This window comes from Panthera onca, chromosome A2, assembly GCF_046562875.1.
Source record: "Panthera onca isolate mPanOnc1 chromosome A2, mPanOnc1 haplotype 2, whole genome shotgun sequence".
NCBI classification, from domain to species: Eukaryota; Metazoa; Chordata; class Mammalia; order Carnivora; family Felidae; genus Panthera; species Panthera onca.
Genome location: NC_138340.1, coordinates 143862126 through 143984021, shown reverse-complemented (window position 1 = coordinate 143984021; position 121896 = coordinate 143862126). Strand labels below are relative to the sequence as shown.

The 121896-nt window shown below is 43.0% G+C and overlaps 4 protein-coding genes across 22 annotated transcripts; 2 read left to right on the top strand and 2 right to left on the bottom strand.

Annotated features, from left to right (window-relative positions):
- The first annotated feature begins 891 nt into the window (after window positions 1–891).
- PAX4 (paired box 4) lies at window positions 892–5492 on the top strand. The gene is given in 11 exon segments (XM_078435330.2): window positions 892–1080; window positions 1431–1610; window positions 1901–2116; window positions 2394–2469; window positions 3076–3201; window positions 3425–3507; window positions 3868–3937; window positions 4399–4454; window positions 4706–4844; window positions 5174–5187; window positions 5189–5492. Coding segments are annotated over 11 exon segments (1371 nt in total). The 3' UTR covers window positions 5411–5492.
- Window positions 5493–8906: 3414 nt separating this feature from the next.
- On the bottom strand, window positions 8907–16496 carry FSCN3 (fascin actin-bundling protein 3). 2 transcript variants are annotated; one of them, XM_060633032.3, is made up of 7 exons: window positions 16241–16496; window positions 14491–15187; window positions 14055–14173; window positions 12339–12498; window positions 11697–11867; window positions 11153–11353; window positions 8907–9317 (listed from the first exon to the last, which is right to left on the bottom strand). In XM_060633032.3, the coding sequence occupies exons 1-7, from the start codon at window positions 16379–16381 to the stop codon at window positions 9085–9087; spliced, it is 1722 nt and encodes a 573-aa protein (XP_060489015.3). In that variant the 5' UTR covers window positions 16382–16496; the 3' UTR covers window positions 8907–9084. The 2 variants fall into 2 exon arrangements, with proteins under 2 accessions (XP_060489015.3, XP_060489016.1); XM_060633033.3 differs by having other exon boundaries at window positions 9144–9317; window positions 11153–11358; window positions 16241–16495.
- A 110-nt stretch (window positions 16497–16606) lies between these two features.
- Window positions 16607–76013, top strand: GCC1 (GRIP and coiled-coil domain containing 1). Of its 18 annotated transcripts, XR_013552837.1 has the most exons (8): window positions 16612–16752; window positions 22599–22703; window positions 38508–38673; window positions 39672–39801; window positions 41927–42023; window positions 45814–46016; window positions 49341–49790; window positions 75738–76013. XR_013552837.1 is itself a non-coding variant. In XM_060633031.3 (2 exons), the coding sequence occupies exons 1-2, from the start codon at window positions 24878–24880 to the stop codon at window positions 28181–28183; spliced, it is 2328 nt and encodes a 775-aa protein (XP_060489014.2). In that variant the 5' UTR covers window positions 24439–24877; the 3' UTR covers window positions 28184–29727. The 18 variants fall into 18 exon arrangements, 1 of the variants encoding a protein (XP_060489014.2); XR_013552836.2 differs by lacking the exon at window positions 75738–76013 and having other exon boundaries at window positions 49477–50020; XR_009610171.3 differs by lacking the exon at window positions 75738–76013 and having other exon boundaries at window positions 49341–50020.
- ARF5 (ARF GTPase 5) lies at window positions 18017–21395 on the bottom strand. Its single transcript, XM_060633034.3, has 6 exons — window positions 21198–21395; window positions 20579–20659; window positions 20117–20226; window positions 19274–19345; window positions 18606–18731; window positions 18017–18503 (listed from the first exon to the last, which is right to left on the bottom strand). Exons 1-6 carry the CDS (start codon window positions 21262–21264, stop codon window positions 18417–18419), a joined length of 543 nt encoding a protein of 180 aa, XP_060489017.1. The 5' UTR covers window positions 21265–21395; the 3' UTR covers window positions 18017–18416.
- Window positions 76014–121896: the final 45883 nt, after the last annotated feature.

Sequence of the window (121896 nt, the reverse complement as noted above, 5' to 3'; positions counted from 1 at the left end):
TGCTCAGAGACTCTCCTGTCCTCACAATGTATTGTGTCACCATGCAGCTCTCTCCTATTCCTCGCTCTCTGCCTTCAACATGCTTTCCATAAGTGTTAGTTCAACGAGTGAGTGTCTGATCCCAAGGAATTTGTCTCTGAGAGTGAAGCTCCTTCTCTGTGAGATCTAGAACTCTCCAGAGTTAATGAGAACAACAACCTCAGCAGGTTAGAAGATGCCAAGAGATGTGTCTTCTGAGAGAAGCCAGGAGTTCATGCTTGTTCATCAATACTTCCAGTGGGTGGAACCAGAACCTCGATTCCCCAGGGCGGGGGTGGGGGGGTGGGGGGGGGGGAGGACGGAGCCCCTGTGTTTCCCCAGAGGTCCCTGGAGAGTACAAAAAAAGTCAGGAGCAAGACCTCCCAGGGGAAGTTTTCTGAGGAAAGCTTTCTGGTTGGTGGTTTGGAGAAACTAACCTTAATAGCTTCCTGATAGTGAAGGCAGAGTCTTGAACCTGGTCTCTAACCTCAGACCAAGGCAATGGGGATCTTTGGTCACTGATTGCCCTCTTCTGGCTGGGCAGAATATTCTAAGGTTTGGGTTTTGACCCTATTGAGACTGAACTTAGGAGGCCCAAGTGCTGAGAAGGCTTTTGAGGGATCAGAGACAACAGGTGTCCATTTGCAAAAGGGAAAGGCATGAGCGTTTGGGAGCATAATCCTTTTCCACCTCCCTGGATTCTTATAATGAATGTGTGAGAAGTGAGAACCCTCTCACCCTCCAGGCCCTTATCAGGTCATCCAGAAAGATCCAGTCCTCTGCTGGCCCTGCGATGTATTAGTTCATAACAGAAGGGCATAAGTAAAGAGAATTTGGATTTTCTCAGCCAACCTTCTGGCAAATTTTAGAAACATGGCCCTCTATCACAAAACACTACAACCCAAGACGGTTCTGAGCAAGAGATTTCACCCAAATAACCTCAATCATTGTAGACCGAGCTCCAAGACCAAAGAAGGAGCTCCCAGGAGGAACCCCTCTCCCCAGTCTTCCCAGTTCCTGCCCTTCTGTGAGAAGTGTCAGCCTGGAACATGCCACAGGATGGTAAGACACCTGGGAGAAGTGGGAAGAACAGGTTGGTGCAAGGAGGGAAGGTATATCTCAGGGCCCTGCTTTCATCCACATGGTTTCCATGCCCTTGGCCAGTGTTCTGGGGGAGTTTGGTTCAGTCACTCCCTCTCTGGTCCACCCTGCTTCCCTTAGATCAGTGGGGTCAGTGCAAATGGCCCCAAAGTAAAGACTCAACTATGAGCCACCTCCCAAAGAAAGTGAGAGCTGGGGGACCCTGGGAGCAGAAGGGGAGCAGTCCCCTGGGGAGAGGACTTTCTGTGTGGTGGGAAACCAGACTTGAGGGGCCTGAGTAACCCTCCCCAAGAGGGTCCTCCTTGCCACAGGTGGGCCGGGGAGAGGGGAGATGTGTGGATGCCTCCTTCTCATGCCCAGGGACCAGCAGTGTGAATCAGCTGGGGGGGCTTTTTGTGAACGGCCGGCCCCTGCCCCTGGACACCCGGCAGCAGATTGTGCGGCTGGCAGTCAGCGGGATGCGGCCCTGCGACATCTCACGGAGCCTTAAGGTAGTATGCTTTACCAGGTGATGGGGACAAGAAGCAGGAACAAAGCACCCTCTTAAGGCAAGTCTGAGGCTGTTGCAGACTCTGAGGGCTTTCGAGGCTTGGGCTACTTCCTAGAAGACCCTCTTGGGGCCTGGGATGGGGAGCTTCAGGCTCCCAAAGGTGAGGCTGAATTCTTAACTCTGCAGCCTGGTCCAGTAAGTCTCACTTTGCCTTGGAGCCTCCTGCTGCCCTAGGGACACTCACCCTCTGCCCATCATGCCTTACCTGTCCTTGCTTCTTATCTGACCCAGGTATCTAATGGCTGTGTGAGCAAGATCCTAGCGCGTTACTACCGCACAGGTGTCTTGGAGCCCAAGGGGATAGGGGGAAGCAAACCCCGACTGGCCACACCCCCTGTGGTGGCTCGAATTGCCCAGCTGAAGGGTGAGCGCCCTGCCCTCTTTGCCTGGGAGATCCAACGCCAGCTCTGTGCTGAAGGGCTTTGCACCCAGGACAAGACTCCCAGTGTAAGTGCCCTCCCCTCCCTGTACCAAGGCTGGTTAACAGGCCGTCTGGGGAGAAGATCCCTTCTTACTTGGCAATGAGGCCATTCCAGCCTGGCAGGGCAGGGTTGCTGGGCCCCCTTCTGTAAAGTGGGAGTGGCGAGATAGGAGAGAAGAGAGGAGGCTTCCCTGGGAAAGATGTGTGGGCCAGGACGGAGGAGAGAAAGGCTACCGGGGAAACATCCTCAGGATATAACCCTGGGTCTGTGCACCGCCCCCCTCAACACCCTGACACCCCCAGGTCTCCTCCATCAACCGAGTCCTGCGGGCACTACAGGAGGACCACCGACTGCCCTGGGCACAGCTCAGGTCACCAGGTGAGTCTTGGAGCTGCAAACGTAAGCATTTTACAGGGATGATCAGAGCAAACATAAGCATCTTACAGTTGGCAAAGCCCTTTCTTGTTCTTTCTTGGATCACCCTCACTGACAACAAGACAATAAGGAGGGCCTGGCAAGGAGTATTGCTCTCTCCTGGCAGAAAATAACTGAAGCTTAGAGAAGAGAAATGGCTTACCCAAGGTTACCGGCTAGTTGTTGGCAGGTCCTGTGACAGAACTCAGGTCCTCTGGCCCCTAGGTTCACAGGATCTGCCAAGGAAGAGGCAGGGCTGGACCTCCCACACCCTCCCTATGCCTCATGCACAGCCTCTCAGAGTGCTCTTCACATTCTGTGGAATCATGCAAACCTGGGCCAACCTTGCTGCTGTTTCCCCAAACACGAAGCATGCACTCAACCATGGCATTGGGAGTGCCTCCCACTAAGTGCCCCTTTAGTAACCTCCAAGAAACTGTGAATGCCCTATGAGCATGGCTCTGCTCTTATATCCATGTTGTCCCTTATCCATAGCCCCAGGGCCTTGGGAACCCCATCTGATGAGAAGAAACATCACAAACCGCTACAAGCCACTGTCCCCCTTTACAGATGTTTTGACTCCAGTTCCTCACACTCCCCGCAGTGGCTGTGAGGTTCCTCGGGGTCCCCACCCAGGGACTGGCCACCGGAATCGGACCATCTTCTCCCCAGGCCAAGCTGAGGCTCTGGAGAAAGGTGCCAGGGCTGGGGCAGACAGCAGGTGAAAGGGTGCTTGGTGTGACACAGGCAACGGCCCTGTGGCCTGTGGGCAAAGGCTGAGAAGTGGAGGCTGTGGGTGGCCTTACCTTAAGGAGGAGGGTAGTTTAGGGTCATAGCAGGTGGGAATGGGGCCTCAGGGGGAGATCCATGCCTTGCTCCTCTCCCTGTGACCTTACTACTTGAGCCTTGATCTCTGCAGAGTTCCAGCGTGGGCAGTATCCTGATTCGGTGGCCCGTGGAAAGCTGGCCGCTGCCACCTCTCTGCCTGAGGACACGGTGAGGGTGAGTGAACTCTGCCACACAAGATGCACAAAACGCAAGAAAAAAGACTCTGTGCTGAGGTGGTTTTGGGTTCTGGTGAGGGGCAGATGGTGGAGAAAAGGTGGAAAGAGATTCGTTTGTAGAAAAAAGTCAGACACAAGACCCTCCTTGGTCTCCTTCTGCCGATTCCTCTCTTCTCTTCCCCACTCCAAGCCTTTGAAGTGAGGAGGGGGACAGAGAACAAAGGCCAGAGCAGGGAGGAGGGACATCAGGTCTGAGGAAGGGTCTGTGCTCTGGGTCCAGACCAGAAACATGTGATGAGAGCAGTAGGTGCCAGGTAGCGAAGGGCACAGCCAGCTACACCGTTCTGCTCTCCTTCAGGTCTGGTTTTCCAACCGAAGAGCCAAATGGCGCCGACAAGAGAAGCTCAAGTGGGAAATGCAGATTCCAGGTAATTTTCCTGCACATCCATCCTTCCATCCACTCATCTACCCACCCATCCTTCCATGCATCCATGCATGCATGCATCTATCCATGCATCCATCCACTCACCTATCCATCTATCCACCCACCCACCTGTCTGTCCCTCCACTATCCATCCATCCACCATCCATCCATCCATCCATCCACTAAACATTTACTTGGCATCTTCCACGTGCCAGATTCTGTGTTAGATGCTCAGCATTCAGAGTCTCTGCTCTTTAGGTCTGCACTGCCCCGTTTACCATCCCTGACATTTAATCCTTCCCCAGTCTCCCAAGGGCCTGCCTTGGGGAGGAAGGCAGTTTAGGGTTATAGCATCCATCTCCTCCCATCCCTGCCAGAAGTTGCCACCTTTCTTAGAACCTCCCCGCTACTCCCCGCTCCCCAAACCTATTCCTCCTTCTGAGTGGATCTACTCTCACCTTGTAGGTGCTTCCCATGTACCAGCTGTGCCCAATGCCTCCCCTGGGATCATCTCTGCACAGGTATCCAGGAAGAGAGGGGAGTTTGTGAACGGGGAAGACAAGGGCTCACTGCTTCTCCCAATTCCTGACTGCTCCTGGTTCCTACAATTCACATTTCAGAAAGCACCATGCTCACAGTCTACTATGTGAATGGTGCCCTCTAGAGTTGTGCAGGAGACAGTTGGAGGCATGGGAGCAGCCTTGGGGCCCCAGTTCTGCTAAATAGGAGGCATCACTGACAACTGAGGGTCTCCTCTTGCTTTTCATGGCAGCCCCCTGGGAGTGTGTCTTCAGCAGTCCTGCCTGCCCTGGAATCCTTGGGGCCCTCCTGCTATCAGCTGTGCTGGGGGACAGCACCAGACAGGTGTCTGAGTGACAACCCACCCCAAGCCTCTCTCAAACCCTGCTGGGGTAAGAATCCACAGGCCAGGCCTCACTCCTGCAGGGTGTGGGGAAGGCTTACTCCTTGACCCACAAGAGGGCATGGATCTCCAGTTGGGGTTACCAAGGGAACCTTGATACAGCTTTCTTCATTCCTTCCATGGCCTACAAGGTTGGATGCTAACACCCGCTGAGTCTATATTTCCACTGACAGATGTAGAAGGAAAAGGGGGTTGGATTGGGATGTGAGTGTATATATCCAGGGTAGAGAGCTGATATCTGTCCCTCTCCCCACCAGTGAATTTGAGGGGTGGGGTGACAGCAACAAACCCAAACTCACCCTCTCTTTGTCTCTGCAGGCCACCTGCCTCCTGCAGCTGAGCTCCCTGGATTCAGTAGTGCTTTGCCATTCCTACCCTTCCTTCCACTACCTCCGTGGCCAGTGTTGGTGTCCCTGCAGCCTTGCTCTGGTCCAGCTCCCCACCCCTGCAAGGCCTGGAATGAAGGAGGAGGGCCAGAGTGGAAAGGAGCTGGGGTGGAGAGGATCTAATATCATCCTGCCCAAGCAGATTACTGGTTCCTCTTCCTTCCTGTGACTCTTTCTCCTCATCTGTGGACCCGGTCTGGTCCTGTCTCGCTGCCCCTTCTATGCGGCACCTGTTTGGAGGGGCTGGGAAAGCCATGCCCACTCACACTGGCCTTAAATGGCCTCTAGTTGGCAGGAATAAAAGCATTTTTTTAATTAGCAGTACTTCCTGTTTGTGTTTTTCCCGTGAACATTCTACTCCCACCCCTACTTTTAACAATGATATAGTTTGCTCTATATCTAGCTAGCTAGCTAGCTGTCTTGTATCTTCCTATCTTCCAATCTATCTATCTATCTGTATGATCTCTTTATGTATGTAACTATGTATGTATCTAGCTGCCATCTATTTAATTTATCTATATGTTTATGGAACTATCTACCCAATCTGTCTAATCTATATATTCATCTACCTGGGTGTATATCTACATATGTATGTAGATATGTATCTATATTAGTGTGGACACTCATGCACTCATATTGTGCCCACACACACACTGATAGTACATCATGGCATGTCACTTTTAAGTCCCAACAGGTATCTCCAAAAATAAGGGACTTTTACATAACTACAATATACAGTAATTCCTTAATCTAAGGAAATAGACATTACTTCCTTAATTGCATGTGTATTTTTTGCAAAGCAGCAGAGTGGAAATGCCATTTTTCATACTCTGTCCCTTTATACACACCCCTGGGGCACGTTTGCTTGCAACTTCTTGGCAGTAAGTTTCACATCTTCTCAGTTTTGTCTCTCTGAAAAAAAAAAAAATCTGGCTCCCCCTGGGAAGCCTTGGTATGTAGAGAAAGAGGGGGAATATGGGGAGAATGGGGTAAAGAATGGGATATTTTGAAGAATAATATCCAAATTCTTTCCCTTTTGAAGAGCAGGGGCATGGACTGATAATGGCTGATGGCACAAAGCGGGATAAAAGGAGTGGGGGCACGTTTGTTTTCTCTCATCTGGGAGTGCTACTCATCCAGAAGTTACCTTCATCAAACACTCTAGGGCTGTGCTCTGCAATAAGTAGCCACCAACCACATGTGACTATTTTAATGTGACTAAAATTAAGTAAAATGCTGGGGCACCTGGGTGGCTCAGTTGGTTAAGCAACTGACTTCGGCTCAGGCCATGATCTCATGGTTTGCTAATCTGAAGCCCTGGGTTGGGCTCTGTGCTGACAGCTGAGAGCCTGCAGCCTGCTTCAGATTCTGTGTCTCCCTCTCTCTCTCTGCCTCTCCCCCGCTTGCTCTCTCTCTTTGTCTCTCTCTCTCAAAAACAAAACATTTCAAAAATTTGTGTAAAATGAACACCCCAACTCCTCATTCCCACTAGCTACATATCAAATGCCCAAAGGTCACATGCATCTCCTGGCTGCCATATCAGACAGTAAACATTACAGAACATTTCCATCAGCACAAAACGTTCTATGGGACAGCACAGCTCTAGAATGAAATTCCAAGGGTGACGGAGCATACCCTGCCTCTGCCCTGCTGACAGACGGCCTAGGTAAATGGGTAAGGTTTTGTGGGAAGACAATCTGCACGGCACAGTCTGCGAACAAGCTATTCATTCAACTACAGGACTGATGTCAGCAATGGAGGGAGCTGTCAGCTGAGGCCCCATGGCCAAGCACGATCAAGCAGAGGATGGATGGCCACCTGGGGGAATGGGGCCTAAGAGACTATGAGTGGGGGGTGTGTGTGCCTCCATGCACATGCATACCCATGCATCCGAGTTTGTACATGCGTTTATGGAACGATGAGGAAGAGATCCTGCCTTAAATGACCCTCAAGGTCCTATCTCTCTGAAGAGTGTATTCCACTCCATATCTTTGGCCTGTTCTCTGGGAAAGAAATGCCCTAGTCTCTAGCGTTCTCAAGCTTCACTTATTATATTAAAATTTTTACAAAATTCTTTTATATCTCTTGAGGAGAAACATACTTACAAAACCTGAGGTCATTTTCCTCTGTGCAGATGGAACCTCTCTCATGTTGTGGTTTTAGCTTCTTTTCTCAACAGATTTAAAAACCAGGCACTCATTATAGTGTGGTGCACTTCCCCCAAAGTGGGGGTCAGGCATCACTGTTGGTATTTGAGAACATTTTAGGAGGCATGTAGACACTGCTTTAAATAAGAGTGAGTCAGATGGGGCGCCTGGGTGGCTCAGTCGGTTGGGCGTCCAACTTCAGCTCAGGTCACGATCTCGTGGTCCGTGAGTTCGAGCCCAGCGTCGGGCTCTGGGCTGATGGCTCGGAGCCTGGAGCCTGCTTCCGATTCTGTGTCTCCCTCTCTCTCTGCCCCTCCCCCGTTCATGCTCTGTCTCTGTCTGTCTCAAAAATAAATAAACGTTAAAAAAAGATTTAAATAATAGTGAGTCAGAAATGAGAAAATTATTCACCTTTCAACTCCCTTTCAATTCAATTTGATTGCATCAAACAGAAGCTTTCATTTTGGTCCTAGTATTTAGTGCCTCTATAACAGTTGTTAATCTTTTTGTTTTTAATGTTTATCTTTGAGAGAGCGAGACAGACAGAGCATGAGCAGGGGAGGAGCAGAGAGAGAGGGAGACACAGAATCTGAAACAGGTTCCAGGCTCTGAGCTGTTGCACAGAGCCCGTGAGATCATGACCTGGGCCAAAGCTGGATGCTCAACTGACTGAGCCACCCAGGCGCCCTGCCCAGCCCCCCCTTTTTTTTTTAACAGAGGGAAAGGGAAACACAGGTTCTGAGCCTTGGACAGGGGAGGGAAATCTAACTAGGATTTGATAATCATTTTGTTTGTATTTATTTATTTATTTATTTATTTATTTATTTATTTATATTTGTGCAAGAGAGAGAAAGAGAGAGCATGAGCAGGGGAGGGGCAGAGATAGGAGGAGAGAGAGAGAGAGAGAGAGAGAATCCCAAGCAGGCTCTGTGCCCACAGCACAGAGCCCAGTACAGGGTTTGATCTCAGGAACTGTGAGACCATGACCTGAGCCAAAGAGTCAGATGCTTAACTGACTGAGCCACTCAGGTGGCCCTGATTGTATTTATTTTTAAGGTCACTTTCTATTTATGGCAAGTGATTCTGGTCTTCCATTTTATGACAGTGATTAAAATATTCCTTTCTAAATAAAAGTACTTAAGAGTCTATGTCAATAAAGACATTGATAGAGCATATGGTAGGCAGATGAAGGCCAAAGTTATACAGACAGTACAAGAATGATGGTCATTTTGGAAACTCTGTTTTGATGGAAAGAGTAGTGGACATTACAGGCCATTCTAGTTGAGGAAATTGAGTCAGAAACCCCAGTCGTGGGACCTTGGGCAAATCACTTCAGCTCCCTGTAAAAGGTGGGCAGTGATGGGGAAAGTACCTGTCTTGCCCAACTGATGAGATCAAAGGTAATGATAAGGTGGGATAATTGGTAAACCTCCCGGGTGGTGCTGAGGGAGTGTGCTATACCAGCCTAAGGTGTTATTACCATTGCCCTGTGCCCATAGGATTAGTAATCATTCTTTCAAAACCAAAAGGACAGCTAATCATATCTGGATTCTTAATCCTTCAGGGCAAAACTGGCTTCTTATGGAATCACTGGAAAAAGTCTAGCGATTCTGGTGGGAATGGGAAAGATCATTGTAAGAACTGGTTACCGTTTGGTGCCGCCTCTTCTGGATAGAACTTGGAGTGGTCTGGGGCCTCAGTCTCCACCCATATCCAGACCCCTATTCTGTACTGAGTCAGATGCACACCAGGGTCTTGGGGGTGGCCTTTTGTGATGTATTGTCACTCGAAACAGGTGTTTTGCTAAACTGGGTAGGGAAAGTTCTGTAACAGATATTCTCATGGATTTGGACTCTGGGGTTCCTCTTGTGTTTAGCATAGTAGTTTTTCCTGGAGGATTTGGATTTCTGTAGGTAGCATCCCATTGACCTGGGAAGGGAAGAGGAAATAGAAAGCTTCAGTCAGTCATTTGCTGAGCTTAGGCTTTTAAGAAAAATCTGGTAAGACCATCTGTGAAAAGAGACAATAAAATGATTTGTTCCATTCTTGATGAGGGATCACATAGATGCATGTGAAGTTAATTGATAGGAAAAGACAGTAAAACTTATTTTTTAAATCATATTAATGGCATAAAAATAGCATCAGAGTTCAAAGGGATACTAAATTCAACAGAAAAGATTTACTAAGAATTCAACAGGATTGGGGAAGACTTCTGATAGAGTAGAATGCGCTAGGTGCCAGGCTGTTTACTGAGCATTTTATAATCATTATCTCACATAACACAACAATCCCAGGAGATAGATATTATATTCCCATTTTATCCACAAGGAATAGGCTTTGTGAGGTTCATTTTTCCAGGGTCAAACAACAAGTTAAACTGATAAAAATCTAATTTTATCAGAACCCAGTTCTGAGTCCAAAAATGAGCTCTTAACCACTATGATACACTGTCTATTGGAATGTCAGGCTGGGAGGAGCCTGAGAAATTTAGTTAAATCAAAACCCTTCACGTAACAGATAAGAAAACAAGCCCAGTGTGATTTCATCCAGTTTGGCCATAGTAAAGGGTTTGTGTAGAAAACTGGTAGAAAATGGAAGAAGGGAGTGAGCATATATTAGGGGTCTATATCTAGATTCATATTGTCACTTGACCGTCATACCACCCTATGAAGTAGATATTATTCTCACTTTACAGATAAGGAAACCAAGGCCTAGAAATGTTAAAGCAATTTCCCTAAAGTTCCAGGTTTATATGATACCAAAACCAAAGTTCTTCTTCCTACAACATCCTCATAACTTTCCAAGTCGAGAAAGCGAGGTCAGCTGTGAAGAAATGGGGCTAAGGGCAGTGAGGCGTCCTGAAGAGGTGTGAACAGGGAAGGATGGATTGGAGGCAGCACCTTAGGAAAGCAAACTTGGTGTGGAGAGGAGATTGAATAGGATGGACCTGAGGCAGGGGAGTGCTGCTGGGGCGGGGGGTTACTGCGGTGAAGGCTTTTGGTGACAAGCCTGGAACCAAAGGTACCAAAGGTAGTTAAGAAAGAGTAAGCCCTCAAGAGGCATAGTTAAGGGAGTACCCAAGAATTTTCAGGGTTTGGTAAAGGGAATGAACGGGAGGAAGGAGACATGGTGCTGAGGTCTTGATCCAGAAGCATTGGAGAGGGCAGCCATGCCCTAGATGGCCATGGGGAGGGCAGGAAGGATCATCTTTGGAGGGGAGGGTGAGTTGGCTGATTTTGAGGGGATAGCAAGACAAAGTCAAGTCAAGTGCCCATCAGGAAGTTGGAAAGAGATGAAGTTAGAGTTCGGGAGGAGGGTCAAAGCTGCAGATGAATATTTGGGAGCCATTAGCACTCCAGGGATCCAAGGGTGTAGGGACAGAAAGTGCATGGGATAGAAAGCATACCCTCAGAGTTACCTGTCTCCCCGAAACATGGGACAAAACTGCATCTTAACAAAGAAAGATAAACACACACGAGTACACCCAATTTTGTCCCCTGCAAGTTTGCTTGCACACTCGTGTCAGTGTGGCATAATAGTGAGAAATCTACATCTGATTGCCTCTCCTTTCTCTAGCAAGGCTGGGTTTAGAAGCCCTAAGAAGAAAGGCACATATCTGGAACAAATGTCTGGCATTGATCAAGTTGTGGGACAGACGTCAGCCCAGGGGAGGTGTTTTGGTCTCACTCTCACCCACCTCCCTTCCTTTCTTGCCCCTCAGTTCCTGCTCCCCCATCTCCAGGTCCTTGTCCATTTTGTCTTACCTAAAATTCCCAAATACACTCTTTGGTAATCTCCTCGCTGTCTGCCAACAGGGTGCCGCTTCGGTCGGATCGCATGTAGAAGCCATTGGGTGCCAGTACTGTGAGCAAGTTGCTCCCATGAAGCTCTATACAGAAGTTGAGAGCGAACTTTCCCCAAGGGCGAAAGGTGCCAAAGGACGTTATTGACCAGAAGGATCCACCCTGTGCTGAGGAGGGAAGAGCTCAGGTCAGTGCCCTATTCAGGACAAAGTTCTCCAACAGTACAGCCTGAGGAGGCTCCTGGGAAGCATGCCAACCCTCCCTGACTACCCTACCCTGCCTGTGTTGGCAGGTCCCCCTATGGAAACACAGGAGGGCTGGGTTTTGTTCTGCCGACCCATTCTCCGGGGGGGGGGGGGGGGGGGGGGTCTTGAAGTGTGAAAACAAACAGAAACTCTGTTTCTCCTTTTATGGTGAGTAGGGTCTGAGGAGCTGGCCCTGAAGTCTGAGTTGGGGCCAAGGCAGGGCTAGACTCTGACCCCAGGGATGAAGAGGAGCTCCTCACCCTGGAAGTGGTAGATGCCTTGGCGGCAAGGCAGCAGGTGAATGCAGTCAGGCTGATCCATATTGCACTTCATTAGGTCGTGCTCTGATGAGGTGCCCACATACCCATAACGACCTCGCAATACGAGGAAGGGACGGTTAGCTAATCGAATCCCAAATTCCTCATTTGGGCCTAAAAGAAACAGAAAGGAGTTATCTGGATGAGCTGCTTCTAGATGCCTTCACCGATAGAAGCAGGAAGAGGGGCCCTAATTGTAAGTTGTTGTCAATACTTTAACAATTTTTGAACACCTACTATGTGCTGGATTGTATGCTACGTGCTTATGAAATGTTTGTGAAAGCACTTGTGGAACCCGAGAAATGTTGATGTTCTTCCTTCCTTTGAGATGTGTGAGACTATTTAATCCTCACGATAATCCTGTGAGGCAGGCAGGTTGGATATCACTTCCACTGATAATGGAGCCAATGAAACTGAGGCTCAAAGAAGTGGTTTGCCCAAGCGATGACAAAAAATCAGTGACTCAGCAAATATACAGACCCAAATCTTCTGGCTCCAACTCCAGTGCTCTTTCTGTCATATCTCAGCTCCCTCTGAAAGCATCTCTGACTTGGAATAACCTGGCAGGAAGGCTGTTGTGCTTACCTGGAATGGTGGCTTTGGCCATCAGCAGGCCATTGTCTATGATGCCCAAGAAGCGTCCATTGGGAGCCTGCAGGATAATCCTGCCGCAGTTCCAGTGCATGTAGAAGAAGGTGCCAGGCTCCATTGGGTGCCCATTAGCTACCACTGTCCTGTGGTGCCTCTGGAGAGATGATAGGGAGCAGAGAGGGGAAACAAGGACTGAAAATCTCAGCTTTCTTCCCAGCGTTTCTATTCCTAGACCCTTTCCCACATACCACCCACTAGTTTTCTTCATTCTCCCTACCCTGGGAGGGTATGCTTTATGCTTTCCCATCCTTTTTGGAAAACGTATTGTGGCCTTAGCTCTCCCACTTCCCCAGTTTGCTATTTCCCAGAGCCCATTATTAAAAAGGGACCTGGATATCCATATGGAGAGAAATAGTCCTCAGCCCAGACTCCAAAATCATTTCAAAATGGATCATAGACATAAAAATGAAAGCCAAACAATGAAATGTCTACAAGAAGACACGGGAAATTCTTTGCAACTTTGGGACAGGCAGTGATTTATTGGGATGAAAACTCACTAACCATTTATAAAATGGAGAAATTGGTACCTCATCAAAATTAAAAACTTGCTGCTCAAAAGACACTTGTAAGCAAATGAAAAGGCAAGCCACAGATTGGGAGGAAACACAACACATATATTTGGCAAAGAACTTGACTTCAGAACATAGAAAGAACTCTCAAAACTCAATAATAAGATAAACAACCCAGTGACAGATGGGCAAAAGATGTGAACAGACACCTCACAGAGAAGATCTACAAATGGCCAGTAAGCACATGAAAAGATACTCAACATTATTAATTATAAGGGAGATGCAAATTAAAGCCACAGTAAGATGTCACAACATACCTACTAGAGTGGCTAAAATTAAAAAGACAGACATCACGATGAGGATGTGGAGTGATTAGAACCCTCATACATTACTGGCAAGAATGTAAAATTGTATACTCCATTTCAAAAACTAACATTTTCTTAAAAATATAAATGCACGTTGATCACGTGACCCAACATTTCGACTGCTAGGTACTTGCCTTAAGATAACTAAAAATACAGGCCCACAAAAAAACTTGTACACAGATGTTCATAGTAACTTTATTCATAATAGCCCACACTGGAAACAACTCAAGGGTTCATCGACAAGCACATGGATAAGCAAATTACGTTTGTGTTTATGAGTACTAATATGGAACACTACTCAGCAATAAAAAGGAACAAACCAGTGGTACACAGATCATGAATCTCACAAACGTTATGCTGATGGAAGAATACATACTGCAACCCCATGCGATTCCATTTATATGAAATTCTAGAATAGACAAATCTAATCTATAGTGACAGAATACATAAAAGGGAAAAGAGAGAATTTCTGTGGAGATAGAAATATTCTCTAACTTGTGATTGTGGCATACTTGCATAGGTATATATATATTTGTCAAAACTTATTGTATGCTTAAAAGTGGTACATTCTATTGTAAATAAATTCTGCCTCAAAAAAGTAATTTTTTTTTAAGAGGCCCTATTGGATAAAATTGGGCCCATTGGTTGAAAATTGATATGGGCCTCCATTGTTCACTTCAGCATCTAGTCACTTGCCTTGAAGAAGGAGAAAGTACGTCTAGAATGAGAGAACTCAGGGATCAAGGGTTCTCTTGCTCAGAAGGCCAAGGTCTTACCTGGGCTAGGTAGCAGCCATTTGCTGCACGAAGCTGCAGGGTGAGGCTCTCGTTGTCACATTCAAACTGGAACAAGGACATTGGGGTTACGTGCTCAGAGGCAGCATATACCTCAACATCTGCAGAGAAAGAATATGTCAGAGGGAGAGTCTGGTCTCACCCTCAGTGTCAGCCCCTCCTCCACGATTTATGGCTGGGGTTCCCTCTGTTTGCCCCCCTCAGCTTTCATCCCCTTCTGGACCATAGGAGCTTGGAAAGACCCAGGCTACTTTCCCCTAAAGCCCATGACCCTGGCCTTATCACCCTGCTCCATGGCACAAGAGATCTTCTTGGGATCCCAGCACATTCAAAAATCTTTGCTGATCCCAAACATATTTTTCTCTTTTCAGCAGCCAGCTCTCCCTCCCTCCACAGCAGTGTTGAACCCAGCACTTGCCATAGATGATGGAGAGGAACTTCCGAGTCTTTGACCTGAGGCTGACCCACGTCGGACAGCGCTGTAGGATGAACCACTCCTCACCCCTATGGGGACTGGAGCCCAGGCCCAGGAGCAGACGTGTGCCCTGTGGATACAATATGCCTCCTTCTCCATCGCTCAGTGCCACGAGCCCTCCAGGTCGCACTTGCATGTGAAAAGCTGTCTGTGATGAGGGTTGGGGGGCCAGCCGGTCTAAGTGGGACAAGAAGAAGTGTGTTGAGGTCTCCAGGTGGTAGCATCCATCTTGGAAATGCAACAGGAAGCCACATTCCTCCAGGCAGGGCACTGGCGCATCCACCCAGACGCGGCCCGTGGTAGTGTCTGCCCGGGCATAGCAGTGGTTAATGGGGCTGTAGAGGATCACGTGGACATGCAGAGCTGGCCGGGGGGTCCACATGTGGTAAGCCGAGAGGACCCTGGAGTTGCAGAACACATCTTCACCATCAGACTCCAGATAACGACCACTAATAATGCACTGCAGAGTCCACTTGCCATTGCGGTGGAAACGCAGTAGGAAGCATCCATGGTGGCTGGTCCTTGGCCGGCCATAGGATAGACTGCCATCTGCCTCGCATAGGAGGTAGAGGCCCTGAAAGCTCCTTAGTCGTACAACAGCCTGTGCGTCGTGTTGATTGCTCACCAAGATCTCCCAGGTCTAGAGGCATTGGGAGGAAGAAGGAAATCAGTACTGCCACATGACTAGGCCAGGGAGCCCTACCACCATCACCCCTGGCATCACTCCAGAACCTTCCTTGGGACCAACCACCTTCTCCTCCCCGTCAGCCTCCTTGCGGTCAGCTCTTCCACCCTCTCATCCAACAGTAATCAAAAGATTTCAGGGGGCCTCTATTCCTGGAATCAGAGTGCTTCTCAAGATCCCAAGAGAAGCTCCAAATGCTTACTTCTTCCAGCTACCAGAAGGTAAACTTCCCTCTCTCTTACTTGGTGACTTCCTTCAATACCTAATTTTCCAAGAAGTGTTTTGGTTTCAATGTTACTTTCCTCTTCCTCACTGTTGCCCCTGGAGAGCACACTAGCCACACTCCCATCCCCAAAGCCCACCTCGCCAGCATGGCAGGAGAAGAGCAAGACCTCTTACAGGTGGGTCCAGGCTCCAGGGATAAGGATGGGAACACACACAGTTGAGATGCAATTGTCTGGTTCAGCTGTGATCAACCCTGTTCTAAACAAGGACCTTGCTACCGCCTCACTCTGTTGTACTGTTGCAGGGCTGCTTATACCCCTTTCTAAAATGAGCTCTCCTAGGCTTGTAGAGTACCCCACCCCTGAACTACAACCAGAACAGAATCATAGGCCTTGCCGTCACTCCACTTGTCCAACTTCCCTTGGACGCCCACAATTTTGCCTTCCAGCCTGGGCTGTTATGTCGCCTCTTTGTGATGACACAACCACTCTGTATTGGGATGGAAGGAAGAGAGCAGCCAGGGAAGATTAGGAAGGAAGGGCTAACGCTTTGTCTCTCGGAACAGGTTTAGAGAGGGGGAGACGGAGCAGTGGAGACCTGTGACCAAAAGCCTGGGGTAGGAGGCTCTCAGCCTGACAATGTCAAAGGCTGGGAAGATGATTAGGCTGAGAGTGTACCCCTGCCACCACCGCGTGTGCACACACAGACACATGGACACACGCACACGCTCACGAGAGCTTGGCCATTGGGAAAAATGGCTCCAGTACAGGTTTGCTTTGTTACCTGTCTCCGGCCCAAACCCCTCGCAGTAGCAGTGACTATATTCTTATACGTCTCATAAGTGAGGTAGGATCCTGCCCAGCTGATGAGCCCAACCCTTAGCTCCTCAGGCTTGGGGCTTTGCGTCCACTCCACGTCATCCATGGGGCCGGCACCACACGTGATGACTCTGTCCGGCCCAGCCTTCCCCCCAGTGGTGCAGTTCCACAGGCCATAGGGCCTAGAATCAGGCCTGTAGTACCCACCAGAAGACGTTCCCAGAGGGAACTTCTCAGGCAGAGGCTGGGCTAGGGCCCAGCGCCTCTGTGACCCGGGAGCATTGTGACTGTGAGGGCTGCCTCTTATCCATAGTGGGGAAAGGGCACTGGCACAGCAGTGTCAATCTACAGCCCAGAGGAAGTGGGTCTAGGGCCTTGGGCATTAACCTCCTCACATGACTCCAGGCACCGAGGTCGGCTGAACAAAGACTGGGCATCAGAACTTTGGCCTGTACCAGTGATAGCCCATGACTACAGGCAAGTCCTTCTCCTTCTTCATGTCTGTTCCCCATTTTAATGGCAGGGTAAAAACCAACCTCTTTCCACCCTCCGGAATGAGTTCTGCTTGGCTCCCTTGGGACTCAAGTGTTTTTAAAGTTCAAGATATCCAAGAAAAATCGATTAACTTTTACAGCCCTTGGGAGGATGAGGCCAAAATGTCTCAGAAGGTGCTTTTCAGGAAGTGTGAGGAAACCCTAGACAGATAACCAGCAAGGATCATATTACTCATATTAATCAGAAAGGGCTGGCTTAGAGCAGGGTAAGGAAAATGCCCTAGATGGGGAGAGCACTGGGCATCTTCCTCATAATCCCCAGCCGCACTGCTGCTGGGCAGCCAGTGAGTGCTGGCCCTCAGGATATGAGCCCTTGCCCTCAAAGGGTCTCTGTTGGCCAACGGCCATTTCCTCTGTAGGAAAAGCCCCTACAGGGCTCATTTCCTACAAAGCTCACGGAGAAAATCAGTGAAGAACATGGAGGAATTGACAACATCAAAGGAGAAAGGCAAGAGGAAATAATGGTGGTGATGGTGGTTTTTGCTTAAGCTTTGCTGGGATTCAAAGAACGGGCAGAGCAACCACACTTGGAGAATAGCCCACACTCCTGGTTCCATTCATATGCTTTCTTATTCCCCGTGGTGGGAGTAGGGGAGTAGAGGGCAGGGTTGTCTTCCCAGGTAGAAAGAGTTCCAGTGCAAGGTGAGGAACTGTAATTTGCAAGGCCCTACCAATGTTTTACAGAAGAAGGCTAATAGACTACGGGTGACAGAATCACCTGGGTAATCTTTAAGATGCATATTCTTGGGCTTCACACTGGTCCTGATGAATCATATTTTCTAAAGGTTATCTCGGGACCCTCTTTTTAATAAATATCCCCTCCCCCTGAATTTTAATGTGCACAGTAACCATGAAGAGCCACTGCTCTAAGTAGCTAGGAGATGGAGAGGAACAGGAAGTGTGTGATTTACAGAACCATGAGGTAGAGCCTGTTATCCTCAGCAAAGGCCCCCTGGAATTGGGGAGTGGAATTTCCTCCACTGGAACCCCCGAAGTACCGTATCCTCAAGAACAAGGAGGGAGAGGCTGAGCTAGGGGAAGGCAGCGATATGCGTGTGCGCGCTGGGGGGAAGGGGTTGGCTGTGCAGCCTTAGCGTTTTGAGCCTCCCCCTGTCATATTGTCCCTTTGTACCCAACAACCCAGCCTCCCCCCAAACCCCGGCTTCTAGGCTACAGACAACACTGTGTACAAACCACAGCAAATTTATTACTCAATATCCAGTGCCACATCATAGCACCACCCGGAGCCCTCACCTTCCCTCCCCATCTGGCCCCAAGGGTACACCCAAAATGGAAAAAACAAAAGTAAACCCAGATCCCTGCTCCTCCTCTGGAAAAAGGGGCCTTAGCCCTGGAGGTCCCTTCCACAGGCTCCAGCAGGCAGGAGAGTGGACCCCTCCGTGCCCGGAGAGCGAGGCTCCAGGCTCCAACGACAGAGAGAACATGCAGGCAGGAGCAGGAGCAGAGGCCTGTGTCTGTGGGAGAGGAGGAGTGGGAGGGAAGGGCACTGCCTGAGGAGTCCGGGAATCTGGTCATCCCGGGATGCACGCGGGAGCTTCCGGGCAGCAGGGGCCGGCCCCTGGTTTGCTAGCGCTTCGACAGCTCATGGGACAGCCAGTCCAGCCCATCATACAGGCCTGTGCCTTGGGTGGCACAGGTGGCCTGGACGTACCACTGTGGGGAGAAGGAAAGAAAGGTCAGTAGCAGGGAAGACAAGGGGATGCCTTTCCTCCTGGCCCCAGCCTGTGGCTCCCCTGGGAGAGGCAGGACCCTCACCGTGCGGCTGCGCAAGTGCTGCAGCCCCAGCTTGTCGGTCAGCTCGCTCACGGGCATGGCATTGGGCATGTCCTGCTTGTTGGCAAACACCAGCAGCACCGCATCCCGCAGCTCGTCTTCCTGCAGCTGAGAGAGACGAAGGGGATGGAATCTGGAGCCCTAGCAGGGTCTCCAGGCTTCCTCTTCCCTGCTGTGGAGGGAGCCCCCCCTTCTACCTTCCAGCATATTTGTGGGGAAGAATGCAATATTGTGCAGTCTGCTGCTGAACACAAGACGCAGACTCATAAATCAGCTTGAGGCCATCTGGCCCGAAGTCCAGAGCCTTTTTCTAATGACTTGCCCTAGTCAAAGTGACAACATTTCCAAATGGAAAACCAAGAATGAAGAATGTAAGATGAAGTTTCTCTCCACGACATATAATCCTCCTTTCCCTGCCAACTTCTCAGAGGCGAAGCCATAAGAAATCAGTTTCCTGACAAGGAAAAAGTCAGTCCTATACTTTTCACCTGACTCAAATTCAAAACAGGGTGAGATACTCCTTGTGTCGGTGTCACAAAGAGAAACACGTTCAAGGCCTGTGAGGCATTTCCTGACTTTCACACTGGCACAGAGATCTCAGAGCTCTGCCTCCAAACCAGGGCTCAGTTCCCAGTGCTCTAGGGGCTCACCATCTTCTGGAGCTCATCAGCAGATTCCTGGACCCGCTCTCGGTCATTACTGTCCACTACGAAGATGAGGCCCTGGGTGGGAAGGAAGAAAGAAAGGGGGAGCAATTACTCCCACCTGGGACATACCCTAGTCTGGCTTTCTTCTTCCCATCTTTGTATCCAAACCCTTCTCATCTAAACTTTCACAAGGCTCTGCAAACATCCTGGCACAAACTGGAGACACCCTGCCCGGGATACAGCCTCTGCCCTCAGGGAAGCAGTGTGGCTAGGAGAGGTGCAAGGGAACAGGGAAAGACTTGATGAGACTTAAATGAGGCAGCATGAGGGCGCCTGGCTGTTTCGGTCGGTAGTATGTGTGACTCTTGATCCTGGAGTTGAGTTGAAGCCCCACACTGGGGGTAAAGCTTACTTAAAAAAATAAAATAAAATAAAATAAATAGGGGCACCAGGGTAGCTTAGTTAGTTAAATGTCCACTCTTGATTTCTGCTCAGGTCATGATCTCACCGCTCCCGAGTTTGAGCCCCTTGTCTGGCTCTGCACTGACAGCACGGGTCCTGCTTGGGATTCTTTCTCTCAAAATAAATAAATAAACTTAAAAAAAAAAAAAAAAGTAAATAAGACAGGATGGACCCAGAACCCTGCTTGTCAGGAGAGTGTAGGGTGGCTAAGTCTCAGAAGACTAATAATGCCAGTTCTGAAGGACGAGTAGAGGCAAGCCTACAAACACAGATAGAAGGAGGTGAAGGGTTTTTTTCCTGGCTTGGGGGCCCAGCCTAGGCCAACATCTCAGTCTTTGCAGTCCTAACACCTTTTCTCGTGGGGTTGGAGAGCCCCATCCCCACCTGAGTGTTCTGGAAGTAGTGTCGCCACAGAGGCCGAATCTTGTCCTGGCCTCCCACGTCCCAGACTGTGAAACAAATGTTCTTGTATTCCACTGTTTCCACATTGAAGCCTGGAGATAATTGGAAAAAAAAAAAAAAATGAAAACAAAGTCCTGAAAGAAAGGAACTCACTAAATCTATGTAGAGTCATCAGAGACCTAAAACCAGGAAACGATCAAGTCTGCTGGGAACAGAACCCCAGAGGACCTGCAGTCCACAGACCAGGCGGGGCTAGGTCGCATTCACCCAGCCTCCACACTATCCAGCAAGTAAAGGTAACTGTGACCCACTTCTCAGGTAGCCGTGTCTAGTGTCAGGGTCAGCCCCTGCACAGAGATAAGGGCCTCAGGCAGAATCGCGAGCAGACCCAGAGAAGGCCTGCCGCCAGCCTCCCGCTCCTCCCGGCCTCGCCTCAGAACTCACCTATGGTGGGGATGGTGGTGACAATCTCCCCCAACTTCAGTTTGTAAAGGATTGTGGTCTTGCCAGCTGCATCCAAGCCAACTGCAAAGGAGAGGGGCAGAGGGCTGGAGACGGGAGCGAGGGAGCCCTCTAGAGACCAGGGAAGGGGAGAGGCCAGGACAGCCGATGGAGACGGGGGCGGAGAGCCCCTGCGCCTGCAGGTGCGCGCTGTTATCTGCCTTCGAGGCCTTGAGGGCGGTCTGATGGTGAACACCAACTCCAGCCCCAAAGCGGGCGAGGGGCTGAAGAGGGCTAGTGGGTAAAGGGCATAAGAGGAGGGCCACGCTCCTTTTAAAAGTCGTCTCCAAGGGCGGAATCCTCCCTTCTTACCAGCCGGGCTGGGGCGTAGGGAGCTTCACCCCACCCAGGCCCGCAGCTCCCAAGCTCAGGCCCCGGGGTCGGCGCTGCAGACCGCGAGCCGCCCGAGAACAGTGACCCCGGCGGGGGGTGGGGGTGGTTAGGAGGTGGGTGACTCAGGGTCAGAGACCAGGCTGAGCCGGGATCGGAGGGATGCGGGGGCGGGAGGACTCCGCGGGGGCCGACGCTCCGGTCCGGGCCGCGCGCGCTTGATCTGCCTCACCCATGAGGATCCGCATCTGCTTCTTCCCGAAGATCCGCGAAAAGAGCGCGGACACGGTGAGGCCCATGGCGGGGCCGGGGGAGGGGGTGCGGGCACGGACGCGGGGTGCGGGCTGGAACCGGCCGGCTGCTGGGGGATGGGGCGCAGCAGCAGAAGGAGGAGGCTCCGCCGCCGCCTCCGCGCGTCCCGGCCCGCCCTACGTCATCGCGGGCCCGCCCCCGCCAGGGCCCCGCCCCCTCCCCGCCCCTTCCCCACCCCCAGGCTACCTCTCCGGCAAATTCTGAAGCTAAGCGAGTCCCCGCATCCTTGCTGAATCCGGCGCCGGCTTTAAAGAGTGAAGGGTCTGGGTCTCTCCGTTTCAAGAGCGCTGGCAGGTCTATGGCTGCTTCACCGGCAGCCCGAGCGGGGTCGAGGAAAGTCTCCAGTGCTCCACACGGCCCCCGACCCCTAGCTTAACTGGCCGGCCTTTCGGCTTTGGTTTGTCGCGTCCAGCCCACCCTGCGCTCCGGTGTAGCTTTTGCGAACTAGCATTATCGACTGTATGCACCACCCTCCGAGGGGAGCGGAAGGTCGATGCAAGTATCTTACTCCTCTATTTGGCCCTCTCAGCGCCCAGAGAGAGGCTTTGAGCGTGGCAGGTGGTTCAAGTGACCCTAGAATCTCGAGAGGAGTGCGCCGGAGGTGGAAAAAGAAGGTGCCCTAGTGCTAGCTGGACTTCTTGGTTTTCCAATCAGCAGAACCTTCTCCTGCGTGCTGGAGAACTCCACCTTCGCCTCCATGGTTCCAGACACAACACCTTTCAGTTGATCCACGCAGCTTTTCTGAAGCTTCTTTACTTTCCCACAGACCTGAGAATCCGGATTTTTAATGCACACCTATCCAGGATTTTATGAGACTCTTGTGGCCCTAGACTCCAAGAGCTTCAGAAGTAATTTCCCCACTCAGCAACAGAGGGGAAATAGCAGGAAAGGAATTTAAGTTTCTTCTATGAGAGAGGCTGGGTCAGTGCCTGGCACATAATACATGCTTAGCAAATATGATACTTGCTGGTTTGAACGGACTAAAAGGATGCTCACTGGAGCAAGGACAAGCGATTTGAAACCGGATTGCCAGTTGGCTTCTGGAATCAATTGCTTATGAACTGGACATGGTGAGGTGAGCTGAGAATCAGAAAACCTTCATTAATTCACCTATTCAACAAATATTGAATGCCTACTATGTACCATTGTTCATGTCTCAGTTCAAATCTCACCCCCCCCCCGCCCCCCTTTTGAGGGTTTGGCTTCAACAATCCTCATAACTTGTTATTTTCTGTAAAAGGAGACCAATATCTGCCCTATCTCATGAGGTGATGGTGAATATTAAAATTATGAGACTATCTGAATGTTCTGTATGTTTCAGGTGGATGTTATCTGGGCCACTAAGAAATTGGGTCTGAAAATACCTCCAGGGTCTGTCCCAAACTGACCTGAAAAGTCTGTAAAGAGAATACACTTTGGGCACCAGGTAGGAGTGAGTCTAAGACTTTCCTTTACTCTTTAGCCATATACTTGCATTCCTAAGAAGGCTTTTTACAAGGTTGAAGAGTGCATTTAAAAGAGTTCCAATATAATAACACAACTAGAACTGACTGAGTCAGGTCAGTTTTACATCTTGAACTTACTTATTTATTTATGAGGGGGTAGGGGCAGAGAGAGAATCCCAAGAAGGCTCTGCATTGTCAGCACAGAGACTGATGCAGAGCTTGATCTCACCAATGGTGAGATCTCGACCGGAGCTGAAATCAGGAATCAGATGATTAGCCGACTGAGGCACCCCAATCTTTAGCTCTTTTAATTAGACTCTTTTTCTCCATCCCTGTTGTCATTGCCCTATTTCACTATCATCTCTTCCTCAGGACAGAAATAGCCTCCTTACCAGTCTCCTGCCCCTTGGTATCTTTACCCCGTCATACAAATCTTGATGATGCTACTCAATATTAAAATCCTTTAGTGTCTTAGCACTCAAGATAAAAATTGAAATGCCTTGGGGTACCTGGGTGGCTCAGTCGGTTGAGTGTCTGACTTCGGCTCAGGTAATGATCTCAGAGTTTGTGGGTGCGAGGCCCATGTGTGGCTCTGCTCTGACAGCTTAGAGCCTGGAGCCTGCTTCAGATTCTGTGTCTCCGTCTGCCTCTTTGTCCCTCCACTACTTGTTCTCTCTCTTTCTCTCAAAAAGTAAATAAACATTAAAAAAATTAAAACAAATTAAAAAATGCCTTAATTTAGGTACCTATCTATTGGGCCAGCCTCATCTATTGCCACCTCCTTCACCCTAAGCTACGGCCATGAAGTGATTCTCAATGCTTCCTGGGTGAGCCAGGCTCTCTGATGCCCTAGGAGTCCTTGCAATCATTTTCCTCTGCCTGGAATGCTTGTTTCCCTCATCTTTAGTTAGATCACTACACATGCTTCAACAACCCAAGTATTTTTCCTGAGAACCTTCTCTTCTTACTCTAGACAGGCCTCCCTCCTAACTCCCATACCACTTTGAATAAACCCAAACATAGTCATGAGAGCAGGACTTGTGTTTGCACCTCGGGTTTTTCATTAGATGGGGGATCCGTGAGGGCAGAACCTTGTCTCTTCATGGTAATCACCAGGAGCAGCGCTTGGTATGTTGAGAGTTGGACAGATATAGATAGAATTCCTAGCTGTGTGACCTTGGGCATGTTATTTAGCCTCTGTGTCTCATGTTTGCACCCACTGAGCAGAACAATTGTAAGGGCTAAATACCAAAACTCTTGCGAAGGTCCTGAAATATACTTGGCACATAGGACGGAGGTCTTGGCTATAGGGTGCCGTCTACATGCATTTGTTGAATCAACACAACAGAACTCAGGAAGGGTGCTAATAATTATACTAGATGCCTAGGAGTTGCCAAAACTGTCCCGTCAAGGGTTGAAGTTTTCGTGTTCTAAAAGGGAGTCTTAATTGTTGATCTTTAGAGACAAAGGTGCTGAGCCGCAAATGCGGGGCCGCGTCGCTCATCCGGGTGTTTGGTAAGGACTTAGTGCCATGTTGCCCACTCTCTCTCGCTCATCGTAACCCTAGGGTACTCCACCAAACCATAATCACTCCCGAGTTTTTGACTTCGCGGGCCCTGCGTTCAAAGCGCAGCTACGCTCTGAACCGGCTCCCTCCCACTCCCCCGGCGAGATAGCCCCACCCACCTCGCGCCCGCTGGGGGCGGAACCTGATGCGTCGCGGTGTCGTCACTTCCAGCGGACCCGGAAGCGTCGTTCTCGGGCAGCTCTACTTAGGAAGTCTTGATGGGGTTACGTTCGGTTTAAACTCTTGGCCGATCGTGGGCTGAGGGCCGTCTGGGACTGCTGTGACCCGGGCAGGCAAGGAGCTCGGAGCAGCCTCTGAGACAGTACAGGCGAGCCCTCGCCGTGTGCTGCTCTCGTCCCGGCGTCGCCCCGCCTCTAAGGTAGGACCCGCCCCCACCCTCGGTGCCTGGACCTGGCGGGCGCTTCTGCTAGGCTGCACCATACCCGGCATCCGGTCTCGGACAGCTAGGAGGAGCGGGCGTGCGGCTGTGGGGACAAGTCTCTTTTTGTAGTTTACTGTCCCCGCCAGGGTCTTCGCGACCCTCTTCTGAGCTGCCAGAACGCTGACGTCGAGTAACCCGTTCTGAACATGGAGAAGTTTGGGATGAATTTCGGGGGCGGACCGAGCAAGAAGGACTTGTTGGAAACCATTGAGACGCAGAAGCAGCAGCTTCTCCAGTACCAGGCACGTCTCAAGGATGTGGTCCGTGCCTATAAAAGCTTACTGAAAGAGAAGGAGGCTCTAGAGGCCAGCATTAAGGTGCTGTCGGTATCCCATGAGGCAGATGTGGGCCTCACAGGTGTCCAGCCTCCAGGCCTCACTTTTCCTGACTCTGTAGATGACCGATGCTCCACTCACAGCGAGGATAGCACCGGGACCGCCACCAGCTTGGATACTGCGGCCAGTCTCACCAGCACCAAGGGTGAGTTTGGGGTAGAGGATGACAGACTGGCTCGTGGACCACCACCTCCAAAGTCTGAAGAGGCCAACGGGTCGGAGAGTGGCGTCAGCAGTAGCAGTGGGGATGGACCGTCTGGGGGTGGGGAAGTGGACAAACGACTGCACCAGCTGAAGACTCAGTTGGCTACTTTGACCAGCTCTTTGGCTACAGTCACCCAGGAGAAGTCTCGCATGGAAGCGTCTTACCTGGCAGACAAGAAGAAGATGAAACAGGACTTAGAGGATGCCAGTAAAAAGGCAGAGGAGGAGAGGGGCCGTCTGGAGGGAGAATTGAAGGGGCTGCAGGACCAGATCGCAGAAACCAAAGCGCGGCTTATCACCCAGCAGCATGATCGGGCCCAAGAGCAGAGTGATCATGCCTTGATGCTTCGTGAGCTCCAGAAACTGCTGCAGGAGGAGAGGACCCAGCGCCAGGACTTGGAGCTTCGGCTAGAAGAGACCCGAGAAGCCCTGGCGGGGCGGGCATATGCAGCTGGTCAGATGGAAGGGTTCGAACTGCAGACCAAGCAGCTGACCCGTGAGGTGGAGGACTTGAAAGGTGAGCTGCAGGCTCTTCGAGATGAGAAGAATCGGCCTGACCCTCGGCTGCAGGAGCTTCAGGAAGAGGCCGCCTTCCTGAAGAGCCATTTCCAGGCTCAGTTGCAGCAGGAAATGAGGAAGGTAATTATTGCTCCAAACATTAGTCAGTTAGCCTGGAGTGGAAAATATTAGGGTATTTTTCTCTTTGGTAATTAGAACCAAGGGGCTGTGCTGTCAGGTTTTGATGCCATTCAGAAGGTTCCACCTTGAGCCCTGGGACATCTGTTCTGTGTGGTGTTGACGGTGTCCACAGAATGTGCTTCCAACAGGATGTGGGGTTTCTCAGTGTAGGCTGGTTTGGAGCCAGACACCTCTGAACCTCTGGGCATTGGCGTCTTACCAGCCCTGCTCTGTGAAGCAGTGTCGTGGCAGCCACGCAGTGAAAGGTAGTGTGTATACCATAGGTATATGCCTATATTTAGATAGGCCGTGGTGTATGCCTATAGGGAGGGGGGCGGGGGGGGCGGGGCAAAAGGAATTTTTGCAGAAGTCACCTCTTGTAATTGCTTCCGGTCAATTTGCCTGTTCTGGAAAGGTGTGCCATTTTACAGTGCTCCTTTCAGTGTGGAGAGAGAGAGAGAGATCCAACTGCGTTTTGAACTGCGGGAATATTGGGACAGGAAAAGAATGTCCTGTGATTTCTTAGTGGGATCTGGGGAAGCAGATGATAAACAAAAGTCACACACTTCATGTGCGAGCTTGGTGTATGATGGGGGAAAGTGGAGGCGCTAAAGCAGAACAACAGCAGATACACAGAGGTTCTTAATACTGTTCGGTTTATTGTTGGGATGAGCACTGGGTGTTGTATGGAAACCAATTTGACAACAAATTATATTACAAAAATGCCGTTTGGTAGAATGTATCTCTGGCAGCAGAACCCAGGCAGGTTATAGGAACTTTGGTTAGCTTCTGCATCAACAGAAAAATCCCCGGTTCCCATTCTTGCCAGGCCATTCCCATCCTATGACCCTTTTGCTCCCTTCTCTTGCTTTCTCAAAGATTGCCGTAGGGCTTTGTGACTTTTCTGGATGCGTTTCCATCTGCTCCGTTGTTTTCCAGACAGCCCTTGCAGAAGATCAACTACGCCAGCAATCTCAGGTGGAAGAACAGAGGGTGGCGGCCCTGGAGAATCAAATATCCGAGGTGTCGGAACTGCTGGGCACCTATGAGAAAGCCAAGCAGAAGGACCAGCTGGCCATCCAGAAGCTAAAGGAGCGCATTCTGCAGCTGGACCTGGAGAACAAGACCCTGGCTCTGGCAGCCTCCAGCCGGTCCCCTCTCGACGGCCATGGAGAGGAGTCCAGTCTGGACGTCAATGTCCTGAAGGATAAGATGGAGAAGCTGAAGAGGCTGCTGCAGGTTGCAGCCAGGAAAAGCCAGGTGACCCTGGATGTGGAGAAGCTCTGTGACCTGGAGATAATGCCCAGCTCAGAGGCTGCCGACGGGGAGAAGGCCTCTGTGCTCTACTACCAACAGGAGCTGAAACAGCTGAAGGAGGAGTTCGAGAGGTACAAGATGAGGGCCCAGGTCGTCCTCAAGAGCAAGAACACCAAAGACGGTAATCTGGCCAAGGAGCTGGAGGAAGCCCAGGAACGGCTTGCGGAACTGAAGGAGAAGTATATCTCCCTGCGGCTGTCCTGCGAGGAGCTCGAGCGCCAGCACCAGCAGGAGGCTGAGGACTGGAAGCAGGAGCTGGCCCGGCTGCAGCACCTCCACCGGCAGGAGCTGGAGCGCAGCCAGCTGGACTTCCGGGACCGCACGCTGAAGCTGGAGGAGGAGCTGCACAAGCAGCGGGACCGGGCCCTGGCCGTGCTGGCCGAGAAGGACTTGGAGCTGGAGCAGCTGCGCTCTGTGGCCTTGTCCTGCGGGCTTCCAGGGCGCAGGAGCCCCGTGGGTGGCGGGGGGCCCGGGGACCCGGCTGACGCGTCTTCCCCAGACAGCCTGACCCAGGCGCTGCAGCTGGCTGCGGCCAGTGAGCCCACTTTCTTCCTGTATGCCGAGCAGTTGGCCCGCAAGGAGGTGGAGATCACATCGCTGAGGAAGCAGAGACACAGGCTGGAGGTCGAGGTGCATCAGCTGCAGGACCGGCTGCTGGAGGAGGGGGAGCGCCATCGCGAGGAGGTTGGAGCGCTGCAGAGCCACATCGAGAAGAATATCCGGGACCAGAGTAGGGAGGGAGCCAACCTGGAGTACCTCAAAAACATCATCTACCGCTTCCTGACCTTGCCTGACACCCTGGGCCGCCAGCAGACGCTCACGGCCATCCTGACTATCTTGCATTTCAGTCCAGAGGAGAAACAAGTGATAATGCGTCTCCCAACCAGTGGTAGCTGGTGGCCTTCTGGCAAGAGATGATGCCATTTTCACTGACTCCTGAAATTTCTGTGCCTCTTACGTGGGAAGGGACAGACTGGTTTCTACCGCCTCTTCTCTTACATTATCGTTTTTTTCTTCACTGTGTATTGAAATGGGAGAGTCTTAATTGTGGGACGGGATTTTTCTGCCAAATGCCATTAATGCCACATTATCCTGGGGCCCTAGAGATACTGGAAGAGTCCCAACATCTTGGGGTGGTGTGTTTGTGAGGGGAAGAGGGGGCGAGAGATGAAGGTTGAGAAGTGCCAAAGTTGGGGAAGTGGTGAGAATCTTTTAAAATAAGACTTTTTGTTTGAGTATTATGCTCCTAGCGCAGAACCAGGAGTAAATGTGACTCCAAAGGGAGTTCAGTTATTTCTAAACACTCTCGGGACCAGCCGTTTACTCCCCATCTCATCACAATCTGAGTCTGGTCCACCACTGCCCCAATTTTCTGGGGACGTAAATCCAGGCTGGAGAGGGATCAAGAAGTTTCAGATAGTGACAGATTGTCCACTATTATCCACACATTCTTCAGTCCTGGAACTGGGAGGCTTGGTCTAGTTGGGACTGGATAACGACCTAATCTGGACAAAACACATCACGGTGACCATCCTGTAGGGGGCGCTGAGCACCACTTCGGTCTTCGGGATTTCCTGAGTAGCCTGCTTTTGGCCTGGGTAGGGATATGTTAGGTCTCTCACATTTGACCCTGCCTTAACCTGTCTGCCTAAGAGTGGGCTGAGATGAATGACTTTGCTGTCTTTTCCTCAGCGTTGAACTTTGATTAAGAAAAAAACCCGAGCTTCTTATGAGAGTGGTCAGATTGGGAAACTCTGACCCTGTCTGGATACAAAGAAATAGCTCAGAGATTTACAACCTCGCCCCTCCCCAGCTGTTTCTGCCCTTATAGGACAGGGAAGAGGAGGGGGATTTGCTGATTCCAGAAGATTGCTGTGACTCTCACAGGAAAGTGGTGGAAATTCAGCCAAGGGCCTGGAGTAAATTCATTCTGGCTAAATCTCCATGTCCCTGCAGCCAGGGTGTTCATGGGTTACTGTCACCAGGGTATTTTGCCTTTAGGGGTTAATATAGTTACAGTACACAATCCTTGTCTTTCCTACATGCGTCACTATAATTTTCCCTCCTTCCTGCAATTTTTTATATTTGGTCTTGTGTAAGTAGGTTTATTCTGCACTTCAGGAAAGGGGGCTTCAGGCATCTGGAAAGGGGGAACTCAGAAAAGTTGGGTTCAAACAGTATCAGTTCCCCTATTTTTTCCTTTCCCCATCTTCTCTTGCTGGTTATAGAGATCTTTGGACCCCAAAGACCGGTGCTTTGCCACTGACTGGACTAATGTATATCCTTCTGTTATGTCATCATAGAGATCTGCTTTGTGAGGGTTTGGGATGCAGGAGACTTTGATGAAATGTTCTCATTGGGAGGCTGGGTGACCTGCACTATCTATAAATAGCAGACTTAATGAAACAGATGCGATGTGTCCAAGTGATAAACTGTGGAATCATTAAATCTGAACAGCCTGACCTATGTGCTTTCTTAATGGTATACACACACACACACAGAGTGAATGTAAATAGTGAATGAAAAGGATGGAAATAACATGTCTCCATGCTTTACCTCAATTACAAAACAAATTTTTTAGCCTGGAATTACGGGTGTTTGTGTGTAAGCAGCCACACTGGAAAAAGCTTTCTCATGGGTTTAGTGAGCAGGCTTAAAACTTCCATAATTGCTGCTTGAAACTTTTTAGAGTTAATCCGTTTATTGAACGCTTTATTATGCTTCAAGTTAGGGTTCATGGTATCCTGGGAACGTTTCTCAGGATTGCAAGCTAAAGTAAATCATCATTGTCATCTTTTAATTGATCCCCTTAAATGTAGCTTATATTCTGATTCCTCTCTCTGGTGGTTTTGGACAGCATAGAAAGATCCATAGTCCCAGCTGCTTTCCCAGGACTAGTAATTCCGGGGCTTTTGACTTTTGAGTAGATACCACATGGGGAAAGAAGCAAGTCAAGTTTTGATTAATAATTAAAAAATAATTTTTTAATGTTTATTCGTTTTTGAGAGACAGAGCACAGTAGTGTGGGTCAGAGAGAGAGGATCTGGAGATCCTCTGAAGAGAATCTGAAGCAAGGTCCAGGCTCTGAGCTGTCAGCACAGAGCCTGATGTGAGGCTCGAACTCATGAACTGTGAGATCATGACCTGAGCTGAAGTCGGACGCTTAGCCAACTGAGCCACCCAGGCGCCCCTCTGATTAATAATTTTTAAAGTATTAATATTCATAAGCCTGTGAATGCTCCCAACTGAAATGGATAAAGCTTGCTCCCTTCCTTCCCTTAAGAAGTTCATTGTCTTCCCACATTTTCCTCCCAAATATGTTTTCCAATTACTTGACTGGTTTTCTGGTGCTAGATACTCTAAGGAAAGGGAAAGAGAAAAAGAACTGAGATCAGATACAGAGAAAAATGAGTTTTCTCTTGGTCTCAGTTCCAGAATATCAGTGCACGAGGTGTGTCAATAAAGTAAGGAGACAACCTTACTTTCATTTATTATCACACAAATCAGGAGGATTGCTGAGAATAGATGCAGGGAGAAGGGCAGGAAGGCAAGTTGATGATTCTAAGGGCTTTCTGCTTTCCTTTTTTTCCTCTTGTTGGGCACCTCCTCTCTGGGAAAAAAATCGCCATATAATCACGCCCTGGATGTAAGTCCCCCTCTCTTACCCAGTACTCTAAGGCTCTTCCTTGTCTTGAGAAGCTGCCACTATAGGGTTGTGTTTGCTCACTCTCGCCAACTGCGAGCACCACGTCGAGCCGTTCACCCCTGTTAGGCCACACACGTGTTGTTATCTTCCATTTTACAGATCAGGAGAGTGGCTGAGATGTTAAATTTGTCCAAGACAATGTAAATGGTGGATGCCTGAACCAGGTCAGGTTATCCAATGCCTATTTAATCTGGGTGTGTTCCTGTCTTCTCAGGACTTGGGAGGGTCAAGGCCTGTCTCCACAGATGACTACTAGGGATGGAGAGACTGACCTCTAGGTTGAACTGGGCTGGTTCAAATGGAGAGATAATCTCCAGCTATAAATTGCAGCCAAGAAAATTTGCTATGCTGTAGAATTAAACAGGCAACATTGGTTCTTTATAAAAAGCCCTAAAAACTTCCCTGTTCCCCAGGTTCTAGATGACAGCTAATATTTAGGACCCAAAGCACTCTAACAAAGCAAAAGGAGGGCTGAGTACCAGCTGTTGCCCTGGTGGGTTCCAACTATAGCCTCTTGTAAAGCTGGGGACACAGCTTGGGGAATTAAAAATAGAGCCCTAACGAATGGGTCACTTTACCTCATCTTCAATCCCCTTTGCCTCCTCTCTGTTTTCGGGGGCCTTGCTAGGCAGCCTTACCTCAGGCTGATGGTTTTGGAGCAAAGAACTAGGTTCACACATTCTGGGTGGAAGTCTCAATCCAATCTCCTGCCGGTTCTGTGACCTTAATAAATTAATCTTCCTGAACTTAATTTTCTTAACATGGGGATAATAATACCTTTTCAGGGTTTTTTCCTCATCTTAGAGAAAAATTAAGGAAGTAACGAACCAGCATAGTACGTACCCAAAACAAAGTAGGTTCTAAACCGTGTTAGATTCTTTTTTCCCAAGAGTATTTAGGTGGCAGAATGGAAGTTAGACTGAGCTCTCTGGATTTGAGTCTAGTGATTCTTAGCCACAAATGTTGCTGTAAGCAAAAAGAAATAACAATGGCCTTTTGTGGAGTGCCTGCTATGAAGCAGACTGCTAGCATTTTCCTACATTACTTTACTTAATTATCACCACAATCTTGTGAAGCATATCTATTTTGCAAATGAGGGCATGGAGGCTTGGCAAAATAAAATGAATTGCCAAAGGCCCAGGGCTAGTAATGACAGACTCAGGATTTAAACACGTGTGGCCCGGTCTCTATCTGTTCTGTGTCCCAGCAGAGGGCAACGGGGAAATACTGGAAATGTGTGGCTCGCTGAGAGATTTAGGGGGCTGTGTTTCTGGAGGCAGGGGAGAAGGGTCACCCTCTCTGCACTGGCAAGTGACTGTCTTCTAATTTCTTAGAAGCCTCATTCTAGCCCCGCAACGGAGCCCTTTCACCCCGAAAATCATGAAATGGGCTCGTGTGTTACAACTCAGTTTTATGTGAGTTTGGGTAGTGACGGCCTGTTTTTCCTGGGACCCTGATCTCCTGGATAACCCAAATGTCGAAGGTTCTGACAACCCACAGTGCAGGGAGCCCCAAAAAGCAAAAGCCACCAAGAGGCTAATGACCCACCTAACGTGGCAAACTCTGTCTTTTCACTTAAAAAATTTTTTTATGTTTATTCATTTTTGAAAGACAGAGACAGAGCACAAGCAGGGGTGGGGCAGAGAGAGAGGGGGACACAGAATCCGAAGCAGGCTCTAGGCTCTGAGCTGTCAACACAAGTCCTGACGTGGGGCTTGAACTCACAAACGGTGAGATCATGACCTGAGCCGAAGCCGGATGCTCAACCGCTCAACCGACTGAGCCACCCAGGCGCCCCTCTGTCTTTTCACTTTAGCAGGTAGACCTTCTCTGGTTCCCTGTACATTTGTCTGTCCCTATAGGCTCTGGACAAGGGACCAAATGTTCCCTTTCATGTTTGAGAGTATGACTCTGAAGACTGACACCACTTCATACAAATGTTACTTTTTAAAAATGTTTTATTTGTTTTTGAGAGAGAATGAGAGAGAGCGAGGATGAGTGGGGGAGGGTCAGAGAGAGAAGGAGACAGAGGATCTAAAGTGGGCTCCACGTTGACAGCAGAGAGAGCGTTATGCGGGGCTCCAACTCACACACCCTGAGATCATGACCTGAGCTGAAGTCAGACTTTCAACCGACTGAGCCACCCAGGAGCCCCTATACAAATACTACTTTTTATTAAAAACATTTTTTTAAAGTTTATTTATTTTTGAGAGAAAGACAGATTCAAAGTGCAAGCAGGGGAAGGGCAGAGAGAGAGGGAGACACAGAATCTGAAGCAGGCTCCAGGCTCTGAGCTGTCAGCACAAGAGCCCAACACAGGACTCAAACCCATGAATAGTGGGATCATGACCTGAGCCAAAGTCGGCTGCTTAACTGACTGAGCCACCCAGATGCCCCTACAAACATTACTTTTCAAATGTAGATTACACATATATTTTTTTTATTAACCGGGGGTGTGCTGTCCACTCTCAAAATATTTTGGAGGTTAGTATTTAGAGTAAAGCCCATTGTCTTTCTAGCACCCTGGGACTCAAATTCTTTGAAAGAGTAAGCTAGGAAAGGCTGACTTCTGAAAGAGATAAAAACAGCATGCCGATTCTGTGGTCACCTGTCTTTGGGACCCTGGGGCCTTTGCAACTCACTGTTTTTAATCTGTTAGAGAAGAAGCAATGCATTTACATAGTTTTTCAGTTATTCTAATGATCAAACCAAACAATGCGTTGCAAGTTCTTGGAAAAGTATAAAGTACTATAAATTGCAGTTAATATTAATGTCTGACATTTTTTACACTAGATAACACAATGCAATGATAAATTAACTACATGTGGGTGAAGTGTCACCCACCCCCCAGCCTGGCTCCCCCATCCCACTGTCTCCCTAAGAAATATAGTCATATTCTCAAAAGGATGAAGTGGGGGAAAATATTAATATAAGTACTGATTTGCTACTGTTGCCATAACAAATTACCGCAAACTTAGTGACTTCAAAATAACACAAATTATTATTTACCAGTTCTGGAGGTCACAAGTCTGAGAGGTGTCTCCCTGAAGTAAAATCAAGGTGTCCACAGGCCTCCGTCCCATTCTGGAGGCTCAAGGGAGAATCTGTTTCCTTGCCTCTTCCAGCTTCTAGAGCCTGCCTGTATCCCTTTTCTCATGGTCCCCTTTTTCCATCTTCAAAGCCAGTGATGTTACATTTCTCTGTGCCTTTCTCCCATAGTCTCTTCTGCCTCTTCTACTCTTGATTGGTCTTGTGATTGCATTAGGCCCATTGGAATAACCAGGATGGTCTCCCTATTTTAATTCCCCTTTGCCATGTAACATAACAGGCTCTGGAAATTAGAACATGAACATCTGTGGGGGGACAGTATTCTGCCGACCACAGTATATATTTGGTAAGTATTTTATCTGAAAATAATTTTAGCAAAAGCAAAAATGGAAAATCCAAACTCTAACTTCTTGGTAATAAAGCCTTCCAGGACTACTGGATAATTCCTAGTGATATTCTTTTTCATGGGAAACCAGCAACACCTAGTGTCTCTCCGAATAAATTTCAACAGAAAACATAAAGCTTCCTGTAATTAAAAATAGACTAGAAGGTACAGCTCAGTGACTGGTGGTGGAGAAAGGAAATTCTCATGACTTCATAGAGGGGAAAGGCTGGTGATTCTCTCTTCTATCTGTTCTTTAGACCTAGTTGTGAGCCCCCACATCCATGCATACATCCAGAAGTATTTAAATTAATTCTGTTTGGGGCATGGCACAATATTGGGTTCTGTGATTGATGGAGAAAGATAAGAACACGATCCCCATCCTCAAATTGCTTCCAGTCTTATTGGGCAGACAAGCCACACGCTGGCAATAAAAGCATATATATGTACTCATTTACTCATAGATATGTACCCACTAGAGACTTAATGGCCAAGGGTACCAGTTATAATTAGGTTTAGTTGTACATATATCAAAACCCGAAAGAACACTGGCTTAAATCCCGGAGAAATTCACTTTCTGTTCTGGTGAAATAATTGGTATAGTCACTGGCATCACCCCGAAAAGTTAAACATAGAGTCACCACAGGACCCAGCAGTTGCACAGCTAAATACACATCCAAGAGAATTGAAAACACACTTCCATACAAAAACTTTTACACTAATGCCTATTAACACATATAATAGCCAGAAAGTGGAAATATCACAAAGGTCCACCAACTGACAAATGGGTAAACAAAATGCGATTTCTCTATACAATGGAATATTATTCAACCATAAAAAGGAATGAAGTACTGATACATGCCACAATGTGGAAGAACCTGGAAAACATTATGCTCACTGGAAGAATCCAAACACAGAAGGCCACATAGTGTATGATTCTATTTATATGAAATGTCCAGAACAGGTAAATCCATAGAGACAGAAAACAGATTAGTGGTTGCCAGCGGCTGGGGAGTAGGAAGGGAAGAAGGGAAGTGACCGCTAGTGAGCAAAGGGTTGATTTGGGGGGTGATGAAAATGTTCTGGAATTAGTGGTGATGGTTGAATAGCTTTCTGCATATGCTAAAAGCCCTAACCACCATTGAATTGTACACTTTAAGTGGGTGAATTGTTTGGTATGTGAATTATATCTCAATAAAGTTACTAAAAGCATGCTAGGAGGATCAAGGAGGCAAAAATGGGTGAGGAATAATTAGAGGACATGGAGAAGAGATTAGAAAATACCTCCTGTTGGCTGTTTGCTCCCCTCCCCCCAGCTCCTTCTCCAGGCCTTAGAGTGGTTGCCCTTTCTTTCCCATGTATTGGGCCTCCTTCCTCTCCTCCTACCCAACTACAAACAGCAGAATGTTCACTGGGTGAGGCTGACGTGGCCCCAGACAGGGAGAGAGATGGCATTTCTGATCCCTATGGATGGAGAATGTGTTGATGGAAACAGAATGGAATAGGGTTCATGCCCCCTGCTACTGATGGTGTCCCCACATGGGAGGCACTTCTGGTTCAAGAGAACAAGTGTCCTTGGGAGTCTCTGGCCCTGATGGGACAGGGGAGGGGCTCTGTGAGCTTGATACATCCCTGTGGCCCACTGTGCAGTTTGCTCATCTGTTTGGAGGATGAAGAATCTTAGGGCTGCCTGTGTCCCTAATCTCCATGGGGGATGTGAACTAGCAGTGCCTGTCCCCCGCTCCCCTGGCTGGCCTTGCTCTGGGCCCTCAGGCTATTCGTCCTCCCTCCAGTCCCCACTTATAGAGTAGAACATACGTTCTGACACCTCCTTCACAGACATGTGGCTTTATTATTGATCTGTCTCCTGTTAGTCTTGTGCTGTACAAACCAAGTACCCTCCCTTACTCTCTCCCTTCCTTCCTTCCTCTCTCTCTCCCTTCTTCTTTCTTTCTTTCTTTCTTTCTTTCTTTCTTTCTTTCTTTCTCTTTTTCTTTTTTTGGAGTTGTCACACAAATGAAACTTTATTTGTGGCAAATAAGGAGATCACAGAGAATAACTTCCAAAGCCATGACTCCTCAAGTACTGTTTCTGACACCACTCTAAGGGTTATTTCACTCTAATAGACATAGATTGGATTAAGTATAGATTGGATTAAGCTCCGTGTGTTAACCTCGAGTGACTCACGTCTGCCTTTGTGAACTTTGTCCCCATATTCATGGCTTCCGGGGGTCTAAGTAGGGTGGAGATGCATGAACTTTGAGTCTGAGGTGGAGAAACCACCTTAAAGGATAGAGTCCCAGGTGTCGCAGCCAGGAGAAGTGTAAAGAGACATGAGGACTAAATGTAACATGGTATCTAGGATGGGATCCTGCGATGGAAAAATGACCTTAGTTAAAAATTAAGAAAATATGAATAAAGTGTGGACTTTGGTTGATAATAATATATTGATATTGTGTATTAATTGAGACAAATGTGCCATACTAATGTAAGATGTTCATCACAGGGAAAACAAGTTTGAGGTATATGGAAACTCTCTGTATTATCTTTGAAAATTTTCTATAAATCTAAAATTATTCCAAAATTAAAACTTCATTAACCGCCCCCCCCCCCCCCCCCCAATACAGTGTCCTGATCTCCATCAGAGCATTTAGCTCTGGACTAGACAGACCATTTTATTTTGTTTTATTTTATTTTTTATTTATTTTTTAAATGTTTTTATTTATTTTTGAGAGAGAGAGACAGAGAGACAGAGCACAAGCGAGGGAGGGGCAGAGAGACAGACACAGAGAGGGAGACACAGAATCCGAAGCAAGTTCCAGGCCCTGAGCTGTCAGCACAGAACCCAATGTGGGGCTCGAACCCATGAATTGCGAGATCATGACCTGAGCTGAGGTCAGATGCTCAACTGACTGAGCCACCCAGGTGCCCCTAGCCAGACCATTTTAAAGGAAGCGTGCCATCCCATGTGCCTTCTTTTTTGAATCTATTTTTTAAGGATCTTTAAAATTATTTTTAAGTAATTGCTGCACCCAACATGGGGCTTGAACTCACAACCCCGAGATCAAGAGTCACAAGCTCCTTCAACTGAGCCAGCCAGACGCCCTCCACATGCCTTCTTTAAAGGGTAGTTCTCTATACTACTTGTATCATCAGTGCAGCCTGGAAAAGATCCATTTATCCACGTATAAAGGACAGGGTTTTAAAGTCCTGGGTGAGTGGATAGGAAGATGAGCAGAGGTGCACGTTCTGGTCCCAGGGTGAATGAGGCCTTAAAGGACAGTGAGTGACTGTGGTAACCCTGGGCCATGTCCAAATGGCTGTTTGGAAAGAACTGACCCATGAAGACACATCTCAGGGCACTGAGGTAAATTTTGCATCCATGGCAGAGCCAAAGGTCAGGAGCTGAAGTGCAGCCGGGCTCTGTGCCAAACTCATGAGCACAGTCTGAGAATGAGCAGGGGCTGAGGGGTATGTGTAAGCCACGTAACTGGGTCATTCAGAAGTGGGTTCAGGAGCTCTGGTTCCCAGGCTTCCGATTTGGGTGCACAATGGGCCAGCACACTTCTCATGACAAACCGTTAAAGATAGATAGCCTGGCTGACAAAATGCCTCTGTCCACTCCTCTGGGGGACACTGCTGAGAGAAAAGAGAGATTGAAGAGGTGGAGGGAGGGGAGAGAAACAACTTGGCAGCCTGTCCTACTCTTTAAGCAATGCCTGGTTTTCCTAGGGAGGTGCTTATATATTCAGTGTGATGGGCTGAATAGTGTCTCTCAAATTCACATCTACTTGGAACCTCAGAATGTGACCTTAGTTGGAAATAGGGTCTTTGCAGATATAATTATTTAAGATGAGGTCATTCTGGGTTCAAGTGGACCCTAACCCAATGACTTTTGTCCTTATAAGAGGAGACACACAGACACAGGGAAGAAGGCCATGTGAAATCGGAGGCAGAGTATGGAGTGATACGGCTGGAAGCCAGGGAACAGCATGGATTGCCAGGAGCCACCAGAAGGCAGGAAGAGGGAGTATGGCACTGTTGACACCTTGATTTGGGACTTGTAGGCTCCAGAATTGAGAGAGACTACATTTATGTTGTTTTAGGCTACCTAGTTTGTGGTTCTCTGTTATGGCGGCCTGAGGAAATCGGTACACCTGATGGGGATGATGATGGGAAGGTGTGCAGCACCAGCTATACTTGGAAGGCCTGAGGCTGTGGTGATGCCTGGTCCCTGGCAGATCCAAAGTCTGGAGCTGGAGCCTCATAATTGTGAGCCCCAACATGGTCCCCAAATTAATGAGAAATTCATATGGGTGATAATGTGGGTTACCCTTGCCTTCTACCCACCCCTTCCCCCACAGTGAAGGCTTGCCCATGTGGGGTTTCCTTGTGAAATCTTTATGTAAACTCCTCCTGCAAAGTTTTCCCAGTGGTTCTATGGGATGTGACCACAATTTCTTCTCTAGGAGTTACCTGTCCTGCACCTTCAAGCAGAGATGCCTCTCTTTTAGGCTCCTTGGTCTGCTTGACCATTGTGGCCTCTGACCGCACTATGGTCATAGTGTGGCCACAGTCTCTGACACTGTGAACCATCCCTTCCCAAAACTTCTCTCCTAGGTGGCAACACCTCTGTCTTCTTTCTCCTATGACTTCCTCTCTTCTTACCTCTATGACTTAGTTGTCTTCCCCACTCACTAGAAAATGTTGCTGTTGACTTGAGTTCTGTATTTGAACTTCTCTCATTACTTCACAACTCTCTTGGGGAACCACCCAGTTTCCTAGCTTTAATTGCCACCACCATGTGACCCCTAACCCCGTGTTCTAGTTCTGGACCCTTCCTTGAGCTTCAACTTCATATACCCAATGCAGGGTTTCTGTCTGGTGGTACCAGTCACTTGTGACTCAGTGTGTTCTACAAGCCGTATTGATGTGTCTCTTCCCTCACCTAGAACCACAGACTCCCCTGTGGTGAGATGAAGAATTCATAAAGAGTTTTCAGTGAAGACTTAAAAGATAGATGTTGAACAGTTTTGAAGGAAGTGAACACACACACACACACACACACACACACACACACACACACACATCACAGTTGGTACCAGGGTAAGAATTGCCCAATCAATAGACTGTCAAAACTTGTCTATACTCACTTTTATTATGATGCAAGAGGATTTTAGGACACAAAATACACATTTAAGGAAACCATAGGCTAAAGTATAATACATTTAATAGCTCCTTCCAGCCACGTTGTTCTCTCCCCTTTCCAGATCTTAGCCCCGACTAAGAGGCCACTCTTCTTGGTAACCTGGTATTGTCTTCAAGCCAGGCTGAGCCCTTTGAAGTCTCTTAAGTGGATGGAAAAGTACATTTTCCCTGTCTCCATCCTCCTTTGTGCAGGTGAGTTCTGCCCTTCTTCTCTGAAATGATGTCTTTCTGGCCTTGTTCTGGTACACCCAGCAGGCTGATGAACCTAGACATCCTGTGTGAGCCATGGTCCTGAGCCTTTAGACCGTCACACTTCTCTCTGTACCCTGTCACCGCTTGCATTAACTGCCTTAGGTCAGAGTCCAGGCCAGCTAATACCTCTATGAAATCATAAGAAATATCAAAATTCTGTAATGGTCCAAGGGCCATTAAAAAAAAACTTTAAAGGGTTTGTGAACCCAGAAATGGCCTGGGGAGTTGTGAGATGGGATGAGAACCCACATAATAAGGTTTATTTCCAAAGGTGGTATAAAGTTATCCAAGTCCAGCATCCCATTGATAAAGATGATAAAATCCTGACTCTAGAGGCCGAGAAATATATAGGTGAAGATGTTTGAATGGATAATGCTGGCCTTTCCCTTGGTATATGAATGCACAGTTTGGTTTTGAGACATCTGCAATGATTAGAAATGTGCCCCTGAGCTGCTCTGGGCTCAGCTATGGCACACATGTCTTAATTAGGTGGGTTTTGACTCATCATTATTTAGGTACCTATTTTTCCTTAACAGGGTGCTTTCCTTGTTTTATGCAATTAGGAGGAGGAAGCTCACAAAAGTCATCACATTACAGAAGAGATATGACAGAAAAGATCATTAATTCTATCTCACTGTACAAATCCCAGCAGTAATTAGGGACTTACATAAACAGCACCGCTTAAATTATTTAGTTGACAATTGCTAATAACAACTCCAGCTGTGTGGTGGTGCATTTTATTCTTCATAAAAGCAAAAGTGATTAGCTCGCTATATAATCTAATCATTGGAAAAATGTAATTCCCATAGCAACATCTGTTATTACTGCCTCGTAAAAGGGCAGGCAGAATTTTGACACATCCAATTGTACTGCAGCCTGAAAATCAAAGTAAATGCTTCCTCCACTAGAGGGCTGGTACCCATGCTGTCCTGGGGAGCCCCCCTCCCCCCCAACCCCGACACCCTGCCCCAGGGGCGGCAGGCAGTGTGGACAGAGTGGGGCAGAACCTAATTTTCAGCAATTTCTTACTTTTTATTACCTGGATGAATTCTAAGAATAAATGCCTGCAGCAGCTAATTCTTTTGAGACAACAGTAGTTCTAGAAAGATGATTGAAGCTCACATGAGAGATTTGGGGGGGGATTTTTAAACTTACAATCACAAACAATTCAATTTAAATATTTATCGGGCTCCTTGGCTGTGTGAGGATGTGGGCCAGCTGCTAATTACCACGCAGGGAGACACCTGGTGTCAAGGAGCTTCTTTCTTACTTGGGCCATTAGTAACTGATCTCCGGGGCAACTGGTCACCTGCTAGAAGCTGGGTGTGGTCATGTCCCTTCAATAGGTCAAAACCTATAGAAACTCTTGTATGATTCCTTCACTTCCCTATCTCCTGGCCAACAAGTGGCCAGCGAGTTTTCTTTTTAACTGCATCAAATCTAGCCCATTTTGTTACAGAAAGTGAGACTTCCTGCCACACCGGCTGGTGGACAATCAATGAGAGCACAGATACAAAGGCACAGCGGTTGGATTGTAATACGCCTTGGTGAAGGCGTTTTTCTTCCACCCTCTTCCCTTTTAAAATCTCATGAAAAATGGGAATTCTTACTTCTCAAAAGAGAGCTGAATTCATGTGTATTTTTACTACAGCAATGTCTAGAAATGTTTATATGAGAGATTTCTTTTTTTTTTTAATTTTTTTTTTAATGTTTATTCATTTTTGAGACAGAGAGAGACAGAGTATGAATGGGGGAGGGGCAGAGAGAGAGGGAGACACAGGATCGGAAGCAGGCTCCAGGCTCTGAGCCATCAGCCCAGAGCCCGATGCGGGGCTCGAACTCACAGACCGTGAGATCGTGACCTGAGCCAAAGTCGGACTCTCAACCGACTGAGCCACCCAGGCGCCCCCTATGAGAGATTTCTTCATTTGAGCTCTGGGTGATTTTACATGGCATGTAAATTTTTTTCTGGGTGATTTTACATGGCTGGCATGATTTTACAGTTACAATATGTGGTAGAGTCTGCTGATTGTCTTCCAATATTTATTCTCTTCTTCTCCCTTAGCAATAGCACCTCAGTATCGAAGTGGGCATGTTGTGCCTCAAGCTCAAAGACATTTGCTAAGGTCCGTTGCAGCTATGCAAGACCATGTGACTACTACGTAAGGAAATGTTGAAATAAAGTACTGTTTGGGATTGCTGTGAAAACTCTTTCTTTTTAATTTTGTTTTTGTTTTTGAGAAAGAGAGTCGAGTGGAAGAGGGGCAGAGAGATGGAGACACAGAATCTGAAGCAGGCTTCAGGCTCTGAGCTGTCAGCACAGAGCCCAATGCAGGGCTTGAACCCATGTACCATGAGATCATGACCAGAGCCAAAGTCGGACACTTAACTGACTGAGCCACTGAGCCACCCAGCCACCCCGAAGGCTCTTTTTAAAGGGAAGAAGTAACCCTGTCTTTTCCTTTGTTCTATTCTGCTGCCTGGAAAAGCTATTCAGTGGCTAAAGCTCTAGCAGCCCTCTTAGACCATGAGGAGGAGGGCCCCACACTAGGGATGGTGGAGAGTGAGCTGGAAAGCACCCTGGGTCTTTTGTTACTTACTGGAGTGTCATGTATGTAATGGATTGTCTACTTTTTTTTTTTTTTTTTTTTTTTTTTTTTTTGTAGAGAGAGAGAGCATAAAAGAGAGGGATAGAGGGGGAGAGAGGTAATCTTAAGCAGGCTCCATGCTCATTGTGGAGCCCAGCACGGGACTCAATCCCACCGTCCTGGGATCATGATCTGAGCTGAAATCAAGAGTTGGATGCTCAACTGACTGAGCTACCCAGGTACCCCTGTAGTGTCTACCATTAGATTTCTTCTAGATGGAAGAAAAATAAATTCCTAATTTGCATAAGCTACTGTTTTTAAAATTTTAATTGATGCATTTGGTCAGTTTAAAATTGTGGTCAAAAAGTGAAATACATTTCTCATCTTAACCATTTTTAAATGTATATTTCAGTAGTGTTCACTATCTGCACACAAACCACTGTTGTTTTGGCTTTTGTTTATAATGAAGCCAAACCTAACCCTAACTAAAACACAATAGAAGTTCTTTAACTGATCTCCAATTAACTATCTTGTTAAATGAAGGGCTCTCTCTACTTGTCCATCATGTGAAGGCTCCTGGCTACTATATGCTCTAGGATAGTGCATCTCAATGTTTTTTTATTTTTGAAAGAGAGAGAGCGAGTGTGAGTGGGGGGAGGAACAGAGAGAGAGGTGGACACAGGATCCGAAGCAGGCTCCAAGCTTTGAGCTGTCAGCACAGAGCTCGAACTCACGAACTGTGAGATCATGACCTGAACCGAAGTCGACCGACTGAGCCACCCAGGTGCCCCTAGGACAGTGCTTCTCAAACTTGCCTGTACTCAGAACTATTACCGAGCTCCACTCCCAGAGTTTCTGATTCAGTTGATTTGGGATGGCCTGAGACTTTTGCATTTCTTAGTTTGGTTTTTTTTTTTTAACATTTATTTATTTTTGAGAGACAGAGAGAGAGAGCAGGGGAGGAGCAGAAAGAGGGAGGCGCACAATCCAAAGTAGGCTCCAGGCTCTGAGCTGTTAGCACTGAGCCCAAAGCGGGGCTTAAACCCACGAACCTCGAGATCGTGACCTGAGCCGAAGTGGGATGCTTAACCAAATGAGCCACCCAGGCACCCGGGAGAATTTTGCATTTCTAACTGGTTCCCAGGCGACACTGATGCTATTGGTCTGGGGACACTACAGTCTTCTGTCCTTGTAGGGAGAGCTGAATGTTGCCAGGAATCACTTAGGTACATCCTGAAACCTGTGTATGTATTGTATTTTTGATCGTCTTTTCAATTGTAACGATGTCAATTTGTTCATACGGAATGTACTTGTGATTACAATTTAATTAAATATCACATCAACCTATGAAAAAGTAGTTGGAAAAAACGATTGTTACTACGAAGCCAAGCTGAATGTTTTTGGAGGGACTTAATATAGGTGCTCACTAAAATAATGTTTGGTTTGGTGGGGCAACTGTTGAGACCAGAAAAAAAAGTCTGTAAAAATTTAGAGGAATTATGCATTTAAGCTGCTTTAACAGGGTCTTTAAATTATTGTTTTACTTTAAATAAACTAGGGATGGTGGAGGCTATGAGTTGTAAATGATGTGCGTGGTTGTGATTTAGTCAATAAAAACAAAATAGAACTTTAGTCTCTGGTTCCAGTCTTTAAAGAGACAAAAACCTTTGGAGAAATTGCAAACGAATGCATGCTCAAACATTTTAAATTGAAATAACATTTTAAATTAAAACTGAATGTTTAAATTAAAATAAATATTTAAAGTATGTTCCCTCCTTGCTTTTTGAGTGAACCGATTGTCTTAGCCTGAGTTACCCAGAAGGCAGAGCTTGTGGAAATGGCTTATGTGCTATTACTTTAATCAGGAATGCAATCCAAGCAGGATGAAGAAAAGGGGAGTGAGGCAAGGAAAGAGGGAGAGCCAATATGAAAACGCCAAGCTGAAGTGGCCCACGCTTACAATCAAGTGTGACCGATTTCTTGATCTTATGGGACTATTTTCTGAGACACTATATAAATGGCTGCTTTTTAGGACAGTATGTCTAGTGAAAAGAGGGAGAAGAATTTACTTGCTACTTCCCACCTCCCATTGGTTAAAAGTTTGCTCCATGGAGTATTAACTTTCTTATACTCCCATTTAGACATGTATGGGCACTAGGGCTGACTTCTTGGGCATGTGACCAATATACAGAGCCCCAAGGTCAGGAGGGGGCTGACTCCTGGGGTTTAATGTTCTGTATTACTGTCTTGAAATTCTTTTTTTTTTTTTTTAATGTTTATTATTTTTTGAGAGAGAGTGAGAGCGAGCGTGAGTGGGGAAGGGGCAGAGAGAGAGAAGGAGACAGAGAATCCGAAGCAGGCTCCAGGCTCTGAGCTGTCAGCACAGAGCCCTAAGTGGGGCCCGAACCCTCATACCATGAGACCATAACCTGAGCTGAAGTCGGAAGCTCAAATGACTGAGCCACCCAGGTGCCTCATTGAAATTCTGAATAATTTTATCTCTGAATGTGTGTTTTGTAAGAGAATTTGAGAGACAATGAAGCCTGTGCTTGGGGACTTGGGATTCCTGCTCACAAGATGTCCTGGCTCTCCTCTTTCCCTGATTCCCTGGGATGGGTTCTCAGCAACCTTCTTCCCACCCCTGCCGCTGCCCTCTGCCCCATGGCTTTACACTATCTATTAGCCTGAATGTGTCAGAGTGATGAGGCATATGGTGAGATAGTGGAGTCCATAGTCATGTGTCCCTTGTTATACTTTCTCTTTTATCAAGTGGGTCCCTTGGACCAAGGCAATGTTATATGTGATATAATGTCAATAGAATAGGCATTTGTAAACCCTGGATGGTGGTGTTCCCCATCTAACATAGAAGGTGATGTAAATGTAATTCCATGAGGAATAGTGGTACGTTAATAAATATTTCAGTCTCTGCTGTTGGCAGATTGAGCATTCAGCAGTGGTACGAGCTACATCAGCCTTGGTGAGAAGTAACTGTGAGTGACTCTTGATCTCGGGGTTGTATGAACCCCACGTTGGGTGTAGAGATTACTTAAAATCTTTTTTTAATGTTTATTTATTTTTGACAGAGAGAGAGACAGAGTGCAAGCAGGGGAGGGTTGGAGAGAGAGGGAGACACAGAGTCTGGAGCAGGCTCCAGGCTCTGAGCTAGCAGCACAGAGCCTGATGCGGGGCTTGAACTCATGAACCATGAGATCACAACCTGAGCCGAAGTCAGATGCTTAACCGACTGAGCCACCCAGGTGCCCCAAGATTACTTAAAATCTTTTTTTTCAAAAAAAATTAATGATTTCTCAACCTTGTGAGGTCATTTTCTGACAGGCTTTGCTTTGCTGTGTTTTGTTTTCAGGTCAGTTCATATAGAGTCTGATGGAAGGAAGAATTGATCTGTCAGCTGCCATTTTGCCTCAGTCAAAAACTTGCCCCATTGGGCATTAATTTCCTCGCACTTCCCAATTGCACATATGCGGGCAATGTATATACATGTGGGCAGGTCTTTCCTCCAGGAAAACCTGGAGGCGGAAGTGAGAGAAGTGGGGCGTGGGCACAAAGGTAGGTACTGTCAGATTGCGGCAGCTGGGCCCGGAACAAGTGACCAAAATCCCTGGATTCGGGTAGACCAAGAGTGCCGAAGCAAAACACAAAAGGAGTGTTTGATTTATTAACCAACTACAAATCCCAGATGAAATTGGGTTGGGGAGCTTCTGCTACATTTGTCTGTGAGATGAAGGGTCTTAATCAGAATAATTGACTATTGATGGTCATTTACCCTATCCCAGGGACTTGCAGATCTCATGGCAGCCGTGACCTTTCCCTGCACCTCCTAACTCATGTGTCCAACTGCCTAGTTGATCTTGGCCACATACACATTTAATACGGCATTTCAAACTTAAAGTTGCCATACCAGAACTCGTAATTCCTGCCACCCCACTAGACTTGCTTCTCCTTCAAGCAGTTGCTCAACACACTTGTTCCTCTCTTTCCATCAGCGACCTCTCCCGTGACTCATCTCCATTTGCTCCGGCAACAGGTCTTCCAAGGCATGTCTTGAATATGCTCACTTCACCACTACTTCCCAGTTGAAGCCGTTTTTACCTTTACTTGTATTATTGAAACAACCTCCCTTCTACACTTGCTCCGTCCGTTCTTCACAGAGCAGGAATACTTTCTAAAAATGGAACACAGATCATGTCAGTACCCTGCTTAAAACTCTCTGATTATGCTCCCTCCTATAATTAGCATAAAATCCAATCTTGTACGTGGTCTGGCTCCTGCCTCTCTCCCTGACTATCTCATACCACTCACTTCCTCCACCACTGCATTCCAGCCACCCTGGCTTTCTTTCTGCCTGTAGCTCTTCCCTCTGCCCAGAGGGTTTTCTTCCCTGAGCCGTGCATGGCTAGTTCTTCTGAAGAGTCCATCAACGCAGTGTGGCCTACCCGGTTCCTGTCCCACACCCTATGCTGATATAATTTTTGTTTATTTGCTCTCTCTTGCTGACCTCCATTAGAGTGTGAGGAGTGGAGAGCTTATTCTTTTTCACTCTTTTTTTTTTTGTTTGTTTTATTTTATTTAAAAAATTCTTTTTTTAGTGTTTATTTTTTTTGAGAGAGAGATAGAGTGTGAGTGGGAGAGGTGCAGAGAGAGAGAGGGAGACACAGAATCTGAAGCGGACTCCGGGCTCCGAGCTGTCAGCACAGAGCCCGACACGGGGCTCGAACCCACAAGCCATGAGATCATGGCCTGAGCCGAAGTCGGCTGCTCAACCGACTGAGCCACCCAGGCGCCCCTCACTCTTTTTTTTTTTTTTTTTAATGTTTTGGGGTCCCTGGGTGGCTCAGTTGGTTAAGCGTCCGACTTTGGCTTGCGTCATGATCTCGTGGTTTGTGAGTTTGAGCCCCGCGTCGGGCTCTGTGCTGACAGCTCGGAGCCTGGAGTCCGCTTCAGGTTCTGTGTCTCCCTCTCTCTCTGCCCCTCCCCTGCTCATGCTCTTTCTCTGTCTCTCAATAATAAGTAAACATTAAAATTTTTTTAAATGTTTTAAGTTTATTTATTTAATTTGAGAGAGACAGAGACAACATGAGTGGGGGAGGCGGAGAGAGAGAGAGAGAGAGAGAGAGAGAGAGAGAGAGAGAGAGAGAATCCCAAGCAGGCACCATGCTCAGCGTGAAGGCCAATGCGGACTCAATCCCACAACTGCGAGACCACAACTTAGGCTGAAATGAAGAGCTACCCAGGCGTCCACCCCCCCCCCCCTTTTTTTAAGTAGGCTTCATGCCCAGCACGGAGCCCAGTGCCAGGCTTGAACTCACAACCCTGAGATCAAGACCTGAGCTGAGATTGAGACTCAGAGGCTTAACCGACTGATCTGCCCAGGCGCCTCAGTAATTTTTTTTAAGTGGCATCCTGTTTTTCATTTGACTGAAGAAAACCTAGAAACTGTTTCTAGAGGACTAACAGCTTGGGCCCCATGGCCAGATAGGTCAAATAGGCTTCCCTATGGACAATTCAAACTGGGGATCAGTTGTGCAGGCAACTGCCAGAAGCTCTGTGACTAATTTCAAATGGACCTCCCTGAAGTTAATTCTTATGCATAGCCTAGGGATGACCAGAGCCTTTAGGAGGCTAAGACGAAATCTTTCAAGCCCCAACCTATGCCAGTGAAGCTATTCTGTTACCTAGATAGCACATAACATGAGAAACTCATTTTAGACCCATTGTAATTAGTGTTGTCTGTGTTTTCCATAGGAATGCTCTCATCACTCTTTGATATTATTTCTGGGATGGCCCTTGGAAATCATCTAGTTTAGCCTTATTTTATGGATGAGAAAAGTAAGATCTAGAGAGGGAAAGCAACTAAGCTAAGGTCATTTCGTTAGTCAGAGGCAGAGCCAGGACCAGAATTAGATCTCCCAACAGAGAGTGGAAGCTTTTACAATATACCCTGACACCTGTTCCTTTATTCTCCTGGCCTCCTAAAAAAATGGCCTCAAGGGATTTACCTTAAACAATGTCCTTGTGAGTCCTGATGGGATCACCTTGGGTCTCTGAACACTGGCAGTGGTGGTAATCTGGGAGGTGCTGATCTTCCTTTCTTATTTTGCTTGGACAATTCTTGACTCATTATCAAACACATCTTTACCACCAAGGGAAGTAATTGTGTATTCATTTAGGGCAGCGAGACCTACAAAAAGTCACAGAAACATTCCTATTCCAACTAGTTAACAGGCTACTGAAATTTACCAGAAAGAAATTACTGTGGGTGTATTTTTTCAGAGTGATTCATTCAATTTGTCTCATCACGAATCAAATAGATACAGTGGTCCTTCCTCTGTTAAGTTTAGGTTGCAGAGTTTCAGAAAGTTTATCCAGATCTCAAAAATCCAGAACTGTTTTTTTTTTTTTTTTTTTGGTACTGTATTGCTGTAGTTAAATTCCCCACCAGGGAGCTCATTCCCCACCAGGGAATGAGTTTGAATAATTTGTTTTGAAGATTTGGGAGGAAAATAGAAGGTTTTCCTTCACAGAAAACAACTCGATTCTATATTCTCTTTCCTGTATATGTACTCACCATTTACTTCTTTCTCTGTTTGCCTGATTTCAGGGATGGGAGGAGGAATAACATCCAAATTTGCAGTTTTCTATCCATATTTGTTTCCTCCAGATAATTTTCAGGAGGATGAGGATTTGGTTGCTGGGGGTGGTGAACACCTCTGAGCAAACTGAGTAACTTAATAGCCCTGTGCATTTCTAGCTGAGCATGCGACCAGGAAGTTCAGGACTGCTGTTTTATGGTTGGAGCCTCTTGGTAAGCGTGCCCTTCCTAAACATTTTATGAGATGTGATTACAGCAGCACGATGTTCTTTTGTTTCCAGGGTGGGTTTGGGGAAACAGCAGACAACTCAGGACTTTTGAGTTTGTCCCTCCCGGAGCAAAAGCTTGAACCGACACAACCGGCTGAAATCCTCCCTGGTTCCTCCCTCCTGCAAACGACTTTGATATTTATTGCAGCTGCCTGCGTTTGCAGCGCTCTCCCGGCTCTGCTCCGTCCCAGAAGAGGCACCGGCACGTCTCGCTGCCCGCGTCCTGTAGCCCTACCTCTGTGCAGCCCTTCCCTCCCCAGTAAAATGTTCTCAGCGCACAAAAGCCGCCGCTGAGGGGAAGGAACAGCTTCGGGCCGAGAGGGAGGGAGCTGGCCGGCTGCACCATCTGCAGTGGAAAACGGACGCCGCTCACCCCGCCTAGGAAACTAATGGAGCGTCCCTAAGAGACCCAAACTCCAGCTTGGCTCACCCCAGCTTTCTCCCCCACCTCCAGACCCCCAGGTGAGACAGCCCCGTCAGCCTGCCTGTGGAAGGGCGCTTGCAGCCAGCTTCCGATCCCGGAATTCGACCGGAATCTTGAGCAGGTTTTGTTTTGTGAAAAGAAATGTTGTCATCACCGGTTTTTTTCCCCCTTTGTTTTCCAGCATTTTCTTTTCTTGTGGTAACTTAAAACATTTCCTCTGGGGATGGGGTGAGAAGAGTCGGACATAAATGTTTGCCAGTGCAAAGTCCTTTGGCTGAATGTGGTGTCTGCGACTTCAGAAAAGCCTCCTACTAACCGGGTTACCCAGGCAAGGCTTCGAACTGCCTCCGAAGAATGGTGGCCGAAAGCCAGGGGTACGAATGTGATGCTGCGGTTTGTGGGGGTCTGTTTCAGCATTTATATTTAAATATCTTTCCCTCTAAGAATTTTTAATTGGCGATTTCGCCTTGAGGTGCTCCAGTAAATCAGAGAAGGAGCCAAACCTAGTTATTTCGCTTCGTAACCAAGCTTTATTTTCAGGGCTTTCTTTCCCCTGCGGTTCTTGCCCCGAAGCGATCTGTAAAGCGAACCCACTCTGATACAGTTTGAAAAGTGCATTTTGTACTTGGCTCTTTCTTTGATCGAATTAATCTGGGCTTTTTTGTAGTTCTAAATGAGGCCTATGGGCTGACAATGTAGCTGTTTAAAGGGGATTTTAGGGGATAATAGCCAATGCAAATAGTGCCATGAGAATGGCAACTTGCTTTTGCACTTTCAATCACATAATAACAGCAAAGAAAGCTTTTAAAATGAATTGAAATTTTGTGGCACGCCATCTGGGATTATTTGGGGAAACAGTTCTGAATACTGCAGTTGGGCAAAAGAATGGTGGTTCGGTCTGCTCTTAAGCTGACATGTTTCAGATGGCAACCTTATGCTAACTGGTGCAAAGTTGGCTAGCATTTTTTTTTTTTATTTTATTATTTTCTTTCTCTCGGATTATCTGCAAAAATTCTCTTTGATTGCTGGTATTTGGGTCTGAAAAACTTTTCTATTGTTGAAGAATTCAATTCAACCCCTTGCAGCTGCTGATCCCCTCATTGTTCCACTCGTTATGTGTACGCGTCTCAGATGAATGTAGCCAAGCCTTTTAGCGCCTTAATAGGTGTCTACATAAAGGTCATTTATTCTGCCGTACTTGTTTTAACAAAAGTTTATACACAAACAACAACCACAGCTAAAACATTCACATTAATCAATTTCCTCCTGATGCAGAATGCAAAATCTGCCTCAGGCCACGGTGCGGGCATGAAAATTGTTTTCTGTGTATGATGTTGTAAAGCAGAAAGCAGTTTAAGCAATTTCATCGAGGGCAGAGCATAATTATTTCAACACAATCTCTGGCCGAGAGCACCCATTCTGTGCTTCTGTGTGTGTGTAGCTACGGTCAGGTGACACTGTAGGCAGAGAGGTGCTTCGCCTGGAATTGAGGCTTTAGCTTTTCCCTTGATGTTCACCCTGATTTGGGGGCTGTTCTCTGTGAGCTTCAGCTATCGTCTCCGCAGGGAAGGACACAGAGGTGATACTAGAATCTGGGGGAAATTGCACAAAGTTATCTAGAATTTGCAAAAAAAAAAAAAATTATGTCCTCACAGGTGTAAGTCCTCCTGCTACACAAAAGAAAAGACAGGCACCTCTTTCCATCTGCAAACCCCACAGCGGGCTGCTTTCAGGATGAAGCAAATGATGAAAATAATGGCTTCCCACCGTAAAACGCTGGTAGGATGCCCGTAGGCTGACCAACTTCTAGTTGGGGAATTATTAGAGAGGGTTTCTAAGGGATCTTGGTGAGTGTGTGTGTGTGTTTGGGGGGGGGGATTGCCCAGCACAGTGGACGTCACGTGGGAATTATAAAACTCTGGCCACGTGGGGGAGGGAGTGAGGAGGCCCACCCACCCTGCCTCCCTGAGCAAACCTTAAAGAGCTTGCCTCTCTCTCAGCAGGGTAATTCATGGACAGGGCCACATTCTTTGATCCATCTCAGGATGGTACTTAGTAACTGATCACAGCCCTAAATTCACTCCGACCCATAAACAAGTACACTGTTCAGTATGTACAGATAGTTCTCTGCTGTGTCAGTTTACCTGCTCAAGGTTTAGACTTGGTGAGTTAAGGATTCAAGTCCTTAGATGCTTTGGGGGTTTTGTAAAAGTCAAAAAGCTCTGAGATTTGGCCTCCGGGTGTGGCTCCACCCCTTCCCTCAACCTCTCCTGAGGGTCTCTTCCCTTCATATGCTCTCCCAGCGGCTGGAGTGCAGCCAGCTGGTTCTCTCCCACAGGGACTTCTCAGCCTGGTGGGTGCTTCTCAGACTTTAAGGAGCTGCGGCGAATGACCTGGGGTCTTGTTAAAAAGCACATTGTGTTTCTGTTACTCTGAGATGGGGCCTGAAAATCTTCATTTCTAACAACTTCCTGGTGACACTGACACAGCCTAATTATCCATCTGTAAAAATGCCCATTGAGGCAGTCAGGGATTTCTTGACTTTTCAACTTTTTGGGAGATTGGGAAAGGCTTGGAGACAGTCTAGTTTTAGGGAGGCTTATCCTACAGTTTATCTTGCACCTCATTTGGTCCTTCAGTTACAAGCAGGAGAGACAAAGTAAATGATATTTGGGCCCAGTCTTTGATCACTTCTATATTATTTGCTCATTTAAAAAACTTACCGAATGTATATTGGATGCCTGCTATATGCAGGCACTGTGCTGGGTGCTGTGGGTGCTCTCATCCATGTCCACAAGCAGTTCACACCCCTGGAGCCTGCAGCAAAGGGTCTCACCCCAGCTGCACACTGGAATCACTTCGGGAGTTTTTGTGGCTAATATTCACTGAGCCCCACTCGCACTTGGAGAGAAGCACATTTAACTGGTCTGGGATGGGGCTCAGTCATCCGCATTTTTGAAGTGCTTTTCGGGGGAAATCTAGTGTGCCCAGGACTGGGCATCCTTGGCCCAAAGTGTTGAACGGGATGAACCAGAAGGATGTGGGTGGGAGCCACCTCAAGTACAGGCTCCAAAGTGAGGGGAGGACAGTGGGATGGCCGTGCAAGGTAAGGGGACCTCTCTTTCCCTGCCAGCCTGCCTTTTCTGAAAAATCTTGCCCATCGTCGTGAGAGAGGAAATGGCAAGGTTATCATGTGTGCCCTTCAGAACCTTGTGACATCACAGCTACTCATGCGTCAATGATATCATGTCTTGATTCTCAGGCCCAGGATGGGTGTCTCTCTGGCACTGGTCCCTCCACTCTCAGCTGAGGCTGTGTCGGTGCAAAAGAGGGGCAGGACTCCATCGGCTCTTGTTTGAGGGACCAACTGTCCCAGTTTGTCCAAGACCGAGGGGTTTCCTAGGATGTGGGACATTTGGTGCTAAACCCAAGAAAGACCTGGATAAACCCGGGTGAGCTGGCGGTCACCTTAGTCCTAGTGTCCCGACTCCTGCTGCAGGGTTGTCAAGCTTGACGCATAAGGCATGAATCATGGAAAGAAAACTTGACAAATTGGACCTCACTAAATGAAACACGCTTGCTTTGTGAAAGACTATGTGAAGAAGTTGAAAAGATAAGCTACAGACTGAGAGACAATATTTGCAACCAAATATTTGATAGAAGACTATTAGCATCTAGAATAGATAAAGAATTGTCGAGACCCAATAGTAAAAACCGAACAGTGCAATTAGAAAATGGGCAAAAGACATGGACAGACATTTCACCGAAGAGGATATACAGATGGCACATAAGCACATGACAGCATGTTCAACATCACTAGTCACTGGAGATATGCAAATTCAAACCACAATGAGGTATATGCCTATCAGAATTGGCTATAATGAAAAATGACGACGCCACCAAATGCTGGTGAGGGTGTGGAGCAAATGGATCACTCATATGTTGTGTGTGGGAATGTAAAATGGTACAGCCACCCCGGAAGACAGTTTGGAAATTTCTTATAAGATGAAACACGCATCTACCATATACCCACGCAATTGCACTCTTGAACATTTATCCCAGAGAAATGAAAACTTATGTTCACACAAAAAGCTGTTCACAAATGTTCATAACAGCTTTATTTGTAATAGCTAAACATTGGAAACAACTCAGAGATCCTTCAACAAGTGCATGGAGAGCCAGTGATCGCATTTCAGTAGATAAAGTCTCCTAAAACATTTCTTTTGGGGAAAGAAAATAAAAGGAGGCGAAAATGTTGGGAACTCCTAGTTCAGTGCTTGCCAGGTCTGGATATTTGACTTTGGGGTTCTACGTTCAGAGGGTAGTCAACCTGTGTGGTGAGCTGAGAAGAACCCTCTGAGGGGCTGGGTAAGAAGCAGAAAAAGAGGACACAATGAACTGGAAAAAAAAATTACCAAAGCCAAGTTGTAAGTAAGAATATGCATATTGAGGATATTTAGTTAAAAAAAAAAAAGAGAGAGACTATTTCTAGGATATAGCTGATGCAAGGTCAACTTGATATTCTTCTAGGTCTGTAGCCCTATAGTTTAGGGATAACAAACGTTCATAATAATGATTGGATCAGGAAGTGCTTTCTGACTTGGCAAAACTGCTTTATAAGTGTTATTATGCGTAGATACAGTAGCATCACAATTTTCTGCAATGTGGTAATCATGGAGGGTCTCGTCATGGCATCTCTTAGTTGATTAAGGTTTGCTGATCCAGATCATGGTCTTTCCCATCGCTTGGATGTTCAGGAATTGAAGGGATCTGGACAAAAGAGAACTCATGAGTGCTTCCTTACATTGCTAATAGAAGGGCTTATTCATTGGTTCAGATCACCAGGTTGGATTTGGGGGCCCAAGCATCCAGAAGTACCAAGCCAAGGGGCTTACTTGTGTTTTTCATGCTAAAATAGCGCCCTCCTGGACCCCTCACCTCTAGTACCGTAGACATAATGACAACTGACTCCTATGTAGTACTTACTTCCCCTGCACCAGACGTTGCCGTTAAGTATTTTACTCATGTTAACTCATTTAATTTGCCTTACAAGCCTGTGAGATAGGTACTATTTCTATTTCCATTTTACTAATAAGTTAACTGAGTCACAGAGAAGTTAAACTGCTCAGGGTCATGAAGCTTAGCAGAACCAAAGTTCAAACCCAGTTCATCTGGCTCTGGAGTTCATTCCCTTTCAAAACGAATATGCAAATACACAGGTTTTGTGGTAGGTCTATTTGAATGCCAAATATTTTTATTTTAATATACCTTAAATGTTCTAGAATTTGTTTTGGTTCCCTTTTCTTTTCTTTTAAAATATTTAATTATTTTTGAGAGAGCTTGCACATGCACACGAGTGGGGGAGGAGGAGAGAGAGAGGGAGACACAGAATCGGAAGCAGGCTCCAGGCTCTGAGCCGTCAGTTCAGAGCCCAGCTTGGGGCTTGAACCCATGAATCGTGGGATCATGACCTGAGCCGAAGTCGGACGCTTAACTGACTGAGCCACTCAGGTGCCTTTTTCAGAATCAGTTTATCTATTAAGAGTCTATATCATTGGGGCGCCTGGGTGGCTCAGTCGGTTAAGCGTCCGACTTCAGCTCAGGTCACGATCTCACGGTCCGTGGGTTCGAGCCCCGCGTCAGGCTCTGGGCTGATGGCTCAGAGCCTGGAGCCTGCTTCCGATTCTGTGTCTCCCTCTCTCTCTGCCCCTCCCCAGTTCATGCTCTGTCTCTCTCTGTCCCAAAAATAAATAAACGTTAAAAAAGAGTCTATATCACAAAGCCCACGGACTTAAACGCAATATTCCAATTTGACAAAGTGGTAACCCATGGTAGGTTGCATTATTTGTGGAGTCTCACAAATGGCAAAACAAGATCAAGAGCAATAACATTATTCTAAATGTCATTGTGCGTGTCACCTGTTTTGATGAGGCCTGCATAATTTAACAGTTACTGGTGCTATGGAATAATTGGTTGGATGGTATCATTTTCACTTATTTAAAATTATGATTCAAAATTATGATTTGTATTCATGGATTGTTATTTTCCCCGTGGGCACCTTTGAAGGCGAAGGACAGCTTGCTGTAGAAGCCCTGGTATGTTTTAAAGGGATTATCTCAAGTGTGTATCTGCCCCTCCCCCTCTCCCATGTTGGCAAATCTACCGCAGATGGGCTGACCTATGAACATCAGGATGTTTTTTATTCTATGATACGTTCACAGGCTTGGAGGGATTTGAATGGCTCTAGATTTAATCAACAGGCTGCTGTTTCTTAGTGTAGCACATATTCCTTCAAAAACGAAATGAGACCATGTTATCTTGCAGCCAGGTCTAAGGGATTTTTCTTGCAGGAGTTTGTTGTTGTTGGTACTGTCCTTTAGTATTGCTCCTCTTTCTTTTTTCGAGAAAGATCAGTGGCTGCACTAAGGATAGCTTACATGATTTCCCCCTTTCTTCACTCTCAGACTGCTGGGCTAGCTCAGTAGGGGAGCTAATGGTTGGTAATTAACTTTTAGATAAATTACTGCTTGAGGCAAAGGGAAGACACCTTGAGAGTTAGAAGTCAGTCCATCAAAGCAGTCAGTGGAGACATCCCTGTAATTTTGTCATTTTGCCAATGATGGCAATAATGTTTGCTTGACAATCTAATAGCATCTCAAGCACCCAGGCATCCAAATTAGTAGGAAAAAAACCCATGCCATCATCTAAGCATCTTCTCTCTGACTCAGAACATAAGGGACAGAGAGAAGAGTGTCACCATGGCTTAACATAAGACTTAAACTTGTACATCCATCGATTGGGTGACCCGCCAGAGCAATCTTCAGTATGATAAGAAAGTCATGGCCCAGTATCTAGCCGGACTCTGGAAATTCTACTTTATCTGAGCCATCAGGCAACTGGCAAAAGGTGGCAAGAAGCATCAAGTACACACGGTTGTCATGGCAGTATTTGGACAGAATGACAAGAGGACTTCAGCTTTTTCTTATAATTTTAACCTTTATGCCAAGTCAATTTAAGTCATAATTCTGTCTTTGTTACTATTTTCCTCCTCATTTAGTTTTCACTTGGTTAGTTCTTTAGAACTACAGTTTATAATTATGCATGCTAAAAAGGACAAGTTCTATTGACGAAACAAACCACTTTTCCTATATAGTCCCTCTTTTTTGCCTCAGACTTCACTGAATTATGAAAACCTTCTCAACTATTTGAAGTGGTATTACTATTTTTATTATATATACTACTTAAATTGTAATCCTATTGATATCTCAGAGACTTTTAGAACTGGAATGAGGGGCGTGTGGGTGGCTCAGTCAGTTAAGTATCTGACTGTGGCTCAGGTCATGATCTCAAGGTTTGTAGGTTCAAGCCCTGCATCGGGCTCTGTGCAGTGTGGAGCCTGTTTGGGATTCTCTCTCCCTCTTCCCACTCCCTGTCCCTCTTCCCCTCTTCCTCCCTCCCTCACACTTTCTCTCTCTCTCAAAAATAAATAAACTTAAGAAGAAAAAAAGAGCTGGAGCACCTGGAAGTCTCCATCGTTAAGCATCTGACTTCCGCTCAGGTCATGATTTCACAGTTTGTCACTGTTCTCGTTCGAGTCCCACATGGGGCGAGCTCAAGCTCCCCTCCGAGTGAGCCCGAGCCCTGCTTGCAGTAAACCAAGCCCCACTTTGGGTGAGCCCTGCTTCTCTCTCACTCTCTCTTTTTCTCTCTCTTTCTCTCTCTCTTTCTGCCCCTGGTTCACTTGCACCCCCCCTCTCTCTCTCTCAAAAAAAAAAAAAAAAAAAAAAAGAAAAAAAAAGACTGGAATGAGCCTTTGAACCAATAATAGCCACGGTTGCAGAGTAGAGTACTTAGTCCCTGTCAGCGATGCCAATCAATGTATGTTTCATTCTCTACAATCTGTGGGGTGAGTATGAATGATCCCCATTTTACAGTGAGGATCAATGAGGCCTGGCAAGGTTAAAAAACACGACCAAAGTCTGCCATCTGGTAGGGCTGGGAGGAAAAGAGTAACTGCTCTGACTCCCGTGTGTGTACTCTTAATGTCCAGGTTCTAACTCTGGGTGACTACCTTAGAAAAGAAAACTGAAGTCAGGAGAAGTTAATTTAGCTCAAGTAACATCAACAAATGGCTGATTTTCTGAATTAACTAAGTGAAGAAAAAAAAAAGGGGAAGGCCAGGTGAAGAACCTGGTGTTCTGGAATGGAATTCTATCCCTTTTAGGTCTTAGACACTTCCTCTTCCCCATCTCTGCAAACTTCTTCACAGATCAGAACACAGAGCACATTCTATCAATAAGCACTTATAAAGAAATAGCAGCTTGTTGAGATATAATTTACATATCATAATGTTCAGCCTTTAAAAATAGACAATTCAGTGGTTTTTAGTATATTCACAGAGTTGTGGAGCCATTACCAACCACTGGCAACCACTGATCTGCTCTCTGTCTCGATGGATTTGCCTGTCTGTACATTTTAACTAAATGGAATAATTCAGTATGTGGCCTTTTGTGTCTGGCTTCTTTCACTTGGCATGATATTTTCAAGGTTCTTCCATGTTATAGTATGAATTAGTTGCCTTTTAATGGCTGAATAATATTCCATTGTATGAATATACTACATTTTGTTTATTCATTTATCAATCAGTGGACATTTGGGTTATTCCATTTTTTTTTTTTTTTTGGTTATTGTGAATAATACTGCTATGAACATTCACGTATCAGTTTTTGTGTGGATGTATGTTTTCATGTTTTGGGGGTATTCTAGGAGTGGAATTCCTGGGTCATACGGTAACTCTCACGTTTAACTTGTTGAGGAACTGCTAAACTGTTTTCGAAAGTGGCTGCACGGGGCGCCTGGGTGGCTCAGTTGGTTAAGCGTCCGACATCGGCTCAGGTCATGATCTCACGGTCCGTGAGTTCGAGCCCCATGTCTGGCTCTGTGCTGACAGCTCAGAGCCTGGAGCCTGCTTCAGATTCTGTGTCTCCCTCTCTCTCTGACCCTCCCCCGTTCATGCTCTGTCTCTCTGTGTCTCAAAAATAAATAAACATTAAAAAAAAAAAAAAAGAAAGTGGCTGCACTATTTTACATTCCCACCAACACTGAGGGCTTCGGTTTTTCCGCGTCCTGCCCATACTCGTTATCATCTATCTTTTTGATTATAGTCAACCAAGTGGGTGTGAAGTGGTATCTCATAATGGTTTTTGGTTTGTATTTCCTTAATGACTAACGATGTTGAACGTCTTTTAATGTGCTTATTGGCCATCTTTGTATCATCTTTGGAGAAATAGCTGTTCACATCGTTTGCCCATTTTTAATTGTGTTGAGTTCTTTATATATTCTGGATAGTAGACCCTTATCAGATATATAATTTGCAAATATTTCACCCATTCTGTGGGTTGTCTTTTTGCTTTCTTGATGGTGTCCTCCAAAGCACAAAGTTTTTAATATTGATGAATTACAATTTATCTGTTTTTTCTTAAATTTTTTTTTAACTTTTATTCATTTTTAAGAGACAGAGAGAGACAGAGCACAAGTGGGGGAGGGCAGAGAGAGAGGGAGACAGAATCTGAAGCAGGTGCCAGGCTCCGAGCTGTCAGCACAGAGCGTGACGCGGGGCTCGAACCCACCAACCGTGAGATCATGACCTGAGCCAAAGTCGGACGCTCAACCTACTGAGCCACCCAGGTGCCCCTATCTATTTTTTCTTGTATCACTTGTGCTTTTTGCGTTGTATCTAAGAAGCCATTTCCTAATCCAAGGTCACAAAAATTTACGCCTGTATTTCCCTCGAAGTGAAATATATACTTTTAGTTCTTATAGTAAGAACTAAAACCTTAGGTTTATAATCCATTTTGGTTTTTTATACATAGTATGAGGTAATAAGCATTTTTTAAAAAATTCTTTTTTAATGTTTATTTATTTTTGAGAGAGAAACAGAGGATGAGCAGGGGAGGGGCAGAGAGAGAGAGGGAGACATAGAATCTGAAGCAGGCTCCAGGCTCTGTCAGCACAGAGCCCGACGCAGGGCTCAAACTCACAAACCATGAGATCATGACCTGAGCCGAAGTCAGACGCTTAACTGACTGAGCCACCTAGGCGGCTCGAGGTAATAAGCATTTTTGATGCAAGTTTATGGGAGTTAATCAAGTTGGCAGATAACACTTTGATTATTAAACTGATGTGTATTAAAGCCATATAGTCCATTACTTGAAATTATGTTAATCTATTAATGTGATTGTGAAGAAATATTAGAATTTTGGCTTCAAATTTAAAATTGATTCTAGCCGTGTCTTTTCTAACTTTAATTTTCTTGAAACTAATCATGGTAAAATGTTCTATGATTCTTTGATTCCTACCTGTTAAGCCACTATACTGGGGATGGGAAATAATTTTCTGTTAAGGGACTTCTAACAGAAAAAAAAAAAAAAAAGGCAATTCATTGAGCCATAGGAGTAAAACATAACTTTAATATTAGAAAGTACTATGTAAGCACTAAAGAATTAAGTATTTAGGGGCACCTGGGTGGCTCAGTCAGTTAAACTTCCGACTTCAGCTCAGGTCATGATCTCATGGTTTGTCGGTTTGAGCCTCGTGTAAGGCTCTGTGCTGACAGCTCAGAGCCTGGAGCCTGCTTTGGGTTCTGTGTCTCCCTCTCCCTCTGCCCCTCCCCTGCTCATTCTCTCTCTCTCTCTCTCTCTCTCTCTCTCTCTCTCTCTTTCTCCCTCTTTCAAAAATAAACAAAGAAGTATTTAAGCACGCTATAGTTCTATATGTTGGCCAACTGCTGAGGAAGAGAAAAAGGAGCGCCGGGATTGGGAAGGAAGGATGAGGGAAAATGAATTCAGGAGAGAGACGAATAGTCAGGAAAGCCATATGGAGACGGCAGTTCATATGGAGTGAGGGGGACTGTGGCAGGGTGCAGAAGACCCGCCTAGATGAATGACACTCAGTTGAACATGTGAAAATTCTTGTGCTGTTATAATACAAAGAAAAACAGAATAAAAGAGGAAAGGAGGAGACTGGAGTAAACATAGAAATTTATCACAGCACTGAAGAGAAAAGCAGGTTTCATGAAGTAATAAGCATTTTGAGAGACTGGGATTAAGTCATTTTAAAGGGGGTGTGTGTGTTCCCTTTATACAATCAAAAAAATGAAAGATAGCCCATCTTGGTACCCTCACCCTGGGTAGGATGACATTAGGTTAGAAGCCCCCCAGCTTCACAAACCACATCTTTTCTCTTGGCCGCGTCTGTCTCCTCAATCACAGCTAGCCCCGGTGTGGAAGATGGAATTTCTTCTAGTGAGTTCACAGGCATCATTGTTGTGTATTATTCTGCTTATTTAATATGTTTCACACAGCCTCAGCACACCGGCCACTTATTAGAATCATATATAAATGACTTGTTTTTTTGTTTGTTTGTTTGTTTTTGTTTTTGTTTTTGTTTTTGTTTTTTTGCTTTCAAGGAACTCATAGCTGTAATACAGGTCGGTAGGCAACAGATTCTGGGTCTTCGATATAACATTAGACATATAACATTGTTATTGCCAACTTTAATTCAGACTGTGAGCCACTAGAATTCAGTTGTACTGAACTGACACGAGCTCCAGGCTCTGTACCTTGATAAAAAGGTTTGAAATGATTAAAACAAAATGTTGATAAATAGCCAACAGTGTGAGACTCTATCAGCGTGTGTGACAAGTTTTTAATTTAAGAACATTACATGCTTTTGTATTAAGTCCTTCAATAATATTAATTTTCAAGAACATTAAATTCTGTCTAGTGTACTGAAGCTGGTAATTATAATGCATAAAAATAGCTGAATAACCAGGGTAGTGCCAATTACTCTGTCACTCATAAGTAATCAATTATTTTTGTGCAGCATAACATATATGGTGGCTGCACAGAGTGATAAGGTACAGCTCATAAATGAAAAATGATTTTTCAGATGCACGGTGAGGCACGCCTGAAAGCTTTAACAACTGTATTTGAGGGCTAGGGTATGTCTCTTTGAAGGGCGCTAAACTGAAAAGTTTGGAGGGATTTTGGTCCTAGGCTGGCCCGTGTGTCAGCCTACTGGGAGTTATGATAGATGCACACCTCCCATGTGCGTAAGATGACCCACGTCACTTGACCGACCACATGTCCGACGTTGATGTGTAGACTGTGTGAGGAGCGGAGCATATGAACTGGGTGGATTACGGTGGTGGTAATGGTGTCTGTATGATGACCGGGCTTCGCATTGCCAGGATTCTCCTGTGACTTCCCAGCAGCCACCCTATGAAGATAGGAGTCTTCTCTGAGGCTGATCACCCCTGGTGCTTCTTCTCGAGCTATGTTCTGGCATGCCCACCAGACCCCTCGTCTTTTGGAAGGCCTCACCAGTGAGCCGTCCAGGTATCTCTGGTATAGCTCCCTTCCTCAGTTACGGGCTCCCTCAAGAAAGGAAGCTCAGGAAGAAGTTGATAAAATTCAGAAACAGCAAGAAAACAACTTGTGTGTACTGTGGGCCAGACACTGGTTTAATAGACATTAAATTGTAACTTTTACTATTAATTGTTATTAATGACAACTATGCATTGGACCTAATAGCTTATTTCATACTCTAACAATCTATTTCCCCTTTATGGAAAACTACATAGTCACAAAGGAGGTAACGGAGAGATGCTTTTCTTTGTAAATGCTGTGTTTCCTTTTAGATTTATGTAGAATTTAGTTTTATGTAGAATTTACGTAGGATTTATTAAAATCCCTCTAATTCAAGTATGGGGAAAAAAAAGGTTTGGATCCAGAGGCATCCCAGAAGATGCTACGTAGAATATGTATGATACAAAGCAAATTATTGGATTCAGTGGGTGGCGTTTATCGAGCATTTGCTGAGGAGCTCTGTGTGTAAGAGTGAACCTCAATTCTTCCCCCAGGAGTGTGTAAGGTAGCACAGGAGATGGGACAGAATACATGCCACACACACACGAGGAATTTATTGCAAATGCAAGGGGAGGTCTAAGACAAGGTACATAATGCAATGGGATAGATAAATGTTAGCATGATCATTCCCAGTGAAGTTACAGAAAAATTCACAGAAGCTGAGCTCTAAGCGACTTGAGAGGAAAGGGCCTTGGTAGGAAGGAATGGGATGTGAGGACTAGAAGGAGGGCTCAAGTCGAACCTTGGTGAGTGTGTGTGTGTGTGTGTGTGTGTGTGTGTGTGTGTGTGTGTGTGTTGGGGTAAAAGGGAAAGGGGCATGAGGTAATAGAAACCAAGAGTGTGGGCTAGGAAGAGATTGGGAAGAAAGGATCCTAGTCAGTTTTACTGCATACCAGGTACTGTGCTCCTGATGGGGATACGCTGAACAAGCAGAGCCAGCCTCTGCCTTCATGGAGCTTGTACTAAGCAAGAGAGGCATGCAGACCAAGGCTAAAGGCACAGATCAGCTGAGAGTCACCTGCTGTAACGTGGGGGAGAAATGATGGGGCCCTGAACTAGTTAGTGTCAGAGAGTACTTTTCAGGCTATAAAGCCCAGAACTCTCAGTGGCTCGATACAACAAAAGTTCGTTTCAAGTGGTATCACGGCCCAATATGAGTATCCCTGGTAGACAGCGTTCTAAGTGCTCATTCAGAGTCCTAGGTTCCTTCTATCTTGTGGTCCCATCATCTTCCAAGACCCAGGAGTCCACTCCATTCTGCTGGTAGATGAGGAAAGAGCCTTGGGAATGTATATCTGCTTTGTAAATACTAAGTAGTACGAGTAACATCGGCTTATATTCCATGCGCAACAATTAATCATATGCTCTCTTCCCTATCCCCGGATACTAGGGGCTAGAAAATATAGTTTCCATCTGGATAGGTGACAATTCCATGCTACAGAGGAGGAAGGAGCACACGTCTTAAGTGTTAGACGGTGGTGTCTGCTATAGTTGGGTTGGTGAGACATGAATGAAATAAAGAGTAAACCAGGAGCTGGAATCAACAGGTGAATTAATTAAGCTTCTGTGATTGATTGGATATTGCTATCTGAGGGACAGGTAAAGCTGTGGATGACCCCAAGGTTTTTGGCTTGGGTAGCGAAGTCAGCGATCAGAGATATAAGGAACAGAGGAGAGGGAGCAGTTTGTGGGGGAGAGGGGAAAGAATAGGGATTTGATTTTGGATATGTAGAGTTTCAGGTGCCGGGGCATAGCCGAGTGAAGATGATCCACTGTGGACTATGGGGATTACATGGGTCTGGAGTTTGGGGGAGAGGTCTAGGCTGGAGACGGGACGTGGGAGTCATCAGTACATAGATGGTAATCAGCGTCGTGGAAGAGGAAGAGTGTCTTGTTGTCTCTGTCTAGGTGAGAGGCAGTGGGAGGGGGTCAGGCCTCCTGCCACGGGAAGGGGTAAGGAATGTTGTGGGGGAGAAGGGAGAGGAGGCAACCACGACACCACGAAACCATGCCCAGCTGCAGTTGAGGGGCTGGAAGGAGAGTGCTGCCTTTGGTAGATATGGGGGAGTTGGAATGGGGTGTTGATTCGGAAGGGGAGACAAAGCTCAGTTTTTATGGTAAAGCTATAGATATTGATACAGATGCTGATTGATACTGATGAAATCACAGCACTAAATAAGGGGCTTTGGAGGTAATCCCTCTTACTCTTAGTCTTTGAAACCTCAGGAGATACAGAAGAGGAAAGATCAAGGTGTTCTTCTAGTATGCAATATTAAACCATGTGCTTAGATACAGTTCCCTAGACACCGCATGTTAGGCCTCTGGAGGCCTGGCGAGGGAGTCTTTGTGGATTCTCATAGTTCAGTGGGCAGAGGAAGAAAAAGAGGAGTGCGGGATCCTGGGGAAAAGAACACAGTGGAGAATGGGGTCAAGAAAGGAGGAAAGAGCAGTTAACATGGTGAATAACAGGAAGCATTCGTGTGGGGGGACATGCTGATGTGTCAATAAACATGTTTGTGTCATCTTCCTCATGACATACATTTCAAAATTGTATCAGTAAAAGGACAGTCCCCTCATTTTTGTAGCTTATGTTTGGATTAGCGCGTATGCTGCATACACGAATGTCTGCTTGGTTTTAGAAAAGAATTAAAATGACATAAAGTCTTGTGTCATGAGAGAGTTGAAGGCTAACACGAGAAACTGTGAACACAAGTTTGCAGTCTATTGGGAATGAAGCACGTAATATACCTTAAATGGCCGAGGACCCTGAAAAGATTTGGTTTAGAAGCTGTTCTGTGGCTGCAGGGAAAGGAAGGACTAGATGATCCAGTACACTTATAGCCAACAGATGTCAGTGTTGTGATGTGATACACAGCCGAGTTTGGGAGCCTTCTCTCGCGCTGCACTTAAGGCTCTGATTTAATGTATGAATAATGTTAGCTCCCTCTCCCCTTTAAAAATGCCAGCAAAAGTACATGATAATGAAAGCTTTTCTATGTACAGAGAACTGCTTCTCACACCCATTTATCTGATCGTGAGCATGGACAAGAGCTGATGGCATTTCATTGCATCTCTTGCAACAAATGGTAGAATGATAGCATTTAGGCAAAGCTATCTGATAATGAATGTCTTAGAATGGACAGGGAAAATAGTCAATGGTGAGGAATATATTGGCTAAATGTTAGCACATATCTTTTTTTTTTTTTTTTTTTTTTTACAGTCACTGGCTCTGAAGAGTGCCATATTTATTCTTTCTCCAGGCTCCGTTGTATCCTCTGAAAAATTATGTTCATTTAAAAGATGCAGGAGCTCTGCAGTGTGCTCATCCTTCTCGTTTCATGTCTAGGTGTCTCGGAGGCTGGGGCCCAGTTGCTTTGTGGGGTGTCTGCAACCCTGAGAGGGCTCAGCAGTTGATTCCTTCTTGTTCTTTGGAGAGCCTGCTACTGTGACCAAAAGCATTTGTTAGAGGCTGAACAGAGCTGTGTGTCTCACCAGGCTGCTGGTTTTTAGACCGTTACCCAAAGCAGTGGCTTGGATATCAAACTTTTAGATCGAATGGGGATGAGCTTGCAGACTGAAGTCTAACTTCTGTTTCTCTGTGGATGGGACAGAGTTGCTGATATGTAAGCAACTGTCTGGTGGAAGCACAGGTAAGACGGAATGACACAGGGGTCAAGGTCAGGGGGAGAGAAGCTGTACTTCCAACGCTTGTAGCTGCCTTGCTATCCTGTATTCTTAAGTCTATCCAGGGATTTGGCCTTCCTTGTTACCTGGCTTCCTAGATAAGACAAACTGCTCTTTTTTTTTTTTTTAAATTTATTTTCAGAGAGACAGAGACAGTGCAAGTAGGGGAGGGTCAGAGAGAGAGGGAGAAAGAGAGAGAACCCCAAGCAGGCTCCGCGCTGCCAGCACAGAGCCGATGTGGGGCATAAACCCACGAACTGTGAGATCAGGACCTGAGTCGAAATCAGAAGTTGGATGCTTAATCGACTGAGCCACCCCGGCACCCCAAGACCAACTGCTCTTTTGAACAACATTGTATTTGAAAGGAAAGAAACTTCGACTCTACTGGTACTGGAGAAAATAATGCTGGTTTCCAGGACTTAAGTTTATCTAGTTACAGTGTAGAGATAGTACTGACTGCTCAGCCGTTGGGAGGTGTGATGTTGTAGTTTATAATAATAAATGTAGTATATTTGGTCTCGTTCCTGTTTTGGCACAGAGCTCCTAAAACCCTCAGAATTTCCTAGGTGCTGAGGGCCATACAGGGGTCTTTTTTTGATGCAAATGAGGCAATTTTTGGAAAGCTTCTAAGGACGGGGGGCTGGCACCAGGGAAGCTAACTATGTGATTAGAGGGTTGAAACTTCTTGCCCCTCCTGACCTCTGGGGTAGGGAGAGGGGCTTGAGATTGAGTTTTATCAGTTGCTACGTAATGAAGCCTCCATAAAAACCAAAAAGGTTCGGAGGACTTCCAGGATGGTGAACTTGGGGAGATTGGGGAGAGTAGTGTGCCTGGAAGGTACATCACCCCCCACCCCCGCCTGGCACCTTGCCCTGCATCTCTTCCATCTGGCTGTTCCTGAGTTTTATCCTTCTATAGTAAGTTGGTAATCTAGTGAGTAAATGGGTTTCCTGAGTTCTGTGAGTTGCTCTAATTAGTCAAATCTAAGGAAGGGTCTCGGGAACCTCAGATTTATAGCCGGTCAGTCAGAAGTACAGTAACAACCTGGAATGTGATTTGAATCTGAAGTACAAGGAGGGGGGTGTGGAGACCTCCAGTCTCTAGTGGTTTGGTCAGAAACCAGGTAACAATCTGGGCTTGCTACCCAGATGGGGTGTGTGAAGTTGGGGGGTGTGTGTGTCTTGTGGGACTGTGCCCTCACGGAATCTGATGCTATCTAGGGATAGATAGTGTCAGAATTGCTTTTTAAATTACATTAAATTAAATTAAATATATTTTTTAATTCTTATTTTTTAATGTTTACTTTTGAGACAGACAGAGACAGAGCATGAGCGGGGGAGGGGCAGAGAGAGAGGGAGGCACAGAATCCAAAGCAAGCTCCAGGCTCTGAGCTGTCAGCACAGAGCCCAACATGGGGCACCAACTCACGAACCGGGAGATCATGACCTGAGCCGAAGTTGGACACTTAACTGACTGAGCCACCCAGGTGCCCCAATAGTGTCAGAATTGAGTTGAATTCATGGACACCCAATTGGTGTCCCAAGAATTGCTTGTTGGTGTGGAAGACTCCTGCCCCTACCTGGCCCTCACCACATTGCAGTTGGGTCCAGGAACCTAAAAAGAGAAGGATTTGCACATGGTAGTGGTTGAACATGATGACTGTAAAATTGCTTCATGTAGTAGGAGGATTCAAACTTAGAGCGTAAGGAAGAGAATTCTATCAGCACACAAGGTGGATGCTGATGACACATAGTGCGTTCTGAGATATTTGACTGGATATGGTACATTTACATCGTGTCATTTTCACTGTTCCTGGTTGAAGCTAACTTAGAAACCAGAAATATGGTAGCCGGATGCTGAGGATAGATCTTTAACTTACAATCGCACATATCTGGCACCAGGAATTGTGCTGGGATGATACTAGAAAGCCTAGCAACTTGCCAGAAGTTGTGGAAGAAGTGCCCAAATTCTGATTATGACTCAGAAAGCAGGGGTGCTTGGGTGACTCAGGCAGTTACCTGTCCAACTTTGGCTCAGGTCATGATCTCATGGTTTGTGGGTTCGAGCCCCGCATCGGGCTCTGTGCTGACAGATCAGGAGCCTGTTTCAGATTCTGCGTCTCCCTCTTTCTCTGCCCTCTCCCTGCTCACACTCTGTCTCTCTCTAAAAAATAAATAAACGTTAAAAAATTAAAAACAAACAAAGTTTGTTTTCATGCTCTTGGAGACCTTCCTTCATTGTTGTCCTAAGAAGTTACTTAATATTTTTATAGAGTTATCTAGTCATGGATGAAGTGGATAGTATTTGAAAACTGGTTGGAAATAGGAGATAAAAAAAAAAAAAAGTGGAGTTTCTGGCTTGGTCAATAGAGAGGAGAGAGAAGCCGTTGACAAAGAACATAGAGTAGGTCCTGGATATAAAGTGCTGATAAGGCGCTGGAGGGAGAAACAAAGAAAGCTTTAAGACTCTGTCCCAAACCTTGCTGCATGTAAGAGCCATTCAAGCTGCTGACATACTTAATTATAATATTTATTGACTCATAATATTTTTAAAAATTCACTCCCATTTATTTCTACCTTCAAAGTTGCATTCTTTTAATATCCAGAACACACAAAGAAGTCCTACAACTCAACAAAAACCAAATAACCCGATTAAAAAGTACGCAAAGTGCTTGAGAAGGCATTTCTCCAAAGATGACATACAGACGACCAACAAACATGAAAAGATGCGGTACATCACTAGTCATAAGAGAAATACAAATACCATGGTGAGATATCACCTCATGCCCATTGGGGTGGCTGCTCTCAAAAAACCAGAAAAAAGCAAGTGTGGGCGACCATATACAGTGTTGGTGGGATTGTAAAATGGTGCAACCACTATGGAAAACAGTATAACAGGTCCTCAAAAATTTTTAAATCAAACTACCACATGATCCAGCAATCTCACTTTTGGGTATATATCCAAAAGAATTTTAAGCAGAAAAAAAAAAAAAAAAAGAATTCAAGGAAGGGTCTCAAGGACATGTATTTACATGTTCACAGTGGCATTATGCACAATAGCCAAGAGATGGAAGCAATCTAAATGTTCATCGATGGGTAAATGGATAAAGAAAATGTACCATGGATAGGGAATATTATCCTATCATTTGGCCTTAAAAAGGAAGGAGTGACATGGATGAAGCTTGAGGACATTATGTTAAGCGAAATAAGCCAGTCACAAAAAGACATTTACCTTGTGATTTTACTTACGATGTGTCTAACGTAGTCAAACTCATAGAAACAGAAAGTAAAATGGTGGTTGCCAGGGGCTGGGGGAAAGGGAAACAGGGAATTTTTTTTTTCTTTAATGGGTATAGAGTTTTAGTTTTGCAAGATGAGAAGTTCTGGATATCTATTGCACAAAAAAGTGAATGTGGTTAACGCTACTCAACTGTACACTCAAAAATGATTCAAGTGGTAAATTTTATGAAACCTATTTTTTTACCCCAATTTTTTAAAGTTACAACTTTTTGCCTTTTCTGTCATTACAAACCTAAGCCATCTCTTCTACGTTCCAAAAAAAAAAAAAAAAAAAAAAAAATCAGGCTACAAACCAAACATGGAAACACAATCTGTTACTATTTACAGGTACCCTGAATTCAGTTTAATCAAAGAGATGAGTTTGTGTCACAGGACTGTGGGAGCGTGGACATCAAGAGAGAAACAGAGCAAAGTGGCTTTTTCGTACAGAGCATAAAGAGATTTCCAGAGTCAGTCATTCAGCTGCCAACAAAGGGCGCCATTCATATCATCACAAGAATGGATACTCCCGCATATGGCATGGCCTTCACCGTAGTTTCTCCCCTTCGGTTTGTGAATCCCATCTGTGTGTGGCCATAGTCACCCTGATGGTGATAAAACAGCAGGAATAATGTGTGTCCTGGAATAGTAAGTAATATTTATTGAGCATTTTCTCTGTATAAGGTTCTAGGTCAAGTCTTTATATGCACATGTGAACTCATTCAATTGTCATGATGACCCTTTTAGGTTAGTATTACTTTTCATTCCATTTCTCAGTGGAGGAACCTGGGTCATGGAGAACTTAAGCACACATAAATCATAAATTTATGTGAAACTTGGGTTTGACCCAGATAATTGTATTTTAAAGACTGAAGCTTTAGCCACCATGCTACTTGTGGTAGAAGATAGGAAGGGTTTATTAGAGTAGGGCATGCTGAAATGTATACATGGCAAAAATAAAAGCAAATATTTAGAGTAGTGAATCATATCTGACTTAAGGGTAGTTTTTTTCTATGACTGAAAAAATTATGTACCAATATGTAACTATTTGTAATAGTTATAAGAGTACTTCTACTAAAATGCTAACAGTATTCGGTTGTGTGAGGGACGTAAAACTCCTGTTAAAGAGGAAGATACTATTTTAGTATGCTGAGAGTAAAGAATGCCTTTTTTTAATTGAACATTTATTGAGATAATTTGAGATTCCCATGAGTTGCAAGAAATAATGCAGAGAAATCCCACGTACCATGTACTCACTTTCCCCCAATGGTAGCCTCTTGCAAAACTATAGTACAGTATCATAACCCAGATATTCAGATTTTCCCCATTTTTTTTTAAGTTTATTTATTTTGAGAGAGAGAGAGAGGGAGGAGCAGAGAGAGAGGGAGGAGCAGAGAGAGAGGAGAGAGAATCTCAAGCAGGCTCCGTGCTGTCAGTGCAGAGCCTGACAGGGGGCTCCAACTCACTAACCTTGAAATCATGACCTGAGCCAAAATCAAGAGTCGACGCTTAACCGCCTGAGACCCTCAGATGCCCCTGCTCATTTTCTAAAGGATTGTTACTTTTTTTTTAACTGTTGAATTTGGAGAATTCTTTATATTATTTAGATCTTAGTCTTTTGTGGGACATGTGGTTTGCAAACATTTTCTTCCCATTTGTAGCTTGCTTTTCATCCTCTTCACAGTCTTTTGCAAAGCAAAAGTCCTCAATCTGATGAGGTCCAATTTATCGAGTTTTCCTTTAATGGATTATGCTTTTTGGGTCAAGTCTAAGAACTTTTTGCCTGTTCCGAGACCCAAAGTTTTTGTGTATATTTTTTTGTTTCTAATTATAGTTTTATGTTTTCCATTTATTTTTTTTTTTTTAATTTTTTTTTTCAACGTTTTTAATTTATTTTTGGGACAGAGAGAGACAGAGCATGAACGGGGGAGGGGCAGAGAGAGAGGGAGACACAGAATCGGAAACAGGCTCCAGGCTCCGAGCCATCAGCCCAGAGCCGGACGCGGGGCTCGAACTCACGGACCGCGAGATCGTGACCTGGCTGAAGTCGGACGCTTAACCGACTGCGCCACCCAGGCGCCCCTATGTTTTCCATTTAAAGCCATGATCCATTTTGAGTTAATTTGTTTAGAAGGAGTAAATGCTTTTAATAGAAAAAATTGGGTGATATGTGCTGATTTTAGTTTTTTGGCTCCTGAAGATTGTACTCATGGTATCACTTATTTAGTAAGACTGTCAATGGATGTGAAAATAGACATTGTCTTTGCAGATAAACTGTGCAGGTTTTAACAGCAAAACAAATGTAAAATGTTTCTGATTCCCCTGGGCAGAGCTCTGGGCTCTTTTTCATGTGAACATCAAAAAAAGAAAGAAAGAAAGAAAGAAAGAAAGAAAGAAAGAAAGAAAGAAAGAAAGAAATTCCTTAATTCCTTACTTCGATTAAAAAAAATAATAAAAGACATTACCTCAGAAGAGAATTAAACTGGAGCTTCAAGGGAAAAAGAAAAAAAAAGAATACCTGAATTTGTAGTTCTTTTGAAGAAAGATAATGAAAACAGATTCTATGACATCTTTCTTGCTCAATTTATTTGTTGTGGGCTTGAGTAATTTTAACTGATGCCTTATACAGAAAAGAGCTCTGTGAACTGGTTTAATGCTCTTGGTATTAGCTATTTCATTACATCTTCTTCTAGTTTCAGAAGCACGAAGTGCCTTTTTCAGGGCTAAGTTTCTAATTAAGTTCCATATTATATTGTTGGACTATGGCTGGGGAGTACTGCTGAGGCAAGGAAGAGAGTGAATTTTGGAAAGCAGTTAGGGAGATATTTGTAAAAGGTAAAGAGCAGCATTCTGAAGGATGGGACAGAAACAAGGATTGTTGGTATTATTGCTAAGTGGTAATAAGAGGCCCATGGAGGGCCTTTCTCTCTATCCTAGATTATATACTGAAGAAGTAAATGTAAAATTGTATCTCCCTCTGAAATATTCAGCAACGTTCACTCTCATCAATTCAGATACATTTTTGTTCTGGTAATTTTATATTACAAATTTCATGATGGATTTCATACTCTGCATATGGCAGGAACAAATTCAACAGAATATAATATATGTACTTTGAGTTTCCAAAAGTCAATATGGAAAGTGAAGTGGCTTTTGTAATAACTCTAGTGACTGGATTGATAGAGATAATTATGGAGTGATTCTATCCTTGCCCCTTGAAGATAGATTCCACTGAAATCAATGAAATTACATGCATGGATCAAAGATAGGATGTTGATTAATTTTCACATGTCAAATTAAATCAGCTCACGAACTAGTTGCTACATGTGCTGGAAGAGAGATTTTAAAATATAATCAGATGTTTATATACTTTTGCAAAAATTATTAGTTTTAAAGAATATATGTTATACATGTTATTTGGTTGTCAAAAATACGATCAAATAATATGAATGTTCTTGCTGCACACGTATCTTGGAAATGATGAATGCATAATTTCAAGGACCCCTTGGTGATATATCTGGTCTCCACAATTGTAGCTTGATTGTAGATCATCAAATGAAGGGAATAAGGCTCCAAAAATAAAAATGGCACTGTTATAATTAGTTTTTCTTCTTTCAAAGCAAAGACAGAAGCGAATATTCTAATGGAAAGTGGAAAACTTTGGTCTTTTTGGGCTAACAGCGTAGCGTGTCTTCTCTACCCACTTGTGGGCTCCACACGTGTGCTTGTTCTTCATTCTCAGCGTCTGACTGGCCATGGACATGTCACATGACATGCGTGCTCCTGCCTCCCATGATAGCTCCCTAATGCCCAATGGCCAGATCACAGCTTCTAAAATATCCTATTTAAGGCTTGGATCTAGAATTAAAAGGGCCCAGTGTAAAAATACATGTGTCAGGCTAATTACTTGAACAGAATCCTTGCTTTTTGTCTCTTTGGCTCACCTACTTATGTTTTCTGACCTTGCCTCATTCTTTTTGGCTTATGGACAATTCTCTGATATGTGTACCTTTATTTAGTCTTTGAATAGCTTATGCAAACATTGGTGAAATGGGACTGCATTCCTGTCCAATGATTGAGTGTGATACATGCTTACGTTAGCCTGAAAGGGCCCCTCTTGCAGCCCATACACTTTCATGGCTTTACTTGGCCATATGGTTGAGGGCTGAGTTTGCTTTCTTCAGTCCCTCCATGCAGAAGTAATAGCTCCCTTATGTGGATTTCCTCAGTACTCCATCTGATTCTTCTGATTCTGAGAATTTCCAACTCTTTGCCTTGATATAATTACCTATGCACCAGTCATATCTCTCAATAAGCTGGGAGCCTCTGGAGGGCTCAGGATGTGTCATGGCTACCTTCACTTTTGTGGTTTCACATGGCCTCTGGTTGGGGCCTGAGCAGACCAGGCACAGGATAAAAGTGTGCGGGTTGTGTCAATGTTTTGCACGTATTCTGAAGTCTGAGTGAGGCATATTCATGATATTTAAGCTGAGCTATATATGCTGTAACACTTACTGACAAAGCTTTTGTTGGTCTGGATTATAGCTTTTGAACCAGTGGGTCTGGTGTCCTTATGACCAAATTTCCTGCATTTATGTCTTCAAAAGGAGAAGTAGCTATCTCTTCTCTTTGTTCCCTGTTTTTATCTCCTAGGACATGAAGCATGCTTATGCATGCATTTCTTGCTAATCACTACTTTGTGACTAATCATCAGGGACCTTAAATGTAGAAGAAAATATGTAAAATTCATGACCTGAATTTGTTTTTAGGGAGCCACTGAGATATTTTCCTGAAAAAAGAAAATCACAGTCTTAATCCTTTCATTATTAATATTAGATTATCTTTAGAACATGTTATATAGTAAGCATGAAGAAACAACATGATATTTTTACAGAGGTATTTATCTTACATGAAAGAATGCTTCCAGTTTTCATGCAGAAGTACTGTATACGTCCAAAGTACAATTATTATTATTTTATGTTTTTAATTATTATTAAAAGTGGCTCTATAAAGCCAGGAAGATATATGTTTTCCAAGAAAACAGGACACAAATTTGGTTTTACTAGTCATACCTAGTGGAAAGTCATAAATTTTCTTCCAAGAATAAAATAGAATTGCAAGTGGGTGTTTAAAAAATGCATTAAAATGGCAATGTGCACATAATTTAAATGAGCCAAGAGCTGCTAATTATTCTGGCATGTATTCAGTTACTTTTGTACTATTTCTCCTCTAATGTAAACAAAAGAAATCCTCTTAATTGTCAAAAACAGCTTTTAGTAGAGGTTGCTTTTTTCTGTTGTTTTTTTTTTCCTATTCTTTTTGTACAGTTTGCACATTTAAGAACTAGTCACAAAGTGTGATTATTTAGAATATTTTTTTTACAAAGACTGTCCTATCACTTATATTTTTCGGCTCTTAAAATCAAATTAAGGAGCTAATTAAGCTATTCATTTACTAGAGCGGAAAATAATTATGCAATGTGTATCTGGAGGAATAAATAGCCTCATGTGCATCCAAATGAGGTAAAAGCGGGTTGAGACTTGGTCATGTAACGGGGTACATGGAGCGCGTTGCCTAATGAAGAAGGCAGGTCCTTTACTATAGTATACTTGATCATTATTTTCCAGAAATGACATTGATTTGTGGCTGTGACTACACTCTTCTTCACAGCTCAGGACCTTCAGTGTATGATTAAATGCTGCAATTTTATTTTTAAGGCATTTTATCATGCATTTACAACATTTAAATGAGTTACTTAAGTTTATTAGAATATGCTTCTGCTTCCTCCAGTTTGGTGAACTAAATACTCAGCTAGTTCCTGGATAAAACATACTTACTGATGAGTAACAGAATGTTGGGCCAAAATTCTTCCCCCTGAGTTTTGACTGAAGCGCCAATATGATAGATACCAAAGAGAGAACATTCTGAGAACCGTGTCGATGAGGCAGTAGATTAAGGACATGCAAAGGTCACTGCATGGGAGAGGAAAGGATCAGTGGGGAGGATATCTTTGGAGAAAACCGTGCGATAAATCCCACAGCTTCTCCCCACACAGAGGGAGATATTCCTTCTTCATCTCAGGTCCAGGGAGACTTCCATGGCACCATCTGCAGAGCTTTGATATATGTGGGCTGGAGTCTGATTCTGGTGTCAAATCTAGAGGACAAGAGAAGGGCTGATCAACCACCCTGTGGCAGACATCGGGAGGGATTGGCTTTGAATTTTTTTTTTTTTTTTTTTGAAAAAGCTGTCTTTATGGATTCAGAGACAAGATACGATATGTGGGCACTTGGGTGAAAAAGCCAGTGTGCTTTCTCTTAGAGCCTACCATCTGCAATGGGTGAGAAGATATCAGAAGATAGAGGCTGGTTATATACCACTGGTGTACAAAGACTAAGGGCAGGGTTGGGAGGGATTATGAATGGCCACTAAGGTTATTAAGGCACCCATTTGGGGCTAGACATTGTGAGAGAAAGCTGTCCATTGATATAGTAAGCTCTGAAGAGCTCATTAATCCTCAACTCATGAGGGTATCAATTCAAGTAAGAATATTTGTCCCATGTCTCTTTGCCATCCTCCTGCTTTGACCCTGAAGACATCAACACATCAGCTCGGGAGAAGGAAGAGGAAGGAAGAGAAGAGAAGCCGAAGGCAGTGAATTAGGGAAGAAGCCAATCAGCCTGTCTTTCTCATTGTGGGCTTTCAGCTTGAAGCAGGAGGGAGCTGGGAGAGGAGGAGATTTACTGCTAAATCAAGCCCATAGTTATAATTATTATACAGAATTGGACATTCTAGTTTCTGAATCAAGACTGTTTTTCTTCCAGGCATAGGGAAACATTACCCCTGCTAAATAAAGCCTAATGGAACAGTGAGAGGCAAAAATAAAGTTGTGTTTTGATTACATTATGATGTACATGTGCTTGAGTAACATCGTGATTTCAAATGCAGCGCTGTTTGTAGGAAATGAGGGAAATATCTAACAGTGTAGAAAAAAGAATCGTTTGTTGAAATTTGAGTAACAGATGCAGTGAGCAGTAAGGAAATGCAATCAGGAGACTAAGCCTTGTGCCCAATGAAGGTGAGTGAATGGAACATGAGACTCTTATTTTATTTTATTTTTAAAAATATGTTTGTTTATTTTTGAGAGAGAGAGAGAAGGAGAGAGAGAGTGCACCTGCGAGTTGGGGGAGTGGCAGAGAGAGGAGAGAGAGAATCCAAAGCATAGGACCATGGGACCATGACCTGAGCTGAAATCAAGAGCTGGACTGTTAACCAACGTGAGCCACCCAGGTGCCCCGAGACTTCTATTTTAGTTTAGACCCTGGAAGGGAGATAAGGCAGCTCCAGGTCTAGTGCTCTGTGACCCCCAGCAAAAGCAAGGGAAAACCTGCTCTGGAGGAGGGTGACCTCAGTTGGCGCTCGAGATTCCTATAGATTAATATCTACCAAATATAAACTCACAGTCAAAGATCACCAAAATGACAGAAGAGAAAGCCTCTGTCTCACCATGAGAAGAGTCAACAGAAACAATAAACGAAGGATTTAGAGTCCTAATAAATTCAGACTTCAGAATTATGAGATCTAAAATATCAAATGATTGTGTATGAAACGTTTAAGGAAATAACCGGGTATCTCACAGAAATGAGAGAGCAATAAGGAACTATTCACAGGAAGCGGGAAGATTTGAAAAGAAACCAAAAAACAAATTTCAAAATGGGAAAATATAATTGTTAAGTTTTGAAAAATTAATGAGTTGGTTAAACAGCAAATCAAACGATTGAAGAGATAATCATTGATAGATGGATTGAAAGAAATTACCTAGAATGCAGCACAGAAAGACATGGTGATGGAAGGTATGAGAGTTTATCACCAATAGGCCCTCAACGAATGAACTGCTAAAGCAAACATTTTTGTTTGTTTTAATGTTTGTTTATTTTTGAGATAGAGCGTGCCGGTGGGGGAGGGGCAAAGAAGGGGGGGGGGCAGAGAATCCGAAGCGGCTCCATGCTGATAGCAGTGAGCCCAATGTGGGGCTTGAACTCACAAACTGCAAGATCATGACCAGAGCCAAAAGTCAGACACTCAACGGACTGAGCCGCCCAGGGACCCCCTAAAGCAAACACTTTGGTCTCAAAATTCCTTTACATTCTTAAAAATTATTGACGACCCCAAAGATCTTTTGTGTACGTGGGTTATATCTATTTGTATTTATCATATTAGAAGTTAAAATTGAAATGAAAATTTATTTTTTAAAAAAGCCCATTTGATGTTAACGTAAATTACTTAATAAAGAGTAACTTATTTTCATACACAAAAACATTAGGGAGAAATTGTTTTACATTTTTGACAATCTTTATTGTCTGGGTAATTAGAAGACAGCTAGATTCTCATATCTGCTTCTGCGCTCATTCTGTTGCTGTATGTTGTTTTGGTTAAAATATATGAAGAAAATCTGTCCTCGTACATATGTGTAGATGCAAAAGGGAGAAGTATTTTAATAGCCTTTTCAGATAATGGAGGATATTATTCTTGGTATTATACCAAAATTCAACAAATGGCAGTTTCCTAATGGTTAGTTGCCATGTGGAATTTGAAAGCCATATCAATAAACGTGTTGCATTTTGTTACATTAAAGTTTATTTGCCTATCTTCAACTTTAGATGGATCTTTCACCTATGTATGATTTTGTCACATCATGGACTGGTAATTTGGAAAATACTGGTTCGTTGAGTAATGCAGGACTTCCAAACATTGATATGAAAGTCACATCCATTAATAACATCTGCGCGGATCTTATTAGAAAAGCCCATGTATTGAGAAGCTGTCAAGTTCATGGTGGGAAATATAAGTTTTCTAAAATTCTAATTTTCCTTGAAAACTTGAATTTTGTCATTGGCAACAAATTCTGTCAGTTGTTTTCCTTGAGGTAACAGGCTTAGTTCATTCAATTTTAAGAAAATGTCTGCCAATTATCCAAGTCTGAATAGCCATAGTTCATCTGTCAGTCATTCTTTTAAGTAAAGATGGTGCTCCATGAAAAAAGTGGTTACGTCAGCTTGCAACTCAATCGCACAAGTGTTTTCCTTGAGACAACCATCATACTTCGGTATTCAGCAGAAGTGCTTTTTGTACTTCCCATTTGGTCACAGAGAATATTAAAAAGACATTGTGTAAGGGCCAAGATTTAAAAAAATTAATATGTTTTTTTTCTGCTTCACCAAGTATACCGTTAAGGGAACTAGCATTTCAGAAAATTTACTATGAGTGGGTGACAGAGAAGAACACGATTCCTTGCATAGTTTGGTCCACTGCCTTGATTTGTGCTAAGGTACCAACAATTTTACCCACGATTGCTTTCGCACCATTAAGGTGTGTGTCAATGCAGTGAATAAGACATATAACACCTTACTATTGTTATGAAAGTAGTTTGACCTTGTTGGACTCCTCCTAAGAGGGTCTTGGAACCATAAAGCACACTTTGAGACTGCTAGTCCAAAGGAATGCGAAGAATCTCCAGAAGTGAGGTCTGAAATAGAAGAAGGTCTAGTGAACAAAGAAACTGGGAATCTAACAAATCTTATGTGTATAAAATAATAATGTCTTATTTGTTGGGGATTAAAACATTAGAGTTAAATTAGATGGGATGGTGGCATGTAGACTGGAAGAGGTGACCATAGCATGTGAATTGGGAAGGGTGTTCAAGGGAGGGTTAGGGCACTGAATAGCTTTAGAATCTAACTTAAATATGAAGGAAACGTTTTAAGAATGGGGAATACCCAATTAAACATTATGGATTGCATGTATGCATTTATTTTCACTCCCTTCCCCAAATCACAAGCATGGCAACAAATGGATATTTTTAAAAGATAGAAGTCCGTAGACCCAAGTGAGGAGACAATGGCAGCCAAATGTAGAAAGCTCATTTAGGAAAGCAGGTGGATGAGTGATAATTGTCTCAGACAGCCTGGGAAAGCTAACTCCCAAGCTGCGTGAGGAGTCAGCAGAGACAATGAAAAATGATTTAGATTCCTAAGAACTTCAGATTTAGAATTACCAGATGCAGAATATAAATTAATTATGTACAAAATTGCTTAAAGAAATAACATATGCACTCGCATAAAAAAAGGAAGGCAACAAGACACTCTCAGAAGTGCAATGTGTACCTGGAAGAAATAAATGGCATCATGTGCATCCAGATGGAGAAAGCTGAGGAGCGACCTGTTGAGGAATGCTCCGATAGCTCCGGTGTCACCAGGCGGGTCCTGGAAGTGGGGGGAGGTGAGGCTATCAAAGGAGAAGTGGACGAAAGATTTTCCACCGAGTGGCTGGCCTTCCAGCTTCCTTCTCTACCTGAAGATTTCCTGTGGGTAGGATGATTCATGACTTCTGGGCTGGCAAGGGGCAGACTCAGCTGTGAGTGGGGTATGGTTAAACTTATAAATACTGAAGGGTAGGTACTGAGTGTGTGCAAAACAGCCGTCCCTATCTCAAATTCAAATAACTATGTTGTGCAGATTGAGGGATGGTGTTTGTGCGTGTGTGGTAGCTTGTAAGAGGAGATGGGGTATGTGTGAAAGTGTGTTAAATCTTTGTTTTCCAGAATGGGAAGGCAATAGACAATGCCTAAAACAGAAAAATCAAGAAGTAGCAATGCTAGCATGTTACGTAGAGACATGGACATAAACAGTACAAGATTCATTGAAAACATTGGAAGTATTTACCTCTGGAGATCAGGAAATGAGGCTGCGTTTGACTCAAAAAATTATTTGCCTCTAAGCTATGTCTACACGTATCTTTGATAAAAATAAGAATGAAATTTTAAAATTATAAAGGTAACTACTGGGGTGCCTGGGTGACTCAGTCAGTTAAGCGTCTGACTCTTTGTGTTGGCTCAGCTCATGATCTCAGGGCTTGTGAGCTAGAGCCCAGCGTCAGGCTCTGCGTTGACAGCATGGAGCCTGTTTGGGATTCTCTCTCTCTCTGTGTCTCTCTGCCCCTCCCCTGCTTGCTTGCACAGGCTCTCTGTCTCGCAAAATAAATAAACATTAAAATGATTTTTAAAAAGGCAGCTACTAAAAGAATAGAAACAAATTTTATAATTTCAAACTCATCAGAAGGAAGCAAGCAGAAAAAGTAATCTAAATAAGTAGTTAAAATCTTCCCAGAAAAGATACCAGGCCCAGATATTTTTTTATCAAACTTTAATGAATAAATTATTGCAGCCTTATACTAATGCTTCTAGAATATAGAAAAAGAGACAATACCTCCCTACTCATTCTGTGAACCTTACGTAAACTTAACACCCAAATTTGGCAATTATAGTACAAAAAGGAAAATTATTGGCCAGTCTCATTCTTGAACATTGGTGTAAAAATTCTAAAAATTAATGTTCAAATATTTATAAATGCCATTCATTATATCAAGAGATCAAATGAGAAAAAAATCCAATAGATGCAGAAAATTTTTTTGACCAATTCAAAATCTATGATTTTTAAAAAGAAATCTGAATATTGGAGGACATTCCCTTAATATTGAAGCTGAATATTGGGGGACATTCCCTTAATCAGATAAAGGGCATTAAACAAACAAACAAAAAAACCCAGCACCGTACAGTGAACATTATTCTTAATGATGAAATCTTGGAAGCATTCTTTTTAAGATCCAGAAAAGGCAAGAGCACCCACTATTGTCAGTTTTCATTAACATTTTATTGGATTTATAGTAAGGCAAGAAATAATTAAGAAGCAGATTAGTCATTATTTGCAGATAATATGATTCTCTACCCAGCAAGTTAAAAGAATCTATAGGCTTCTTAAAGAATTAGTAAGAAGGTGGTTGGATATCATGTTATTACATAAACTATTTGCCATCAACAAGTAGAAAATGTAACAGGAGGAAGAATATCTCATTTATGATAGCAATAAAAAATGGTACTTATGAATAAATCTACCAAAAGGTGTACATAATCTTCATGAAGTAAAATTTAAAACTTTATAGAAAGATATTAAAGAAGATCTAAATAAATGGAGAACTATACTGTGTTGATTTGGTAGAAGATTTAATATCTTGGACCATTGATTCTTTCCAAATTAATGTATAAAGTCAGTGCAATTCCAATTAAAATATCAGTAGGGATTTTTTTCTTTTTTGGTAGAACGTGGAAAAGCTGACTGCAAAATTTACATGGAAGGGCCATAAACCAAAAATAGAGCCACAATACTCCTGAAGAACAGGAAGAAGAGAAACTTGACCTACCAGATGTCAGGAACGCTTATAAAGCTACGGTACAATTACAATTATTTCAAAAATAGCTAACCCAGAGTTAGTACTCAATAAATGTTAGTTATTATTACTATATGGTTTCCACATTTTAATATTTACATTCTTTGTGGTAAACATTTGCAAGGATTGTTTCTTTCCCTTATGAGGGGCATTTCAAAACGTAGGCCTTAGAAAAATTTTAAACGCTTTCTAAGGCCTGGGTTATAGCTGTACTCCAAATTACGTGGCTCCCATTATGGAACTGAGTTCTCTATTTCCTTTGCCTCTCCTGCCAGCTTCCTCTCCTTCTTTGAGTCTGAATGGAAATGTAAGGTGTCGGGACAATGTCTATCTAAAATGGAGTAAGGAGGTAAGAAGCAGTATCCAGATGCTTGTAACAAAAAAATGAAAGGGGTAAACTTGTAAAGAGGCTTACTTAGTGGACAAGGCAATGGTTGGTCAAAAGTGGTAAACTGGTGAATGAAAGCCATTCATTCATTCATTCATTCATTCATTCAAGAAAACTCTGTTACCTGTGTATGAAACACTGTGTCTGGCGTGGATATAAAGATGCATTAGACAGATCCCTGTGCATGAGCACTCACAGACTAGCTGGCAAGACATGCCTGGAAAATACTAAGATACAGTATGCCGACTACTAGAGCACGGTCGATACCAAACAGAGTTCTGTCAGAGCAATGAGGCTGGAGGACGAACTACAGAAAGTAGAAGCAGTTTTCTCGAAGGAAGTATCACTCGTACTTGATCTTGGTATCTGTGTTGTTGAGGAGGGAGATGGCAGAGGCATGTACCATAGGGCTAAACATGCAGAGTTTTCCAATATGTTGAAGCAGTATCAACTTCTATACCGTAAGAGCTATGGAGATTTTATAAAGGATGTTCATACCACGCAGTTTACTGTTTGTGAACTTTAAACTCTCGCCTTCTTTCTTCCTACCTCTTGTTTGAGGAATTAATAGCCAAATTACCCCAAACTGGGCAGTAGTGGGGAGGAGGCAGAGAACCAGGATCCTGAGTAACAGCCTGGCTTTACAGAGTGTGGAGTAAAGGAGAATTCAGTGTTTCAACTTCTTTGATTGGCATGGAAATGTTTAGAGAGCGAAGTAATTTTGAAGTTCTGTGGTTCTACCTGGGATTTAGTGTGAGGCTTCTTTCTTAAACTGTATGGTCCTAGTAAATGTTGAGGCCTAGCCGAAAATCAGTACAAGTTTTATCAGTGACCTTTTGCGAATCCTGCTCTGGTTGGCATAGTTGTTTCATCTGACCACACATTCAACAGAGTGGAGCTCTGAGATGGAACAGGAGGGTGACACGGTGACAATTAGCACTGCTCCTAAAGAAGCCTTATGACTGAGGATAGAACTCTAAAATGGGAATAAACTCTGTTTTGAGAAGGGGCTGCTCTTACAGAGAATGTTACATGACCCCGGAAGTGTAGGGGCTGCTCTTACAGAGAATGTTACATGACCCCGGAAGTTAAATGGGCTCTGGGCAAGAAAAAAGTGCCTCCAGCAGAGGCATTGTTCTTAGAACCAAAATTTTGAGAGCATAATAGAGGAAATCTCTCCATCAGCTGTCAGATTCCTTAAGTTCCAGAATCTTTCCTTAAGACAAACACCTTCCACCTGGAATGAAGGATGCCACAGGCCCCATCAAAATCGAAGAGATGGACAGGATGGTAAGCGTGAGGTGTTCAGAGGTTCATCTGAGTTTCCCCACAGGTGTCACTGACAAAGTGCACAGGTCTCTATAGTTCAAGGGTTCCTGCCTGGAGGGTACAGTGGGTACGAAGCTTCGTTGTATTTGAGATTCCTACACTTGGGAAGCAGTTGCTTGGGGAGCTATGGCTGAGTTCAGGCTGAGATAATGTTTGTTTCAAAACCTGGGATAGCTTTTAACGTTAATTGAATTTCTTAGAGTTAAAGGGAGAAACACAAACCATATGGAAATAAGTGGGAAAATTTAATGGCAAGAGCTATAAACATGCAGATAAATCTTCCTGAAGTCATTGTAGTAGTTTATAATTTCTTCTTACGTCCCCTGTGAAGTCCTACAGTGCCCCTCAACCTTTTTCCCACATCACTAACTTTGAAGCTCCCCCAAGGGTATGACCATGGTCATAGAAGCACTGTTTGCCACCACTTTTGCTGCCTTGGGGAACTCATCATACATGATTTACGTGCTAGCTTATATGGATAAATTGTATTTCTACACCTCCTGCCCTAGTATCTTCTATTTTTGCAGACCAAGGATTCGGGATCTCTAAAGTACATTTCTCTGTGTGGAACACTCTGTTAATAATAACAGAATGTAATAAACATTACGTTGCCTTTTTTTTTAAATCAATGTAAATGATATCAACAGATTCCCAGTGCTTTAAAATCACTACATTGTGGTACTTTGAATGGACTATATGTCTTCCTGATAATTCTTCATCTGGAATTGTACTGCCTACTACTGTAGCCCCTAGCTATATGTGGCTATTTAAACTTACATGAATTAAAATGACTAGAATTAAAACTTCAGTTTGGCAGTCACACTCGCCACATTTCAAGTGTTCAATAGCCACATGTGGCTAGTGCCTACTGAATTGGATAGGACAGATGTAAAACATTTCTGTCATTGGACAAAATTGGACAGTGCTGATCTAGGACATTTCTTGTATTTTTCTTGAGCTTTTACTGTTCTCTACCAGCTAACCCAGGCAACACCCACGGTGTGCCTAGACTTTTACAACAGACATCTTACGGTCTTCTCTCTCCAGTTTCTCAGTCCTTCCAATGTCCTTCCATGACATCATCCTGAATCTGAGGGTCACACCTGGGTCTTGTCATCACCCAGAATCACTGCCTCTGACACTTAAATCTAAGAACTAAGAACTAGTTTTGAGTTGCTTTGCTATCTGATACCACCGTGTCTGTTCTTCAGTTACACTGAGACCTCCAGTTCCTGGACCCCTCTTTATTTTCATTTGACTCCCTTTCTTGTTTTTTTTTTTTTTTTAATTTTTTTAAAATGTATGAAATTTATTGTCAGATTGGTTCCATACAACACCCAGTGCTCATCCCAACAGGTGCCCTCCTCGATACCCATCACCCACCCTCCCCTCCCTCCCAGCCCCCATCAGCCCTCAGTTTGTTCTCAGTTTTTAAGAGTCTCTTATGCTTTGGCTCTCTCCCTCTCTAACCTCTTTTTTTTTTTTTTTTTCCTTCTCCTCCCCCACGGGTTTCTGTTAAGTTTCTCAGGATCCACATAAGAGTGAAACCATATGGTATCTGTCTTTCTCTGTATGGCTTATTTCACTTAGCATCACACTCTCCAGTTCCATCCACGTTGCTACAAAGGGCCATATTTCATTCTTTCTCATTGCCACGTAGTACTCCATTGTGTATATAAACCACGATTTCTTTATCCATTCATCAGTTGATGGACATTTAGGCTCTTTCCATAATTTGGCTATTGTTGAGAGTGCTGCTATAAACCTTGGGGTACAAGTGCCCCTATGCATCAGTACTCCTGTATCCCTTGGGTAAATTCCTAGCAGTGCTATTGCTGGGTCATAGGGTAGGTCTATTTTTAATTTTCTGAGGAACCTCCACACTGTTTTCCAGAGTGGCTGCACCAGTTTGCATTCCCACCAACAGTGCAAGAGGGTTCCCGTTTCTCCACATCCTCGCCAGCATCTATAGTCTCCTGATTTGTTCATTTTGGCCACTCTGACTGGCGTGAGGTGATATCTGTGTGTGGTTTTGATTTGTATTTCCCTGATGAGGAGCGACATTGAGCATCTTTTCATGTGCCTGTTGGCCATCCGGATGTCTTCTTTAGAGAAGTGTCTATTCATGTTTTCTGGCCATTTCTTCCCTGGATCATTTGTTTTTCAGGTGTGGAGTTTGGTGAGCTCTTTATAGATTTTGGATACTAGCCCTTTGTCCGATATGTCATTTGCAAATATCTTTTCCCATTCCGTTGGTTGCCTTTTAGTTTTGTTGATTGTTTCCTTTGCTGTGCAGAAGCTTTTTATCTTCATGAGGTCCCAATAGTTCATTTTTGCTTTTAATTCCCTTGCCTTTGAGGATGTGTCAAGTAAGAAATTGCTACGGCTGAGGTCAGAGAGGTCTTTTCCTGTTTTTTTCCTCTAGGGTTTTGATGGTTTCCTGTCTCACATTCAGGTCCTTTATCCATTCTGAGTTTATTTTGTGAATGGTGTGAGAAAGTGGTCTAGTTTTAACCTTCTGCATGTTGCTGTCCAGTTCTCCCAGCACCATTTGTTAAAGAGACTGTCTTTTTTCCATTGGATATTCTTTCCTGCTTTGTCAAAGATGAGTTGGCCATACTTTCGTGGGTCTAGTTCTAGGGTTTCTATTCTATTCCATTGGTCTATGTGTCTGTTTTTGTGCCAATACCTTGCTGTCTTGATGATTACAGCTTTGTAGTAGAGGCTAAAGTCTGGGATTGTGATGCCTCCTGCTTTGATCTTCTTCTTCTTCAAAATTACTTTGGCTATTCGGGGCTTTGTGTGGTTCCATATGAATTTTAGAACTGCTTGTTCTAGCTTTGAGAAGAATGCTGGTGCAATTTTGATTGGGATTGCATTGAATGTGTAGATAGCTTTGGGTAGTATTGACATTTTGACAATATTTATTCTTCCAACCCATGAAAACGGAAATGTTTTTCCATTTCTTTATATCTTCTTCAATTTCCTTCATAAGCTTTCTATAGTTTTCAGCATACAGATCTTTTACATCTTTCGTTAGATTTATTCCTAGGTATTTTATGCTTCTTGGTACAATTGTGAATGGGATCAGTTTCTTTATTTGTCTTTCTGTTGCTTCATTATTAGTGTATAAGAATGCAACTGATTTCTGTACATTGATTTTGTATCCTGCAACTTTGCTGAATTCATGTATCAGTGTTATAGCAGACTTTTGGTGGAGTCTATTGGGTTCTCCATGTATAATATCATGTCATCTGCAAAAAGCGAAAGCTTGACTTCATCTTTGCCAATTTTGATGCCTTTGATTTCCTTTTGTTGTCTGATTGCCGATGCTAGAACTTCCAACAGTATGTTAAACAACAGCGGTGAGAGTGGACATCCCTGTCGGGTTCCTGATCTCAGGGAAAAAACTCTCAGTTTTTCCCCATTGAGGATGATGTTAGCTGTGGAGTTTTCATAAATGGCTTTTATGATGTTTAAGTATGTTCCTTCTATCCCGACTTTCTCGAGGGTTTTTATTAAGAAAGGATGCTGAATTTTGTCAAATGCTTTTTCTGTATCGATTGACAGGATCATATGGTTCTTATCTTTGCTTTTATTAATGTGATGTGTCACATTGATTGATTGGCAAATGTTGAACCAGCCCTGCATCCCAGGAATGAATCCAACGTGATCATGGTGAATAATTCTTTTTATATGCTGTTGAATTCTATTTGCTAGTATCTTATTGAGAATTTTTGCATCCATATTCATCAGGGATATTGGCCTGTAGTTCTCTTTTTTTTACTGGGTCTCTGGTTTAGGAATCAAAGTAATACTGGCTTCATAGAATGAGTCTGGAAGTTTTCCTTCTCTTTCTATTTTTTGGAATAGTTTGAGAAGGATAGGTATTATCTCTGCTTTAAACATCTGGTAGAACTCCCCTGGGAAGCCATCTGGTCCTGGACTCTTATTTGTTGGGAGATTTTTGATAACCGATTCAATTTCTTCACTGGTTATGGGTCTGTTCAAGCTTTCTATTTCCTCCTGATTGAGTTTTGGAAGTGTGTGGGTGTTTAGGAATTTGTGCATTTCTTCCAGGTTGTCCAGTTTGTTGGCATATAATTTTTCATAGTATTCCCTGTATCTCTGAGGGATTGGTTGTAATAATTCCATTTTCATTCATGATTTTATCTATTTGGGTCATCTCCCTTTTCTTTTTGAGCAGCCTGGCTAGAGGTTTATCAATTTTGTTTATTTTTTCAAAAAACCAACTCTTGGTTTCCTTGATCTGCTCTACAGTTTTTTTAGATTCTATATTGTTTATTCCTGCTCTAATCTTTATTATTTCTCTTCTTCTGCTGGGTTTAGGCTGTCTTTGCTGTTCTGCTTCTATTTCCTTTAGGTGTGCTGTTAGATTTTGTATTTGGGATTTTTCTTGTTTCTTGGGATAGGCCTGGATTGCAATGTATTTTCCTCTCAGGACTGCCTTCGCTGCATCCCAAAGCGTTTGGATTGTTGTATTTTCATTTTCGTTTGTTTCCATATATTTTTAAATTTCTTCCCTAATTGCCTGGTTGACCCATTCATTCTTTAGTAGGGTGTTCTTTAACCTCCATGCTTTTGGAGGTTTTCCAGACTTTTTCCTGTGGTTGATTTCAAGCTTCATAGCATTGTGGTCTGAAAGTATGCATGGTATGATTTCAATTCTTGTATACTTATGAAGGGCTGTTTTGTGACCCAGTATGTGATCTATCTTGGAGAATGTTCCATGTGCACTCGAGAAGAAAGTATATTCTGTTGCTTTGGGATGCAGACTTCTAAATATATCTGTCAAGTCCATCTGATCCAATGTATCGTTTAGGACCCTTGTTTCTTTATTGACCGTTTGTCTAGATGATCTATCCATTTCTGTAAGTGGAGTGTTAAAGTCCCCTGCAATTACCACATTCTTATCAATAAGGTTGCTTATGTTTGTGAGTAATTGTTTTATATATTTGGGGGCTCCCGTATTCGGTGCATAGGCATTTATAATTGTTAGCTCTTCCTGATGGATAGACCCTGTGTTTATTATATAATGCCCTTCTTCATCTCTTGTTACAGCCTTTAATTTAAAGTCTAGTTTTTCTGATATAAGTATGGCTACTCCAGCTTTCTTTTGACTTCCAGTGGCATGATAAATAGCTCTTCATCCCCTCACTCTGAATCTGAAGGTGTCCTCAGGTCTAAAATGAGTCTCTTGTAGACAGAAAATAGATGGGTCTTGTTTTTTTATCCATTCTGATACCCTATGTCTTTTGGTTGGCGCATTTAGTCCATTTACATTCAGTGTTATTATAGAAAAATATGGGTTTAGAGTCATTGTGATGTCCGTAGGTTTCATGCTTGTAGCAATGTCTCTGGTACTCTGGGGGATCTCACAGGATCCCCCTTAGGATCTCTTGTAGGGCTGGTTTAGTGGTGATGAATTCCTTCAGTTTTTGTTTGGGAAGACCTTTATCTCTCCTTCTATTTTAAATGACAGACTTGCTCGATAAAGGATTCTCAGCTGCATAATTTTTCTGTTCATCACATTGAAGATCTCTTGCCATTCCTTTCTGACCTGCCAAGTTTCAGTAGAGAGATCAGTCACGAGTCTCCCTTTATATGTTAGAGCATGTTTATTTCTAGCTGCTTTCAAAATTTTCTCTTTATCCTTGTATTTTGCCAGTTTCACTATGATATGTCGTGCAGAAGATCGATTCAAGTTACGTCTGAAGGGAGTTCTCTGTGCCTCTTGGATTTCAATGCCTTTTTCCTTCCCCAGATCAGGGAAGTTCTCAGCTATGATTTCTTCAAGTACACCTTCAGCACCTTTCCCTCTCTCTTCCTCCTCTGGAATACCAATTATGGGTATATTATTTCTCTTTAGTGCATCACTTAGTTCTCTATTTTTCCCCTCATACTCCTGGATTTTTTTATCTTTTTCTCAGCTTCTTCTTTTTCCATAATTTTATCTTCTAGTTCACCTATTCTGTCCTCTGCCTCTTCAATTCTAGCCATGGTTGTCTCCATTTTATTTTGCAGCTCATTGATAGCATTTTTTAGCTCCTCCTGGCTGTTCCTTAGTCCCTTGATCTCTGTAGTAATAGATTCTCTGCTGTCCTGTATACTGTTTTCAAGCCCAGTGATTAATTTTATGACTACTATTCTAAATTCACGTTCTGTTATATTGTTTAAATCCTTTTTGATCAGTTCATTAGCTGTCATTATTTCCTGGAGATTCTTTTGAGGGGAATTCTTCCGTTTCATCATTTTGGAGAGTCCCTGGAGTGGTGCGGAACTGCGGGGCACTGCCCCTGTGCTGTCTTGAATAACTTGCGTTGGTGGGCGGGGCTGCAGTCAGACCTGATGTCTGCCCCCAGCCCACTGCTGGGGCCACAGTCAGACTGGTGTGTGCCTTCTTTTCCCCTCTCCTAGGGGCGGAATTCACTGTGGGGTGGCGTGGCCCGTCTGGGCTACTTGCACACTGCCAGGCTTGTGGTGCTGGGGATTTGGCGTATTAGCTGGGGTGGATTGGTAAGGTGCATGGAGGCGGGAGGGGCAAGCTCAGCTGGCTTTTCCTTCGGTGATCTACTTCAGGAGGGGCCCTGAGGCACCGGGAGTGAGTCAGACCCACCTCCGGAGGGATGGGTCCGTAAAACACAGCATTGGGTGTTGGCGGTTCCCTTTGGGATTTTGGCTGTGGGACGGGTGAGGGAGATGGCTCTGGTGAGCACCTTTGTTCCCCGCCAAGCTAATCTCTGTCATCTGGGGCTCAACAACTCTCCCTCCCGTTGTCCTCCAGCCCTCCCGTTCTCCATGCAGAGCTGTTAGCTTATAACCTTCCAGATGTTAAGTCCCGCTCGCTGTCCGAACACACTCCATCCAGCCCCTCTGCTTTTGCCAGCTAGACTCCGGGGCTCTGCTTTGCTGGTGGGCTGCCCCTCTGCCCCGGTTCCCTCCCGCCAGTCTGTGTAGCGTGCACTGCCTCTCCACCCTTCCTACCCTTTTCGGTGGGCCTCTTGTCTACCCTCTTCTGTGGGCCTCTTGTCTACGCTTGGCTCCAGAGAATCTGTTCTGCTAGTCTTCTGGTGGTTTTCTGGGTTATTTAGGCAGGTGTGGGTGGAATCTAAGTGATCAGCAGGACGCGGTGAGCCCAGTGTCCACTTAGGCAGCCATCTTCCTCTTTTTTTTTTTAATTTTTAAAATGTTTATTTATTTTTGAAGGTGAGTGGGTAAGTGGGAGAGGGGCAGAGAGAAGGAGACAGAGAATCAGAGGCAGGCTCCAGACTCTGAGCTGTCAGCACAGACCCCGACATGGGGTTTCATGAACCATGAGATCACGACTTGAGCCGAAGTCAGATGCCCAAACGACTGAGCCACTCAGGTGCCCCAACTTGTCTGTCTTTCTTAGCCAGACTAGTGTCCATCTTCACATGCTCCTCTTGCCATTATCCTAGACTCTACAAATGCTTATCCTTCTAATATATCCTCCTTAACTTCTCTGCCCCCTATCAGGTAAGTGGAGCAGGAAAACTGACAAAATTATACACAACTGAAGTCGGTTAGGTGCACTCAACTAGTGTTTTTCCAATTGAGTCACAACCCACTGATGAACTCAGTCTAGGGGGTTTTGGGGGGTGTTTGTTTTTTAGGTTAAATAGGATGGAGTAGAAAGCGTTCATCTCAGAAAGGAAGCATAAATACTGTTTCACGAATCTTTTGTGTTAGTTATATATACACACACACGTATGTATTGGGCCATAATATAAAATGTATTTCTTTTTTAAAAAATATTTATTTATTTTGAGAGAGAGAGAGAGAGAGAGTGAGCAGGGAAGGGGCAGAGAGAGAGGGAAAGAGAGAATCCCAGGCAAGCTCCGCACTGTCAGTACAGAGCCCGACGAGGGACTCGTTCTCACAAACCATGAGATCATGACCTGAGCTGAAACCAAGAGTTGGACGCTTAACTGACTGAGCCACCCAGGCACCCCTGTTGAGTTTTTTGTCTTAACGTATCTTAACACACTTTCTATCTCAGTATATACACGTCCACATAATTCTTTAAATTGCTCTATAATTTTACATAGGATAGGCTTAATTTCCCTTTCTCCTACTATTGGGCATTTAGATTCTTTTCAGATTTTGGCCATTACAGAGAATACTGCTGTAAAAAGCTTTCTACATATATTGGATCATAACTGAGAGTGTATTTCTGTTGGATAGATACTTAAAAGTGGAATTGCTGGTCAAAAAGTATATGCATCTAAAATTTCAATACATACTGCCAAATTGTCTTCCAAATAACTGTAGCCAACTTATATTTCCATACAGACCTTTTCCTGATACTCTTACACTAACATTGAATGTTTAACATTTGCAAATCTGATTGTAAAAAGCATCCAATTGTTGCTTTTATTTGCATTCTTTTGATCATTAGTAATCCCAATCATCTTTTCACAAGTCTAGTGTGAAAAGTTTTGGTGAAATACTTGTTTTATCCTTGCCTTTTTTTTTTTGAAGTTCATTTATTTATTTTGAGAGAGAGAGCGAGAGCGGGTGAGGGGCAGAGAGAGATGGAGAGAGAGAGAATCCCAAGCAGGCTCTGCACTGTCAGCACAGAGCCAGACATGGAGCTCAAACTCATGAACTGTGAGATCATGACCTGAGCCGAAACCAAGAGTCAGACTTTTAACCAACTTGAGCCACCAAGGTGGTCTATCCTTGTCTGTTTTTAAATTGTGTTGTCTTATTCTTACTGATTTGTAGGAGCTCTTAAAAATATTTTCTCCCAGTCTGTTGCTTTTTCTTATCTTTTAAAAGGTACCTTGTTTTATCTAAAAGTTTAAATTTTTTATATGGTGAAATGGTCAGTATATAGCCTTTGGGTCTGGTAAAAAAAACTTTTCACTCCAAGATTATATTAAAAGGGTCTTGTATTTTCTTAGGACACTTTTATAGTTTTGTTTTTACACTTAGCTCTTTAATCCATGTGGAATTTATTTTTGTGCAACACAGGAAGTAGGAATCTAATTTTGTTTCCAAATGGTTAGCTATTTGTGCCAATGCCATTTGATGTAAAATGCTGCCTTTATCATGACAGAAAGTATAAATATGTGTCTGCTTCTAGATTTCCTCTGTGTCCTCTGTTGACTATACCACATGTTTTAATCATTAAAGCTTTATGTTTTGAAACCTGGTATGGTAAATGCTCCCTTGTTGTTCTTTTTTAAATGTATTCTTATATATTTTTCTCTGCCAGGTGAACTTCATAATAAGCTTATAAATCCCATAAAGAACCATGCTTGGATCTTTTTTTTTTTTTCCATGCTTGAATCTTGATTGAGATTATATTTTTATATTGGATAGTTTTACAATTTTGAATTTTTTCATCCTGAAATATGGTATATTTCATTTACTCAGGTCTTCTTTAGGGTATCTTTCAGGTAAATTTTATTTTTACTTACAAGAGTATTATGCATTTCTCATGAGGGTTGTTCCTGAATATTTCAAACCTTTGCTATTTCTGCGAATGAATTTTTTTTCGTTTAATGTTTATTTTTGAGAGAGAAACAGAGCATAAGCAGGGGAGGGGCAGAGAGAGAGGGAGACACAGAATTTGAAGTAGGCTCCAGGCTCTGAACTGTCAGCATAGAGCCCAACATGGGGCTCGAACCCAGAACCCAAGAACCGCGTGATCATGACCTGAGCTGAAGTCGGATGCTTAACCGACTGAGCCACTCAGGAGCCCAGATGTTTTTTCCTTACATTTTCTAATTGATTATTGCTGGAATGAAGGACATTTATATATATATTTTTATTGATATTGTGCTTAGCCAGCTTAATGAACTTCTATTAATTATTTATATATTAGGAGCGCCTGGGTGGATCAGTCGGCTGAGAGCTCAGTGCCTGGAGCCTGCTTTGAATTTTTGTGTCTCCCTCTCTCTTTGCCCCTCCGCCACTTGAGCTCTCCCTCTGTCTCTGTCTCTCTCTCTCTCAGAAAAAAAATAAAAAAATTATTTATATATTAATATTTTTTCAGTAAATGCTAATGAACTTTCTAGCTTGACAGTGACATCATCTCCAAATAATGATTGTCTAATTTCTTCCTTTGAGATCTTCCCACTTATTTCCTTTTTCTTAAAAACTTTCTTAAAAACCTACACTGGCTAGGATGTTGTGGTAGCACTTTTGTTTGTTTCCCAGCATCCCTTTCTCCTAACCACATCTCGATTGATTGATTATTTGTTTTTGTGGAATTACCTCTCCCCCATTGTGGGCAGTCATGGAAGAATGGTAAATCCAGGGACCCTATGTTCCCATGATGGAAGTAAAAGAAGCCCTTGGATATTTTTTCATTAGGTCATTCCCATTAGATGCCCTGCATAGTCAAGGGGCAAGTCCATGACCGAAGCTTAGCCAATTAGACTTACTATTCCTAGGACTTTGGCTCTTGAAGAAATTGAACCATATGTAAGTAAGCAAGAAAAACTGCAATTCATTGATTCCAGAGACCAAAGAATTCCTGTCTGTTTCTGAACTAGGTTCTCCAGTCTTCTGGTTGAGGCTGTGAACTTTCTACAAGCTTTCCAGTAAATCCATCCTCCCTTTGGATCAAATTAGTCTGAATCGGTTTCTGTTGCTTGGAACCCAGAAACTTTAGTCTGATACATTTTCTTGGTCTTATCTTTAATTAGAGTACCTTTAACAGTTCACCATCTAAAATAATTTGCATGTTTCTGATGGTTAACTTCTATCTAGAAAAAGGAAGTTTCTTTCCATTCCTACCTCATAAAAGGTTTTCTGAAATCTAAAATGGGATTTTTGCTTCAAAAAGACTGCTCTCTTCTATCAAATGCATTTTTTAGATGTATCAAAATGGAGAAAATCCTGATATTTTCTCCTTTGTCAGTGAGATTTCCTAACATTGACTTATCCTTGCATTCCTACAACAAGCCTTATTTGTGTTATACACACACACACACACACACACACACACACACACACACACACACACTGCTGTATTTGATTTACTAGTATTTGGTTTAGGATTTTTGCACCTATATTTTTGAATAATATTGTCAATAACTGTCTTATTTAATGTGTAATTTTTGTCTAATTTTAATGACACAGTTATGTTTATTTTGTAAAATAAAGTGGGAAAACTTTCTACCTTTTCTATGATAATCTGGAATTGTTTGCCTAAAGTAGAATCATTTGGGTGCCTGGGTGGTTCAGTCAGGTAAGCGTCCAACTCTTGGTCTCAGCTCAGGTCATGATCTCACAGTTCGTGGGACTGAGCCCCCTTTTGGGCTCTCTGCTGACAGCAAGGAGCCTGCTTGAGACTCTCTCTCTCCCTCTCCCTGCTCCTCCCCGCTCTCTCTCTCTCTCTCTCAAAAACAAAACAAAACAAAACATTTTTTTTCCTTAATTTTTTCTAGAACTCACTTGTAAAACCATCTAGATCTTCTTGATGCCTTCTCAGGGATAGATTTTTTAAATTACATTTCTCTTTTCTCCAGTGGTTGTTGGTCTCTTTGTGTTTTTTATCTTCTCTTGACTCAATTATACTAAAAAAAATACCCACTTAATCTAGGTTTTCAATTTGTTGATAATAACCTGTATGTAATATTATTTTAAAAATAAGAACTTTCTATTGTTATGTCCCCCCCCCCCCCGTTTTTTTGTCCTAAAAGGACAAAAGGACTTTTTTTTTTGTCCTTTTTTTTTTTGTCCTTTTTTTTTTGGTGTGTGTCCTTTCTCTCTCCTTAATCAGGCATGATAAAAGTTTGTCTACCTCATTGATCTTTTCAAATATTAAGTCTATCCTATTTTTCTTTTCCATTTTGTTAATATTTGCATTCGTCTTCATTAATTGTTTTTTTCTACTTTCTTTGGGCTTATTTTGCTTTTGAGTTGTTAAGTTTCAAGGGAGACCAAGCCTGACTTCTCTATAAAAGCTGAAAACATCAGTCTTTCTTGTCACTTGGACACAGGCACATGATCTGGGCTCTAAATAAAGCCAAGCTACCTACCCGAGTGTTTGAATTGGCAGCCAGCAAGGCACAGAAGTGGTTGTGGTGGCATTTGCAGCAAGATCAAGTTCTTGGGATCAGGCTGTCAGGGTCAGTGGTGCCAGATGCAGCTGCTGGCACCTGGTGGTCGCAGTAGCCTTGTCCTGTGCAGACTAGTCTGGTGACCTACGGTGGGCATTGTCCTAACTGTGCGCCTCTAAGCTTGGTTCTACTGCTAAGCCAGTGTTTCTGTGAGCTAATCTGTGTCCTTTAATAAATTCGTTTTCTGCCTTAGTCAGCCAGAGTTGGTTTCTATTGTTTCCACATAAGAATCTTGACTCAATACGTGCTTTCATTGTTATTGCTTTCAAATAAATCATGTTTCTAAACAACATTTTAGTTTCCTCTTTATCATAGGAATTATTTAGAAGGATGTTTAAAATATTTCCCAGTTCCAGGGCACCTGGGTAGCTCAGTCAGTTAAGCATACTAGTTTAGCTCAAGTCATGATCTCAAGGTTTGTGAGTTTGAGCCCCACGTCAGCCTCTGCGCTTACAGCTTGGAGCCTGGAGCCTGTTTCAGATTCTGTGTCTCCCTCTCTCTCTCTTTCTCTCTCTCTCTGCCCCTCCCCTGCTTGTTCTCTCTCTCACTCTTTCTCTCAAGAAAATAAAGAAGCATTTAAAATATTTCCCACTTGATAAATATTTTTGTTCTTTGTTGTTAATTTCTCTTTTTCTTGTGATATGGTCAGTTAATACGGCTTGTATGATTATCTTTTAAAAATTTTTTTTAATGTTTATTTTTGACAGAGGGAGAGAGAGACAGAGAGAGAGTGAGGAAGGGAGAGGAAAAGAGGGAGACACAGAATCTGAAGCAGGCCCTAGGCTCTGAGCTGTCAACACAGAGCCCGATGCAGGGCTCGAACTCACAAACCATGAGATCATGACCTGAGCCGAAGTCAGATGCTTAACCGACTGAGCCACGCAGATGCCCCTATGATTTTTTATTTTTGAAATTTGTTGAAAATTTACCTGTGATCTAATATACGTCACATTTCCTTACCATCCAATAGTATATTTTTCATTTGTAAGTAGGAAGTTTCCTCTCTGAATGAGCCATTCAAGGATTCGTCAATTTTACCTTATATTTCTGAGAGTCTTCATAATCAATTATATCTTCTTTAGTATAAAATATTCTTTTTGTTTCATTTACTATTTTTCTTTTTTAGTCTTGAATCCCATTTTGTTTAATATTAATATTACTACATTTGCTATTTTTTTTTTACCAATTGTATTTTCCATACTTCTACTTAAAATTTTTCTTCATAATTCCTTTCCTTCCATCTTTCCTTCTCTTATTCCCTCCTTCCTTCTTCCTTACCTCCTTCTTGCCTTCCTTCCTCCCTGTCTCCCTCACTCCCTTTCCTTCCCTCCTTCCTTCTTTTTCTACTACTTCTTTCTTTCTTTCCTTCCTTCTTCCCTTCCTTCCTTCCTTCCTTCCTTCCTTCCTTCCTTCCTTCCTTTTTCCTCTACCCAATCTGCAAATCTCTGTCTTTTAAAAGGGGAATTTAACATATTTGTGTTTATTATGATTATAGATATGGCTGATTATAGCCCTACTACTTTATCTTATATTTATCATTATCTCTCGACTTTTTGTTTTCCTTTCGGGTCTTTTGCTGGATTTATTACCTTTTCTTCATTTAATTTTTATTTCTCTTTTCCTGATCATTCTCCTTTAAGTTTTTATCCCAGATATTTAAAATTAAAATTTGCCTTCAGATTTTAGAGCAGCGCTGTCTAATAGAAATTAATGTGGTGATGGAAATGTTCTATATTCTGCAGAGAAGACTGCTTTCTGTATTATGGCATAGTAATCACTAGCTGCATGTGGCTGTTGAGTACTTGAAATGTGGCTAGTGCAATTGAGGACCTGAAGTTTTCATTTTCATTTTAATTAATGCAATTAATTTTAAGAAATTCAAATCAATGCAAATTTCAACAACCACATGTAACCAGTGAGTGCCATTATATTAGTTTGCTACAACTGCCATAACAAAATACCGCAGACTGGTGTCTTAAACAACAGACACTTATTTTCTCAAAGTTCTAGAGGCTAGAAATTCAAGATCAAGGTGTTGGCAGGCTCCATTTCTCCTGAGGCCTCTCTCCTTGGCTTACAGATGGCTGTCTTCTTGCTATGACCTCACCTGGTCTTCCCTCTGTGTACATGAGTCCCTGGTGTCTCTCTATGCATCTACCTGTCCTCTTCTTTTTTTTTTTTTTTTTTCTTTTTTTTTTTTTTAAGTTTTTTTTTTTTAACGTTTATTTATTTTTGAGACAGAGAGAGACAGAGCATGAACAGGGGAGGGGCAGAGAGAGAGGGAGACACAGAATCTGAAACAGGCTCCAGGCTCTGAGCTGTCAGCACAGAGCCCGACGCGGGGCTCGAACTCACGGACTGCGAGATCGTGACCTGAGCCGAAGTCGGCCGCTTAACCGACTGAGCCACCCAGGCGCCCCCTACTGTCCTCCTTATAAGGACACCATCAGATCGGATTAGGGGGCCACCCTGACTGCCTCATTTTAACTTAATCACCCCCTTAAATGCCCTATCTCTAAATACAGTTGCATTCTGAAGTGCTGAGGGTTAGGGCTTCAACTTATAAATTTTACAGGGACACAGTTCAGCCCATAACAACCGTATTGGAGGGTGCAGGCCCAAAGTTAATCTGTACTTTTTTTGCACCCCAGATACACAGCTACTCACCTTAGGATACTTTGATTTTTCTCCTCTTCATCCAGTCCCACCATCTGCTATATGGTAATCATCTAGAATTCTACTTCCAATTTTTTCTTGCTTTCTGCATTAAGAATTGTTAGAATTAACTAGAAATTTTACATATTTCTTTATCATTTTTTCTTATATACCATGCATTTCTCTTTCTTAAGCTCATTTATCTTGTTGCTATAATATTGCTCTTGAGTAATTCTCTCAGTGTACTTTGAGGGCCAGGTATAGGATTCTAAGTTCAAAATTAATTTCTCTTAATTTGAAGCTATTGTTTAAACTGCTGGTATCTCACTCAGATCCCCTTTAGCAGGCTAGGGCAGATCCCCTTTAGCAGGCCCTCAACCACTGTGAGCACTGGTTACTAACAGTTCACTCCTGCCCACCGTTGCATGAACTGTTCTTTATTCAATGACCACTAACCACCCCCCCCCCCTTTTTTTTTGACCGCTAACCCTTTTGGTAAATTACTCACCACTACTCCTGGGGGAGCCTCCAGCCAATTATTGCCTGATAGGGGAGTATAAAAGGCTTTTAATATTGCCTCAAGGTGGGACCAATTCTGGGGACTGTTCATGCTTCAGGGCTTTCCAAGGGATCAAGCTGAAGCCAGACTCCTGCTGACATATCTTAGTTTAGTTCCTTCCCCAGCCCTATTCTGTTTCTCTTATTCTCTCTCTCCTTCTAGCACTCCCTTAATACATCATGTGCACCCAAACCCCTGTTTCAGGCTGGGCTTCTAGGGAACCTGATCTAAGATATACTGTCTCAATATTTTCTATTCTCCCATGCCCTCATTCTTAGCCCAGGACCCAATGTCAATTAGACCTTCAGAAAATGTTCACTGAATGAAAAAATGGAATCATCTTCCTTGGGCAGCATGTTGATTATAGTACACTTTCTTTCTAAGTGTAATTTCTGATCATGAAATTAAAATTCCTGATTTTGGCATAAAGCCTATTTCACTGGCTTATACACATTAAGCCCACCTGCCTTTATTTATTAGTCTACTCTGATTTTTTGTTTTTACTGATTTTATGATCCCAAACATTATTTAATGTTTACATCTGAATTATATATAGTACTACATTGCTTGTACATTGTGTTATGTGTCTTATTTCCTCAGCTGGAACACAATTTTATGGATTTTATGTTTCTCTGAATTGCTTAGGACCAAGCAGCTTGCTAGATACATAGTGCTCAATTAATAATTGTACAATGTTTATGTAACAGTTTAGTTTAAAGGGATTGTATTTGAACACAAATTTTCTCTTAGAAAGTACTTCTTTTTTCTTTATTACTCTTGGATCATTTAATCCCTGTTTGAAAACTTTATTTCCATAGTAACAGATTGTCATAAAAGAAAGATTATCATAAAAGAAAGAAAAGTGTGGTCTTTACTTCGAATGGCCAGAAAGAGAAGCATGGGAAGGAAAGTGCAAAATTATAAATAAAATGAATGAATCAAGCAGAGGGAAATAGTGCAAAGAGTGACAAATCATTTCTAACACTGTTAATGGTATTACTGTACTTCAAGATGATTAAACTAGCCAGCAGCATCCAGAAGCTCAAACATTAGTAATGTGATAAACTTTAGAAGCTGAAGGCAAAAAGCATTAGGCCAGTCCCGGGGGTCCTTCCTGGCTTCAAAGCAGTGCCCTCTATTTGATCAGTGAGGGCAATAGTATAGAACCTACGCTCTGTAATGATTTACAGTATCATCAAGTTCCCAATAAGCCTGTATTTAAGACTTGCCCGAGGTGACTTTGTCTTTAATTTGCAAAAAGTGGTCAATATCCAAGTAGTGACAAACCGAATCTGGCCCACAAATGAGAGAGAAAAATAACGTGACACAAAACAAACTTCTTTTTGGAGAACCTAAAGAGAGTTCATGACAACCTTCGGTGACTGGAATTGGGTGGGTATTTCTTTGGCTTTACGTGGCAAGATATTTTAAAATACACTTAGTGGTTGTTGCTGTCAACCAGACTTTCCTTGCCATTGAGGATGCTCGCCTCTTCTTGCAGTGGAGAATTTGGGGTTGAACAAAGGACCGCCAGAGAGGTGTCAGAAGTTGAGGGGCTCCTGGCTGGCTCAGTCAGTAAAGCATGCAACTCTTGATCTTGGGGTTGTGAGTTCGAGCCCCATGTTGGGTGTAGAGATTACTTAAAAATAAAATCTTACAAAAACAGTCAGAAATAGCCAAAGTAAAACTAATGAATCACTGAAGTAGTAATCAGTAAAAGTTTATTGAGCACACACCAGTAAGACAGTTTGTAAACTGGAAGGACTCAAACCAAGGCACAAAATAAGGCTCAGGGGTGTAATGTTATAAAGCAGCTCGTGTAATGAGAAAGCACTGACTATTCTTCATAGTAATTATTATATTGGTTATAATATAAGAATTCTCTCAGATGATAGGGAACTGGTCAGTGGTTACCTAATATCAACCTTGCAGTTTAGGTTTTGCATACGATTATCAGAGGCATAAGCAAGAAACCACCCAGGTCAAATTAGTCTTGCAAAATAAGCTAAATTAAACTTTGTATGACTAAACTGGTTTGGTCTGCTCAGGGAATTTTCAAAGATTCTCTCTGTTTGTTTTTTATTTTAACAAATGAGATTACACCTAAAGCTGAAAACTGACCCAGTCTTGGGGGTGCAAAAATTCAGATAAATGTCTAAACATGGATTTCTGTTTATTAGCTTGAGATTCATTAGGCTTCTTCAGTGGAGGAGAGATGTCCCATCATTTCTGAAAAATTCTTAATCATCAATCCAAATATTTTTTCCTATTCTTTTTCTCTCTTGTCCTTAAAACATTTTTTTAATGTTTATTTATTTTTGAGAGAGAGAGAGAAAGAGAGAGAGCACAAGCAGGGGAGGGGCAGAGAAAGAGGGAGACACGGAATCTGAAGCAGGCTCCAGGCTCTGAGCTGTTAGCACAGAGCCCAACATGGGGCTCAAACTCAAGAACCATGAGATCATGACCTGAGCTGAAGTAGGACACATAACCAACTGAGCCACCCAGGCACCCCTCTCTTATCCTTTTAGAGCTCTGGTTTGGCATAATCTTTTGGTCTCTTTTTTGTAATTTCTATCAAGATCTATGTTACCTTCTGGATGATTGTTTCTGTCTTCCTGTTTCACACTTCAGCTTTTTTAGCCTATTAAAATTAAATTTTTTTTAGTTGTAGAAGCTGTATTTTAGCATATATGCTGCAAAAGTGAGCACTACGTATATATTTTTTGTTTATTTAAAAATAGGCTTCATCATTTCTATGATGTCTTTCTTTTTCCTCATATTTTAAACCATTCTTAAATTTATTTAGATACAAAGCCTTTTAGACTTTTTTTTCAGGTCTTTTCTGTTGGCTTTTGCACATGGTACTGGTTTTTTCCTCTGTGTTTTATGTAGTTTTGGGAGAAGGGTTTTTTTTTTTTTTTTTTTTTTTAATAGCGTGACCTCATGATATTTTGGAAACTTATTTGCATAAACTCTTTGAAACTGTGATAAATCTAATACTCCAGAGAGGATTTGAATTTGTTTCTGTCAGGAACCTGGAGGAACTACCAGCCCAGCACAACTCTAAATTGACTTTATAGCTTGTGATTTATTGGACCTCCCAGGTAGTGTGAATGTGGCCTATAAAACTGCATGAAGGCTGCCTGTGGTTAAGAAATTTTAGGGAAGAGTCCCACCCTCTCTGAGACTAAATTTCTGGATAGGTGATATTGTTTTCAGTTCTGTGAGTGCCAGAATTATTTCCTAGGTCACTCTTACACTGGGGGTGAGGCCCTTGGCAGTCTTGGCTTTATGAAAGGGGATCTCCTATTAAACCACCCATGTTGTGTGAATCCTGGGCTTTGTGGCCTTTATTCTGTGGCTTTACTGGACTGGGAAAAACAAGGAGCATGTTCATTCAGTTTGGCAAATGCCCCCCAAGCCAAAACTAGCTTCATTTCTCTGATTACCCCTCTCGGTTCCTACTTTCACTGAATTCCCCATATACTCAATAGCCAGGTAATTTATTTTATTGTATTTTATCTTGTATTTTGTTTTCTGCAGGAAGGTCAGGTAGGGTACTCTTTTAACCAGAATTGCTAGAAATAAAGCCCAGATATCAATTTGATATTATGTTGGGGGAAAACTTTCCTAATACTGAATAACTAGAAGAGCATTTGATGACCCCAGAATGAAACACATGACAGTGCTTTTTATAAGTATAGCTAGCAATAATATTATAATGACATACATAAAATAGTGAAGTGGTATTTGATAAGGGTTTTTTTTTTCAGTTTATTTATCTTGAGAGAGAGAGGGCATGCACGCGACCGTGCATGTGCTCAGGGGAGGGGCAGAGAGAGAGAAAGAGAGAGAGAGAGGAGAGAGAATCCCAAGCAGGCTGTGCACTGGCAGCACAGAGCCTGATGTAGGGCTTGAACCCACAAATCGTGAGGTCATGATCTGAGCTGAAATCAAGAGTCAGGTGCTCAACAAGCCACCCAGGTGCCAGATCAGGATTTTAATGCAAACATGTATATTTGATTTTATCATTTAATACTTCACTTGTGTTAATGATTGTGTAATAGAGCTAGGGTTTTATGGGGGTGAAATATTGTATTTTCCTGCCTTCCACTCTTCAAAGACCTTCTAATATCCTGAATGCTGGCCTGGCAATGAAGGCTCTTCAAAATGACAAGAGCTCATTTGCTTCATTTTTCCCTTGCTCCCTTTGTAGAGGGTGATACTCTCCACACCCAGACTTCACTGTTAGTAGCCCCTGACTGTGTTCTTCACCATTAGTAGCCCCTGACTGTGTTCTTTGCTTTGCTACCTCAAAGCCTTTGCATTTGTCCTGCCTCCTCTTCCCACCCATGCCTTGATTATTTTTGCAAAGAATATGGTTTTGGGGAAATAATGCATCTTTTCTACCTCTATTTCTGCTCTGAGGTTTATTTAGAAAGCATCCTTCTGAAGCCTCATCCTGACAAGACAAGATGGGATCTCTTTCTTTACCACCCAGAGCCTTTTAAACCTGTCTTCAAGCTCTTCTATTCTGGCTTGCATTATCATTTTGATTTTTTCTTACCCTCTCTGTTAGAGTAAGCTTCTTGGATGCGGAGACTTATTCGTAAGTGTGTGTTCCCCTCCAGATGCCAAAAACAGTGTCCAGAACATGTGGTGTAGGTACAAGAAAAGCACCAGATGTAATATAATCAAAACCCATCTATTTAATGGGATGAAATAGACTGGCTTGAGCACAGAGCACTCTTCTTTCAGTGTCAGTGCGTGTGAAATTATGAAAGGCGATAATAAGATGATATGGGAAAAAAGTGTGGCTTGTATGTAAGCAGGATTTGGAGCCCTTGTACTATGCAGAAGAAAGAGAATCATTATTCAGGAGGTAGGTGGAAAAAATGATTGATTTATTATCATTGACCTTGTGCATAAGTCTTTGTAAGCGGATCCAAGTTAAATTTTGCAGGATTATTGTCAAGAATGAGAATTAGAGGAATTCTTCTAGGATATAATTAAGCGTGGGCTAAATGCAAATTGCATAGTGTGAAGTCACCCAAGGCTAGCTTAAATTTAACATGACAGTTTTTCAAAATATTATTTTCTTATGTGAGGACCCCAGAATAAGCACAATCATTTTTTGTGAGCAGCGTATCTTTATTTCTGCTCCCTGTTAGGTCTTTTGTGTTTTCAGATGCCTCTGCCTTCATGTGAGACATCACCGCAGCCTCGTGGCTGGCTGGTGGGATCGCTGCCTTTTCATACCCTTCACCAGATACAAAGCCCTTTGTAGCCACACGGCACTTTGAACTTTTTCAAAGCATAGTTACACCTTTTATGCCTGCAACTCTGTGAAGTAGGAAGCAGGAGTTTCACGACCCACCTTTTACTGAACAATGAGCCACAGAGAGGTTGAATGATGGCTTAAAGCAGTGGTGCTTCCTCACCAGCCTACTCTGCTTTCCTTCCTTCAGTGAAATTGTGTGGGCACACGAGCTCTCCTGGAACAAACACAAGCTGGGTTGTGTAGGCTACTTGACACACCTGTGTGATTGCTTGCTCTGCTGCATAAACAGAGGGCTGCAGGAAGATGGATGTGTTCTGAGAAAGCTTGTTTATGAGTTCACATGTGTCATCTACACTGACGTGTGAACCCTGTGGGTGAGCCAATTTTCATAATGACTTCACATCATCATGCTAAGAGTTGACAATGATTTGGAAATTGGTTCACTTAATTTATGCCAGATACTTTCTTACTGTTTTATCACTATAGGCAAAATAACATTCAGATGGGAGAATTTTCATTTTGAAATTAACTTTTGGGCTCCCAAGCCAAACACTCATAAGACTGGTTAACCTGTCTTCTGGTAATAGCAAAATAAGCCCATCTCTAGCCAAGAAGCAGGGAATTCTTCCAAATCATTTGTTTCACCTGGAACTAAATCCATGAATTAGCCCAGTGGGCATGATGACGTTATTTAAGAATTTACAGAAGAAGTGAATGAACTTATTCATATCTCCTCACTCTTTTAGTAATTCCTCTACAGACTTCTCAAAAGGCAAGTTTTTTTTTTTCTTAATACATTTATCATGGCTTTATTTACCCCAACATTTCCATTTAAAAATTTTATTCAGTTTTGTGGCACATTTTCACAGTTTTGCCATTTAAACCCATTTCATTCTTCAGGTTTGCATTAAAGAATTTATATAACTGTAGTGTTCTCTATGAATAAGAACTTTGACTCCAAAATCTGTTTTTCACTAATATATTTCTTCTAATCCTTAAGTGATTCTTATTGTTTTCCTCCAGACAAGATAAGTTGATTTCTCTCTTCTCCATTATGATCACCTATGTCAGTACTGTAGACCAGAATATTCATTTTGTGTGTGAGGTAGGTCTCGCCTTTTAATGTTTCCACTAGCTGTCTTCAAGTAGCTCCCTTAAAATAAGTCCCGGCCTTAGTTTTTTGCAGAATGAAAGTGACAAAGTAAGATCACCAGCAGGCCAAGAGAGAGAGCTGATGGACTCTTATCCTCAATAAAGGGATGCTGGACGTTGGGGACTAGGTTGGCAAAATGCAGTCTGGGGAGGACTGGGGTCATCGAAGACCCTTTACTAGTTGAATGGAGGTTGTATGGATTCAGCCTAGCGTGCAGAGGTGCTGAACTTGGGGAAAGACTGAAGTTCTAGATCCTCTTCTGCTGCTTTGTAGCTCTAAGATCTTGGATAAATTACCCAATCTCTCTGAACTTCATATTCCTAATTTATAAAATAAGAATAACGGTTGGGGTGCCTGGGTGGCTCAGTCGGTTAAGCGTCCGACTTCAGCTCAGGTCACGATCTCACAGTCCGTGAGTTCGAGCCCCGCGTCGGGCTCTGGGCTGATGATGGCCCAGAGCCTGGAGCCTGCTTCCGATTCTGTGTCCCCCTCTCTCTCTGACCCTCCCCCGTTCATGCTTTGTCTCTCTCTGTCTCAAAAATAAATAAACGTTAAAAAAATTTTTTTTAAAAGAATAATGGTAATATCTCCTAGGGTCAGTCATCTATTGCTAGGTAACAAACTGACCCAAAACTTGATGGCTTAAAACATGATAATTTATTTGCTCACAATTTGATCTGGGTTCAGCTGGGCAGTTCTTCTGTTGGTTTTTTGGGGTTACTAATGCAGGTACAATGATATGGGGGTTTGACTGAAGCTGGATGGCCCCACACAGCTACCCCCTCACATGGAGGTCAGCTGGGACTCTCAGCAGAGTGCCTCCATTCTCTATGTGGCTGCTTCAACAGCAGAGCCTGGGTTTCTTACATGGCAATGGCAGTAATTCCAAGAAGGCAAGTCTCAATGTGCAAGGGCTTACCAAGCCGCATGGCTAAGCTCAGGGTCAATGAGAGACGGAACTATGCCACAATGTGGAGGCTCTATGTGGGATGATTTAGGTAACAGTCTATACATTCTTTCAGTCAAATGTGGTGATCCATGGAAAATGATTTTTTTAAGTGTTATATCAGCGTACATTCTATGTGGTGTGTATGTGCACGTATGAGTGGAGATGGTGGTGGGGAGGAGATAGGAAAACTTTAATAGATATTGAACTCACAGTCCTGAAAATAATTATTTAGTTTTATCTTTGACCTCCATTATTAAATTAAAAATATTTAATTAAGGTGGGCTTAGAGGTGTAGCATGCTGGAACCTGGGTAAAGTGATCAGTATGTGAAGCTTAGAGAAATGGATTTAGCCACAGAGGATTAAAGACTCTGTGTTTCCAAAATATATCAGATTTATGGATGAGTTGGTCATTCATCGGAACCTGGATGTTCATTCTAACTGAGTTTAACTTGAAAGTCAGAAGAGTAGTAGTCAGGTGGAGAGTCAATGAGAGCTCTCCACATATCCTGACTGTGGATAGAGATTGTGGAGATGAAGATTCGTTTGAGACAGACTGGTGGGAACTAGGAAAGCACCATCCTTATAAGTAGAGGGAATTAGGGAAAGGACAGGGGACTTAAGGAAGAAGAAACCAAGAGAAATGCCTGCTTCTCTGGATACACAAAACTATATGGGTAGGGAAGGCAAATGGTATATGAATTTGGGGTACTGTGACTTAGGGCAGGATCAGACAGGAGCTTAGAGTTTCCATATCATAAGTGTCCTTAATGGTAGCCCTTAAGTAATCTTGGGATGAAGAGGGAGGATGTGGAAGCTCAACAACCATCCTGAGCCACTGGGTCCCAGGTATAAAGGCAGGGGTGACAGTGGGGTTGAGTCTTTTAAATTTTCTAAGTCAGGACAAGCTCAGAAACTGGTGAAAGTGGCTGGCATCAGTGGGCTCGGGGGAGAAGTTTTGGAAGGCTGACCCTGTATGATAGAGGGTCTCAGGAATTTCCTTGTTAAAAGTGCACATCCCTGGGGCGCCTGGGTGGCTCAGTCGGTTAAGTGGCCGGCTTCGCCCAGGTCATGATCTCGCGGTCCGTGAGTTCGAGCCCCGTGTCGGGCTCTGTGCTGACAGCTCAGAGCCTGGAGCCTGTTTCAGATTCTGTGTCTCCCTCTCTCTGACCCTCCCCCGTTCATGCTTTGTCTCTCTCTGTCTCAAAAATAAATAAACGCTAGGGGCGCCTGGGTGGCGCAGTCGGTTAAGCGTCCGACTTCAGCCAGGTCACGATCTCGCGGTCCGTGAGTTCGAGCCCCGCGTCAGGCTCTGGGCTGATGGCTCGGAGCCTGGAGCCTGTTTCCGATTCTGTGTCTCCCTCTTTCTCTGTCCCTCCCCCGTTCATGCTCTGTCTCTCTCTGTCCCAAAAATAAAAAAAAAAAAAAAAAAAAAAAAAAAACGTTGAAAAAATAAATAAACGCTAAAAAAAAAGTAAAAAAAAAAAAAAAAAGTGCATATCCCTGAACTCATCCCAGAGATTGTGACCCAGTACATCTGGTGTGGTGCCCAGGAATTTGCATTTTCAGGAAACAGCTTGGTGCTGATGATCTAATCTGTATTGTCCAATATGGTACACATGTGGCTATTTAAATTTAAATTAGTTAAAATTAAATGAAATAAAAATTTGATTACTCATCTACTAGCCATGTTTCAAGTGCCCGGTAGCCACATATAATGGCTACTACATCGAAAGATGCAGGAGTAGAACATTATCACCATTACAAAAAATTCTATTGGATTGTGCCGGTTAAGCCATCTACTCTATGCATCCTTTTCTTCGGACCACAGCTAGTTCTGCCAAACCTTCCCGGGTTTGTGCCTTGTACCACATCCATAACCACATCTCTTCCCAGAGGAGCAAACCTAGCATGCACGACATTTCAGGACCATGGACAACGACATACAGGTCCATCCCTCCCCTCACATAGGTTTTGTCACTCTGTACTTAAGTGTAAACAGTAGAGAAGCTATCAATGGCAGTCTAAAGTAAGGAATCCAAGGCAGCAAGCCAGGTTGACAAGAGACTTTGACTCATACTGAAAACTTCAGTCTATAATCCCATAGCTCAATGGTAGTGATTTTGGCTTCTGGCCACATCAGTTTTTCTTAAAGAGAAATAAGGGGAAGGAGCCTTGAGCTGCTATTTAGAATGTATCACTAACAAGCACCATACATATTGATGTAGGGCAGAAAGTAAGAGATGAGCATGGAAGATTCAAGCAGGATTAAATTCTGGGCTGCCACTTACTTGTGGTGCCGCCATGGGAATGTTACTTAACCTCTCCAGTCCTCAGTTTTTCAATCTGTAAAATGGCTATAATAATATTAATGTTATTAAATGATAAAATGCATTTAATATACCTAGTGTAAGTACTAGGTATATAGTAGGCATTCAATAAGTATTAGTTTTATTTCCCTTGTTGGTATATTGAGCTTTATACTCCCTAACATGGCAAGCAACAACTTATGGTACAGGGTCTCTACTCTCTGGTTGTGGTATCAAAATTTAGGGACAGAGATGACTTGATAGGCCATCTTTTAAAAATCTGTCCCCAGGTAGGGTCTAGTAGATCTATGTGCTTCAAGTACCCAGAAAACTGCAATATGGAAAAGATCACAATCATTATTTATCGGAGCTAGTAAGTTTTGTTAATGCAATCCTTTTCAAAATGTCAAAGTGTAGTGTGCCCTCATCTATTTGGGAACATAAATAAATGGTCATATCATTTCCCAAAGATCTCTCTCTTACGTAGGATCAGGTGATTTAAACTCCTCAAATAGAGATCAGTTTGAAATTATGCTTTGATACTATTTTTATTTTTAACTTTATTGAGTATAATTGACACAATTGCAAGACATTTAAAGTGTACAACGTGATGATTTCATATACATGTGCATCTAGTTAACTAACTTCTGGTTAATTAACACATCTGTCACCTCACATATTTATACCCCCTAGCTTTTTGGGTGAGAACATATAATTTCTCTCTTAGCAAATTTCAGTTATACAAAACAGTGTTATCCACTATAATCACCATGCTATACATTAAATCCTCTTATGGATCTTATTTACCTTGTAACTGAAAGTTTGTATCCTTTTACCAACATCTCCCTATTTTCCCCACCCCCTCCCCAGCCCCTGGCAACCTCTTTTCTACTTCTTATTTCCATGAGTTCACTTCTTTTTTTTCTCTTTAAATTTCACATGTAAGCAATGCCATGAAAGATTTGTTTTACTGTCTGACTTATTCCATCAGCGTAATGTCCTCCAGGTTCATCCATATTGTCACAAATGACAAGATTTCCTACTTTTTTGAGGCTGAATAATATTCCAGTGTGTGTGTGTGTGTGTGTGTGTGTGTGTGCGCGCGCGCGTGGGTGGGTGTACACACACTAGGTTTTCTTGATCCAGTCATCCATTGATGGACATTTACATTGATTCTATACCTTGGCTATTGTGAATAATGTTGTAGTAAACATGAGAGTACAGATATCTCTTTGAGATAATAGTTTCATTTCATTTGGATATATACCCAGAGGTGAGATTGTTGGATCATATGGTAGTTCTATTTTTAATTCCTTGAGAAAATCCATGCTATTTTCCACAATGGCTGTACCATTTACATTCCTGCCAGCAGTACACAAAGATTCCTTTTTCTCCACATCCTCATTGGAATTTGTTATCTTTTCTTAAAATTTATTTTAATTTATTTTTATTTTTTATAAGAGCCATCCTAACAAGTGTGATATCTCATTGTGGTCTTTATTTGCATTTCCCTGATTATTAGAGAAGTTGTGGACCTGTTGGGTCAGTTGTATGTCTTCTTTGGAAAAATGTCTATTGAATTTCCTTGTCCATTTTTAATGTAGGTTAGTTGTTTTGATTTTTTGCTATTGAGTTATATGAATTCCTTATATATTTTGGATATTAACCGCATCAAATATGTGGTTTGCAAATATTTTCTCCTATTTCATATGTCGCCTTTTCATTTTGTTGATGGTTTCTTTTGTTGAACAGACATTTTGTTTGATGTATTCCCACTTGTTTGCTTCTGCTTTTGGTGTGAAATCCAAAAAATCATTGCGAAGACCAGTTGTCAAGGTCTCTATGTTTTCTTCTAGGAATTTTACAATTTCAGATTGTATGTTCAAGTCTTTAATACATTTTGACTTGAAATTTGCATATGGCATAAGATAGAGGCCTGGTTTTATTCATTTGCATGTAGCTATCCAGTTTTTCCAACACCATTTATTAAGGAGACTATCCTTTCCCTATTGAATATTTTTGACTCCTCTGTCATAAGTAGACTGACCATTTATGCATAGGTTTATTTCTGGGCTCTATATTCTGTCCAACTGATATGCGTGTCTGTTTTAAATGTCAGTGTCATACATTTTTGATACTATAGCTTTTAAATGTAGCTTGAAATCAGGAAATGTACTGTTTCCATCTTTGTTCTTCTTTTTTCAAGATTGCTTTGGCTTGAAATCATGCTTTGATTCCCAATGGATATAATAATATCTTCATTGGATATTTCTTTTCCAATTAATTGTAAACAGTAATATTTAGAAGTGCCTGCTCGTCCAGGACATTTATCTTTATCAACCTTTGGATAATGTGAAGGTTAAGTATCTATATAATTCATAATGAATCTATGTTCTAGTTAAGTTTCAAATAACAGAAAAACACGTTTAGAGTAGAACCTTTTTTAATGATGGTATTTTAGTGACATGTCAAACATGGAATTGTCCATGCCATAGAAGGCACTGCTGTGTTAAAGTTACTGTAATCCAAAGGCCCTATTTTAACTAACATGAGTATAGGAATGAATAGTAGCATGGAAGCAGTGGGACACTTAGATTCCAATCCCCATCTTGCCGTTTACCAGTAATGCAGTGCTGAACCACTTGCTTGGTTTCTCCAAGACTCACTGTCCTCCTGTATGGAATGGAGATAATAAGACTCTGCATATAAGTTGTAAGGATTAGAGATAATATACAGTGCTCAGCATGAAAATGGTAAAATTGAGTTTATATTACTTATATTTACTCTTGTCCAGGAAAGATTTAGGGGACATAGTATTGTATTAATAATGATCATGAGTGTTACCAGGAAATCCTATTAATATTATTAAAAGCAAACATGAACCAACACTATATAATGTTGATTTCATTCTTTGCCTTGCAGATAGTTATTTTAAGCATATGTATTAGAAGGTCACATGATTCTGGAATGTATTACTCATAAATTTAGAAAGAAATGGAATATGTGAAACTACCAAATTAAAAAAAATTTTTTTAATGTTTTATTTATTTTTGAGAGAGACAGACCATAAGCGGGGAAGGGGCAGGGAGAGAGGGGGACAGAAGATCCAAAGCGGGCCCTGAGCTGATAGGCTGACAACAATGAACCGGGTGTGGGGCTCAAACCCATGAACCGCAAGATCATGACCTGAGCTGAAGTTAGGCGCTCAACCAACTGAGCCACCCAGGTGCCCCTCCAACTACCAGTTTTTAAAAATATATTGTTATAAAGTTTCACAACTGGCGAAAAATACTTCCCTTTCAAATTGCCCTCAAAGTGTTGTTTTTCATACCGGATGCATAACTTACTGTCTCATTTTAATCCGGTAAAAAATGTGCCCTCCAGAGAATTAATTTTAATTTACTTTTTTTTTTGACCTAATATGTTACCTATTAAAATAGCTAGGAGTAAACCTTGGCTTTGACATGAGAGGAAAAAAGATTATAATTTGAAGTTTTTTTCTTTAGTTACTTGGACATTAACTTATAAAGGAAAGAAAAAACCCTAAGAAGTCTTTCTGCTTTGGATGTATGCCAACAAATAGAACTAAAATATATTTCACTTGGATTTTTCTAATTATTGTATTTATTCCTTTGTGACAGTGGAAACATTTGAAAATTTAAAAGTACTGTTTTCTTCCCTAATGATGTCATCTTTCCACACTGAAGCAGTAAAATTTTTCTTTGTCTTTCATTACATCTACTTCAATATCAAGGTACAAACACATTTTTGCTGTTCTTTGTGCATAATAAATTTAGACAAATTTGCTCATAATAGAGACTATGGTTACCTTTTCTATACAGCAATGATGAGCCTTTTGTTCCTAAGAAAATATTTCATAGTGGCATGTGGTGGTGATTTTTTAAAAATTACTTTGTTGCGATATGATTGACATGCTGTACATATTTAACACATATAACTTGGTGAGTTTGGAGATATGTATATGCCTGTGAAACGATCACCAGAATCTATGCCATAAACATATCTATCACCTCCAAAAGTTTTCTCCTACCCTAATTATTATTATTATTATTTGTTGTTGTAAAAACGCTTAACATAGACCTACTCTTAGAAAAATTTAAAATACACAATACGGTTTTGTTAATAATAGGAATTATGCTATATAGTTGATCTGTGGTGGTGACACATATTTGCACCCTAATGAGGTAGAAATAATAATGTTTTTCACAGAGATTCGTTAGAAAGGCAAACACCTCTCTTCATATAACAGATTTTCAAACACTTATTAGAGCCAGTTACCCAGGTATACTGATAGACTACAGAGTTAGCTGGGGTGGTGTGGGGGCAGGGACATCAATCAGGTTAGCTCACCCTGCCCAGTCATGCTGGGATGGGTGATGGGAAAGCCATCAATGGAAAACTGCAGTGTGGCAAATTAGCTGCAGGTACTGAAATGTGCTAGGAGGGCAACTGATAACGGTTAGTTGTGTAAAGGAAGCATTTTTAGTTAAAAGGAAACTAACAAAATGAACTCTCATCCAGGCCGAGAGGTAGAACTTTGCCATATTCCAAACGCCCCCTCTGTGTTCCTGTCAGATCATATTCCTGTTCCTCCTGGCTGAATTTTATACGATACTGTCTTATTTCATTACAATTTTACCCCTTGTATGCATTTTAATAAACATATTGTTCAGTGTTTTCTGCTTGCTATAAATGGAATCATACTTAGGTATTCATCTGTAACTTGTTCCTTTTCCTCAGGTTTAGATTTTTGAGATTCATCCGTGTTGATACGTGTTATTCTAGGTCATTTGTTTTCACCAGTGTATGTTATTGTAGTATATGAAAACATGACCCCTTAGCTCTCTGTTTTACTATTGATTGTTATTTGTGTTGTTTCTTGTTGTTGTGTTATTACTAACAGTGAGGTTATAAATATGCTTGTATATGTCTCCTGTACACGTGCATGAGTTTCTCTAGGGAATTTAACTAGGGGTAGGAATATTAGGTCACAGACTATATGCTTTCAAATAATATTTTGCAGATTGGCTGTAATAACTGTACCAACGAACAATCCCACCAGCTCCCTATGAGAGTTTGTGTTGTTTCACTTCTTTGCCGACACTTGTTATTTCTCTACCACATTTGTAATGTGACTGTAGGCTTTAGAGCTATAGTGAACTGGGGTTCAAACCCTAATGATAGCTTGTGACCTGGGGCTAACATTATCAGCTGGTAGAGTTCTTGTAATGATGAAGTGTGTCTTTACACTGGGAATAATTGTTATTGCTAATATCGTATAGTCCTTGTGATAAGCTTTAAGACTTTTTAAGAAAATTAAGTTGAAAAGATTCATTCTCTATCATATGTTATTTAGAACCATCCTAACTTCCTTTCTAATAAAGTCACTTAATGAATGCATATAGAATAAGATGCATGCGTATTTTGCATATACTCACCCACATATGGACAAACTGAGAAAAAAAACCACTTCCATATGTGACTGAGAATATTCTGTTGGTCTGGCTAAGTATGTATGTGGTATGTGTAACCATTTATCTTTCTTATTGTATAAACATTTAGTCCAGGAAAAATTCCTTTCTGGCTTTCTTTAAAGGCAGACAGGAATATTTTTCTGTTCCTGATGGTTTTCTGAGGACATCTGTGATAGATTAAAAATTGTCTCAAATTCTTGGACATTCCTTCCATTGAGAGATCCATTTCTCTGCATTTGAATCAAGGCTGGCCTGGATTGCCTTGATCAATAGAACACAACAGAAGTGATACAATACCAGTTCTGGGCCTGTTCTAAGAGCTCTGACAGCTTTCTCCTTTGTCTCTTGGAGTCCTGATCATAAATCAGCCGTTTGTTAAGTAGTCTGACTACCCTGTTAGAGAAAACACATGGAGAGGTCCTGAGATTACATAGTGAGGGAGAGGAACTCAACTGAACCCTGCCATCTGCAACACCATCAAGACATTGGGCTTGTAAGGGAAGTCACCTGGGACCCTCTAGCCTAGCCCAGCCACCCGCTGAATAGCACGAGTGACCCCAATGATACCACACGGAACAGAAGAATCACCTAGCCTTGCTGTTCCCAAATTTCTGACCCACCACATCATAAAATAGAATAAAATGGATGCTGTGTTAAGCTACTGAGTTTTGAGGTAGTTTGTTACACAGCAGGAAATAACTGGAAGAGCAGCTTTTCAAGGCTGGTGGCTGGGGTGGTGGAAGCTGCATTATTCTGCTTCTGGCTAAAATGTTTTCACATGTTTGACTGTAGAAATGGAGAGTCTTTCTGTTTATCAAGGACCAGGAGCCATTGTGGCAGTGACTCATGGGTTTTCATCAAATCTTGAAAAACTAAGAACTGCAGTATTTGGCAACATGGATGATTTGGCCAATTCTGTCTGGGAAGTAATATCAATACATAGATTGCAAAAACGTAGGTGACTTTCATGGTGTCTCAAATGTTTAGTCTGAGAATGTTTAGGATTTGTCTCTCAGATATCTTCCTTTACCTTAATTACATTTTATTATTTACTAGTTAAACCCTGCATAATCATCTTCATGTGCTTGACTAAAACATTTTTATAAAGTGTATGTCCTTTTATTTGAACTTAATCTATTATCTTTTAGGCTTAAGTGGCATCCTCTGGTTCTAGCATGCTAAGATTTAGTGAAAAGGCCCCAATTACACTATGTCTGCCTCTGAATTTATAACCTTCAAGTCTCCAATATTTTCTTTTGCTCTCTTGTTTTCATTGACTTTCCTTGAGTTTCTAATAAAATAATTAATTACCCTTCTCTGGATTTTTTTTTTTTGAATTTCCAATAGTATTTTTTTTTTTTTTTTTTTTGGCAATTAATATATAGGATGGAATAATTTGTCTTCTGTCCTCTGTCTGATCCTAGCATTCTGTTGGCTTTGTAATTTAACTGCCTGTTGGGATAATATGGTGAAACTCTGCCTTCCCACTGATTATAGATATTCCCCAAATGATTTCTCATTGGTAGAAGTCCTGGAAGTTCACTTAGCCTTTTCTTTTCCTCTCCCCTGGGGATTGAGCACTGTCTTACACTCTCAGTTCCTAAACTCACCATCCAATCAAATCAAATCTTCTAGAGAGGCTCTTGGCATAGAATGGATGAGCACCCTTGGTGATTCTGCCATATCTTTGCCTTGACTTGAAAATAACACTTTAAAGAATGTATTTTCAACTTCTTATGGACTATGTAGCATAATCCAGGATGACTCCAGGACAAGTTCACCTATGTTAAGATAGACTTTTTTTTTTTACTTAGGAAACTTAAAAAAACCCAAACACCTCTTTATAATGGAAATGTTTAAATATACACACAATAAAGAGAATAGAAAAGTAAATCTCTTGTACTCCTCACTCAGCTTCAACAATTATCAACACATGTCTAATCTTGTTCCCTCTATATTCCTAATCCACACTCACTTCTTAACTTCTCCCCACCCCACTGGATTATTTTAAAGCAAATCCCAGATATCCTATCACTTCATTGTAGACTTTAGTATTTGCTTCTAAAAGATAAAGAATTCTTTTTTTTTAAATTTTTTTTAATTTATTTATTTTTGAGACAGAGAGAGACAGAGCATGAACGGGGGAGGGGCAGAAAAAGAGGGAGACACAGAATCGGAAGCAGGCTCCAGGCTCTGAGCCATCAGCCCAGAGCCCGACGCGGGGCTCGAGCTCACGGACCACGAGATCGTGACCTGAGTTGAAGTCCGACGCTTAACCGACTGAGCCACCCAGGCGCCCCAGAATTCTTTTTTTTTAAAAACCATAATACCATTATCATGTCTTCAATAGATATCAAGATTTCAGGAAACAAAGTATCCCAGGAAAATAACTTGAGCCCATATAATATTATTAATGTGTGTTTGAATTGCTTGTCTTAAAATGCATTATCTATCCTATTTATACAGTATGAAATCATCGAACAATTCATCTTCATTCACTTAGCATGCATTATTAAAAGACATTTAAGGGTCATCTATAAACTTTGGTTCCTATACAATCGCCTTCTTTATATTAGCATTGAATAAGATCGATTTGAATACTAATCTCTGGGGAAAGAAACCCTCTTGTTGACACATCTCCTCCCAGGGAAAGGTGTGCTCAATATTCACCCCTTTGTCTACCATCTGTATGAGACAAATTCCTCATCCACATCAAGATATTTCTTTCAGCCCCGATTTTTAAAAATGAAAAGAAACTATTATTAAATAGTGTTTTATTCAAAGAGTTTGAATTGGTTTTGTTGAGGTATAATTTACATACAATAAAACTCACTTATCTTAAGTGAATTCAGTGAATTAAACTGGATTTTCAGTTTTGAAAAATGTATACAATCCTGTAACAGACACCACAATGAAGATGTAGAACAATGACATCATCCCAAATGGTTCCCATATGTCTCCACCAATACTCTACCACTTGGCCCATGGCAATGACCAAACTGCTTTCTATCACTACAGTATGCCTTTTTTGGAATTCATATAGGATGGAATCTTTTGCATCTGGCTTCTTTCACTTAGCATAATACTTTTGCAACTCATTGCCTGTATCAGTAGTTTGTTCTTTTTGTTGTATGTTATTCTGTCATGCAAAGATGCCAACATTTATCTGTTCACCAGGTGATGGATGTTTGGATTGCTTCCAGTTTGGGCTATATGAATAGGAGATCATGTTTGTGTAGATCTGTGTTTTCATTTCTCTTTGGTAAATACCTAAGAGTGGAAGTGCTGGGTCATATGGTAAGTGCATGTTGAACTTTATTAACAAACTACCAAATTGTTTTCCATAGTGGCTGAACCAGTTTGCATTTCCACCAGAAAAGTATGAAAGTTCCACTTTCTCTACATCCTCTAGAGCTGTCAATATTTAATTTTAGCCATTGTAGGGATTGTGTGGTAGTATCTTGTGATTTCCCTAATGACTAATGACCTTGAACATCTTTTCATGTACCTATTTGCTATTCATGTATCCTCTTTTCTGGACTTTCTGTTTTGGGTCTTTTGCTCATTTTTAAAATCGGGTTATCCATCTTCCTATTGTTGAATCATAAGGGTCCTTTATATTCTGGACACAATACTTATCAGGTATAAGTATTAATATTTTCTCCAGGCCTGTGGCTTACCATTTCATTTTCTTAACACTGATTTCTGAAGAGTGAAAGTTTTACATTTTGATGAAGTCTAATTTGTCATTTTTTTCTTTTAGAATTTATGTTTTTATATCATATAAAAATTATTTGCCCAACCTAAGTGGAGATTTTTCTCTGTGTTTTCTTCTAGAATTCTTATAGTTTTAGCTTTTATATTTAGGTCTGTGACCCATTGTGAGTTACTTTTGTGTATGCTGTAAGGTAAAGGTTAGGTTCATTTTTATTTTTGCATATGGATATCTGGTTTTTACAGCATTCTTTTTGAAAAGGTTATCATTTCCTTACTTAATTGTCTTGGCACCTTTGGTGCAAATCAATTCACAATATATGTATGAGTCAATTTCTGGACTTTTTTGTTTCATTGTCAATTGCTACATTTATCCACATTTTCTATATTGCCATTCTGTATGTCTGTCTTTGTTTTTAAATTTTGTAATTTTTTTTAACATTTATTTATTTTTGAGAGACAGAGAAAGAGCACGATCAGGGGAGGGGCAGAGAGAGAGAGGGAGACACAGAATCTGAAGTAGGCTCCAGGCTCTGAGCTGTCAGCACAGAGCCCGATGCGAGGCTTGAATGCACCAACCATGAGATCATGACCTAAGCCGAAGTCAGATGCTTAGCTGACTGAGCCACCCAGACTCCCCTAGTACTATTTCTTCTAGAATCGATCTGAAAAAAATAGAGATGTCAAAAATGGTATAAAAATGTTTATTTCAGCATTTATGGTAGCAAACTGGAAAAAAAGCTATATACTTAATGATAGGGGAATGATTAAATAACTAGTGATATATTGGTTCGATGAAATATTGGATAATCATTAAAAATGTAAATTTTAGAGACTATAAGACCACAGGATAGATAATTGAAAATGCCAGAATCACCTTATTTTTCTCTCTTTTTAAAGAGAGAAAAGTAGAGAGAGCAGGGGAGGGGCAGAGAGAGAGAGAGAGAGAGAGAATCCCAGGCAGACTCCATGCTGTCAGCACAGAGCCTGATGTGGGGCTTGATCTTATGAACCGTGAGATCATGACCTGATCAAGAGTCAGATGCTCAACCACTGAGCCACCCAGGCACCCCTCCCAAATCACCTTCTGGTAACATTGAACCAAGTTACATTTATCAGTCATATTTGAGAGTATCCATCTAACTTTAGCCTTGCTACAACGAGTAATTTGAAAAAACACAATGTGGTATAATCCTAACTGTGTGTGAAATATGGAATTATATAATAAAGCCAATTTGGATGGCAAAAGTGGTATCTTGTTTTGATTTATAATTCTTTGATTGCTAGCAACACTGAATATTTGTTCATCTGTGTAGACTAGTTGTGTAGGCTAACAGTTTTGTGAATTGATTTTCTCTTTGAATGGAATTTGGGTAAATTCTATCAGTTTGATTTGTTGAGAAGGCATCTAGTTAGTGAGCTTTTTGTTCTTTTATTAAGAAATCTATTTATTGTACTACAGTGTGGTTTGCGAAGCATACTTTAAAGTATTTAAATATTCTTTAGGTTTCGTGGGGAAAAATTCACATCAAAGTGATTTGAATAGTAAGTATTCATGATTCTTTTCTCATATTTCTTTGCTGTTTAAAAAGCTTATTATTAGGTAGGTGTAACTTGTGTTGTTAATTTTGCTTATTGTTTTAGATATTTTAAAATATGTATTTTTTTGCATATTTAACTGCTCTGCTCTTTCTGTGTTTGGAAGCATCTGCTTCTGTAACTTTCGATATTAAAGTTTCTATTTGAGAAATAAAAATAAAACTAATAAGCCAGGGCCAAAAGAAAATTGTTAAGTGTATAACTAAGAAATGAAAAGCATTCACCATCTGTCACTAAATTGCTTTTCTAAAATATAATGCCAAGATGTAGAAACGTACTAAGTCACTGTGTTCAAACAAGTGCAAAGAGTTTGTATGGGAGTGAGTATGACATGTTTGGAAGGCAGGAGAGATGGCTCAAAGGGAGTGTGTTGGTATTGAAGAAAGGTGGGAAAAAGCTGGGGGGACAAGGTGGGACCAGATAATAGGAACCCTAGATGCCATGCTGAGAAGTTTGAAATTCTTTCTGTAGATAATTGGGAGCAATAAAGGATACAAGTTTAGAAAAGTGACATAATGAAAATAATATAAAAAAAATTTTGTCTAATGTGTAACACGGTGACTATAGTTGATAACTGTACATTTAACACTATATTGTATTGTATAAATTGAAATTTGCTAAAGGAATAGAACTTAAATGTTCATGCTAAAAAAAAAAAGGTAAATATATGAGGTGATGGATGTGCTAATTAACTCAATGGGGGAAATCCTTTCATAATGTATACATGTATCAAATAATCATGTTGTATACTTTAAATATCTTATAGTTTTATTTGTAAATTATACCTCAATAAAAAGAAGAAAGAAAAAATTGTTAAAAATTTAATGTTTATTTATTTATTTTGAGAGAGAGAGAGAGCGAAAGAGAGAATCCCAAGCAGGCTTCACACTGTCAACATGGAGCCTGACACAGGGCTTGATGTCATGAACTGTGAGATCATGACTTGAGCCAAAATCTAGGGTTGGACGCTTAACCAACTGAGGCACCCAAGGCACCCTTAAAAAATTTGAATTGTAATGGTAATCTTGAATCTATTCAGAGCCAGACTGTGAAGGGTCCTTACTTTAGTATCTGAGATGGTCCTTCTCTCTCCAGGCCACTTCTGTTTGTTCCAACGAATTTGATCAAAGTAAACAGAATGCTTCCAATCAGCACTCATTTAAGCAAAAGGAGACTTAATTATTTTAATGAGAATGGTATATGTTACAGCCAAAAATATTATAGAGGCCAGCAAAGATGGGTTCTAGTTTGTGGTGGCTTCAGTGGATTTTCCGTGTCTGAGCCTTCATCCCTCCATGCTCACCACAGCTGCATGACTCTTGATGGACTGTCATCTGCTCTCAGTGTTCATCCAAAGAAGACCTGAAAAAAACAAAACAAAACCAAAAACAAGACGTGGAAGTGTTCCGATGGTGTGGTGATGAGAGCCCTTACCCTGGTGACTCTTAGTTTCTTTGGATCATTATAAGTTAACTTCTGTAGGACTAAATGACTCTCTCTTAAAATAATAAAAGAATTCAACCATGTGTGTAATGTTTGTCCTTTGGGCATTAGGGAAAGGTATAGGATGGGTATTCTATTGCTACGCTGATTAGCAACTCCTCTGTAAATGGGAGGGCGTTAGTCAAGATTAAAGACTAGAAGGGAGGTAGGTGATCCTGCTGTTTGTGCTTAGCTGAGTGTCCCCTAATATTTCACTGGGCTGACAGCCAGGGTCATTTCTGTGGTTTCAAAAGGCCACACTGGAACAAGATGTGGGGTATGTTCCCAGAAAGATTAAAATTTGAGTGTATGTGAATGTTGTACATTCATTCATTCAACAAATATTTATTTTTAAAAATTTATTTATTTATTTATTTTGGGAGAAACTGTGTGTGATGAGTAGGGGAGGAGCAGAGAGGGAGAGAGAGAATCCCAAGTGGGCTCCATGCATCAGCCCCAACGTGGGGCTCAAACTCATGAACCATGAGATCATGACCTGAGCCAAAGTCCAGAGCCACATGCTTAACCGACGGAGCCACTCAGGCACCCCAGTTCAACAAATATTTATTAAGGGTATACTATGTACTGGGTACTGTTTTAGGTGTTGGGATTACAGCATTTATCAAAACAGATGAAAATCACTGCTATTAAAAGCCTATATTCCAGCCTTGTATAGAACCACCAGTATATAAGATTGATTAAGAGGAAAAAGAGAGGGGCGCCTGGGTGGCTCAGTCGGTTAAACGTCCGACTTCAACTCAGGTCATGATCTCACGGTCTGTGAGTTCGAGCCCCGCGTCGGGCTCTGGGCTGATGGCTCAGAGCCTGGAGCCTGCTTCCGATTCTGTGTCTCCCTCTCTCTCTGCCCCTCCCCCGTTCATGCTCTGTCTCTCTCTGTCTCAAAAATAAATAAACGTTAAAAAAAATTTTAAAAAAAAAGAGAGAAAAAAGAAACCAGTGGGTAAGAAAACTCTTGTGCTTTTAATGAACACCATTAAGAAGGGAAAAAATGACCCACAGAATGGGAGAGGACATTTGCAAATCATATGTCTGATATCATATATCTAGCGTAAAGAATATATAAGAAACTCAATAAGACAAATACTCCAGTTTAAAAATGAGCAAAGGAATTCAGTAAACATTTTCTCAGAGAAGATCCACAAATGGCCTTCTGGCACAGGAAAAGATGCTCAATGTCAGTAGCCATTGGGGAAATGCAAATCAAAACCACAATGAGATAACTACTTTATACCCACTAGGAGGATTAAAATCAAAGAGAGATAATAACAAGTGTTGGTGAGGATGTAGAGAAACTGGAACCCTCATATATTGCTGGTGGGAATGTAAAATGGCACAGCTGCTATGCGAAATAGTCTGGCAGTTTCTCAAAAGATTAAACACAGAATAACATGACTTCCTTCCAGCAATTCCACTCCTAAGT

Excerpts from the sequence above, each read along its gene's own strand:
- ARF5 (XM_060633034.3), bottom strand. The coding sequence starts at position 21,264 with ATGGGCCTCACCGTGTCCGCGCTCTTTTCGCGGATCTTCGGGAAGAAG. Across the intron at positions 19,346-20,116 it reads ACTACTTCCAGAACACTCAG|GGCCTCATCTTCGTAGTGGA; the intron begins GTGGGGATGGGG and ends CTTCCCACCCAG. Across the intron at positions 18,504-18,605 it reads AGCACTTGCGCAGCCGCACG|TGGTACGTCCAGGCCACCTG; the intron begins GTGAGGGTCCTG and ends TTCTCCCCACAG.
- GCC1 (XM_060633031.3), top strand. The coding sequence starts at position 24,878 with ATGGAGAAGTTTGGGATGAATTTCGGGGGCGGACCGAGCAAGAAGGAC. Across the intron at positions 25,910-26,887 it reads TGCAGCAGGAAATGAGGAAG|ACAGCCCTTGCAGAAGATCA; the intron begins GTAATTATTGCT and ends GTTGTTTTCCAG.
- FSCN3 (XM_060633032.3), bottom strand. The coding sequence starts at position 16,381 with ATGGATGACGTGGAGTGGACGCAAAGCCCCAAGCCTGAGGAGCTAAGG. Across the intron at positions 15,188-16,240 it reads GGGGTTTGGGCCGGAGACAG|ACCTGGGAGATCTTGGTGAG; the intron begins GTAACAAAGCAA and ends CAATGCCTCTAG. Across the intron at positions 9,318-11,152 it reads AGTGTATTTGGGAATTTTAG|GTCAATGGGATGCTACCTAC; the intron begins GTAAGACAAAAT and ends TTCCCTTCCCAG.